Below are 103,477 nucleotides of genomic sequence, written 5' to 3'. Positions count from 1 at the left end.
TATAAATTACTATAATTAACTTTCTTACATAATTTGTAGCAGATTTACATTTAATTTTTATATCCTCTATCCTAACTTTAAATCCTCTTATTTTTATAAAATGCAATTTTTCTACATTAAAAAAAAACACAAAAGTAATACTCATAAGAAATGACAATTTATATGGAAGTATAAGTATAGAAATAAATTTTCTAAAATATATAATAGTTTATTTCTTTATATAAAAATAATTAAGTTCTCTTTTAAATTAGTTAAATTAGTTTTCTTTTTTCAACTTTTATTTATATAAAACTGTTAAAACAAAAATGTTGTCTAAAATAAATAAAACTTATATTTAATATAAAGTTTAAAGTAAATATCTCTTTTAAATTATTTACATTTTCTTTTTTGACTTTTTTTATATATAAAGTTTACATGTAATTGTTAAAAAGTTACATAAAAATCCTTTTTTTTTTCTTTTTTTAATTTCAGGTCTAAGTGCTCTATTTTTAGGATTAGTTTTCACATGGTGAGATTTGAGGATGCTTTTTAACCGCATTGTTGGTGAAGGAATAACCTTTAGTTTGTTGAACTCATGATGAATTGATTCACTCCTTGTTCACCATAGAATCCAAAACCAGCACCCCATTTTTGCAAAAATGGTATTGCAGGATCTTCCATCATGTGTAGCTTAGGTGGCACTGAAGCATGAGGCCATTCAGTGCAATAAAATTGCATTAAATCACATACAATTTATAACATCCTCCCCCCAACTTTATCCTCTACTTATGTATGGAGATATCACCCCCTTAACTTTAGTTACTATTATAAATTATAATATTTGCTTTGTGGGGGGAGGGTGTTATAAAATGTGGGTGGTGTAACAAGGGGACGCGTGGTTTAAATCTAAAGGTTTTTGCAATAGTTTAGTTTTGTCTATACACATAATTTATGTGTATAGACAAAACTAAATTATTATGTGTATAGACACAAATTATGTGTCTATACACATAATTTATGTGTATAGACAAAATTGACACCAAAAATAGTATAAGCTTCTGCATTACAAAAGCTTTTTTTTGAAAAACATAAATTTTTGAATTAAAATTTCAAAAGATTTTACACATTTTAACCACACTTTAAAACAATGTTTTAATTGTTTTAAAGCGTAGTTTTAATCTTATTATAATCTTATGCATTACATACGCACCAAGAGGACATTACCTCCCATTGGTGCATATGTAATATATGGATGGCCCCTTATCTATAATTATTTAGTTGTTAAGTATAGTTGTTAAATCATAAATCCCGTAATTTTAGATACAAATAAAACAATTATCCACCACTTTATACATATCTTTTACTCTGCTGCAGTAAGTTTCTTTAAGAATAGTGATATGACTGTATTATAGTCTTCTTTGGATAAGTAATTGCTACAACCATTGGTTAGAAAAAGAGAATCTAATTAACAGATAATGTTTTCTGTTTGGTAGTTTATCCTCGGGAGTAACTGGACAGCAAAAAGTATTCTTCTCTTGATCATTATTTATACAATTAATTCTGATTCCAGATATAGATACCTAAAAGTAATAGCGTGACTTTTTAAAACAATATAATCTAGAATATATAATTTGTTTAATTTTGTTTACATTCTCAGTAAAACGGTTCCACCGTAAAAGGTATATACTTTTTCTTTATAGGTTACTAAACATGAAAAAATATCAATGTGGTTACCAGTCGGTATATAGAGAAAAAGAAGTTGTTGTTTTTCTTTTGCTTGCATTATTAATAGTGCAATAACATTTGTGGCAAATTTTGTTTGGATGGATGTTTTCTATTTCTTCAAATTGAATAAGAAACACTTGCTCTAGCATAGTTTTTAGATTAACAGTCAAATTATAGTGTCTTTTTCCTATCCATTTTGCACAAGTTCTGCACAAGTAATTTAAATTTTTGTAATGCAGTTCCATCTAATGATAAAACACTATTTAATCAACGTAGAGAAATGTAATTTGTAAATAATATAAACTGATATAAGAATATCTTTAAAATTTATAAGAAGATTATCCTAAACTATATTATATATCACTATTTTGTATTATATCTCACTATGTTGTATTTATTTTTTCATATTTTGAATTAAATCTTATGCTCACACATACAATATATGTGTTATATATATATATTCTTTTTAGATTTTGATCATATGCTTTATTTGTACATTTATATACATTTGGTTGTGTCAATTAATTTAAAATCAATAGACACAATTGATTTTTGGTTTCTTGACACATAAATTTGTAAAAGCTGTACAAAATTTTCCGTAATCAGGAGATACAGCAATTAATTTTGGATATGCATTGGCTATTTACAACAAAAAGTAATAATCTTTTGTTATTAGTGAGTAACTTCTTTAAATATTTTTTTTCTAAAGTAGTTTTTATGCTGTGTATTAGCATTGTATTTTTTATTGTATTGTACAATGTACTGCAACATGTAAATTAACAGGTTATTTTGTTTGACTTGTTTGTATTTTCTGAAATTACTTAACGATACGAAATTATATTTAACTTATTTAATTATTAAATATTTTGAAAAGTAATAATATATGCCTAGACTAATTATATCTTTAGTAGTTTTTGAGTTCATGAAATCTCTAAAAATGACGGATTTTTATATCATTTTTATATATTTATAAATATATATTTACATTTATGTATTATATAAGTACATATTTTTATTAAATATGGGCTAGGTGATGCTCCTTTGCTGCAGAGAAGGTAAGTTACATAAAGGAAGAGAAACTTGAATAAACCAAAAAATATATCTTAAAAAATATATATATATATATTTCTTGCTCACCATTTATGTATACTTCTGCCTATTTACATTGTTTGCATACTTTCAACCTTATATTTTTACTTTCAACCTTATATTTTTACTTTCAACCTTATATTTTTACTTTCAAACTTATATTTTTACTTTCAAACTTATATTTTTACTTTCAACCTTATATTTTTTGTTCTTTTATTATTAGGTAATTTAAAGGAATAAAAAATCAAAAAATTTACATCAGAGGACGAGCTCGTTTCAGTGAAGAAAGAAAATAAATTAGAAGGATTGACAGGATAACAAAATAAATAAAGATGTGTAAAATTCTAAGAACAAGATAGTGTACAGGGGTGTACCTTCATGGTTTTCATGCACTTTTTTCTCAAAGAGCAACTAAAATTTTGAAAAAAATGCCTTTTGGTAGCCCCTCAGGACAACCAGACAGTTTCTTATTTACAGTAAGTGTTTATTAACTAGTTAATAAACATTTACTGTTTAATACTCAACTAATTACCAGACTACATATTATCATAACGGACGACTCAAGTAAGACATAAAATGCATTTCAGAATTCAGCAGTGTGACTGAGAAACACCCCTGTTATATAAAATATTATATAAAAACATATTTTTTAAATTTTTTTGAAAACAATATTTGTTAATTAGAAAAGTTAAAAATAATATTTTTCTGGGGATCCATAGACTTTTTGTACGTACACAATCTAAAATATCCATTAAAGTCAATTACTGAAAATTTTTGGCACACAATATTTTATTTGGTTAAAAATCAAGCATCTACTGTAACACATTTCTTTAGCATGCTTTAATTGTCAAAATATTTGTTTTGAGTAGATAATACCATAAAAGAATAAGAAGGTAAGCTAATAAAAATGTTATTTTTAAAAACATTTTATCTTTTTAAAAAATGTTAAAACAGGATTTAAACCATAGGTTTACAGAACCAACTCGATGCTCTATCCGATTGAGCCACACATTTTTATGTAGGCAACAACAACATAATAAAAATTTTTGAGTAATAACATAGATTACTTTTAAGTAAGTAAAAATAATAGTTAATTAATAACAAAATGACTTTAAAACATTGAAATAATGAAAATGAACTTAGAAAAAATGCAAAGACACAGTTTAATGGACATTTAAAATTATTATCCAATCTAAATAAGTTACTCACAAATAGAAAAAAGTTAATTTTAATTACTGTTCGAAATTGTCAAGTCCAAAAAAAACTTCAATTAAGGAGTTAAATACCAAATAAACTTTGCAACAAATGTTCTAAAGTTATGCGACAATGAGCCAAAAATCATTCAACTGAATTAATTTTTGATTCATTGACATAAACTTAAATATACCATTTTAAATACACCACACTTAAAAGCACAATCTATTTTATTAGTACAGATTAAAAATAAAATAAAACAACCTAATATAATAATGAACTTAGGAAGAATGAAAAGACAAAGTAAACATATATATATATATATATATATATATATATATATATATATATATATATATATATATATATATATATATATATATATATATATATATATATTATATATATATATATATATATATATATATATATATATATATATATATATATATATATATATATATTATATTATTATATATTTTTTTTTTTCTTTTTCTATATTCAGTAATTAGTTTCATGTTTTACATAATTTTCAAAAAATGTTTTCATAAATTTTTGAAAAAATAAAGTTATATATTCTTAATATTAATGAAGAAGAGCGGCACCAGCCACTTCTATGATGAGGATATTCGGTGTATCCGATTGACCTTTTATTTTATTTTGAGAAAGTTCTTGAAACTAAACCTAAACTTAAAAGTAAACTAAACTTTATATATATATATATATATATATATATATATATATATATATATATATATATATATATATATATATATATATATATATATATATATAAAGTTTAGTTTCAAGAACTTTCTCAAAATAAAATAAAAAGTCAATCGGATACACCTAATATCCTCAGCATAGAAGTGGCTGGTGCCGCTCTTCTTCATTAATATTAGGAATATATAACTTTATTTTTTCAAAAATTTATATATATATATATATATATATATATATATATATATGTATATATATATATGTATATATATATATATATATATATATATATATATATATATATATATATATATATATATATATATATATATATATATATATATAATTCAGCGTGGAAAATAACGGGCGGTCAACGGTCACTGACTCCCCGAAATGACTGAAATTGCTATTTTGACCTCTCAAAACGAATTCTTCCCGGTCAAGGTTAACCGGTTGAAAAAAAAAGAGTTGTAATGTTTGAAAAATTATCAGGATGCGTTTGAAAATGCATATACCAAAATTTCATAAAATGAAAATCTTTGAAAAAAGCTTCTAAAATAATTTTATCGTTTGTACGCTACTTTAAATCGCTTCGTTAGTGAGTATTATAAATGACGTAAACTATTAATTTATTTTGCTTCACTTATCAAGACTAATTTCATTTTATTGGTGGTGAAATCCATAACTGCTTTTTTCATAAATGATTGAAGTTCTTATTTTATTATTGTTTTAATAATAATATAGTACTAACTAAAAACATTTTTTTATTCCTACATTTTATTTATATTTTCTTTATATCATTTTATTTATTTTTCTTGTTTTTTACCTTTTGCTGCCAATTGCAATGAAAAAATACCTTTATTTTTTATTTTTAGTTTAATTTATCCGTAGTCAACAAAACTTACAAATTATCGACTAAGAGCCGCACACCAAGCCCTACTGTGATGAAAATAAATTTTTTAGATTTCAATTAGTTAAGACTCCGGAAAAAAAAAAAGTTCGTATTTGAAATTGTCGAGGTTCTTATATTCTCTATTTTAAAGACTCTTTGTTCGGTTGACGCTGAGTGACTGAAAAGTTAACTTTAATATTTAGATAAATTTAAAATAACCAAATGCGCATTTGCTTTTTTTTTCTACTATTAAAATCTTAAAAATATATATATTGTAGTATAAAGTTTCGTATTAAGTAACATAAATAATTTTGATAGTATTTCATAAAACGATTGTCATGATTTTATTAAATATTAGTTCAGCATCTGCCGGCGAGAGGCATTAACATTATTATCAACTAAATAGCATTAACAGTTTATAAAATGATTTTAAATAAAAATGAATGAAAGATATAAAATGATACAAATGAGATATAAAATGTGCAATCATTTTTCTTTTTCAATGTCAGTAACGACTGAAGTTCTTATTTAACAATTATTTAAAATTAATTTATGTAACTATTATGGAACATCTGAAGAAGTTTTCAATAAAATTAGTCAATCCCTTGAATCAGAAGGTATCGAAAATTTTGAAACTAAATTAGTTGGTTTTGGTGCTGATGGCGCAGCTGTAAATAGAGGAAGTAGAACAAGTGTAAATGTATTACTTCAGAAAGAAATTCCATGGGTAACTTTTGGTTGGTGTGTTGCACATCGCCTTGAGTTAGCGTTAAACGATAAACTTGTGCAAATAAAAGCGTTTAATGATGTCAATAACATCATTTCGAAAATGTATAACATTTATAAAAAATCCCCAAAAAAGTTACGACAGTTAGGAAAGCTTGTTGCTATCCTTGAAGAGGGTAATTCATTTGACATTGCAGGTATTCGCCCCAAAAAAGCATCAGGTATATTTGATTTTTTTTTTTTTTTTCAATTTTATCTATAAAAAATACTTTATAAAATAATATACTTTATTAGATGCTGGTTTTTTATACAACAAAAGTTCTTTAAACAGAACAGTATTTTGAGCAATAAAAACTTTTTATAAAATAAAATACCTGTGCAATAAAAAACAGGAACACGATGGATTGCACATAAAATTCAAGCACTTGAGATGATCTTAGACAAATATGGAGTATTTATGAAACATCTCGAAAACATGACTGCAGATTTCAGTTTTACTCAAGCAGAAAGAGCAAAGTTTAAAGGGTATCATCAGCAGTGGAATCATGGACGAATACCGCTTTATATAGCATTATTCATAGAAGTTTTATCGCCAGCAAAGTTGTTACCTTATCTTTTTAAAGCAACGAAATTGATTCCGTAGCATCATCTGGATTTATTGAACAAACTAAAAAACAGTTAAGTCGCTTGAAGAAAAAAGAATTTAATGATTTACCAACAGTCAAAAGTTTCCTTGCAAAAGTAAAAAACAACACTGGAAAGTATTCATTCCACGATGTTGAGCTTCATGACTTTACAAACGCACTAACTTTAGTTAAGAATTCGAAATCAACAATTTCTAGTTCTATGTAAAAAAAGATTGGATTCCAGTTTTACTTCTTGTTGAATTGTTGTTCGTATTGCCTGTTTCGAATGGAAAGGTTGAGCGTCTTTTTTCTTTTATGAATAGAATTAAAACTGACACAAGAAATCGCTTAACTGAAAAACGGCTCAATAATTTAATTCGGGTGTGCACTGATGAAACAAATAGTGAAGAATTTGATGTGAATCCTGCCATTGAATTATGGGCCGAAGATACGTTGCGAAGGCCTACACAAGAAAGACGAAAAATTTATTCAAGAAAAGAAAAAAAAAACAACCACAAAAACATTAATTGATTTAGAATCGTTATTAGACGAGTCTTTAGATTTAATATCGCCTTTCGATGAAACTTTGGGTAATGAATCGGATAAACGTATCTTTAAAAAAACATTTTTAAGTTTCATAAAACTTTGTTTTTTGTTACTTGGGCATTTATTATAGTTGTAATATATAAAACGATACTTGATTAAGTATTCAGTTTAAATTTTTTTGATATAACATAAAAATGTGTATTTTTAATTATTTTAAAAAGTAGAATACAAATAAAAAAGGAATACGAGTTCGTTCATTTTAAAGTATCAAGTTATTTTTTTATTTAAAAAGTTTCGTCATGCAGAATAATTGCTACGATAAAAATTTAAACCAAAAAAAAAATTACAATTTTGACCGCCCAAAAAAAAACAACTGACCGTCAATTTTATGTATTAGCCGGTCAGTTTGACCGCTCGCCTTTGATTTCTTATTTTCCACGCTGATTATATATATATATATACATATATATATTGATATATATTATATATATATATATATATATATATATATATATATATATATATATATATATATATATATATATATATATATATATATATATATATATATATATATATATATATATACACACATATATTTATACATGTATATATAAAAACACTGAATTCCTACAGTCAGAAATTTCAAAAATTATAGTCAAATAAATAAACAAATGATCTTTTTACAGCAAAAAAAACTTGCACAAAAATACACATTTAAGGTTATTACAAATTTTATTTTCTCTATTTTATTCAAGTTATGGTACAATTAAGATGTTTATTGATTGAATTAAATTAAAAGCACGAAAAAACGATTCGTTTACAAAAATAAAAGAGAAAACAACTGTTGCCATCTAAAATTTATTTCGTAACTAAGAACCGCGGCCATTTTAAAAGCATTTAAAAACGTTTGATAATAACTGAAATACTTTGAATCTAATCTTTACAGCTTGTTCAGCAAATGATACAATATTCTCGAAACTTTTTAGGGGTACATAAGTAGAAGTATCTTTATATTTCAATTTTAATTTGAAAAGAAATCCGTTCCAATAGAAGTTAGCAAAAATTTATTATTTCAAAATCTAAACTTAAAAACATATCTGCTCTACGTTCAAATGTAGGTAAATAAAAAAACTTATAAAAATGTTCGATGAGCTTTTCTCGATTTTCTGCACAGCCCAGGTATAAACAAAATTTTTATAATAAATATATTTTTATCTTATATTTTTTTTGTTATTTTGACTATTTTATTGTTAAACGATTTACTGAAATGTGTAAAAAAAAAAAAAGAAAGAAAGAACCAAAAAAAAGAATAATAATAAAATAAAGTGTAAAACTGCAATAATAATAAAAACAATGTGTAATAATAATAGGTGTGTAATAATAAATGTGTAATAATAATAATAATAATAATAATAATAATAATAAAATAATAATAATAATAATAATAAAATAAGGTGAAAGGTATAGCACGAGATTAAAATATAGTCGTGTAAAAAAGCACGATTATATTTGAGATTTCTCAAAAACAGCTGCTTAAAATTTACAACGTTAAGTAATTAATATATATAATAAAGTAATATTAATGATAATATAATAAAGTAATATTAATGATAATATAATAAAGTAATATTAATGATAATATAATAAAGTAATATTAATGATAATATAATAAAGTAATATTAATGATAATATAATAAAGTAATATTAATGATAATATAATAAAGTAATATTAATGATAATATAATAAAGTAATATTAATGATAATATAATAAAGTAATATTAATGATAATATAATAAAGTAATATTAATGTATTTAAGTAATATTAATATATTTGCCGTATATTAAAATTTACAATGAAATAAATCGTGTTAATAAATAAGAGAGCTGGAGCAAGCAGAAGACATAAACTGTCTTATCATCGAGCCCCATTTACATTGAAAAAAAATCGTCAGCTTATATATAAAAAAAGAAAAGTAGCAAAGTACATAATAAGCATTTTACATGTTAGTTACAATATAAATTAAAGCTATGAGAAAGTGTTAAGATCACTCAAGCAGTAATTTGATCAAAGGAGTGAGATAAAGCATTAAAAATAATGATAAAATAATATAATAATATTGAAAGTTATGCAATATATTTATATTAAGTAGTATTAATTACAATAACCCAGCTAGCACACAACTTTGGTCAAACGTTGAAACAACGTCGATAACGTTGGACCAACTTTGCTACCTGGGAAGAGATATAAAATAACTATAAGCAAATGATCGGTAATAAAAAAAAGTTAACAGGTAGAGAATCTTTTTAAAAAACATATTGAAAGTATAAAGCAAATTAAAATTATTGTCATATTATTATTAGTGTCACTCAAACAGAAATCTGATTAAAGGAGCAACACATGATATTATATAAATTTAAAAAAATGGTAGTAGTAACTACCCTAGCAATATTGCGGGAAGAATGTAGGTAAAGATGTTTAATCTTTAACAGATAATGAAAATAACTTACTAAAATTTCAAAAAACATTGAGATTCTATATAAAGCTCGTAAACTAACTAAATAAAAATTGCTTAAGCCAACTTTATAACTCTTTTATACACATTTGAATAAATTATGCTAACACTGCTTGGGGGTACTGTAAAAAGTAAGTTAAAACTTCTTAATCGTCGTCAAGAACATGCGATCCGCATAATTAACTATGATGGCTGCTTTACACATACAAAACCTATTTTTAATGAAATAAGATTAATAAATTTATTTGAACTTAATGTATTTAAAGTTTTATATTTTGTATATTTATGAAGAAATAATTATCTATTAAATCTATTTATATTAAATAAAAATCCCCTAACGCTTTTAATAATACTTAAATTCAAACCTAACATCAAATACAATATAAGCAACAAACTTTTTAAAAGAGCCGTTTTGTCACACAAAATTTAATCAATTCTGTATTACTTATCGTGGTGGGGTCCACGGAATAATATTGTTCTGCGGAATCTTCCAACTTCCTTTTACTTTTTCAAGCTCAATCGAAAAAAATTTTTCACTTGATAATATACTCAGATCCTTCTAATATTTTGAAAATTGTTATTCAAATTGGATTTTATTACTTTTTTTTATTTTAATTTTTACTTTAATTTATAGTATGTTATACTTGTCTTTATTTTGCTTGTTTGTATTTTATATGGTTCTGACAACAAGATCTTGTGATCTTCTTTCAGATCCTAGCTTATGTTTCATTGTTAGAAATTTATATATGTGCGCATCTATTCATTTGTAAGTATATATTTGCTTATATTTATATATGTGAGTGTTTTTCTTATTTTAGTTATCCTGGAATTATTGGAATTTTTTTAATTGAAACACGATATGGCATATATAATTGCGGATTAAAAGTTATCTTACGAATAGAAAACAATACGTGTGTAATATACAATCTGGAGTTTTAAATGTTTTACGTGGAGTCCCCCAAGAATCTATCCTTGGTCCACTCCTATTTTTAATTTATGTAAATGATTTTTGCAATGCATCTTTAAAACTTAATTCAGTCATGTTTGCTGATGATACAAATCTATTTCTTACTAACAATGGTATCAAGAAATTATACTTTGATATGAATATTGAACTAAATAAAGTAAATAATTGGTTTAGAGCTAACAAACTCTCACTTAACTCAGAGAAAACAAACTAAATATTATTCCATAAAAAAGCACTAGAAGAACCTTCCTCTTAAGTTGCCTGACCTTATCTTAAATGATAACTTAATTAAAAAACAAGCCAATATTAGATTCTTAGAAGTTTTTGTTGATGAAAATTTATCCTGGCTTCCTCATATCTATATTCTATTGAAAATGTATAAAGGAGCTTTATGAAAAGATTGCGATGACGTATTGTCATTTTCATCTTCTTTGAGCCCCTGTCTATTAATTTTTTAATTATAAAGATCATTGTAAAAAAGAAATGTTTTTATTTTTTATTGTATATACAAAAACGGTGCTTGTTGACAAGATTCTACTGTCATGTTGACAAGATTCTACTGTCATCTTTGACTTTTCGAAAATATTCCTTATTCCGTTATTCGACAATCAATAATGCAACAATTTGCGACACTATTCCTTTTTTACATTTAAATGTAAAAAAGGAATAGTGTCACAAATTGTCGCATTATTGATTATCGAATAACAGAATAAGGAATAATGTCGAAATGGAGTTTAATGAATAGTGTCAAAAATTTTCGACAATAAAATTAGCGACATTAAAAATTTGCGATAATCAAAACTTTGTAACACTTCTCCACCACACCGTCCTATTCTCTCTTATAATCGACTCAGGGGAGGCCGACGGGCACGTATCCCTAACTTTTTTTCTAAAGGACTTTTTTTTTTTAGAAAATTCAGGATATAGAGGACTTTTTTCAGAAATTGACTATTGTGCCCCCCCCCCCCCCACACTTCGAAACCCGTGTCGTCAGCCATGAACTGTTTGTGACATCCGCTATAAGTGACTAGCTAATAATTTTTCAACACGTGGTATAGTGGCTTGTCATCGGCTAGTCATATTTGGCGGCTGCCGCTTATTGTCTACAAAGTAACCAATGAGAAAAACTAGAATGCCTATATAGCTCTAGTGAAATTCCGCTATAGAACTTTGCTGGAAAAGATATTCAACATTTCTCAACTACATTTTGTAACGTGCATCATTTACTTTATAAAATATTTATGAAATTAGCTTGATTCAAATATATGGAATATTTTAAATCGAATTAAAAAAAAAAAAAAGCGCTTGCTTTATAAGCAGGTTCGAAACGACCTCTGGACATATTTTCGCGTCACGGTAAGGAAGGAGGCGTGAACTTCCTGGTTAAATGCACTTCCGCGGTGCTCTGTGACAAGGACTTCTTGGGGCACCAAAAAAAAAAAAAAAAAAAAAAAAAAAAATCACTTTTCTGATTTGATTCAAACTTTTAAAGATTCGCAGAGCCCTATTAAAAAGCTATAAAAAAATAGAAAAGAAAAATAAATTGTTTTTAATTTAATTTTGTAGGCTATTTTATAATTTAGATTACTTTATATTAAAAACTATTTAAAAAAATTTGTAAACAAAACGAGTTTTTAAGTAATTAGTCGACAAGTGATTTGAGATTTGAAACACACAAGATTTAAAAGTATTTATAGAATTGATTTAATATTTATAACTCAAGGCACGTGTACATTTTTATTTTTTTGTGTGAAAAAGTGCGCTCTTAGCAATACAACGGCATCATGCTAATAAAAGACTTGGAAATATCTCCAGAATTTCAAAATAAAAGGCTTCGTAAATGATTCCTTAATTTTATCAATGATTTATTACGAAGACAATCATTGCCTTCGTAATTAAAATTTTTCTTTCATTATTGCCAAAGATGAACCTATAATAGATCCTATAAAAGCATTCAAGATATTCAATAATCTAGATTCAATGTATCTTTTTTTAATTTAGTTTTAGATAAAGCTAAACAACCGCTGGAAGATTGTTTTGAATAATTTTAAAATCAGGATAATTTATTTACACTTTTAGAAGGTTTTAAAATATCGAAAAGAAGAACTAAAAAAACATGAAGCAGATTTAGAAATTGCTCTGACAGATTCTAAGGTGCAAATGGATATATCTAATGATACCATAGGCGTGTCCAGACCTTATTCGCTGGTGTGCACAACAGTGGCATATTCAGGGGAGTAGATTCCTGCACCCCCATCACCCCCCCCCCAAAAAAAAAAATTAGGTCTCGGTTTAGGGATATGACCCCCAAACTTCTTAATAAGCTTTATCATTATTATCTATAATGATTAAATCAGTTTTACTTTTTTTTAACAGGAATAAAAAAATATATTCCTTTTATTAGATAAATAATTAACTAGGCAATATGAAATTGTATTTAGTATTTTAAAATATAATTTAAAAATTTCTAAAAATTTCCGTGTCAAAAAACGCAGGAAGGGTCACTAACAGCACTACTACTAACACTATTAAGCAGCGTATTATTATATAGAGATCGCTATAGAAATTTATAATGTAAGTTAGATCAAATTTCGCAGGTCATGCCTGTGAATGACAGGCAAGACCCGTAGACGCGCCTATGAATAATACTGGGGAGCAGGAGGCAAACATAGAAAGCATAATTATACTTCACAATCAATTTTTTCAGCTGAATGTTTTCGAAACCCATTTAAAATGTTTCAATTTTTATCTGAAAATGACTAAGCTACAGCATTTCCAAACCTTTGATCTCAAATTTTTTGCCCTTCGCTATATTAAACAATTCCAGCGAGCGTTGGTTCTGGAGAAAGGTGGTATATTTGAAAATAAACCAGATTTTGCTCAACATTATTACTTTTCAACCCCACTTAAAACAAACTTGAACTACGTTAAATTTTTAGAAGTTTTAAATCAAATAAAACTAAAAGAAAAACGTGTTAAAGGATAACATTCTACAGTGTTTTAACAAGTTTGAAAAATTATTTTCATAAAGAACCAATACGCTTCCCGCTAAAAATGTTGTTGAAGAACAATGAAAGATCGTTAAAATTTAAATCATTAATTCATAGTGCGATCGAAGAAATTAGATTAATAAAACTTGAAAATACAAAATATAAATGGAAAGAAAACAATCTTTTAAGCTTGGTTGCAAATCTTAAATCCAGGAACGACGAACTTGAAAAAAACACTGCTGAATGCCAAAAACAACTGCGCATAGCTCAAGTAACACTGAGTGATTTAAAAACAAAGATCGAAAAGGTAAAACACAATTTTGACGAATATTTTTCCAGAGATAAAATTTGTAATTTTGAGGGTTTTTTGATACAATTTTGTAGCAAAAACGAGTTCGGTTTGGGGTGCTTATATCAGTCATATACTGTAAAACATAAAGTAGTTACTTCGAATGAGTTAATTTCAAATTTATTCTGAATAAAGATCTTACATCAAGGATATTTACAAATAGTAATGATACTAATCTCAAGTAAACCCCTATCAAATAAAATTATAATAAATAGTGATAAAAATAGTGATAGTGAAGAAATTTTAAACAAATATTATCAAATAAATATTATTAAAATATTTATTTGATAGTAATTTAAAAGTATTAAATTTAGTATTTATTAAATAAACAACTTAAAAAATACATTATTTTTTGTGAATTACAAAAATAACATCAGCTAAAAAATGTATTTTTGATAACAATTTTCATTATAACCGTCTTAAACGGGTATAATCAAAATCAACCTAACAACTAAGCAGATCACTTCTAAATATTCCAAACTATTGATAGCATAACTCTTCATTTTATGTTCTTCAAATCAACTGTATCTATCTATAAAACGCAATATATAAAACTCAATACGCAAATTTTGAATTATATAAATGATTACGTCGATTGAAATCTATTCCTGAACGAACTTTGTAAAATATATAAAACACAGTATATTATTAAACAGCCATTCACAAAAACGTTTAAGCAAATATGTTAATCTTTCTCATATTAAAATTTAACGGAAATAGATTTTAAGTTTATTTTCTGTGTTTATTAATATTTATGTTTGTATTAGTAAAATAGTGGAAAAAAAATAATTCAGATACAACATCCTTAAAAGTAATTAAAAGATAGACGACCCATATGTAGGGTGAAAGTAATTGACCCAAGTAATTGAAAAATAAACGACTTTTTTATATATAGATAGCATAAATGTTTATTCAAGTTTATTATTTATACTTTTTGGAGGTTTATTTTTGAAAACGAGTCTTGGTTTTATTAACAAATCAATGAAAATTGATGACTTATCTAGCCCTCCGCTCTCAACTCAAAACTACTCAATAATATCTCGAGACACTGTAGTTAAGAGACAGATAATTGTTGCAATTTCAAAATATTCCTAAAAAAAAGATTAAAGTATTTATGAATTTAATCAACACAAACAATGATAGGTTCGAATTTTCATGCAATCTTAAAGCGGCTAATCTTTTGTGTGAAGTTTAATTACATTCAAACAAACCTGCTGTTGGTGTGAGAATCTCTTTAACAAAGGATTGTTATAAATATCGGAAGTCTGAAGACAAATCAAAACAATAATATTAAAAATAACATTTTAAACATAAAATATTTTAAAAAACAATATTATGTTGATATTGTGCAGTGAAATTTATTTATTTTAGTACTTCTGTCTTTTTTATAACATTATTTATATATTTATAAAAAAAAATTTCTCATTTGAAATTTACTAATCAAAAGTCTTACTCAGCTCTTATAATACCCAATTTATATATATAAGTAGCTATGTCACAGTGGTTAGAGTTCCGGCTCAGAACCAAGAGGTTGATGCCAATCGACCACATCCCAGCAAGCACAATATCTTATCTTCATCATCAATATCAAATTCATATGTATTTTTATCGCCCTCTGTTATCAGACTAATTTTGATTTGATGCATGTTTTCCATGATCCAATCAATGTGGTGCAAAATTTAAACAGTCTAAATTATATCTTTGTGCATTGTGTCTTTTTATTAAAGAACATCGGGTAACTGCATCTAAATAAAAATATCTTTTAAGTAAGGTACATTTGTACATTTTACAATAGTCATAATAACACATAGTCCGGCCAGTTGGGCCGTTTTCACAAGATTCTTTTGTTTTTTAACAATAAAAATTAAAAATTTGAATTAATGTTGAAAATAGTTTATTTATCGTGCCCAGACTACCAATAAGTGCACAAAAATCTAAAAAATGGCAAACTTTAGAGAAGAACACTCCATTGATTCTCTTATATTAGATCTAGAATCAGACATTTTTTTTGAAAAAAACCCTGTCTGTTTCTTAATGTCAATGCTTTTCTTACAGAAATTGAGAATGGAAGCATTTCAAACAAATTTAACTGCCAGCAGTGTGTGAAAAAACGCAAATCAGAGAAGGGTCTCAAACGCCTCATAACAACACATCACTCTAAGATTGACTCTTCAACACTGCAAACAAATGCAACAACTATTAGGTGTGCATGTACTGCAGACGAGTTAATAACTTTCATTAAAAAAAGGATTAAATTTGTGCAAAACGATCTCTGCTACCCTCCATATATCAGAGATGAGCTTTCAAGGTACAGTTTCTCTGAAGATGATGCAAAGCATTCATTTGATCTAATAAAGGAAGTTATTGAAAATTTTAATGGTGATGTGGAAGTTTTTTATCCACAATTTTACAAAGTTGCTGGTCAGAAAGGTTTTATGAAAAATCTCACAAATAAAACCTCAACTCTTGTAGGATATGACCTTGCAAATCATATTTTGGCTCACTTGACTAAGTCTAAAAATGCCACCTCAGTTTTAGTTATTGATGATGAAATTAAGTTTACAGATAAAGAAAAAAATTTAATTTAATATTTGGGTGGATATGTATTTAGTACTTTTTATCAAAGGATACATAATTCAAAAAGTTGGAAAACCAGATTTTGTCAAGAAACACTCTCAATTCTGTTGGCTGGAAAATTTGTAGAAAATGATTCTAATTATTTTGATTAATATAATCATGATACTAATAAAAAATTTACTAGTTTAAAAAATCAAGGTGGTCTTTGGTCTATATCTTCTGATGCTTTATCACTATTTAAAAAAGCAGAAATAGCATTCAGAAAATCAAAAAAAATTTTAAGTAAAAATATTGACTGCAGCAAGATGACTGCAGAGTTACTTCAAGATGTTGGGGTTTTATCTCACTTCTCAAAAATTTGCAATGATTCTTCTACCAAAGTATCTAAAGAAATGTCTCTCAATCTTCTAGACCATCTTTCAACTCTTTATATTCTTGTTGACTCATTTTCCTATTCAAAGGACTTTGTAAACGTGGATAAAATCAAGTCTAAGAACAAAAGAACAAATTCATTAAAAAATCAAGAAAGGAACTTTGAACTCCACTGAATAGTTTAAATAAAAAATAGACATTAGAAAAGGTTATTTTCATAGCCACAAATGTCATTCAAAACATATTCTTGCATAGGAACTATATTGCAGCATGATGAAGAAATGCAATGATTAATAAAGTGAAAGCAAAATGAAATTAACTTTTTATTTTAAGTATCAAATGTTATATAATTAAAACTAGTTTTATAGTTATTTATTTTTACTATTTTATTAAAATTATTTTATTAAAATAATTTTAAAATAAATAATGTTAAGAATTTTATTTTAGCCTCTTCTTTCTTTGTAACACAACTTCAACTTTATACAAATAATGCTTTTATAAGGTTTGTGGCTATGAAAACAGTCGTTTTTAATTTCCTTCTTTTGATGAGTTCATTTTTTGTTCCAATTTCGGCGTGGTAATTTTTCTTTGGTAAAGGTCTTTGGTTCAGGATTATTATCAAGACTAATAGTTTCTATAACTGGTTTGAAAGTACAATGGTTTCTTATTGTATTGTTATTATAACTAATATCATGTAAAGATGGGTTATCCTTTCTTCTTCCAATGGCTCGTTGTTGGCCAAAATAATTTTCTAATGAATCTTGACATAGCCGTTCAGTTAAAACATATTGGACACCCATATTCAATAGGTATTTAGTTAAATCAATAACTGAGTGAACAGTAATATTGATCCCTTCATATGTTTGCCAAGATAAAAACATATTCCCCTGATCAGCCTTAGTAAAATTTCCAGATCTTTGATCTATAGACCATTTCCAATCTTCAAAATATTTTAAAAAGATTTCAGTCAAACATATTAGCCTTTCATCATTCATCAAATAAAATGGCTTGGAAAATCGATTTTGATTTCTAGTGCAATCTGTAATATTTTTCACATTTACACAATCAAAAAACCCATTTAACATCTGACAATATTCAGCAATTCTAGAGGCTTCAGCAGTACCAAATGCCTTTAAAGCAGTGCTAACAGATGAACTAAGTACTTGAGCTGCTAATCTTACATTCATTTTGGAAAATGGGCTTAACCTAATGTGTTCTAAGGAGAGATTTAGGCAAGTGTGAAGGACACAGTTTAGATCTTCATGAAATAATTCAGATATGTGATTCCACAAAATGTGATTATCAGTTTTCCCCATATCTTTCTTTACCTGATGCAGAATGAAAAAGGCAATTTCGAGCAGTCTTTATCAAATGTGGAGGAACAGCTATAAATATATATAACGATCATCATCAGCAAATTTATTTTTGATGCAATAGATAAATTTAATGTTTGTGTTAATATCTTGTTCTTCTGTCATATGAAAATGCATGTTAAAAAATTTGCGATTGCATGAGGCACCATCACTTGTTGTAGCAATTACTTTAAGATTGCATGAAAGCTCTGAAATACTGACAGCCTTCCAAAATAAGAGGAATAATTGAACAGCTTGGATGTTTGTAGCAGCAAAGTTTGCAAAACTATATTTTAAAGGGTTACAATACCTCTCACAAGAAAAACAAGGATATGTGTTGCAATTTCATCAACTTTGTTAAGAGTTGCATAGTTAATATTTGTGTCACCAAAATCAACAAATCCAAAAAGATCACCAGAATACTTATCCCAAACCAAATTTTCCTGAATTTTCATTTCATCAAATAAAAGAGTGATAACCATTCTTGCTCAGAAAAATCCTTTACCTTTAAACTTATTTCATTGACAATTTCTTGGTTAAATCCTCTTTGTGGTCGGATATAGTTTTTGTAGTCTCTTAAACGCCTTTGACTTGGTAAAATTACAAATCTAGAATCTGTTTTTTCATCAAAACGAATTTCCTCATAAGCTGCCGGAGACTTTGCAACAAGACCTAAACAATAGCGAATAGTCATTGGGTGATAACGAATTCCATGTTTTGAAGTATTCAAGTATTTTTGCTGCTCATCCCAAAATAGCTTCATAAATGGAGTGACTGTCCTATAAGTTTTTGATATGATTGAAACCAAGTCTTTGTGTTGGTCATCACTGACAAGATGAGAGGATTTACTTAATTCTTTTTGCATTTCTTTTATGTTCTTTTTTAGCAATTGTTGTGTTCATAATATATTCTCCTTAAGACCGGCACCGATATATAAGATAGGGCCGTATATATATATACATGTATAATAATATGACACATGTCCCTAATAAACAAACTATATATATAAATGTCAAGAAATCAAGTTAAATCATAAATCTTCATAATCGAGTGGTGTTTTATTCTTTATTCTTCGTCCACAACTTGATAATCAAATTGTTTGATCTTCTTTTGTATTTTCAACTAAATTGTTCTCTTTAATTATTTTATTATTCTCATTCTTCAATTCCAATGACGTTGTACCACTATTGCATTCTTTAAACGAAAGAGTAGTTTGTCCTCTGTGCATTATAGCCACGTTATCCCGAGTCAGGCATGGAGCAGATATAGCGTAAACTTTTCTAAGTTGAATCTGATTTCGACGAAGGTTATGTCCATTGTGATTTAATTTTACTTAATATGATCTAGGGGCAACGCATTTCATTATTTTACCTCTAAGACTCCATTCACGAGTTACTTCGTTTCGAATTGCAACAGTTTGGCCTTGTCTATAGACATATGCTTCAAAAACACCAATATTTTTATCATAGTATTTAATAGATTGAACTCTCTCTTTAACTATATCTCTTGCAAATTTTGACGGTTCTTTATTTCGAGATTGAAACCTGGGTAAGTTATTTCTCAGTTGACGCCCATGTAATAGTTCCGCTGGAGATAAACCACATTTTATTGGAGTATTACGTAAAATTAAGATACCTTTATAAATGTCCTCATTTGACATAAAGCATTTCTTTATCAACAGTTTTACTGATTTTACAGTTGCCTCTGCTAAACCATTCGATTGAGCATAGTGTGGACTACTTGTTATGTGCTTAAATTGCCATTGTTGAGAGAATTGACGAAACACTTTCGAACTATATTCTGTACCATTATCTGACACCAACTCCTCAGGGATACCATTTCTAGAAAAAGATTCTTTACATGCTTGTATAACATTTGCTGATCCAGTACTTGAAAGCAGAAACACCTCAGTCCACAAGCTATAATAATCGACAATAATTAAATAGTTTTTATTAGCCCACTGAAACAAATTAGTTCCAAGTTTTTGCCATGGTCGCGTTGGGACATCAGGAATTAGAAGAGGTTCTTTCGGCTTTGATGGGAGATACTTCATGCATGCCTCACATTTTCGAATCAACTGTTCAATTGGGTTATTTAAACCTGGCTAAAAAACACTCTGACGAGCACAATGTTTGCATTTCTCCATTCCCAAGTGACCTTCATGCAATTTTGAAAGAATTTCTTTTCGCATATTAACTGGGATTATTATTCTATTTTGATATAATAAGAGCCCATCAATTTTAACTATTTCATCTTTAATATCCCAATAAGGTTGGAGATTCGCTGGACAGTATTTTTTGGAATTTGGCCATCCAGAAATGATACTTTCTTGCAATTGGTTTAAAAGTTCATCTTCTGCAGTTTTTTGCTTAATTTCTTCTAAACAACTCTCTGTCGCAGGCATACTTTTTATTATTGAATTTACATACACATTAAGATCATTTTCTGCAATATCATCTTCTTTTGTAGGATTAGATACAGGTGCACAAGACATTGCATCTGCATCAGTAATAGATTTGCCCGCAACATGTTCTGCAGTAAATGAAAATCTTAATAACTTCATTCTTAAACGTTGAATTCTTGGAGACATATCAATAAGTGAGCGATAATTTAATATTGGAATTAATGGTTTGTAATCTGTTTCTTATATAAATTTTTGCAAACCATACAAATAATTTGACATGCGTGTGCACCCCCATGTTAACATTTCCATTTTGATTGGATAATAATTTTTTTCAGTTGTCGTAAGAAATCTAGATGCACAATTAATTGGTTTGTATATACCATTATGATTCTGGTAAACTATTACGCTAAGTCCATTTAATAAACTTCCATCTGTTCTTACTTTTACAGGTTTTTAAACATAGTAGTGTGCAAAAATGGATGGGTTGGTTAAACTATTTTTTACCTCATTGAATGCTCTAGTATGATTTTCAGTCCAAAACTATGCTGATCTTGAACTCAAAAGATCTCGCAAGGGTTCAGCTACTTTAGCAAGCGATGGATTGAATTTTGCTAATTGCTGGGCCATGCCTAGAAAACTACGTAAAGATGTGATATTTGTTGGTTTTGGAAAATTTTTTATTGCCTCATCTTTTTTGGTCAATGGTTTTACTCCTTCTGCTGAAATTTTATGACCTAAAAACTTTACTTCTGTTTGATCAAATAAACATTTCTCTACATTCAGGGTAACTCCATTTTCAGCAAATCTATTTAACAATGCTACAAGGTTTTCGTTATATTCCATTTCTGTATTTCCAAAAACTAAAAAATCATCCATACTTTTAACCACTCCTTTTAGACCATCAAAAGGTGTCGTAAATGTACATTTTAATTGACTTTCAATATCCATTGGTAACTGCCAATATCCTGAGTTAGCATCTAATTTTGCCATATATTTACATCTATTTCCAAGTTAGACCAATAAATCGTCTACACTTGGCAGTTCATAGAATTCACACTTGGTGTCTTTGTTTGTGTTAAATCAATACAGATACAAAGTAGTCCATTTGGTTTTTTCACAATTACTATTGGTTGACACCAGTCTCTAGGTTGATCTACAATTTTGATAACACCCATCTCTTTCATACGCTCTAGCTTCAACGGTTCTAGGTTAAACTTTTGTAAGGCAAGTCTTCCTAATAAAGCAGTTTACACATTATCACAAACATATATAGTAATTAATTTACTGTTCTGACCGTTTATAGAGAATGATTTTTGAAAGTATCCAAGACAATTGAGTTGCTTATAATCAGGACCAATTAGTCGTTTATTAGTAGTGTATAAATGTTCAATTTTAATTCCAAACTTTTTTAAATGTTTAGTTCCTATAACTGTGACTTCAGCGCCTGTGTCAATTTTAAATGTTATTTTTCGATATTTTACTTTTAATTGAATTTCCCAAGGTCTGTTTACACAATCTGCTCCAACTCTTCCTAAAAACAACGCACCTAGATGCTGCATACTTTATGAATTTTTACTATCGTTCTGTTGATCAACATCTCTATCAGGAATATTTGGTTTTGCTTTTAGGCAAACTGAACTATTTGAAAAGTGATTCATAATGCTACAGTCTCTGCACTTTTTACCTCATGCTGGATATGATCCCCGAATAAATGGATGCTTTTTTAAACAGAATTTACACACAAATGAATTAAATTAAAAATCTCTATTACCACTATTCTGTATGGGTGAATTAAATTTATTTTTACTGTACAATTGTTTTCCAATACGATCTACACTTTCACTTTTATTATTTCGCAACTCAGACAAAACCATCTCGCGCTTTTTCAGAAGAACGACAAATTTCTACTGCTTTATCTAGTGTCAAAGTCTTTTCAGAAAGTAATTTCTCACGTACTTTGTCACACCGTATTCAATATACAATTTTATCTCTTAATAAACTGTCAAAACAATCTTCAGTATTACAAAAATTGCAATTTTTACTTAATATTTTAACTTTGGTTAAAAAATCATCAAAGCATTCCCCATCTTCTTGACAACGTTTAAAATATTTATGTCTTTCTAAAGTCTCATTAATAATACCTTTAGCAAACACTTCCATTTTCTCTAATATAATAGCTGGATCTGTTTTTTCATTTTCGGTTAGGTTTAATGATTCGAAAATGTTTCGAGTTTCTGAAGAAAACGTATACCTTAACATAGCAGCTTGATAAGCAAGTGGTTTTTTCTCTAGATCCGACAACAAAATATAATCCTGCCATTTCTCAATCCAGGAGCAAAATGCAGCATACCTATCTACAACTATATCTAACATTGGAGGAGAAACACCAACACGTTTTACACGTTCTGATGCAGTCTTAGAAATTGGAGTTCTAAGTTTAGCTGGAATAAGTAATTTATCACTATTTTTTAAAAAAGATATTTTTTCTTGAGACTGAAGACATTGGCATGCCCTACAAATTTCATCCTTAGTAATAATAACTTCACATCAAAGAGATCAGATATGTTCTGTTTGATTTAAAGGTAAAGAATAACTAATAAATAAATCAAACTTTTTAGGTATAACATGAATAAGATATCCATAAGAACTAACTGATTTATTTGTAATACCAGGGCATACCATATATGATAACAAAATTGAAATAAGGTTAGAAATAGTTGTATTAAACATTGATCTTTTTAAATGCAAGTATATTTCATGATTATCTGGTAGAAGCCGTAAAAATATACAAATATTAAATGAGAGGCTATCATCAATGTAAATTTCGTATTTCGGGACAGTGTGAACATCATCCATCTTACTCAATTTAAAAAAAGTTTCACTAGCATTTATATCCCAGTCAAGTTTTTGAAAGCTAATACGTTTAACCAATTCTATAAAAGACTTATATGGCTTACCATTAACTGCTTCATCTGATATAGAAAGAAAAGCTGATCTCTTTAGGGATATAAAAGAAGCTGATTCTCATGCTTTGGGAATAAGCAAATACGAAGAAGGGCATTGCAATGAAAAGCTTTTAACCGGAAGATTTAATGAAGGTAGTAAACCAGGCTTGAGAGTAGTTTTAATTGGATTGAGAATTAACATGTTAGCCTTGCAATGTTTTTCGCAAATAAACAATTTTTTTATTTTATTTGGGTCTTTAGGCTTTCATCAATTACTCTATCTTTAGTTATAATGTGTATAAGTTTTTTTCTCCATTCTTTGTTGAAATCATCAATGGTATCTTAAAAAGTGAATGATCCGTGCCTAATTTACTTCATTATTGACCAAGATATCAACCTTTTGGGTAATCATACATCAACATCATACATAAATGCGTATACACACATAACAGTTATACATCGCTTAAGTCAAACATTCGTTCAGTCAAACCGTTTTCCTTTGTCACCTGGAGGGTCAAAATATCTGTAATTAACTGTATTTATATATACATATATGTATATATACATATATGTATATGTATATATACATATATGTATATATACATATAAATTTATATATATATATATATATATATATATATATATATATATATATATATATATATATATATATATATATATATATATATATATATATATATATATATATATATATATATGTAAAGAATTACCAAATTAATTATGTTGGCTCAAAAGAGCTTTAATAATACTAGCCTATAACAAAATAACAAAATATATAAAGCATATATATAGTGTAATACAAAACATATATGTATACATAAATCGCATTAACATAACATTCATCCTCCTCTTAAAAGTGTTCAGGGGTATTTATAAGTTAAGTTTTTCTGGTGTTTTATAAATTCGTGAAGATCTACAAGGCATAGTGTTAATTTGTTCTATAGGATTCACTTGTTTTCTAGTACCTTTTCGGAGATTAATAGAGTTTCATTGCTATCGTTAGGGGTTGGGTAATAGTTATCGATTGTTGTTACTTCTAAATTGTTGTTTGATGTCTGTGTTATAGGAGTTGTTCCAATGGGAGCCAGCTGTTTAGTAGACACTGTTGTCTCATCACCATTAGGAAATCTCACATGAGCATAATGAGGATTTGCTTCGATGAGTTGAACCTCATTCACTGAATCTTCATATTTACTTTGCATCGCATTTCTTCTTATAAGTACAGGTCCTGGGTTGACAAGCCATGAAGGAATTGAGGACCCAGATGATGATCTTCGTTGAAAATTGAAAAGACGTTCATGTGGACTACATTTAGTAGAAGTACATAATAGGGATCTTGTAGCATGAAGTGCATCAGGTAGAACTCTTTTCCATGATGATATAGGCAGATTTCGAGATTTAAGAGTGAGTAATATTGATTTCCAAACAATTCCATTGTATCTTTCAACTTGCCCATTTCCAGTCGGGTTGTAAGGGGTTGTTCTGCTAGTTGCAATCCCTTTTGATAAGAACCAGTGCTTTAATTCAGAAGATATTAATGAGGATCCACAATCAGAATGAACATAACTAGGCATACCAAACATAGAAAAAAGATCAGCTCAACAGTTTATTATTGTCTGAGTTGTCATATCTTTTACAGGATAAGGAAAAGGAAAACGTGAGTATTCGTCTACAATTGTTAGCATATATTGTTCAGGGGTAGAAGAAGGTAATGGACCTTTGAAGTTAATAGATATACGTTCGAATGGCTGGGTTGCTTTAATTAGGTGCACATCATTTGGGCGATAGTACTTGGGTTTTATTTCTTTGCATATTCTACAATCTTTACATATTTGTTTTACATCTTCTACTGAATAAGGGAGGTTTCTTGATCGAATAAAATGATGGAGGCGAGTAACACCAGGATGGCAAAGTGCAGTATGCAAATAATATAATGATTCTGATCTTATTGCTGCACATCTAATCCGAGTAAATGTATCTGGACCACTATTACATTGGCCAGGGCGATAGTGGATATCATAAGAATATTCTCCAACGCATTATTTTATCATTCTTTATTTTACTGCTTGATTTATAATCATACATAAATGCCACAGATCGTTGGTCAGTGATGAGAATAAAATGTCGACCCAAAAGAAAATGGCGCCAATAATTTATGGCTTCGACTATCGCTTGAGCTTCTTTCTCCACTGATGAATAGTACTGTTCACTTCCTTGAAGGGTTCGTGAATGGAAGGCAACAGGCCTTCCATCTTGGCTAAGTGTGGCGGATATGGCAAAATCAGAAGCATCAGTCTCTACAGTAAAAGGTATATTCTCATCAATGGTTTGCATGGAAGATTGAACAAGCTCATTTTTTAATGTTTCAAAAGCTGATATTTGCTGCTGATTGAGTGGGAATTGGGTAGCAGAGTTCAAAGGTCTAATTTTATCTGAAAACTTTCTTATCCATTTTGCATAGTATGAGAACATTCCAATAATACGCTGTAAAGACTTTGCATTATCAGGTGGAGGTAATTTAATGAGAGGTGCAAGTCTCTGAGGATCTGGTTTCAAGGACCCATAAGATATACGGTAACCTCAAGGTCTCAGTTAAAAATACACACTTCTCTTCATTAAATGTAATCCCAGCATCAATGGCAGCTAATCTGAACTTAAGTAGATTTTCATCATGTTCTTTCTGACTATTACCACATAATGTAATGTTATCAATGAAAGGAAAGCAGTCAGTTAGTTTATATGTTCTAACAAAGTTATCTATTTTGCGTTGAAAACATGCAGATCCATTGGTAACTCCAAAAAGCATTCTAGTATATTGCCACAACTTATTGTCAGCTTCAAAGGCAGTATATGGTCCATCTTTTTTTGATAAAGGTATTTGGTAGTATGCTGAGCGAAGGTCGAGAGTACTATAAATTTTGTATTTGGAAATTATGCTTACAATCGTTTTAATCTTAGGTAGAGGATATGCGTCCAATTGAGTATACTTATTAATAGTTTCAGAATAATCAACAACCATACGACGTTTAGTCTTTTCATTTACTACTAGGACCTGGGCACGCCAAGGTGAATTACTAGGCTCTATTATTCCTTCTTTGTCCAGGCGATGGATTTTGGATTTAATAAATTCTTTATCTCTTTGAGAATAATTTCTAGATCTAGTGGCAATCGGTCGACAATCTTTCGTGAGATTAGCAAACAAATCAGCAGGTTCAGTTTTCATTGTTGTTAAAGCTGCGAATGTTATGGGTGGTCTTTTCCCACCATACTTAATGGTAATACTTTCATGCAACTCTTGAAAATCTGTGCCAAGAATAATATCTATACATAAGTTATCTAGCACATGCAACTTGACTTTGTTATAGATTATGTTTTGAAGAGTTTTTGAAACATAGCAATATCCATCTGATTTTGCTGATAAAGAAGCTAATGCCATTCCGATTACACTCTGTTCATTAATAACATCTAAATTGAGTAGAGCCACTAATTTATTATTAATGAAACTTTTATTTCTACTCCCACTATCAATTAAAGCTTCTGCTTTATACTTATCATTAATAATGATGTTATGACAGACTCTGAAGGGAGAGTTTGCCGAAGCTGATATGGTGGCACAGAAGTAATCATCATCAATTTTAGGAACGGCAGCAGAAACACTAGATGATCTGCAAAGTTTCTCAAAAAGACCAACTTTTTTACATTTGTGACAGGTAGCTTCACGAGCAGGACATTTAGTACGTGGATGTCTTATATTTCCACAAAACCAGCACAGTTGTTTTGATTTTACTATAGCAGCTAAGTGGTTATCAGTCATGGATTGATTTTGCAAAGACGATTTGATTTCCTGAATAGCGGCAGAGATAAGTATAGTTGGTTGTGAGTATAAGTTTGAATTTTGTTGGGCGACGTCTAAAGATCTAGCTTGGTCAAAGGCTGATAAAAGTTCTAATGTTTTGTTTTCTAGTAAGCGTTGGCGTATAACATTGGAGAGTAAGCCATTTATAAACGCATTGCGAATCATTTCAAATTTATATTGCTCAGCACTTACAGCAGTGAACTTACAGTCCTTAGACAAATTTTTAAGTTCATTTAGGAATTGATCTATTGATTCACTCGGTTTTTGCTTCTGTGTTGATAAAATGTGTCTGGCAAATATTTCATTCTTTGGTTTTATGTAGATAGACTCGAGAATACTTGTTGCTTGTTCAAAATCATCACACTCTGATATGAATTCATAGACATTAGGTTCAATATGGTTTATTAGAAGATTAAGCTTAATGGAGTTATCATCAACTGTACTTACAAAATTGTAAAATGTTCTTAACCAATGGTTGTATGTTTTTTCTGCATCTGTTGAGTTCGGATCTATACCAAGTCTATCAGGTTTCATGAATCGCTCCATTTTTCTTTTATTTCATAATAGTAGTTAGCTCTTTTGATTGTAAAGAATAACCAAATTAATTATGTTGGCTCAAAAGAGCTATAATAATACTAGCCTTTAACAAAATAACAAAATACATAAAGTATATATATATAGTGTAATACAAAACATATATGTATACATAAATCGCATTATCATAACAATATATATATATATATATATATATATATATATATATATATATATATATATATATATATATATATATATATATATATATATATGTGGGAGCAGTGCAAAGAAATATAATATACATACAATAATACCTTGTAAATATTTAAAATCCATTCTCTTTCAGATCTGGTCAAGTTAAACTTTGTTTTTAATTTATTTGTCATTAACATATGAAATCAAAAAACATTTAATCAAAAAAAAAAAAAGCTCAGTAAAAATACAATCAAACCACAAATAAATTAAATTAATGAAATACTCAAATCACAAATTAACAAAAATAATGAAATCATGGCAAAAAAAATGTAATAAACAAAATCTTAATTAAGATCTGAAAAACCAGACATGAATACAACTGAGAGGTTAGAGTTAGAAGACAAACCGATCAAGACTAGTCAATATAAATGTGATTTGACACTCAATGGATATATTGAAATATTAAAAAAAAGAAAGAAGATTAGGGAAAAAGCTGTTTACAAACAGCTTTTTCCCTAACTTTCTTTCTACTTTTTAATATTCTAAATTGTTCTAGAATATTCTAAATTGTTCTAGAATATTCTTAATTACAATTAAGAATATTCTAGAACAATTTAGAATATTCTGGATCAATTGAAAACATTTTGGAACAATTAAGAATATTCTAGAACAATTTAGAATATTCTAGAACAATTTAGAACATTCTGAAACAATTTGGAATATTTTAGAACAATTTAGACTGTGTATATATAGCTGTTTATCTAATTCTATAGTTATTACAGAAGCCACACATGGTGATGTACAAGCCTAGCGATTATAGCATTCAGAAGAACAATGATAAATAATCTGGTATAATTTGAAGACTCTCATAAAAGAAGAAGAATGGTTCCTTTGGAAGAATATTCACTGGAAAAAAAGTACAAAATGCCTCTCCAAAAGCAAATTATTGGAGACCATTTTCTTGGACCAAAAATTAAAGCAAGAAAGGAGCGAATAGGGGAAATTTCCAAAGAATAAACTGAATTTTCCTCATGTATCTGATCAAGTTATATGAGCAAAGGTTGAGAAAATACTGAAATGTTATGTTGAATGTGTCAAGTGGGGAAGCTACAAACCCCTTGATGAAATTTTTGATATTACTAAAGTGGACAGAACATGGTTATCTTCCGAGGACAAGCGATTGTACCATCTCCAAGTGGAAAGCAAAGGAACAGTGGGATACTCTACAGGCCAAGCGGCCAGTAAAGAAATGATCCATCCCTCTAAAAGACAAAGAATTTCTAATAGGTCATCCAACTTATCATCTTGGTCCTGGTTTTAGTAATTCTGACTGAGGCTGACAAAGGTGAATATGAAAACGATGAAGAAGATGAGACTACTCTTGCACCAAGCAGAAAGCATCATAAAAGCAAAATTGCTGTCAACTTGGTGACCTACACAAGAGTATCAACAAACAAAGCTGCTAACATATGCAAGCAATTGGCTTGCGAAGGCATTGTCATCCCGACTCCATGTCAATCAGCTATTTACAAGTCAACAATCAATGAGGCAATCAAGCTGAAAAAAAGAAATGATTGAAAAGTTGCATATGAAAAGTTGGTCCTTACACTTTGATGACAAGCACATCAATGGAATCAATTATCAAGTAGTTGTCCTTAAAAATGAAAGAAGAGAAATCAAATTGGATGCCCTGGGCTTGATAGATGGGAGGGGAAAAACTATTGCTCAAGGAATTTCTAAAGTCCTCAATGAATTTCACCTATGGAATTCAATACAGATGATTGTTGCAGATACCACCAGCGTTAACACTGGAAAAAAGAATGGTGTTGTTTTAATATTGCATCCATACTGCCTATCCCCATAAGTAATCAATACACAGAGTGCGCAACCAAAGTAAAGAAGGAAATGCATTTGTCAAAAAAATAAAGACAAATTGCACCTTTTATTCCTTCTATGCAACAAGCAAGAGCCAGGTCAACGGTCTGAGTCATTGTTGGATTGAAAATTTATTGTAGTATTACATGGCTATGACATTCTAAATACATTTGAATACATACTAGTACTTATGTCAAAATCGATTTTTCAATGGCGGGGTGAACTTTTTTCAAAAGACATGCAAATAATAGTTCATTTCGTGCTTTTTAGGTAAAAGTTAATCAAACTACAATACAAGAGCATGGGTTGAAAAAAATTTCATAACCCTAATATGCACATACAAAGCAAAGTTGATATATTTAAAAATGACTTTATTGTATACTTTAGCTCCTATATAATCAAATCCTACATTAACTAGTCTATTTTTTGCTTTTTTAACTAAAGCTTCAAATTTTCGTTTTGTTCTATTGTGCAAGCCATTTTTATTTTATTTTAATAATGCAGCAAAATATAAAAAAAACAACGGTAAATAGAAAATATCAACCTACTTTGGAGTTATGTTAATGCCTGCAATCCAGTTTATTTATGTTCTTACTTTACCTGGTGTTATTATACCAATCCCTAACAAAAAGAATACAATAAATACTTTACATAAGATTTGATAAAGATTAAACTGTTCTTATAAATATAGATATGTTTTAATCATTTATATATATATATGTTATAATAACTGTAGTTTTATCACATTATAGTTTAAACTTATATTAGCAACTGTTGTGTTATATTTTAATTTTTTACTGCAAATTTCACATTTCGATTCGGACAATGGACAAAATCGTTCATTCAACTTGATGGATTTTCATTCACATAAACAACATTGTCTTTTTACTAAACACACCAAAACGTACTGGTCCACATTATAGTATTCATAATTATAATAAGACTTTGGATTGTAAATTTTACATATATATAAAAATATTTTAAAATGATTTAAATATCTCTAATACACCGTTTTTATATAAAATATACAAGGTTAAGTATTGTACACAATGTAAAAAGACTTTTAAAAAACTTGTGTATAATGCAAATTTTTATAAATTTTTGTAAAATTATACATATTTTCATAGCATAAAATCTTTTAATGTTTTTACTTTTATTACATTACTTAATACTTTTATTAAAAGTTTTTAAAGGACTTTCCCACGCACAAATCTATGAGAAATATTAAATTTTAATACATACCGTATTTAATACATACCGTATACATGCCGTACATACCGTCGGCAAGCTTTAATTTAATTTCGACGTTTATTTTAACGATCTAAATTTCAACGTTAATTCAACGTTTTCTTTTTTCAACATTAGTTCAACGTTTATTTTTAGTTAAAAATAAACTGTTGAATTAACGTTGAATTAACCTTGAAATTTTCAACGTTTTTTTTATTGTTGAACTAATGTTGAAATAATGTTGAAATTTAGATCGTTATTTTTCAACCATATATCAACCATTTCGCAACGTTGAAATAACGTTATGTGCTTGCTGGGATTGGTCGATACCGATACCAATGTCGCTTATATAACCAGAGCCGGAATGATATATTGAACATAATTTATTGTATTTATAAAATTTAATACGACAATTCAACACAAAGTAATATTTTTCTTTAGGAAGAAATAGCGCCACTTAAAAATGATTTTGAAAAGTTGAAAGAAGCTAGAAAAAATGAAGTTGAAGCATTAAAGTAAGAACTTTTATAAAAAGTTTGTATTTTGCTATTTGAAAAGTTTTACATAGTGTTCGTTATGCTATTCTATATTCAGAATACATGCTATTAATTTTTGCCAAAAATTAAATGCTTACAAATTGCTCAATAAAAGTAATTAATTTATGTCGGGAAAAAAAATTTCATCAATAAGAATTTCAAAGAATTTTATGGAATCATTTTTTGCAATTAGTGATTTAAAATGGTAATGGATAATTTTATAGGAAGATTTATATTAAGTATATTTTGTTTATCTACCTTGAGTAAGAGTTTAAATTTCAAACTTTAAATGAGAGTATAACTGATGACGTACTTTCCGATCTTGTGATTTGATTTATGACGAAGGTTTATTACCGATAAAACCAAATAAACGACACTTAGTGTACTCAACAATAGTGTTACACTTTCTATAAGAATAGTGTCAGTTTGTCAGATTTGGATAGTGTCACTTATTTTTCCAGGAATAAATCATAAATGTGCTTTCAAAGCTTTCCGATTAGCAAAGTCATTGATGATATTATCAAAGTTCATTTATCTTGATGTCTCCTTCAATACTCATAAGTGGTTAGTGTTCCGTTCTTGAAGCATTGAGGTACGCAGCATATATTTGATCACTTTCATTTTAAAAAACGATCTCTCCGAGATGAGAACGATTTGTTCCCATGAGCACAAGATAAATACGGAAAGAAATCTCAACATTAGGAAACTCATTCTGCACACTGTTTTTGTGAATAAATGAATACATTAAGTTTTCTATGCTCACGTCTATTCGTTTTTTATTGAGAAACACCTTCACAAATTCTTTAAGCTGCACTAAGTCGTTTTCAAAGGAGGATAAATCCAAGTCATTCTTGGATTTTTGATTGTTTATGGGTGACTTGACACTCCCAAAATCAAATTCTACCATTTTAGAAAAGAAGCCGAAGAGAGATGATATATCACCAAAGGCACAAATTCTCCGGTTAAAGCAGACGCATAGTGATCAATCAATGGAATGAAACTCTTAACACCAAACTTTTTAGAAGATGATATTTGAGCGAAAGATGCGTGTCTACAGTCTAGGGGAGTTAGCCGCGCATTTTGAATTCCCCAAAAAGTATCAATTATTTCTGTCTACCAGCTTTCTCGCTCCCTTTCGCTCATTATCTTCAGAACATTCCGGCTTTGACATCTTCAGTGATCGGTTGCTGGCCATAAGTATTTTACGTTTTTAATTTTTTTTCCGTTAAAAAAGACGTTTGCCGTTTACGAAATTATCAATAAAATAGTGCAAAAAAAAATTTCTATTAATCTATTTCCTTTCCTAATAATAAAATAATTTTTTAAACTAAGTATGTTTTTTTTTTTTTTAATATGAATTTGTTGTTTAATAAATAAGTAGATAAATTTTAAATATTAGTTATATATGACCACAGGCTCAAAACGCAAATCCGGCAGTGGTCTTAAAACATTTGTTGATATTTCTTGATTCAAAATTCATTTAAAGAATAAAGTTGCTTGATGTCATTGCTTAAAAGGATTACATTTGTTTCCTCAGAAAACATTATCGAGTTTGACTTTGTTGAAGCATTATTAAACATCATTGCTAGCGTAATTTTTATCTCTCCAGATTTTTAAATTATAACATATTATTTTTTTCAGTGAGGTAGCTTTTTATCCTATCATAGGTTTTTTATGACTGCTTTTTTTTTCTAAAAGAATGACATAATCAACTTTATCAAATGCTTTTGATATGTCAATAAATAATACAGTTAATGTTAATACAGAAGTGAAATTATTTTTTTAAAAACCTTTACTAACATGATATGCTATTTCATTTATTGCGTGTTTAGTTAAATCCCAGCGGGCATTTGTTTTTAAAAGTTACGTTCTAAATGTATTTTAAATGTTTTTTAAACGTTTTCTAAACATTCTTCCATTCCAAGAACATTTAAAAGACGTTTAAAAAACGTTTAAAAGTAACCATGAGCGAGACTAGGTTTTTTTAAACTGAGACGAGACCGAGACGAGAAGGTAGTACTTCTCGTGAGACCGAGAACGAGACGAGAAATTTAACAGTTTTTGAAAACAAATTTATTAAAATCCAAGTAAAAAAAAAAAATGTAAACATGATTTTGACAAATAGACACAAATGACATTTGTCAAATGTAAACAACTTTTTCAAATATTAATTCAGAATTTTTTTGCAAAAAGTCTCCAACAAGACAATGTTTTCTCTGATTAAGATGATTTGCTCTACATTTTCTGGATGTAAGTTGTGTCTGGATGATCGGACGACATTTCCACCTGAGCTAAAAACTCTCTCTGATTTAGTTGAACTTGCTGGAATAGCTAAAATTTGTCTAGCTAATGAAGAGAGTTCTGGCAATGTATTTGAATGCAATTTCCACCAATCAAGAATCGGAAAGTCTTTTTTGGCATCAGGGAGATATTCATACTGGCACATTTCGCTCAAAATAGGATTCAGTTCAGATGTTAGCTCTTGTGTTTCAAGTCTGACGTTTAACTTGCGCTTCAGTTTTGAATAAGGGGACAAATCTGCTGAAAGGACTCTGGCAACAGGTTGGCACTCAACATTATCCTTAACCTGTGAGGCTAACCATTCTTTTGTTGTTTGAAATTTTTTGAAGAGCCTCAAGTGAAGTCCCTTTAAAGCAGGATTTAAGTAGTTTGCTGCAGCACTCAATAAGTTTCCAGTGTGACAAAGAGGAAATCTTTTCTCAATGCAGCTTTTCAAGTTTTTTGCATACAAGACACCTTAGACATTTTTTCAATCCGTCTCAATAAATTGATCAATTTCGTCATGGATTAAATAAAGAGAATCGGCGACAGTGTTAATTGTTGGAATAGACTCAGCCGACCACGTTTCTGTAGCTTCTTTAAGTGGCGCCAAAATTTCTACTGCTCCCTCGATTGATTTCCACTGTGATGCACTGATGGTGTTTGAAGAAAAATATCTTCATTTGCACATAAGCTGATAATTGCACTCTTTAGATGTAGGACAGAAGCCATGCAATCCACTTCACTATTCCAACTTGTGTCAACAGATTGGCGTAACTGTCTAAAATTGATTCCTTGAGCGTCTGATTCTGATTTAAGCAACTCAGCTGCAACTGTTGACTGGTGAGTTAAAGAAGCCAAATCTTTGCATGTTTGCAACGCATCATCCATTCCAGCAGCCATTCCAAATGAGTCTCGAACTGCACATTGCAAAATATGATTGTTGCACAAGTATTGGTCAAGGCGCTTTGACAATTTAACTGCAAGTTTCATGTTTCTTACCTGGTCGTTCACGCAGTACATTGGCAAATCAGCAGGCAAATTTAGTTGTTCTAAGAAAGAATCCAGCTTTCCTTCAATTAAGATACCTGTGTGTCTGCCTGGGAACTGTTGGACATGGGTTGTCCAGTGATGTAGTCTCCAATTTTCGTCAATAGCATGAGAAGTCCAAGAGATGTAGCTGTCCTGAGCTCTAGAAGTCCAAAGGTCAGAAGTAAATGCAGCACATTTTAGATTTGGCGTAATCTCCGTTATTATGCTCTTCATTCCAGCTTGAACTTCTCTTGACCGAATTGAAAGATTTCTTGAATATGTTGTTCTGTGATGAAGGCTCGGTTTAGGGTTTGCAATGTCAAATAATTTCTTGAAACCTCTTCCTTCGACTGCTGAAAAGGATGCCAGATGAGTGCAAAAGTAATCCAGCATTGCAGAGTCAAACTGTTTTTGAATGGAATTGTCATATTTGGACTTTGTTTCAAGCATTTCGACAATGGTTCGTTGTTTCTTCTTAGGAGGAGGAAGAAGAGAGTCGTCAGTTTTTTCAGAATACTCAACGTTATCTTGGCTGTGTTTTTTTTCGAGGTGACGATGAAGTCCGCTTGTTTTTCCATCTTTTGTTTTCAAAGACTTTTTGCACGCCTTGCATTCAGCACCGTCACTTGTTTTTTGAAAATATCTCCAGATTTTGTTTTTTCTTGGTGACATTTTTGATCGTTGAAATGAGGCAAGAATATTTCTTTTCAATATGAACAATATGTGTCAAGTTGAATTCTACTGGTAAACTAATGAAATTAAGTCGAAAGTGCACCATTTTAAACAAAAAGTTTTTGTATTTAAAATTTAATTAAAAATATTTAAAATCTAATTAAAGTTTTTTTATTAGATTTAAAAAAAAAATCTAATTAAAAGATCTAATTAAAAATCCAATTAAAAATTTAATTTGTTTTTGTTAAAAACAAGTTAAATTTTTAACTAGATTTCTTAAAATCACGGAGTCAAAATATTAATTAATTAAAAAAACAAATTATTAAGCATTTTGTATATTGTAATAACTTTTAATTTGGACAATAATATAATATTTAAGTCTCGTTCTACTTCTCGCGAGAATTTTCTATTTCTCAATTATTAGTTAAATACATATCATAGATTTGTAGCTAGCTACAACATAACAACAAATCTGGCTACATAACGCAGCTTTGTCACTAGCAATATAGTTACGATATATCGATTGCTACATATCGTCGGTATTTAGCTAACTCCAAAATAACTTTAAAACTACAAAAAAATTTTAAGATTGTCGATGGCTACATATCGTAGCTATTTAGCGAGCAAATGTTGTTATGATAATCGATAGCTACATATCGTAGCTTTGTCGCAACGGTATCTAGCTATCTATAAATGAACATAACCTCTCTTAATAACATCTCGCGCAAGTAAATCACTACAATAAAAAATGATTTAATGAAGACAGGCCGACGAGCAATTCAGTTATTGTTTTGAAAAATTTACTGGGATTAGCAAAAACCGTGTTATAAGTGATTCTCACCTTATTTTTTATATTTTTAGGAATGCTAATATTAAAATTGAAAAGCAAGACGAAGAACTGTTACAAATGCATTCTAAGGTTTTACTTTATTTTGCATTAAAATTTTTTTCAATTATTAGTTACATATAGTTTGATAACCAATTTATTTTTTAGTATTCAGCATTACGTATTAAAAAAAATAAGTTAAGCAAACTGCTAAAACAACAAATGCAAACAAAAGAAAATGTATGAAAATAAGGTTGTTTAGTTTATAACTAATTGTTTAACGCAGTTTATAATTATTTATGTAACAACTTCAATTTTTTTTAATTAAATTCTTTAAAATAGTCGTTTTTAGGACAACGACAACAACAAAACTATGAAGATGAAGTTAAAAGAAGAATGTTTGCTATTAGTGACTGAAATAGAAGCTAAAAACTCTGAGATCGCAGAAGAGAAAAAATGCACTGAATCAATAGTACTATTTTTTCTTGGAATCTTTTTTTTTTTATTAGAACTCTTTTTTTATCTTTCTCTATAGAAGGTAAGGTAGCCTAATTTCGGTCAACAATAAGATTTTTTTTTAATTTTTATTTTTAATTTTTAATTTTTTTTAATTTTTTTTTTAATTTTGATGGGCGACATATTTCTTCATGGGTTTTTTTTAATAGATAAAGATTTTTGTTTTCTATAATAATGTGTAAAAAAAGAGAAGTTTTATGTGATATTTATTTCTAAAAATTAATTTAAAAAAAAGTTAAAATTGATTAGATCTACATTTTTTTCAACTAATATCAGCCACCGTTATAATCAATGACAAAAAAATAAAAAAGAAACAGAAAATCAATTGATATAAGATGAAAGAAAAATGTGTTATGGATTTTCTACATTGAAGTACTTTTTGCTGCTTGATTGGTATGTTTACATCGTCTGTTACGTTATGTAGCCTTATTTATCTCGTTTTTCACTCATTGCTTGACATCCACTAGCTTGAAATACTTGACACTGGTATTGTTAGTGATGATGAAATTGATGATAAGCCTGTGCAGTAGATGATATAGTCGATGCTAATCGTGATGCATGTGAATGTGTTTACCTGCAACTCAGTGTCATCAGAATACGCTTTCTCGACTTCTGAGCATGTGGTCAATCAACGACGTGCATCGTTGGCACCCGAAATAGTAGACACGCTAGAATTTAAAACGTAATTGGGCCTTAAAGTAAAATAAAATTTAGATATGAGTGAAAAAAAACATTTCTAAATAAATGACATCATTTATTTAGAATTAAAGGTTTTTATTGACTGTTTATGAGAACAACTTTCAACAGGTACCCGCTCGTTTGTTTGGCAATTTTACAATTTTTGACAGCCCTAGCGTTAGGTAGATGCCTGATGCATTGACACAGTTGTTTACGATATAGTTAATATTTTCTGTCACCACTAAAACCATACTCATCGCAGTTCTAAATATATGAAACTATTAAGTGATCATTTTTAGCTTCATCGTGTTGTTTTTTGTAACTGCTAAAATAGTTGTCAATTATATTTGAGGTGCAAGATTTTTTATCCAATATTATCTGCTTTGCGTAATGCTACATCATGTTTCCATCGCTCTTTAAAATCATACCAATACTGTGATAAAGATTTGCCATTTTCCAAAAAATGCTCTCGTTTTATGTTTTTCAAATAGTGTTGAACAAAAAAAATTATATCGGCTTTTTTCATAATCCTAATCGCTGAAATATTGAATTAAATGAATCAACAACTTTTCAGTTTCAACTGATAAAACTGTTGGCCTTCCACTTCTATGTTGACCTACGTTTTTACTTTTATTTCTACCAATCAATTTAGACTTTGATACATTGAATTTGAATGTACACTTTCTTAACGATATTCCTTGATCTCAATAATGTTTCAAAGCGTTTTTAATTTCTTCTTAACTATAGTTGTCGATTTTTTATTTTTTATATCAGCTTTCAAGAGATAAGATTAATATTAACAGAGAAAAATGGTATTCATTTATTTAAATTGAAAGGAATAATAGGAAGTAACATCGTGTTTTATCAATTACTGACCGAATCGAGGAAGTAAACATTTGTTTACTTCTTGTCACTTTATGCAACAAATAATTTTCACTTAATTCCACACATAATTGATCATTATTTCATGAACTTTTGATCAACTTAAGTAGAATATTAGCTTTGTTAAATTTTTGTCAATTAACTTCCTTATTTTACAACATAATAAAATAAAAACATTACCATTAGATTCAGAATATAAAACTCAATTAGACCGCATTTATAAAGTCTTCAAAACTAGTTTATTATTTTGAATTTAGGTATTTTTAAATTAGTAAATTATGGTTTTTTCAAATTGAGGGCAGAGGTCGTACTCTAAAATGATTTGTTTTTAACTTGTGATATTTCTCAATACTCTTTGTTCAATTTAATATTAAAAGTGATCCAAAATACACAAACTTACCCTATATTTAATAAACATAGACATGGTAAAGGTAAGGTGACCAGACATCCCGGTCTTCCAGGGTTGTATTGTATTTATATATGAATTCTTTTAGGAAAAAAAAACGACCATGAACATATTCTATTAATTATAACATGAAAATAAAAAAAGTGCTTTTGAGTCAAGATGAGTTCTTGAGGTTCCGCTGAGATTTTGACAGAATCTAATATTCGCAAAAAGGTTTCACGAACTATATCAATCTTAGACTCAAAAGAAGCAGAATATATGGTGATTTCAAAAATAATATTGATTTTTATTCAAAACTAAAGATTTATTCACAGCAAACTTACTTTCAACTTTTTAATTATTTTTGGATGGTCTGTGTTTTATATAAATTGGTTTTATTTTATCATAAGTTTTATATCGGTTTTGCATAAAGAAAATGCACACTAGAATTTCAAATAAAGATGCCTGACAAAACATAAACCTTAATAACACAAAAGTGTTATTAAGGTTTATTCGAAGGAACAACTGAAATCAGCTTTCAAAAGCACTATTGCAAATGTTAAATTGAAAAAAAAAAACCCAGTTAAAAGATACTAATAACATAACTTTGCCCTAGAAACCTAGAATGGTTTGTTAAATATCCACTTTTTAGTTAAAAATGAGTTTTCAACCAGCAATCTATACATTACTTTCATGAAAAAATTAAAAATCCAATAACTTCTGTACCAAGATATTTCTCTACACCACTCAAAGGTCGAAGAGTCAAAAAACATACATGAAAAACTACACCTTTTCAAGATGTAATTGAGAACTTGAAAGTTGTAATTAAGAAAAGGAAGATGTAATTGAGAAATACAACATGTAATTTAGAAGTCGCAATATGTAATTAAAAAACACAACATGTAATTAAAAAATTTTAAAATGCAATTGAGAAACCCAACATGTTAATAAGAAGTCGCAATCAGAGTTGTTACGACATAATATGTCTGGCAGATCTGTCGACATTTTCAGACATATTTTCTGCCGACATAAAATATGTCCGACATATTTTCGATTGACATATTTTGACATAATTTATTGTCTGAATTATTTTCTGCTGACATAAAATATGTCAGACATTTTCTATCGACATATTTTGACATAATTTTATGTCTGAATTATTTTCTGCTGACATAAAATATGTCAGACATATTTTCTGTCGACATATTTTGACATATTTTTATGTCTGAATTATTTTCTGCTGACATAAAATATGTCAGACATTTTCTATCGACATATTTTGACATAATTTTATGTCTGAATTATTTTCTGCTGACATAAAGTATGTCAGACATTTTCTGTCGACATATTTTGACATAATTTTATGTCTGAATTATTTTCTGCTGACATAAAATATGTCAGACATATTTTCTATCGACATATTTTGACGTAATTTTATGTCTGAATTATTTTCTGCTGACATAAAATATGTAAAATATATTTTCTATGGACATATTTTGACATAATTTTATATCTGAATTATTTGCTGTTTGATATTCTTGAAGAAAAAATCAATCTAACAAATTTATTGCGCATTTCAACTTAATTTACAGAGTTAAGTAAAAATAGTTTAACAAATTTGTTGCTTTTTTGCAATCAATTATAATTGAAGGGGAACAAAAAAAAAAATTTTTTTCTGGTGCCGAGCAAACAATTAGTTTTTTGGATTGCATTTCACATTTTGATTTCAAATATGCTACTCATTTTTTACCATCACGTCAAGTTGTAAAGATATTTGGGTTCAGATCTTAAATATTTGGGGTAAAGTTCCTAATATTGTCAAAAAAAAAGTTGTTCAAAAGTATGTCAACTTGGGTCTCAAAAAAAGCGTATTTTAGAAGATAGTATAGAGATTTTAGAAAACATAAAAATTTCTCTATAAAATTTTTTGGCAAAAAAATTATTTGAAAAAAACTCTTAAAAAAATGTCAACAAAATGTTTTTCAGCAATAATACTAAAAATACTTCTTTTTATTACAAACGAATAACATCTTTAAAATCTCTATGAAAATACGCTTCTTTTAAGACTCAGGTTGACATACTTTTAAACAACTTTTTTTTCGACAATGTTAGGGACTTTTCCCCAAATTCTAAAGATTTGAACCCAAATATCTTTACAACTTGACGTGATGGTAAAAATAAGTTGCATATTTGAAATCAAAATAAGATTTCCAACATAAAAAACAAATTGTTTTCTTGGCACCAGAAAAAAATTTTGTTTTTGTTGACCTGTGTTATTCTTCATAAAACTTTTATTTTAAATCCTATAAGCAAATATCTTTAGTTTCGTAAAGGTCTTTTTCTGCCCTTTTTAGCGATGTATCATTTGATAGTATTGAGTCAATACTATCAAATGATACATCGCTAAAAATACTTTGTCAATACTATTGACAATGTATTTTTAACGATGTATCATTTGAGAGTATCGACTAGTATTCAAGCATCATTTGATAATATTTGATAGTATTTGATAATATTGATTAGTATGGATTAGTATTGGCGATTTACCTTATTAGAATGTAAAAACCATCTCAAGCTGAGTTTTTATTACTGAAAAAGGTTTTTATTAATATGACTAAACTTAAAATTATTCTCTTGATTAAAATAATATTTAAAAAAAAGCATTTTTAGTTATTTTTAACTAATAGTTGATTCATTCAATAAATTATTCTCCATTTTTGACTTTAAATCGTAAGGAAAACGAAAAAAATAATATTCCAATATATATTTCACTCAAAACATTTTATGCAAGTTTATGGCAGTTAAGTATGCTATTATAATGCAATTGTCAATTATTTTATTGTTAAATAAATCATAACTATTATAACTAAAAGTATATTATTCGTAATTAGTTAAAAATTATTACCGGTTAGTCTTCTTAATATGAATTTAATGAGTTGAATATAACTTTTGTGAAGTATTTTAAATTCTTCAGCTTAAATGAATTTAATTTGGCACGAATTTTTTGAAATTCTGTGAACCGTTTTTTTCATAGAATCTTTTGAATTCAATTTTTCATAATGAGATCTTTTTCAGGGTCAACTAGTAATTAAAAATAACTGAAAAAGTTTTTTTTTATTATTATTTTAATCAAAGAAATAGTTTTAAGTTTTGTCATACTAATAAAAACCACTTTCAGTAATAAAAATTCAGCTTGAGATGGTTTTTACATTCTAATAAGGGAAAGCGCCAATACTAATCAATACTATCAAATACTATCAAATGATGCCTCAAAACTAGTCAATATTAGTCAATACTATCAAATGTCAATATTAGTCAATACTATCAATGTCAATATTAGTCATAATCAATAAATAAGTCAATAAATGCCAATATTAGTCAATACTATCAAATGATACATCGCTAAAAAGGGCAGAAAAAGACCTTCATGAAACAACTGATGTTTGCTTATAGGGTTTAAAGTAAAAGTTTTATGAAGCATAATTGATTGCAAAAAAGCAACAAATTTGTTAAACTATTTTCACTTAACTCTGTAAATTAAGTTGAAATGCGCAATAAATTTGTTAGATTGATTTTTTCTTCAAGAATATCAAACAGCAAATAATTCAGATTTCAGCAAATATCAAACAGCAAATAATTCAGAATTCAGCAAATAATTATGTCAAAATATGTCGATAGAAAATGTGTCTGACATATTTTATGTCAGCAGAAAATAATTCAGACATAAAATTATGTCAAAATATGTCGACAGAAAATATGTCTGACATATTTTATATCAGCAGAAAATAATTCAGACATAAAATTATGTCAAAATATGTCGACAGAAAATATGTCTGACATATTTTATGTCAGCAGAAAATAATTCAGACATAAAATTATGTCAAAATATGTCAATAGAAAATATGCCTGACATATTTTATGTCAGCAGAAAATAATTCAGACATAAAATTATGTCAAAATATGTCAATAGAAATTATGTCTGACATATTTTATGTCAGCAGAAAATAATTCAGACATAAAAATATGTCAAAATATGTCGATAGAAAACATGTGGGACATATTTTATGTCGGCAGAAAATATGTCTCAGACATATTTGACAGATAACAACAGACATATTTGACAGATAACATATTTGACAGATAACAAATGGTCGCAATATGTAATTTGAAAAACAAAAGTTGTAATTAAGAAATCGTAATATGTAAATGAGAATACATTATTTGAAATTGCGAATTCAATGTAAGCTTAAAGGTCATTATAAAAAATCTTCTTAGACATGCATTTTAATAAGTTAATGATATCAAATTTAGCATTTGTATGCACCAGCAATACAGTAATACAGTAATGAAATTGAAAAATCGTTGTGTTATTTGTCAATACACTATGAATAGAAAGTCTGTTATTAAATTGAATCCGTGCAAGCATTTATTTCACCAAATTTGTTAACAACCACTTCTGGAACAACCAGAACCACCTTGTCCAATTTGTAGACATGAAATATATACAACAGAACAAATTGAAAGAAAACATTATGTATTATCTTCATCGAATGGTAGAGGAGAGTAATTGAATGTGCTGAGCAAAATGACGATTGGGTGACTGGCGCAAACTTTAGGTGTCAAATATAAGACAACATACAATTGGGTCCGCAGCGGAAATTTAAATTTTATTGAAAGAGGTGGCTTTAAACCAAAAAAATTAACCGATGATCAAATAGAAGAAACACTAACATGGATTGAAAGTGACTGTCAGTTGACATTGATGGCCATTAAAACAAGGATGTTAAGACAATTTAGTATGAGCGTCAGCACAACCATAATTGCCAATTACCTCGAAAGCAGACTATTTTCATTCACAAAAGTGAACAAGGAGCCTACTACAATGAATAGTAATGAAAACAAACAAAAAATGAGCTGAATATGTTAGGAACATTAACGAATACATCACAAATGGTCACCAGATAGTTCAGTTGGATGAAACAAATTTTATTCTTTTTTGTAGAACAACGCAAGGACGTGTCAAACAAGGGAAAAGAGCAATAATAAAAATATCTTCTTCAAAAGGTGCAAACATACATTTGATTATAAACATACATTTGGTGCAAACATACATTTGATTGCAGCTATATCAACAACAAATGTCGTCATGATGGAAACCCGCAGAGGATCATTTTAAGCAGATTCTTGTAACGAGTGGATGTTGACTTTGTTTAACCAGTTGGTTACATCCGGGAATCGTTTAGAAGATTTAGTCGTCGTAACAGACAATGCTCAATGTCACGCTCGTTTGGAAAGGGTGTTTAAAAATTCACCGGCTCATTGTTACAATTAGGACCCTACAGCCCAATGTTAAACCCAGTGGAAGCTATCTGGTCCAAAATAAAAATAAGCGTTACAAATATTATTCGCATTCCACCTGTATTCGGTGGTGGGATTATGGGACAACGAATGCAGTATTTAGAAAAAATTGTTACTGCGGCAAAAAATACAATAATGGGAGGTGATTGTACACGCGCTGTACAACATACGACCACACATTACGCAACGATTTTAAATATGGAAGACGTCCAAGTTGGTGCTTAACTGAGTATTGCAATGATTTTTAATGACGTTGTTTAAATTTTAAATTTTTATGTAAATAAATTGTTTGTGTTTTATTTATTATTTATCTAAAATCTCAATTAAATTATTCACAAACAAAAATAAAAGAAAGTTTTAATTGACACCCTTTAGGATTTTTCCAGTTACCGCCTAAACCTCAAATGTCTTTTTCATGACTTTTTATATTTTATTGGTATTATATTACTATTTCCAGCTTTAAACTAAAAGTATATTAGGACTACAAAATTCAAAATACAAAAAACTTTGCATTCTTTATACTTTTCTCAATTACAACTTTTATCTTTTCAATTACATCTTACGATTTCTTATTTACAACTTTCATGTTCTAAATTACATCTTACGTTTCTCAATTACAACTTTCATCTTCTAAATTACATCTTACGTTTCTTAATTACATCTTTCATGTTCTAAATTTCCTATCATCAATCACATTATTGTCGTGCCAGATGCAATGAACAATATTTAAATGGTAGTTTAACTTTAACAAGTATCTCTACAAGATTCAAAACAATTTCAAAAAATGTATTTTCTGTTCAAGGCGTCAGATGAAAATCATGTGAAGAAAAACAATAGCATAAAAGTCTTCAATGAGGATTTTAATTTATCATCTTTTTAAATCTAATAGAGATATGATAAATGTGAAGACTATAAAATTTTTTGAACCATCAAAATAATGTATCAACAAACATTGCGCATTCAAAGAAAAATAAAAGGGTTTGAGAAAAAACAAGGAAAGTAATTATCGAAAAAATAGTTGTAGATTTTGATCTTGAAAATGTTTTTAAGCTGCCAAAACCTAATGTTTCAAGCTTTCATTATTTTTGTAAACTTAATTTATTCGGTAATTGTAATATTAAGAAAGGATATACAACAGCCTATGTTACATAAAGCATCTAGCTATGATATTGCTAGTGCGGTTATTCAAAATATTAAAAAATAAAGTAAAAGACATTTCTTATATAAATAATCATTCTGCAGTCAAACAGTTGCGTTCCACAAAATAAAAATTCAATGACGAAGTTAAAACAAACTGTGTACAATAATAGTACAACATTAGAAGTTTTAGAACGTCTTTTAATTAAGGCTTAAAATGTTTAAAAATTGGATATCGTCCCTTAGCTTGCGACACCGCTCAAGTCGAAAATTTAAATAATATTTTTTGTTCATGAACAAAAAATATTGTTTAAATTTTCGACTTGAGCGGTTTTGTAAGCTAAGGGACGATATGTACAAATACCAAGAAACAAAAATTTACTAAATTACTGCCAAAAATCAGAGCATGACAGTTAACTGTTAAACGGTTAATTTTTAGGTTAATCATGTTAAAGGTTAAGGTTAACCTTTAAAAATTATAAGGTTAATTTTAAGGGTTAAGGTTAACCTTTAAAAACTTAAGGTTAATTTTAAGGGTTAAGGTTAACCTTTAAAAAGTTAAGGTTAATTTTAAAGGTTAAGGTTAACCTTTAAAATTTTAAGGTTAATTTTAAAGGTTAAGGTTAACCTTTTAAATTTTAAGGTTAATTTTTACAGTTAACCTTAACCTTTAAAAGTTTAAGATTAATTTTAACAGTTAACCTTAACCCTTAAATTTGTTTATATTGTCACGGATTAATGCCCTTTTCTCAAAATATCTTCTTAGTTCCTAAGAATTTTAGGTTTAAAATTTTTATGCTCTTTATATAAATGTAAAAGGTTATTAATTACACTTAAAAGTTCATAACATGTAAAAGTGTAAAGGATATTGGTTACATAGTAATTAGAGCATAATCTTATGGATAGTGCTCTAACTGCTAGGCATAAGCCCCATCGCCAAGCTTTTGTAAAGCTATTCGTCAAGGCTATCCTTTGTGATGGAGGTTTTTTTTTGTTTTTTTGTTTTTTTGTTTTTATAACATGTTTTATTTTATTGGATATCTTATCTTATTCATTCTCATTCTCTTCAAATCCAGGCCATGTGATATTGTTCATTTCTTTCATGTTCTCTTTCATGAAAACAAGCATTTCAATGTTGTCAATGCTAAGGCAAGTTCTTCGTTCTGTCAATATATTTCCAGCTGTTGAAAACACTCTTTCTGATGTAGAAGATGATGCTGGGATGCACAACATCTTCCTGGCTAGTCTGATTAGATATGGAAATTTATTTTGCTGGTTATTCCAATATTGACGGATATTTGAATCTTTGTGTACACAGCCTTCTTCAACATATAACGTTACTTCATTTTGTGCCTCCTTAAAAGAGTCATCTTTAGAATTTTGTCTTTTTTGCTGTTTCCCATAAAGTTTTTTATTTGCCTGTTCCCAAACATCTTCCTGTTCATCTTCTTCAGACTCCAATAGTGTTGGTGAGGAGATTTCATTACTAGTAGGACTTTCTGAACCATCTCGCTTTTTCATATCAATTATGGCTTGGACAGCAGTTACCTTAATCAATTCATACTTCTCAGGATCTGCAAAATTGATAACAGAGCCCTTATAACTAGGATCAAGAAAATGACACATTACATATTCTGGTGTTTCAATACCAGAATTTGGAAATCGGGCATCTAATCCTTCAACAAGCTTCTCTGAAATCTCACTGACACAAGTAAGAGTACTGTGGTTACCAAAGAATACTAACTTTCTCCTAACATTGACTAGTTGCATAAACACCAAGTTCATAGTTGGTTCTTTGTCAGAACTAAGTGCTCTAGACATTTTTTCAAGAGGTTCAAGACAGTTCAAAACACCCTTCATGATAAGAATTTCATCCAGGCTTGGCAAGAAACCTTCAATGACTGTAGATGTTTCAGCCATTTTAGCAATGCAGCCTTCAAGATCAATAATTGACTGCAACATCTTCAGATCTGAATTCCATCTTGTTGAAACATTCTGTACCAGTTTAGTTCGTGACTGCTTAAAATCAAGAGCTATTTTCCTCAAGATACTGGAATTTTTGGGAGAATGATTGAAGTGGCCAACCAATTTAGATAGTTTCGAAGAAAGTTCTTTCCAGGCAGGAACAGCTTTTAAAGCATCAGTGACAATCAAATGAATCTGATGATCAGCACACCACAAGTTGTCATTTATCGATGGTAATTGGCTAGCTTTGCCGAGGCGCATAGCTTTCAAAACATTAGTACCTCCATCTGTTGTTGCCCATGTGTGGGTTTTCTGTTCCAATTTCAATCCTTTGATCAATGAGTCAAGTTTTTCCAAGATTATTTCACCCGTGTGTTTTTCTCCGAAATAATCAAGTTTGACAAGAAGACGTTTAAGCTCAAACCGGTTATTGATAAAATGAAGAGTTAAAGATTGGAATGAAAGAATATTATACTGAGTAGTCCAGATGTCTGTTGTAAAAGCAGCACCATCAAGATAGGGCCTTTCATCATTCACAATTTTTGAGATGTGGTCCTGAACAAATTGATATAATTTTGGAATTCTTAAACGGGACAAGGAAGTTGATGAGATAGGGTTATATTTTCCCTTTGTTGTCAGTGACAATATTGTCCGAAATCCTTCACTATCAACTATCTTAAATGACAACTGTTCCCTTATGATCCACTTAGTTATTTCTGTAACTATTTGCACATTTTCAGGATGGTCTTTGGGCCATTGACTTACAACACGAGCTGTTCTTGGTGTTTTTGGAGTTTTCTGAGTATTTGTTGATCGATGAGGTAATATTGATGATCCAGGAGTCATTACTAAACGAGCACGTTTACGACAATGAATGAAGTCTTCATCATTATCACTTTCACTATCATTGTGTCTCTTTGCTCCATTGGAATTTAACACTGCTTGAGAATCAGTTCTTTGCTCGAATTCAATTAAACTTTGAGGATGTCTCTTAAGATGATTCCCTATACCTGATGTTGAGCCATTCTTTGAAACAAGGATCGCGCCACACTCATTACACTTAGCATGAGAATCATCAGTTTTTGTAAAAAAGTCCCAAATCATTGATTTTTTTGGCATGATGATTGATGATGATGAAACTGAAAGTAATAAAAGAAATTAATAACTAGAAAGCAATTAAATAATATTTGCAAGTAAAAAAGATTTTCTGTTTGACGGGAGGGGGGAGGAGTGGGGGGGGGGCGGACTAGGGTGTAAATTCCCTATTTGTAGTTTCGTGAAACTGTTGACACAGTTTAAAAATTTTATATTCTGTATAAAAATATTTCAGCGCTATATTTTTAAAAATTCATAAAACTGTTACATGTTAACAAATAGCTATTGCAAATAATCAAGAATATTATAAGTAACCAAAATACTTTTGGATCTCTGAAATATATGGTATATTTTCTAAATGAATTGAATTTGAAGTTTGTTGAAGTTGAATATACCGTAGATTTCCCTAATTCCGAACAGTCCCTAATTCCGAACAGCTTTAGTTCACTTATTTTTACATCTTTTATTTTTGTAGAATTTTTAAATGGAAAACTGAATAATAAATTAGAAGACTAGGGTAATGAGAATATCAAAAAATATTTTCAAAATATATATTGATACCATTAAACTTTTTAATTGCAAGCAAAACACTTTTTAAAACCCTGAAAAACCAACAATATAAAACCGACTTAAAAAAAAAAAGACAATTTAAATTGCGTACCGTTCGATGTAGAATTTGATGGTGAATATTTATCTGAAAAAAAAAGTCAAATATTAGCAATACTTTGTAAGATATCTTAAAAACAGTACATTTTCTGCATAATTAAAACGTTTCCCAAATTCCGAACAGATTATGGAATGCACTTTTTTTGTGCAAAAGTTAGCGTTTTTACGCGCTAGTAATTATTAATTAAATAACAAACGTTAAGACAAACAAGGCGTTTAGAAATTCAATAAAAACTTTTTATTAAAAAGGTTAAAAGCGTTTGTGAGTTTCTAAGTTAATGACGTTAAAGTACTATTGTTAAATGTTGTTGTTAATTACTAATTACTAATGTTGTTGTTAATTACTAATTAACAACAACATTTAACAATAGTACTTAAACGTCATTAACTTAGAAACTCACAAACGCTTTTAACCTTTTTAATAAAAAGTTTTTATTAAATTTCTAAACGTCTTGTTTGTCTTAACGTTTGTTAATGAAAAAATGTCAAAGTTTGAAAAAAATTAAGATCGCGAAAGAAAAATTAAACTCTGTATTGAAGCTATCAATAATAAGCAGATGTCATATTCAGAAGCCGCTTTATGTTATAACATTCCTAAAACGTCTATTTTTTGCAGACTAAAAGGAATAAATGGAGCTGCTGGTGTTGGTAGGCCCAGAGCAATAAGCCAAGTAACGGAGAGGCTTATAGTTGAACTTGTACAGTTTATGAGTGACATTGGCTTCAGCTTAAAAAGAAATGATATTTTAACTATGGTCGAAAACTATTTGAAGGAATCTAAACAAAATTATTTATTCAAGAACGGTAAACCTACTTGAAAGTGGTACGATAGTTTCATGAAAAAATATGCGAAAAATATCTGTGAAAGAAAACTAGATGAAAAAGAACCCAGAAAAGTTATTAAAGAAAAAAAAAAATTGGACTCAGTAATTCTCAAAGAACAAAAATTAAAAAAAGAAGAAAAAAACCTTCTAAAACTTAAAAAACCCCGAAAACGGTCTCAGAAATATAACAAAACAACAAAGATGTCTACTAGTCAAAATATTGAGTGTCTTCCTGCCGCCGGCTGTAATCCCTACCATATCAATCGTCTTTGTATTTCTTGCGGAAGCCTTTGGGACGAAACTACAAGCAGCAAATGGGTTGCATGTGAAAAGTGTTCTAACTGGCCGTGTATTCCTTGTATTATCAATTATCACGAAACAATTGAATTCGTGTGCAAGGAGTGTGAATAACTTTTATTAGTTTTAATTTTTGTAGCTTGGCGCCTTAAAACAATATTTTTTGAATACAACAACTTTTTCATTATAGTTTTTTTAAAAACTATTAAATCTGTACAGCACAGCTAGGGTTGCCACCTCCAAATAAATAAGTATTCATTTGGAGATAGCAACCGTAGTTGTACTGTACAGATTTGATAATTTACAGATAATAGAAAAATATAGATGTATTGCTGCGATACTATTTAATTAAAACTAACTGTGATACTATTTAATGGCGAAGAATAATGGCGTGGTTATAATAATGAAAGGTTACAAAATAATAATTTTCAGTGAGCAAAATTAAGGGGTTACTGAACAATGTTTCAGTCTTTGAATTACTGCCATTTCAAAATACAACTGCCTAAAGGTTAAAATTGCATTGCTAAATGATAAAAAATCACTACAAGCTTCCTATTTGATTAATGGGGGAGCCTTCTTTAAGGCTGCAACCAACCTGATACTAATAACTGAGATTTCTTCTGACTAACGACGGTTAACTACTTGACTTTTTAAATTTCAAAATTAACAATATTTTTACAATAAATATACTTGTTGCTTAATATGGTTCGATTCAGTTTAGATTCCAGTTTATTTATTTAAAAAAATTAATGTAAAATTCAAAAAGCAAGCGGAGTTATTCAACTTTAAGTACGATTTTGTTCGGAATTAGGGAAATCTACGGTATATATATGTAGAACTTTTCAACACAATTAGTAAACAAGCACTGATTGTAAAAGTGAAAAGAGAAAAACTCTCTCTTACAGATAATTAAATTAAATTCATTTAACTTCTCTTTTCTAGATAGATGCCAAATTAAAAAAAAAAAAAGGGGGGGGGGGGTTAAACACCACCTCTGCATGAGACTTTGTCGTCTTTAAACTGCAACACTGTTTCTAGTTTATACACTTTAAAAAAAATTCATATTCGGTTAACCGTACAAAAAGTTATTTTGTATGGTTAACCGAATACTTCGGTTAATTTTCTAAGGTTAATTTTAAAGGTTAAGGTTAACCTTTAAAAATTCAAGGTTAATTTTAAAGGTTAAGGTTAACCTTTAAAAATTCAAGGTTAATTTTAAAGGTTAAGGTTAACCTTTAAAAATTCAAGGTTAATTTTAAGGGTTAAGGTTAACCTTTAAAATTATAAGGTTATTTTTAAGGGTTAAGGTTAACCTTTAAAAACTTAAGGTTAATTTTAAGTGTTAAGGTTAACCTTTAAAATTTTAAGGTTAATTTTAAGGGTTAAGGTTAACCTTTAAAATTTTAAGGTTAATTTTAAAGTTTAAGGTTAACCTATTAACCGTTTAACGGTTAACCTTCATGCTCTACCAAAAATAATGGATCTAGAAACTAAACAAATTTCACTTTGGAAAAAGGGAACATATTAGTCAAAATTATTCTCCTGATAATATTGATAAACAATATTATGAATTGGTCTTAAAAACTGAAAAACCCATTAAAACACTAAACATTGAAAAACCCATTAAAACACTAAACAATGAAAAACCCATTAAAACACTAAACAATGAAAAACCCATTAAAACACTAAACAATGAAAAACCCATTAAAACACTAAACAATGAGAAACCCATTAAAACACTAAACAATGAAAAACCCATTAAAACACTAAACATTGAAAAACCCATTAAAACACTAAACAATGAAAAACCCATTAAAACACTAAACAATGAAAAACCCATTAAAACACTAAACAATGAAAAACCCATTAAAACACTAAACAATGAAAAACCCATTAAAACACTAAACAATGAAAAACCCATTAAAACACTAAACAATGAAAAAGACTTTAAGCGATTATTATGAAGCTAATTAAATAAAATATTATTAAGAAGATTTCTAAAATTTTAATAATTATTTTTCAAACTTGTGATATGCTAAAAGAAATATTTTTTCATTTATTTATTTCATTTGCTAGTTCATTCTGCAAACTTATTATAGCACAAAAAATATTATGTGTGATGTAGTGTAGCTTTGTTCATTATCCTGATATTTTGTTCAAATCCTACAAAATAATCAAAGATTTTGTTTTTAGCTCAGTTTTGTTCAAAGTCCAAATAAGATATGCTAATATGATATTAAAAATTAAAAAGATATTAGTAATATCTTTTTAATTTTTATTAAGCTTTAAATTTCTTTTTATAAATAATATTAAAGTAAAGATAAATTATTGAAATACCTAATTTGAATATAAATAAAATTCAAGAGCATTAATAATCTACTAAACTTTACCCGCGTTTTACCAATATTTTAATTGGTTAGTTGAGCAAACCAAATATAGGGCGATGATCTCATATAATTATCGACATATAATAAAATTAAAATATTTTCATAAGTTTCTTAAGTAAATCATGGGCATTAACTATTTGTTGAAAAATTATATCTTATAAATTGTATTTATAAACAGTATTTTTATTTGAATACTATTTATTTAAGTGGTATTCGAACATCTGAAACAAAATATTTAGGGGAGAGTTGCCTTAATTTGAACACTTTAGGAAAAAATATTTATTAACCAAAGATAGCTTAACTATGAAAACATTTATGAATTAAATAATATAGATATACAACCCTACTATGCTTTTATTAATGATTCGACTCTATTGATCGCACCCTTATTGGATATAAACTTTGATTTTTCAAGGCACCATTTTGTTCCAATAAAGGCAACTGGTCTCCTTGAATGGAACACATATATTCTTTAATTCGTACAGTTCTAATATTTGAATAAATTACAGCTATAAAACTTATGGCTCAAAGGAAAAATTAATTGATTAGCTTTTTAATAAAAGATATTTAAAAGATATAATAACAAATAAAAATTACAACAAATATTTAATCCTTTTTTCGCAATTCATAAGTCTTTTTTTCTTGCAGCTTCTGCACTTGGGATGGTAGTGGTGATATGTGGTGTGCTGTGGTGGCGATGGTGATTTTATTTGATGTGCTCAATTTCATTTGGTCCATGGTGATTGAGTCAAGTGCTACTTTGCTTTCCTGTGATTTTTGCAATAGTTTGGCAGTTATTGGATTTAGTGTGAGCTTTTTTTTTGTAGATTTTTTAATTTGTTTGGAAGCTATTTGATTTAGTGTGTGCTTTTGATTTCTTGGTGTAATTTCTAGAGCACGTCTATATGGGGAGCTTGTAAGATCAGCCGCCTGAGTTGTTCGTGATCTTCTTTTTTTGTTTTTTACTTCAAGTGAAACCACTGGCAAAAGAGACAAAGTTGAAACTGAAACATGACATTTTAATTTTTTTTCACTTGATTTATCTGTAGATAGTTTTGTCATCCCATCTATACTTTCAGATGACTGAAGATTGTTTGAAGGACCAACATCAGTAAATGAAGAGGCTGTAAAATCAGAATCAGTGAATACATTTATGTCCAAAGGCCACAACCCACTAGCCTGAAATCCTTTCATAGCAATTCTCAATGATGGTGCCTGACTATATGCGTCATCAAATAATTCTGCAACTTGCCAAGTTGTTACTGGTTGTGATATATGTGACCGCATCCATTTTCGCATAGCTTCATCATAGTATGTACCAAGTGGTCCAAAGAATGCAACGTCTAATGGTTGCAGTCTGTGTGTAGTATGGGGAGGTAGTGATACCATACGCACTCCAGCATTTCGTGCTAGATATATCGCTGCCAAATTTTTTGAATGTGTAACATGACCATCAAGTATCAACAAAACTTTTGATTGTTTTAAAGGTTTAACAACTTTAATGAAATGATTGAGCCAATCTAAAAAACCTTCATTTGATATCCATCCATTCTCTTGAGTACTAAATACAGTTCCTGGAGGTGCACCATTTGTTATTTCTGGCTTCATTCTTTTGCGTTTATATATTAACATTGGTGGAACATAAAATCCTGCTGCAGATACACAAACTACAGCTGTTACTGAATTTCCTCGTTCACTACTAGTCATAATTCCAACTCGTTTTTTGCCCCTTGCAATAATAATTTTTATCTGACCATCTTGTACTGTTGATAAACTAGTTTCATCCATATTATAAAGTCTGTCTGGAGTTAACTTTTCTTCCATGTATAACTTTGAAAGTAAATTAAAGAAAGATTGCACTCGCTCTTTATTAAAACCTTTTGCACGTGCTATTGATGTTGATTCAGGCCCACGAAGCGACAGTTGTGGGCGCCTTTGCATAAATGCATAATACCACTTTTTTCCTGCCATTCGTGTTTGTTTGTTAAAATTATGTGTGATGTTGTTAGCTTCCGCAATATCAAATGCTAGACGACGAAGATCATCAATCCTTAATCCAAAGTACATCGATTCTAATAATAAACAGTGATCAGCTAATTCTGTTTCAATTTCATTAGGTAAGGTGGTAAGTCGACCATGAAATTTCACATTTGCAACAGCAACTTTGTTTTTTTCATTTATATGCCTTGACAAAGTTGCTTTTGGAATACAAAATTCATAAGCGGCTTCATTTAAACTGATTTCTCCTTGTTTTATTGCTTCAACAGCCTTTTTCAAGTTTACTACTTTCCATTTTCCATATTTTCATGGTGTTTGCATCTAAAATAAAAGCAAATTACTATGAAGATACATAAGGAGAGTTTTATAATCTTATTACAGGCTTATTTTTTCATATATTTATTTGTTATTCATATATGATTAAGTTAATTATATACTCATTATATAATCATTATTTTTCATCATTTTTGTTTAGTTAATCATTAACTATATAAATCAAAATCTATATAAACTATATAAAGTTTGCAACTTTATATATTAACTTCTATATACAGTAAAAAACTTATGCTGGGTATATACTTTATGTTGTCTTACAAGTTTATCCGTTAAATAGAAATGTATAACTTTTGTAAAACTTTTACATTTTATTTTTTACTAAAAGATAAAATGATTTGTTAATTAAAGTATACGATATTTACAATCAACTTTATATCCTTAGACTATGACTAGACTTTAGACTATGAAAAAAATTTTGTGAAAAATCATTTCATACTTTAAAGCAAGACTAAATACCAATTCCAAAAAAGCAACAAATGTCTAACAATAATACTATGTCTATAAAAGAAATTCGCTTTAAAAAATATTATACAGTCGGACTAATGAAATTTTCTGATAATTCGGACGTCAGGTAGCGTGTTATGAGATGACATCGTTTCAATTACGGCAACTTTTGAAGTTCCATTCTGGGCAACATAGGACCATGGTGTTGTAGCAAAATATTTACATACAAGTAACAACTTACGATATAAGCTCTTAATATCACATAGACTTGAAACCCTTAAAATTTAAAATTTTAAAAAAATTATCATCAAACTCAATATCGTTAAGCTTCTGTAATCGTTTAAATGCAACAATAAAATTTTTTTCTTTAAAAAAAAGTAATTTTATTCACATACGTGCAGTTTTTAAGTTTAAATACTAGAAGTTTCAAAAAATAAAGAAAATTATTTTCTTTACAAGAAAAAATATTCATGAAAGTAGAATAAGTTCCAGTTTCTAAATAAAGCTAAGTGTTCCAATTAAGGAGCTGTTCCAATTTCGGCAACTCTCCCCTACTTAATTATTCGAATATTATTTAACGAATATATTTGGGCCTATAAACCTTGATCCTTGCTTTTTCATTTAAATTCCTCATTCTGCCGGATATTACAAATTTTATATCTTGTTACAAATGAAAATTATTTGTGCGTGCGATTGTGAGAATATCAGAATTTTCAAAAAAGTGTTATATTTTAATTGCTTACGTTTGTGACATCTTGTAAAGACTGTGTGAAAACGACGACATTAAGCGCAAGCATTGGTTTTATGACCATAACACAAAATATTTTTGTTTGTTCGGCTAGGTAAGAAACAACACCTGCATATTGAATAGACTTAGTAAAAAATCACTCGAAAAACGTCTGAGATTTTCTAGATGTGCAAGTATACTGTAAATTACTTTCATGAAGTAGTCCCCAATGTAGTCTCCCATCGTGTACATTGTAATGTTATTAATAATGACGTTCAAAATCTAAAATAACTTGATCAATGCGCTTACTTTGCTCCTCTGAGTAAGCTTCCGTGTTCTTTTTAAATTTATCAAGGTGAGCAACAATAATATGTACTTTAAGTGACGTTCTACGTCCTTTTTGCATCATTTTTTATAAAAAATCTTACCCAACTCCAGGTAGTTTAAAGCCTTTTGATTACCCAGGAAGCTATGAACAACTATAACAAAACCTTTACAAGCAACTTTCTTCGTCCGATTTGAAACTTAGGATTATCTGTGGTTTCACGACGACACCAATTTGTAAGAGCAGAAACTTTTAGCTATTATAAGACCTAATTTGATGTAAAAGGGTAGCATAAGGACTTAATGAGGTAGAGCAGCTCCCACTTAACGTTATTCTTGCTCACAGAGAACCCATTATGGCCAGTACTTTCTGTGATTCAGTACGTTTTAGGCTTTCTCAAAGGCAAGAGAAAAAAAGAAATTTTATGAAACCGCCTTGAAGGCACATGAGAAATGATACCATTTTAAATTCACCGATAATCTCTAATCAGTGGTTGCCATGCTTCAAGATATTCAGCAACATCATAAAAATAGTGCAGCCGTTTATGAGACGCATAGAGTGAGCGATCAGAATGGATCGGTTATTGTTACTTTACGTTTGTGAAAGAACACGGCTTTAAGGTTTCGGTATAAAATGTCTATAATTTTTTTTTTTTTTGCTACATAAATTTATTAAAGCCGTAAACCATTATATAAATACAAATAGCGTGGGCAAGAAGAAGACATAGTTGGTCTTATCACCAATTAGATCCATTCACTTGGGTTATATGTGATACCAACAGCCTAGAAAGAATTGGAGAGATCTTTGTAGAAACATAGCCCTTCTGACTGAAAAAGTTGGAAAATATTTGATGACGCGGGATAGCAAACTTCACGGTTTTTTTTCTCTGATCTGTGACTATTAAGTTATATCCAACAAATTCCAGTGTTTAAGCATGGATATCAGAAGTTCAATATTTGACTTGGTAAGACCTAGGTTTTGAATTAGAACGTTGATGTCTGGTTAGGAAGATACGACGTCCTCTCCTTAACCACCTGTAATTTATATCTCTAATATTTTTTTCGCAGTTGAACTTGCTGGTGACAGTCATTCTCTCCTGAAAATAACTGATATCTTTTGGAGAAAGTAGGAATAAGCTGATACTTTGTAGAGCAAGTTGAAACAAGCCGAGATTATACGGTACTGGGCAATAGACAACTTTTGAAAGTAAATTATGTATATCAAATTCATTGAAGTTCCACAAAATAAACCACATCTAAGTAAAAAGCATTTAACTTAACTTATATTCAATAGTTTTCCTTGCTTGATTGGTGTTTCTAAAATTACAAGTTTCACTGCTGACATTGATTTTGTTTTTGAAACTGCAACGTATATGTGAAAACTGGTTCAGGAAAAAAAAATTCCAATGTGATCAAATGGTAATTTTATAATTGGCATAACAAATGTAGTTATAAACGGGAAATGCTGATGTCTCGGTTTAAAAGAAAAACGCAAATCCAATAGTTTCAATATAATACGCGGAAACTTCACTTAATCATCGTATCTTAATCCTCCAATTATCGATGGAACAACTACATTATTTAATAACTTTATTACTCGCAGTCGTACACTATTGTAATGTACTTTAAATTTCTTAGCATCATAACAATGCAGTCTTGCTTTAGAGTTAGTTAAAGAGGTGACATACTACTTGATATCAGATTGTGCAAAAATTTTCGTTGAAACTTTTAGTAACATGTTGATTATCGTAAACTGCAGTATTTATGCTGCAGTATGTCTTTCCAGTTCCATTTTTTTTTTCGATAATTTTCTCGTTAAACATTCTTGAGTCTTTATTCATTGGACATAATAAAGCACATCTTGAAATAACTTCTAAGTTTAGCTTGTTAATGTTATCGCCATAAATTTTTATAATCAAAGATTTAGTAGCTATACAAATTTTTGAGTCTCAAAGTATTTCCATGTAAGCAATTATTTTAAGTTAAATTCCTTAATTTTTGTATCATTTTTCACCACTGGCACACACTGTCTTCAATCGCCTTTGATAATACTGCTTTCAATCAACCTATCTCCAATTGTCTCCAATAATACTTTTCAATTCAAACCACATTAGACTTTAGCTTTTCTATGCGATTAGCTAATTCAGATTCAGATTTGAGTGCCTTATCGTCAGCACTCTTTTTTCAAATCAAGTCATACATTTTCCTTGTTTATCAAACTAATCACAGCTTCATTTAATAAAAGCTTTGTGTTACTACATAAAATTATATAAAAACTTTTTTGTTTTAATTGTTTGACTTAATAAACAGTCAATGAGAAATAGTCATAGACAATAACGCTAAAATAAAAAAAGGTTACAAAATAAACTATATAATATTAAAAATCGTAAAGAAGATAAAGACAGTATAAATATTAATAAAACTCTTAAACCTAGACGTGTATACATAAACGGGTTACATTTTTACATGCAATTATATCGTTTGGTCATCTTTATTATTAATTCAGCTTATGAGTGCACATTTTTAAGAATATACTATAACTTGCATTTTTAGAATCCCTGTATCAAAATATATTAAATTTCAAACAGATTCAGATAATAATATGCATTCGGCTTAAAAGTAAATGTAAAATTTTTTCCAATTTTTTATTTTACTTTTTAAGTTTAGCTTTTTAATTCTTCTTGTAGATTTACGTACTTTATTTCTAGAAAAACATACTGCAAGATGTTGAAATACAAAACATAAAATTGGTAGAACAACTTGTCAAGTTTCGGTCTACGGAAGTAAGTTCTTGCCATTTAAATAATCTTCATTGAAGTAAATACCTTAAAATAATAGTTAGGATAAGATGGCGAAAGAAGCGTCTAAAGTTAAGCCAGGTAGGTTTTCCTGAATGCCAGGTTGGGTTTATTCATAAAACTTTAGTGGAAGGAGTCAGCAGCTCTATCCATTCAAGATCAATTATATGGGGAACACTGTTAGGTTAATTAACGTCAATAGTTAATCCATATATCTTACTTGTATACCTTAATCACAAATATTGAAAAAAATCTGACCTTAGGTAAAATAAAACTTCCCTAAATTCTATTTATAGAGAAGCAGTTTGAAATTAAAAAAAAGTTAAAAACCTATTTAAAACCTTTTTAACCAAAACAAAACACGTGTATTTACCATGAAACACGTGTATTTACCAAGAAACACGTGTACTTACCATGAAACACGTGTACTTACCGTGAAACAAGTGTACTTACCATGAAACACGTGTACTTACCATGACACACGTGTACTTACCAAGTGACATTAACTGAAACCTATTGAATCTTCGAATGTAAATTTTTAATGTTTTTAGATACCTTTATTCAACATAATTTAATTTCAACAATAAACAAGTCAACCAGAATAACTAAAACCTAATCGACATTACTTGATTATAATTGAATAATAATGAAGATAATATTTAGTAAAAATTTTTATATAATAGTCTTGTTATAGTAAAAAATGATAACTACAAACTGTTTTAGTTAAGAGAATCAATACATCTATTAACCATGGTTGCAAAAAATAAACAATCATTAGGATAAATAACATTGTTAAAAAATTAAGTTTTAAAAAAATTTTATGATTTGAAAAGTTTAACTTTTTTGAAAATTTAAAAATTACTTTATTGTAGAAGGCTTTAAAGAATTCGATTTGCAGCTTGGAAAGTGTAAACAAGTCAAACGAACAAAAAATTAAAGATTTAGAAGAACAAATTAAATACGAACGGTATTATTATTTTGAGTTTTTTATTTTGTTAAAATTTTAACATTATTGTTCAAGAAACTTTATTTATTAGGGCAGCTCTAAATAAGTCTACGCAACACTGCCAATTGTTGGTTAAAAAAATAAGTCATGAACTTGAGTTAACACGGTATTTTATAATTATTTTTATTTTTGTTGACATTTATATGGGCAAGACTTTATGTTTGTATTAACGACAGCATACCGAAGAAATGGAAAAAATTATATATATTTCTTTGCTTAGTGTGGGTAAGAAAAGCAATTAGCAAGGGCCAATAATCAATTAAATCTTAAGGAGTTGAAGCTATGAAAGATGTAGTTTTTCTAAAAAATGGGTTGTTTTTATATTTCCACTTGTTTGACTTTAAAATTGAAAAATTACATATTAAGTTTAAATTTTTACAAAACTAGGTTAGGTGCCACTCATAATTGAAAAAAATGCATGTATGAAAGACCAGAGTGATCAGACATCCCAGTTTTCTGAGATTTTCCCAATTTTAAGTTAGCCATCCCGGCGTCACGAAAAAAGTCCTTGCGACAGTCAACTGTTCGGTTTTGAAATCAATTATGTTTAAAAAAAAACAATTCAAGAAGAATTTTTTAATTTTTAATTACCGACTCATTAATTACAGTATTGGCCTTAGTTACTGTGCACTAAATGTCCGTTGAAACCAGGTGTAAAAAAAAAAAAAAAAAAAAAGCCATAACCAACCAGGCCAAAGCAAATTGAATCAAAAAATATAATTGATGTATGTAATTCTCAACAACCCGTTAATACCATACAAAAAATATAAAATGTTTCTTTCTTTCTTAAGCCCAGAATGGCTTATGGCTTCGGTATTTTTTAGCTAAATTTTTTGCTATATTTTGCTTTGGATATATATATTCTTTTGTCTTACCGAATAAGGGACCATAAATCCGAGCCCAGTTAACAAATAAAGCGTTTTTTTCTGTTGGTTTTTTGAAAAAAAATGTCATTTGTATCCGGGTATGAAGTTTTCATAAAAATTATTTTGGAATTCGTTTTTATGGCCTTCGGAGATTACCGACAAACTCATTAAGACAGTATTTTATGATTTCTATTTTGTCTCCGTTGTGTTTTTTTAAAATAAGTTCTTTTTATGATAAATTGGTGATATAAAATTTTCTTTCTAAAAGATGCGATTTGGTAGAACGACGAAAAGAGGTATTACAACTTAAACAGGATAGTCTGGCAAAAGATTTTACTTTTCAAGAAATCAAATATACAATGATAAAAACTGGCGCAGTATATGAACAAATAGAGAACGAAGAAGAAAATTCGTAATCTTTAATGTAATAAGTATATTTTGCTTATTAAATGATTAGTATATATTTATAAAATTAATAATAATAAATAGTTTAATATATTTAAAACTAATACAATGATCATAAACTTTGTTATACTTTTTAATTTCTTGAAAAGAATTTTACACATAATGTATTGATTATTTATTTAAAGTTCTAACTTATTTTAGTTTTTTTTTAAAATTATATTTGTGTTTTGTTTATAAACTTAATAATTTAAATTTTAATTATTGCGTTATTTGATTTGTATAATATTCTTAATATGTAAACTTGAAATAATGTTTAAATAATATCAATCTCCTCCAACATTAAGTAGCATCAACTTGCACATACACATATTTATGTATTATAGCTTGCTTGTACCTAGGGACATATGTGCGTTTCTCTGATAAAGAGTTTGTTCGATAACGAGATAGAATTTCGATTAGTGCAAAAATTTTTTGTCTTGTGATTATTTTTGGATTACCATTTTACGCGCAGATTTATTTGTCAATTTTGCGCGCAGACTTATTTGTCAATTTTACGCGCAGACTTACTTGTCAATTTTGCTCAGAACTATTAGTCAATTTTGTTATTTATTATTTAGTGTTACTCGATATTGCAATCAAGTAACACTAAATTAGTTTGTTGAAAACAATCTAAGATTAAATAAATTTTTAATTAAATTTATGTGTCCATCTTTGTTTTCAATTTATTATGGAGTTAAACTAAATTTTCAGGTAGTGACCTGGTAAAAGGTAAAAAAAAGCTTGTTGTACCTAGGGCCACTAATTTTTAAACCTATCTACATGACGAACATTATAACTTAAGTCATTATACTTATATTAATACAAAGTAATTAGTATAGAGATGTGATCTTATCAGTTTCACCATTTTTAGACATATCTGGGAATTTGGGCATTGAAAAAAATCCGGGCTTAGGTAAAAAAAACTTCCCCTAATTCTATTTTTAGAGAAGCAGTTTGATATTAAAAAATAATTAAAAACCTATTTTAAAACCTTTTAAACAAAAACAAAACGTGTATTTACCATAAAACACGTGTACTTACCATGAAACACGTGTACTTACCAAGTGACATTAACTTAAACCTATTGAATCTTCAAATGTAAATATTCAATGTTTTTAGATTTTTATTCAACATAATTTAACTTCAACAATAAACAAGTCAACCAGAATAACTAAAACCTCATCGACATTACTTGATTATAATTGAAGATAAATTTTACTAAGATTTACTAAAAATTTTCATAATTGTTTATTAGAATCTGGAGTAATCTCTCGCTGTTTCATATTTTTAATCTTTTCTTTAAATTTGGCTTTGTACCTGAAAAATTAAAAGTTCCTAAAATCAGTTATTTTTAAAATTGGTGACAAATTTTCCGTCTCACCATGTTTCACAAAATTATTAGAGCGTATTATGTATAATATATAATATACATAATAATTACTTAACCGAGAACAATATACTGTTTAACAAGCAAAGTTGGGTTTGAAAAATTATTTAAATTATGTAAACCAAGATATCCTTTTGAAAAAACTAGAACTCTCTGGAGTATTAAACAATCTGTAGTTTAAAGATTACCTTACGAACAGGAAGCAAGTATATTGCAATATAAAGCAAATGGAACAGAAAAGCACATTATAACTTGTGGTGTTCCCCAGGGATCAATCCTCGGACCACTGTTATATAAATGATTAATATTTAGCATCCGAAAATTTAAATGTTTCATTACTAGCTGATGACTCTTTTTTATTCAAGCAACAACAAGATCTTTTTATAATATTTAATGAAGAATTATTAAATATTGATGAGTAGTTAATAATGATAGATTTTCTTTAAATGTAGAAAAAACTAAATTTATATTGTTTCACAAGCAAAGAATGCTAGATAAAGTAATTCCGGATGCATTACTTTTTATTTATTAAACAATTATAAAAGTCACGTAACTCGACCCATAATGAAAATCATCTTTTCATAATGAAGATCATGATGAGGATCATGATGATGATCATGATCCTCATCATGATGAGGATGAACTTTTTTATCTGAAACTATTTTAATAATATTGCAATTTTTTTTCTCTTTTTATTTTATTTTGAAGGTTGTTATTAATTCTTATAACAATTCAATTTCTTTAACATTCCCTTCTTTTTGTGCAACTTGAAAATTGTTTTAGTGTGGTTACTCAGCATTGTTATGCTCAGGCATTTGGGTACTCGGCATAGAGAGTCTACGCTTTGCGTTGAGTTTTGCAACTTTCACGGCTTGCTTTGTTGCTTTTTCTTCAAAAGAAAGTTTCTTTTGGCTTTATATATCACAAATAGTGGTGCAAAATACCCATCAGCATTGCAGCAATGGTTTACGGTATAATGAATTTTTTCATTGTTGCCAGTAAGTTTAAATGCTACGTGCATTATTTTGTCCGTTTTCGACACACTACGGTTGCTTTGCCTTGATCATCCGAAAAACCTGTTTCATCACAATTCCAAATATGCGACCCAGAAGTTATACCAGTCTGTTGATATTGCTTGGCGACACATTCAAAATAACGATTAATTATTTCTAGCGTACAAGAAGCGGTTCTTTTAGATGCTAAGTTATCCGCTTTTCTTGTTAAAATATCTTTTGACCATCTTTTCATAAAGACATAAAACCAGTCTTTACCAGGATTGCCATTTTTAAATAAGTGCACTTGATCTTCGCGTTTAAGGTAGCCACATACAAATTCTAGGTTTTCATTTCGGGTTAAACCATAACCCTAGTCACTAAGTAATTAGAACGCATGCATCAATCTTATTGTTTCATTTGAGAGTACCGTTGTTGTACCTGAGCCAAGAAAGCCTTTGTTGTTGTTACTTTTGCGATCTTTGAGCGTTGACACTGGGACGCCATTTTTGAATGCAGCTTTTCAAAGTGATGTTTTATTTTCTATCATATCAGTTAATGCGGCTAGTATATCGTCTTTCTTATGTGCTTTTGTTTTTTTAGTTGACATATTAAAGTGAGTAAATTGAGTGAGTGATGATTATATTGAGAAATAATATAATAATTCGTTTTTAATGAATAAGAGTCTATTATATTAACAAATAACATTGTATTTCATTCGTAATTAAACCGGAATTAACACTAAGTTAATTAGATAAAGATTGGCGCTTAGTCACTTGCGAAAAACTAAACTGTAAGTTAATCGATAATCGAACGTTAAGTTAATCGAGTGTGCGGTTTTATCAGAAAAATAAGTTTTTTTTACTTTTTTGATTTAACTTTTTGTTTTAGCTGCATAAAAATTATACTATCAGAATTAAAATTAAATTTCCAACAAGATAGTGCTGAAATTATTTTTATATCAGTTTCGATTCAAGCGCTATTTTGTTCGCAACGATAAAAAATATATAAAAAATTTTAACTCCCCATTAAAGTTGTATAAAAAAAGAGAAAAAAATGGAGTTAAATCGGGATATAATTTTATCAAATCGAATAGAGGAGATAATTCTGTATTTGAATCAATTTTTTTTTTTTTTTCATAGCCATATCCGTTTAGTTTTTATTTGATAATTTCGATCAGTGTGCGGAATGATATGGTGTGGTGCGGAATGATATGGTGTGCGGTTTGACCCGGTTTTACTCTATTTAATTCAGTATTCAAAAAAATATTTTTGAGGGTATGTTAAATGAGGTATATGGCAATTTATTGGATAATTAAATGCAGTAAATTAACATATATATTCATATCGAAAAATTATTAAAAAAAATAAATTAAATTCCTCATAAAATACTCAATTATTTATAAATCAATATTTAGCAAAACATTTTTTTAAACTATTTTTAACTACTTTATTATTTTAAGGGAAAAGAAATAAATTAAAAGTAAAAGATGTTTTCGCAATGTCATTATAATAATAATATGACGTCAACATCGCAACATTATATGCGAATGAAGAGATGCTTGCAAAAAATCAGGTTATAAAACTACGTATCAATCAAAGAAAGAGCTAGAACTCGTTGCAACTCGTCTTCTTCGTCTCTTATTTGTTGGTCAATCACAATGTCTTCCTTGGCCGACAACTCAAGAACTTTTCTTAGTTGCTCCTCATCATTATCGCGCAAATAGTCGAGGGTAGAAACATCGCGTAAATAGTCGAGGGTGGCATCATTACTAAAGTTTATACTTCTACAGCATACGGAATTAAAAAAAATTATGAAATTTAAAAAAAAAAAATGTTTAAACATGGTACCTCTGAAGTTCATGATAGTCTTGATTCAATTCTTCAGATCGGACACATTTATCAAATGGATCTGTTGATATAAGACTTTGCTGAATAGCTAACTGTAACAACTCTTCTTCTTCTTCTCCTCGATCATAAGTATCTAAAATAAAATAAAAAATCCAAATCATTAAATATTTTGTGAATGCACACAAACATCAACTCGTTTTTATCATACTCGTGGACGGAATATGCAAAGAACAGATTCTTAACTGAAACTAAAATTCTTAAACTGAATCCATACCTATCGGTCAAAATTTAAATATATCGATTTGTGTATGGGTTGGAGAGGTTTTTTTATTATTATAATATTTTATTTCATTGAATACTTGTATATCTTTTAAAATATTCTAATTTGTAAATAAAATTCTTTTATTATCTTAAGAAAAACCAAATACATATTTATATAGAAAATTGAAATGCATAAGATAAATAAAAAATTACATATAAAAAAAAGTTAAAAATATAAAAAAAATGTCTTTACGGTGACAAAACTGAGTAAATACATTTTTTTAATATCTTTTATTAATATTAAACAAAAACCATGAAAAGATGTGTCAACTCCCATATCTCTGTAGTTCCTATAAACCTCAAAGATTGACTTGTCAATTACACATTTCGTCACATAATCCGTACTGACGGAATCATTTGGTTTACTTTCATCTAGCGTAATAACTCCTTCAGGACAATTCTCTTTACCATTTAAATTGTTGAAAGTAACACGTGCATTTAATACACGAAACAGGGGGATTTCTAAAAACACAACAAAATTTTCTTTTTAAAAGCATTATAAAATAATAGTCCAAAGATATTTAAAAATTATATTAGTATATTATAAATCTACTATTGTTTTTTAATATATTGACTACACAGGTCAACAAAAAAAAATTTTTTTCTGGTGCCGAGCAAACAATTTGTTTTTTGTATAGCATTTCTCATTTTGATTTCAAATATGCAACTCTTTTTTTACCATCACGTCAAGTTGTAAAGATATTTAGGTTCTAATCTTAAGTATTTAGGGTAAAGTCCCTAATATTGTCGAAAAAAAAGTTATTCAAAAGTATGTCAACCTGGGTCTCAAAAGAAGCATATTTTCATAGAGATTACAGAAAACATAAATATTTTTTCTTAAAATTTATTGATAAAAAAAAATATGTGAAAAAATAATAAAGACTCTTAAAAAAATTTCAACAGAATGATATTCACCAATAATACAAAAAATACTTATTTTTATTACAAATGAATAACATTTTTAAAATCTCTATGAAAATACGCTTCTTTTGAGACTCAGGTTGACATACTTTCGAATAACTTTTTTTTCGACAATATTAGGGACTTTACCCTAAATACTTAAGATTTGAACCTAAATATCTTTACAACTTGACGTGATGGTAAAAAAAGAGTTGCATATTTGAAATCAAAATGAGAAATGCTATACAAAAAACAAATTGTTTGCTCGGCACCAGAAAAAATTTTTTTTTTGTTGACCTGTGTTATTATTCCTTTTTTATTGCTTATATTATTATTATGTATTATAAAATATATAATTTATTAATATATTTTATAATATGTTTATTATATAATCTTATAGTATTCATAATAATATATTTATTACTTTATTATTATTATTATTATATTATAAACTAAATTTATTAAGTTAAATTTAAAAATGTTCGAAATTAGTCCAAAAGAAGAAACAATTGCAAAAGATGTATACATGAATAATATTACTAATAACAAAACAAATATAAATAAGCAAAATAAAAAATAAAAGCTTTTGTTACGTTTATATATATATATATATATATATATATATATATATATATATATATATATATATATATATATATATATATATATATGTTCAATACAATGATTGCATTGAACTAATCAGGGGTATCTACAAAACCAAACTGCTTAAATTTATGATACTAAAGAAGAAAAAAAAAAGATTTCTACCTTAGGATAGGATATGTGATATACCCTTGGTTAGGTATAACTTTCTACTTTTTAAGGTAGAAAACTATACCTTTAAGGTTGAAAATTGTATGACAAACCATTTTTTAAAATATAACTTTCTACCTTAAAAGTTAGAAAATTATAAGTTACTAAGGGTATATCACATATCCTGTCTAAAGGTAAAAATTTCTACTTTTTCTTTTAGTGTGTAGTTGTGTAAAAAAAGTAAATAATATAAAAAGAAGTTTAACTACCACTTAGCCACTAGTCCCTTTTTTAAGACAAATATACCTATATTTACCTATTTTTAAAGGGAAACCTGCTGGCAGCTGAAGAGCAATGAAATCTCGTAGTTTAGCAAAATGTGAACTACTGTGCGCCTAAAAAAAACAAAAAAACAACAAAACAATTAGCTTCTAATAAAAAAACAAAAAAACAATTAACTTCTAATAAAAAAAACAAAAAACAATTAACTTCTAATAAAAAATTCATGAATATAATAACTACTAATAAAATTTAAGAAAAAAAAATTTACTCTTCTACTATTTTATATTTGTTTTTAAATTAATAATTAAATACTAATTAATAATTAAACTACTACTAATTAAATAAAATGGAGATTACAACTGTGTACCATTTAAGAAAAAAAAATGTACTGATTTACTAATTAAATAAAATAATTTAACAATAAACTACTAATTTTTTATAGAAAACAATAAACTAAATTTTTTATAGAAAAAAAAAACTGAAAAAAAAACTTTGTTCTTTTTATTGGGAAGGAAAGATAACATTGTATATTTTGAAGATCATAACACCATAATACCATTTCAAAACAATTTGATGGGTAGGTCAAGACAATTTGATAGATGGATCAAGACAATTTTTTGGGTGGTTCAAGACAATATGATGAGTGAATCAAAATAATTTGGTAGATGGGTCAAGAAAATTAGATGGATGAGTCAATTCAACGCTTGACACTATACTTGATATTCTGTCAGAATCTTTTCAGCATCATTTATTTTTTAAGCATATTATAACACAACCTAATATTTGTTCAATAGTGATAAAAACTATTTTAGGGTGGAAAAAATAATTTTTAGGTTTTCTGATGCCATGTACAAATAGAAGTACATTAAGGTAATAAAATTTTTTTTATTCAGAAATCATTTTCTATGATTCTATACGTAACAATCTATAAAGAAAAAACTACAAGGAATTTTATAATAAAAAGTTTTATAGTAATAAACACAAAAAATATAATAAATTTAAAAAATAAACCATGAAAGTTGAAAATTGATTACAAATACTAAAACTAATATTTAATAAGAATTAAAAATTAAAATGTAACAAGAATTAATAATCTTAAACAGCTCGATAAAAATATGCCAAGCTTTCTTCAATGCATAAGCGCTTTTTAAGATAAAACCTGCTTTTCTGTAGCAACTTCCACAATATCTGTACCATTTTATTTAATAACTACTATATATTTCTTAGACCGAGATGTTGAAACCAATTTGCAATCAGCAAATTGAAATGTAAGTAGTTCAATTTGCTGATTGCAATTGGACAATTTTTTCTTTGATTTTTTCATAAGTATATGTCATTTGTTTTATGTTTAACTTCTTTGAATTTTATTGTAGAAATCTACTTAACTGAACAAGATCTATATTTGAAGTTCTTGCAAATCCTAATTTTACTGTTAGTTAAACTTGTAAAAACTTCTTTCCATCAAGAGCAACTCTTGATTCACTGGTCACAGCATGCATTTTACAAGGACTTATGTTAATAGAGGTCAAAGAAGAATTACAATTTTATTTTTAAAATTTGTTGGTAGTAAATTTATCTTTATCTCCATTATCTTTATATGAGATCAATTTAAACATAAAGGACATATCGAGTTTCATGGTTAACTGCCACGGTTAATTACCATGGTTATATATTTTTTATTTATTCATTGAGTGAATCAATGAGTGAAATAATAAGTTATGAGGATTGCGGAATAACGCTTTAAGTAAATATATTTGTATTGTAGGCAAACTGCCATTTTTTCAATCCCAGAACAACAAATTTATTTTTCTACATTATTAAAATTCTTGATAACTATGGTAACGTTTGTTTGAGACTTTTGAACCAATTGCTTTTATTTTTATTTTATTTTTTCACTATGAAAAAAATAAAATAACTTTTAACTAATTATTATTTGAAAATTTGAAAGTAGACATCGGCTAGCAAACATTTTAGACTTTATATAAGATAAAGGCACACAACCTTTAAAGTGACAAACAAGTTTATATGCAAAAAATGTACCTGAGATACAAGAACTCTACAGTTCTTTAAAAGAAAAATGCCAAAAAAAATGCATATATTAATTTTAATACTATTTTAGTAATATTTTTTAGAAAACTTTTAATGCATATAAATAAGATTTGAAAATTGAACACACTTGCATTTTTTGTGTTATGGAGTTTGTTATATATAATCCCATAAAATTAATTAGAATCATATCTTATAAAGATCTCATGATGATGATCGCATGATAATTGTTTCACGATATACTTCTTTTTGTATGAGACATCAAAAAAATTATAAAATTTTTTGGATTGATTTAACTTGGAATAACCATTTTCTTTAAAAAAAAAGGTTAGAGAAACCCACAAAAAAATTTATTTTAAAAAAAATATTTGGAACTCAGTGATTTCCTTTATAATAAAGAACACAAATAATGTATGTACAACTTAAAAAATAAATCTTACCATGAGGTTAATTACAGGAAGAATTTGATCTTGCAATGACAAAGGAAAAGTATCTGAAAGTGCAAGTGTAGCCGAGAATTTCTGACTAACTAAAGTCATTTTTCGTAGTCTGCCAACATCTTTATTTGGGTGAAGTTTTGGATTAAAATAATCCACTATTGACATACAATATGGATTCTTTGAATCAATGTCTTTAACATCAGGTGAATTTGGGCACTATAAACAGTATATCATAATCATCTCAAGTTATTAAAAATAAAACAAGTTCTTACAAAAAATATCCATTAGAAGTAAAACAGAATAAAATTTTGATTAAGCAAAGATTTTAAATGTTACTTATAATATTCTAAACACAACTTTTCTATAGTATATACATTTTTTACAGCACACTTGTGGTAGACACGGTTATAGTATATTTATATATAGTAATATATTTTTTAATATTTTTTTAGTAATTTATTTTTTAATTCCTTTCTTTTCTCTACATTTGTATAAATGGATTAAATTATTTTATTTATTATTTCATAAATTCGTAATTGCAGCTCTAATAAGCTTCAAGTATGCAAAAAAAAGTGAGTATATTAATTTAAAAAAAAAAAAAAAGTAATACTTAAATTATTTTTCTACTGTTTACTAAAAAAACTTTTTATTAAATAGATAATAAGTATAGAAAGGTTGATAGAGATAAATAACTGAATAATAATTTTTTTACCTTTTTTACCTCTTACACCCACGTATTATAGCGCTTTGTGAGCTTTATATTATGAATTTGTTACATTAACGGCATTTATATACTTTTATCTCACACAGGTGATTATCAGTTTTCAGTTTGTTATCTAGAGTTTAGACCATATATAGTAGCACATTTACTAGCCTATTTTTTCTTTTTATACTGCTCGTACTTATATTATTTATCATTTTACTTTATATTTTGTTATCTACTTATTTCATTGTTTTTGTATGGTGCAATAATTTTAGCCATGGTTACCTTTAATGAACCAGCGGATCGATATTGACTTGTTTACTCATAAACCATTGTTTTATCATTTGTTTAGTATGACTAGAGCGTGAGTTATTGTTCACCTAATCCCTGAGTCCTAAAATTTTCTTCCTCCTACAAAATAGTCTTTACATTCATTTATGATTCTCACCCAATGACATCATCTACAATCTACTTCTATTTTCACATCTCCCAGATCTACGTGACTGGACAGCTCCGTTGGTCACTTTTTGCGACCATTGTGTCGCATAAACAAACAATTTTCACCTCTCTTTCTTTTTGAATTTATATGCAAGATTTTTTTAATACTATTTCAGAAAATATATAAAATAACCACTTTAAGTGCTTTTTTAAACACCCTAATACATTTGTTTGTACAAAACCTGTTTATTTTTACAACCATTCGATTTATAAATGTTAAAGCAATATTAAATGTTAAAGCAAGTTTTTTAGATAAGTAAAAAATTGTAAGACAAAAGAAAATTGTAAGATTTTGAATTAAGTTAATGGTAGAAAACCCAAGGAGACCATTTTATTTTTTAAACAGACCTATTCTAGAGTTTTCCAAATTTGAAAGAAGTTCAACCATGTTGGCAACTGACATTTATTGTCATATGTTGTCAGTTGCCAACATATGACAATAAATGTCAGTTGCCAACATGGTTGAACTCCTTTCAAATTTTTGAAAATCTTTTAATTCTTGAAACCAACTATAAAAAAACATACTTTCTGACTTTTGGTTTTTTAGGTTGCAAAAATATTAACAAAAACAAATAGTAACAAAAACCTAAGCATACAACAGGACTCCTGATGCTATGGAAAAGGACATTGAGTTCTTGGCCAAAAGTTTACTAGCAAAATGCCTACAACTGAGGATATTGACTTAATTTACTAAAAGAGAATTAAAATTTTTATAGACAGATAAAAATTTATTTGAAAACCATAATCTATCTGATTCTGAAACAATATCTTTTCAGTCAAATTCATCTAATGATCTAATGATTCATTTTTCAATGTATCCAGTAAAAAAGAATTTCCCAATGAAGAAGCGATAAAGTGAAAGTTGCAGCAAGCCTCCATCTTGGTGTGAGAGGTCATACAGCAATTATTTTATTATTTGAAAAATATTGTTTTATCTAGTCAGGAACCCACAGAAAAAGATTTAATACCATCAAAAGTAAAGGGGAAGAAATAAGAAATAGTTATAAAAATGTTTTATTCAGTAAGAAACTTGTCCTTTACTTTGATAGTAAATTGTGTAAGGAATAGAAACTTGTCCTTTACTTTGATAGAAAATGTCTGTGTTAGGAATAGGATCTTAAAAATAATACTATAATACTTTTATTAAAATGAAAAGGATTGTAGTAAGTGTGATGGCTTACAGTGGATGATTTAGTATTGATATTCCGTTAGGAGCGTTTCATTTTAACACAAAGATCAGAAAAAACAAATAAAAAAGGTACTGGAAGATTTCGAAATTAATAATAATACTTCCCTGTTTGTACCAAGGCAACTGCTTCAAACACTGGTGCACATAATAAAGGAACTCAACCTATTAGTAGTAAGTGACCAGGGCCCTGGCCCCGGTTAAAATGAGACTTTTTTCAAACCCGGCTAAACTATAAGATTTAGCAGGGGTTGATAGCCAATGCTAGAAAAAAATTTATAATACGTTATATATTATAATTTTATGCTTACATTTACTATTTATTAAATACTGGCATATATTTATATATTTTCAAACTCTAATTTACTTCCAACAAGATTGCAAGCAACCACTATTAAGTTATGAGTTACTCTGAGCAACCACTATTAAGTTATGAGTAAATAGAGAATAAGTATAAAATACGAGGAAATGGTTAACTGAAGACTTGAAAAGTTGTAGGTTGTATATAGAAAAAAAACATAAAGATGGCTAATAGTTATAAGGTTTTTTTGATGTGCAAGGAAAAAAACTGGATTAACAAAAGTTATTATAGCATGAAGGGACAGATACAGTAAAAGAACGCAGCTTGTTGAATAAGAAACAAGCAAGAATGAATTTTGTTCTATCGTTATAGAGATGATAGCTTGTTTGAGCATTGACGATGATTGTATTTGTAGAAAAAAGAAATGCAACCTTACAACAATGGAAGAGTGGCTCAAGCTTGGCAAATTGATTTAATTTATTATTATCATTTTTTTTTAATGTTAATTCACCTCCCCAAGGCTGAAAATGCCACTACAGACGAGGAGGCTACTTAACTGTGGTTATAACCCTCTCTCAAAAATATAATTCCGAAACACGAACCTTGACAACCAAGGCCGCTGCACAGAGAAACAAGTTGAACACAGTACTACCAGGGACGAGGTTGAGATTGAACTTGGTACCTCTCGCTTGTGATGTAAGCGGTCTACATGACCACTACACCACAATCGCATTACATTTACAATGTACTTTTAGTTTTTGTCTGAGAGTAAAAGGGTTGTTATTCATCAATATAGGAATACCAACATTATTGCAATATTTTTTTGCAGTAAATAAACGAGTTTTGTTGTCAAATAAAAATTGCAGATTTTAAGTCCAGAATTTAAATCCACACATTTAAGCCACAGCAAGCCTAGGATGTTACAGAAGAGAGATCAGATTAAAAATCAGCTGCTTGTTCTAAGCAATCAAAAAGTGAAGATTTTTTTTCAAGACAAGAGTATAAAGTTGAGTCGTCAACAAATAGAGCCACTTTCGATGTTAAATTTTCATGAAGATTGATATTGTAGATAAGAAACAGAGAAAAATCAGCTGCTTGTTCTAAGCAATCAAAAAGTGAAGATTTTTTGTCAAGACAAGAGTATAAAGTTGAGTCGTCAACAAATAGAGCCACTTTAGATGTTAAATTTTCATGAAGATTGATATTGTAGATAAGAGTACCACAAGATATCTTGTGGTACCCTTAAAGTTCCTTGAAATAAAGAAGAGTGTAGGCCTTCAAGAATAACTTTATTAATGCAGTTGGTAAGAAATAATTTAATAACCTCAAAACCTTTATATAAAGAAGTAGACAGTGTTTATTAGATTTTTGAAAAATCGAAACCACTTATTTAGCACTTTTTAAAAATTAAATGTTATTAAATATTATATAATTAATAAGATTAATTGTTAGACTTACTTTAGTTAATGGAGTTGTTGAAGACTAACCAAAAGTCTCTAGAACCTAACATCTAATATAAGATACAAGATTTAGTAAACTGAGAATAACAAAACTTAACATCAGACGGGACCTTTTTACATTGGCTTATTGGAAAAATAAAAGGACATTTGTTCTTCAGAGAGATGTTCTTGTAAAAAAGATGAAATAAATGATTAATAAAGCAACTGCTCAGTTGGTGAAAAATATGGAGTAGAATGAGGTTTGACTTAAAATTGAAGAGTAGGAATAAAAGCTTCCAAACTTTTAGTCCAGAAAGAACTTCTGAGATGCGCTTTATGCATACATACTATGGACATAAACATATATGTTTGCTATTTATTTAGATGCTGGCATATTTAGATGCTTTCGTATTTATATAAACTTTAGTATTTACATGGTGTAGTATTTGCTGAAAGAGAAGATGACAATGATGATGATGATGATGGTAATGATGATTATGATGATCATTTTGATCATAATGATGTATTTATATGCATATATATATACAAAATATAACATGAATTTTGAATTTAAAAAATATACTTTAGGATGTATGAATTTTTATGCAACCCCGGTCACGAACCCAGCCCCAGCTATATTTTATCAAACACGGCCCCGGTAAAATATCAACCCTGGTCATTCACTACCTATTAGTAGGTATGTTGTTGGGAAGCACATTATGTGGCTTTTATGACGTCACCATATATATGAGAGACACCATTTGTTTTGCGCAAGCACAAACAGAAACAACTAAGATACTAAAAAAACAACTGTTTGCAAATTTTAAAAAATATTGACCTTAAAATTTTTAAATATGCAATGAAGATATTGACAGTTAAACAGATTTAACTGGAACATTTAAAAAAATGATTCTCAAATCAAATCAAATTGCACAGAAATGCATCAAATTGCACAGAAAGCTAAAGAATACTTAGGAAACGCTATCCACTGTCATAATTTAAGTATTGAAAAGTGATAAAAAGTTGCTTAAATATAATTTTAAAAAGTTGCTTAAAACAAGGCCTGCAATGATTGTAATGTTTAATAATTCAGAAAAATGCAAAAAATAGCTTTAGATTAGTTAAATAACTTAAATAAACCTTTGTGCTCAACTCTAACACTAAAGAGAGAATAACATTTTAGCATTATAAGTTAAATTTTAATAAAATATCATTTATAAAATCATATGCAATAATTTCTAAAATTGTTAATATAATTGCATGTAAATATCTAAAAATTCTGAAGTCAAGGTAAATATCACCTCTTCAGTCTCTGTTTTATGAATAAAACTTAACATAGATAGCATTCGTGACTCAGCCTGTTGTCGTTCATCTATAATATCAAATCAACCAAATTTAAAACCTTAAATGAATTATGAAAATATTATCAATAAAAAAAATAAAATAGAAAAATCTTATAAACCAAAAAAATTCACAAAAATAATTACTTTTAATCAGATATAATTTTGTAAAACATGTTTACAAAAAGTTTTTTTTTTGTGAAGTTTTTTGATTACTAAATTTTTAGATACCTTGTATCCTGTTTATATCACTTTGCGTAAGATGTTCTAAACGAGTTCTAGTTACTAATTCTACACCTGACACAGCAAAAACTTTGGCCTGATAACCATTGATTGTGTCTATCTTGTCACTACCAAACCCTAGAAACCCTTTCTGCCTTAAAAAATTTAAACAAAAGTACAAAATTTGATCCTTTTTATATAACAATATATATAACTAAATGAAGTATAAAATAAATGAAGTGTAAATGAACTATAATAAAAAGAAAAGAATTTTGTATCATATAGATATCGCTAGAGAATAAATAATCGGTAAAATATCAAAGGTTCCTCTTTAAATAAAGTAATAAGTTCAAAAAAGGTCAAAGAAAAGACCTTCAAAGGAGCTGTACATCTGAGCCATTAAATACATTATACACAGTAAATAATCAAAATAAAAAACACATTCAATGTATGAAGTTATATTATTAGTATAAATAAAATAGGAAAAAAATAGAAAACAGTTATAAAGAAAAACAAATGAAAAAACCTAACCTAGTAAAACTGATATTTTCATGATCAAGAACAGTAGTCACATTTGCTGAATTTAATCTTGTGTTAATTACAGATGCAGGAGGACGTAATGAAGATAATTTAACAGATTCATCTCTAAACAAAAAATTATATAAGTACAAATAAAGAAACATTGTTTTAGAATGTACGCATTTATCAATCAATAAAAATAATCGAAAGAAACCATATATAAAAACTGTTAAGAAAACATTAAAAAGATAAACTGACACCAGACAAAAACCATTTTGAGCTAGAGGCCTCTTTTTAAAATTTTTAGAAAAGAGGCCTCTAGCTATTTGACATCATCCTTGTTAAAAAGTATTAGAAAGTATTTTATTTTTTGTGCATAATCAGCTTAAGAGAATCTCTTTAATTGCAATTAAAACTGATTGTGATTGTTTTAGGCTTCATCCAATTAAACATACCAAGCAATCCTAGCAGTGCTTCTGAAGCATGCTTATTGCCTTTTATCTGTTTGCTTGAGGGTCATTCTATATCAAATCACCTAATGGTTTCCAGAATACCACCTCAAATTTGCTTTAAATTTTGACTAACCACAGTATTTATGAAAAAAATACAAAATTGATCAAACCATTCAAAAGTTATGATTGATTTAATATTGACAAAAATCAGAAAAATTCAAGTACATGGAACTTACAGTAGATTTTTTTGATTTTTGACAGAGCATAACTTTGTAAATAAAAAAGTTGATCACCTGAAATTATATTAATAGTTATTAACCAAAATAATCCAATTTTGTAGGCGTTTTTGATTGGCTTAGAGGAATTGATGAGTTATTGTACCCTAAAGTTGCTACAAAACACATTAATAGGAAAATTTTTTAAAATTTTAATGTACTGCAGTTCAATACCTATAGACAGGCAGTACCAATTTTTTACTACTTTTGTGTACTTAGAACAACCACTTGTGGAAAAAAATTAAAATTATATGTTAAAAGTTAGTTTAACACTTGCAGCAGTCTATTAAAATATCACTTTTTTTGAAAAAATATAATAAATTACATACACTTGCAGGCATAGAAAATAACATAAACAGTTGAAATAAGTTTTGAAACTTTTTACTGGCGAGGTTCTATATATAGACAATCACCAAAAAAATTTAAAGACCTATACTCTATCTTATGACATAATTTTAGCATTTTGAGTGCTTTGTTAAATGGAACCCAACAAATCGTTATCATCATTATCAACGATTGTGCATTATTAGTCTATTTTAAATTTAATTTGTTTCTATGCATTAATTTTACATTAACATCTTGGTTTTCATTATAAATCTTAAGCACAAGCCCTATTTCATCATCATAAAAGCATAAAGGATCTTTTTTTGCCAAGTTATTATTATTCAGCAAATGGGTAAAAATAATAGGCAGTATTGCTAGAGCAGATTGCAAAAAAAAAATTCTCTCCACCTGGTACAAAACTGTGATAGTTTCTTGTGCCTGAGACTATGCTCATTTCTTCATATCCTTTTTTTAGGTTAAAATAAGTTTCACGATTATTGATATCATCACTTGAAATATAAAATATACCTTTAATGATTTTTTCAGCCCATGTAAACAGTTAATTTGGTGTGAGAATCTTGCAATCTGGTTTGCATTTGCTGCTTGCAGACTCGCTTTTGCTGCTTCTTTTTTTATAGCTCCTTCTATTCTATCACATGGAATCTTGCCATGGGATGTAGCAAAGAGGTGATGCTCAGCATTTATATTGTGATCTTCAAGATGGTACATTAAGTTTAATAAACATTTGAAATTTTTGTACTGTGACACAGCACCATCACTGAAGTATTTTATTTTATTGATTGTGGGTAATTTGATTTTGATCATTGGGAGTAACTTTGTGAGAAAAAAATAAGCTGTTGTTTTGTCATGGCGAAGATGGTCAGAAATTGTACAATAGCATTCACATTTGAGTTGATTTTTTTATCTTTGTAATAAACAGCAAATGGATGTAAGGTAGTTTGATCGGCTTGCCAGTAAAAACCCTGTACAGCATCTTGCACAAGAAAACTATAGTTCTCTGCAAAATCCATAAGAATAAGACAAGTGTGCTGATCTAATGTTCTTTTTGCCTCTGATAAGTAGGAGGACTGTGCTTCTTTGATAAAGTGGTGGTGACAAAGGTCATAAAAAGTTTTACTTATGGCTTCAATAAACTCAATAATTCTTGTTTGGATTGTGACAAGTGACAAGTGTTTGTTTGTGATCTGATCGTCAAAATCAAAATCATTATTTTCAAACACATTTTCCAAGTAAGTTTTCAAATTTACTTTACCACGGTGGTATGAACATAGATGAAACATGCAGCTTCAACTTTCTATATTACAAACACATACTATCAACAAATCTTTGTGATATATTAAATGGCCCTTATTTAAAGCAGCGCACATCAACTTAGCATTTTGATGATAATGCATAATACATGTAAACTGAGTGACTTCCACTACTGTTAACTGTGATACACCACTTCGGCCTTAGTTCACAGAACTTGCTGAATCCAACATTGTGTTTAGAGTATAACTTCTTAAACTGAAGATAAAGTTCCTTTAATCGAGCTAATATTAAACATTTTTATTTATAAACTTTTACATTATTTATACGCACAGAAACAAAGTCTTTTTTTCTTGGAGATTGTCTTGTGAACTCTTCAGTTTCATAAATTTCAATGACTTTTTGTCTAACAATATCTTCCAAAGACTGTCCTATTTTAGCCTCAGGTTTAGCAAGTATTTCTTTTTCATTTCAATTGAAAATTGACCAACTATCAGGAGTTAGTGTTAGTAGTTGAACTTTTTCTTCCTTCAAACTTATTTTCACTTTATTTTTTATTGCATCTAACAGTTAGTCTAAATCATTACAGTTTATATTTTGTTTTTTTTCCAATACTATATCTTTATGGTCTATATCCAATGCTGACGCTACTAAGTTTGTCATACTTGTTGCAACTTTTTAGCTTTTTGCTTTCCATATCCTAATTTGTTGCGCCTACTTACATTTTGAGTAGAGATATTTCCAATAAAGACACACTCTTATTAAGAACTGTCTTACCAAGGTCTGAACAACTAAAACCTTCTTCAGCAGTTTCATCTTGACTAACTTCTGTAATTTGTTCAAGTTTGAATTCATTCATACAGTTAGTACAAACGTTTTGACCAGATTAAAATTAACACAATTCTTTGATAATTTATTTCTTGTGGACTTTAAATGGATCACAACAGTATTTCTGAAGTGCTTCATATCTAGAAATATAGGCTTTTTCATGGTGAAAATAGATTTACACTACATATAACTATTTCTGCATACACAAAACTTTTTAGTTTTTGGTTCTTACAATATTAAAAACTAAAATAATAAAATCCAGAAATTACTGTGCAGATTTAGATTTTAATACAAACTCATGAAACAATTGAAGTATTTTACACTCAAATTATAACCATGTTTAATTTAAACTATATCATTATAATTATATTATATGCATAAAATTAAACAAATACATATTATAAAATCATATCAAATAAATTAATTTAAGATACTGATTATGTTACTTTAGGGAAAACTGATTATAATATATAATCTACTTATATTATAATCAGTTTTCCCTAAAATAACATAATGTTATTATAATATATAATAACACATAATTTTAATTTATTCTACAAGTGGTTACTCTAAGTACACAAAAGTAACAAAAAATAGGCACAGCTTGTCGGTTGGTATTGAACTGTAGCACATTAAAACTTCCAAAAAATTTTCTAATACTGTGTTATTTAGCAACTTTGAGGTACAAGAACTCAAAAATTGTTTAAAATTAGTCAAAAACACCTGCAAAAATAGATAATTTAGGTGAAAAACTATTACTGAAAAAAATTTCAGGTGATCATCTATTTTATTTAATAAGTTGTGATCTGTTAAAAATCAAAAAAATCTACTGTATGCTCCAGATAATCAAATTTTTCTGATTTTGATCAATATTAATTTAACTATAGCTTTTGAATCGTTTGGCCAATCAAGCTGAAATGTTAAGGATTGTGTTTTTTTCATAAAAGCTGTGGGTGGTCAAAATTTGAAGCGAATTTGAGGTGGTATCCTGGGGTACTTGAAAAACTAGGTGATTTCATATGGAATAACCCTTGATGTTCAATACTTCTTTTCAAACTTCTCTTCATTTTCCCAATACAAAAGTCATTAAATTATAAGTGTATATACACCAGGATTGCTTTTGGAAATAATTATATTTATCATTGTGTAGAATTGTTTTTAAAGCATGCAGGGTTCAAAAGGTAACTTTTATACTTTGTTTTTTGAGTTCTTTTTTTAATTTTAATCTAGTGCTTCAGAAGCAACAGGGATTTTGTTATAGTGCAATCATTTTTTGTTTTATTTGCAACCATACCAACAGGCTTGTGTTTGTTTTCAAGATAATAACATATTTTCTCTGCCAGCATTTTTGTTTAGTTTTTATTAAATTTGGTCCTAAATTCAAAAGTTCAACTGTGAAAGAGTCTGCAGAAGATTTGGATTAAATTTTGGTTAGAAAATTTTAAAATTTAATTTTTTGGCTTATACAATTTTTATCGTTTATTGATAAAGATTTTCATATTTTACTTTTAAATACTTTAATTTTTTTTTAAACTTTTTGATTACTCTTTAGTTAAAATAACCATGAAAGAAAAATAAAAGATATGAGATTTATTATTATTGTTATTATTACTAATTTTATTATGCACAAATTATTTAATTATTATGCACAAATGAATCACAAGATAAAAAGTTAAAATTGCATCAAAAGCTGCAGACTTTTTTTTAAAAAGAAAATCATTAAAATATTAAAATGGTTTTCGTTTGACATCAGTTCATTTTTTTTAAATGATCTTATCAGTATGTCATATTTGATTTTTTTTTATTGTTTTTATTATAGCTTTATTTTCTGTTTGATGGTGGTCTGAACCGATCAAACCAAAATATTACAAAAATAGTTCTGTGCTTCATCTTTACCTTTAAAATCTTTAATGAAATAAAAAATTTTCATTTTACAACAATAAAAGCAAATTTCGATTGGCAATCTGACATCATACTGGTTTAGGGAGTTGTGATGGTTTCAGAACATGCATAAACTGATATAGGAAGAACATGCAAGGGAGTTACTGCTACATTTACTGAGTACCAGTTGTTCCAGTTTTTTTTGCAAAAAAAATATATGGATTTAAGTGGGCAAAAAAAGTCAGCAAATAGATATCTATATGCGCTATAATATAAATGTATGTATATATACATATATATATATATATATATATATATATATATATATATATATATATATATATATATATATATATATATATATATATACATATATACATATATATATACATATATATATATACATATATACAGTATTGGACAAAACATTTGCAACCAACATCGAACAATGCTAAAAAGTGTTCCTAATTTTAAATGTCTTAAAAACGAAACGAACTGTACTACCACAGCAAACAGTTCAGGAGTCTGGAGTCATAGCATGCCATAACATGAGCAATCAGCTGACAGGTGACAGAACACAGGCAGAATTTCGTTGACAAGTGCCATTTTGCAGCGGACAAAACAAGTGCAACTTTTTTGGTTTGTTTCATTTTCTTAAGTCTGGTCTGTGTTAACGTCACGGAAGTTTTTTAATAATTAAAGGAAGTATCCAGAAGTTTCCAGAAGCATGCAGAAGCTTCCAGAAGTTTCCAGAAGAAGCATGCAGAAGCTTCCAGAAGTTTCCAGAAGAAGCATCTGGAAGCATCCAGTAGCATCAAGAAATACCCAGAAACATTCAGAAGCATCCAGAAGCTTCCAGAAACATCAAAAAGAAGCATCTAGAATCTTCCAGAACAGGTTCACACAGGTTCATTTTACTATATAAGAGACATGTAAATCGACATATAATTCAGTCAGTATATGGAAGTCAATCAGTCAGTATTATCAAGACAGTTTATCGAAGTGAGTTTTATCAAAGTGTTTTATCGAAGAACATCAATACAAGAAGTGAAATACAACAAGTGTTTCATTACATCAATACAGTCCACATCCAACCAAGACATTGTGTTCCACAGAGCATTATTGTATCATCACAAGGTAAATGTAACACCGTAAACCTTGAGAAGCGTGATTATTTATTTTTATCATTTTTATGACTTCAAGTGCAAATATGGCTTCCGACAGTCTTGGATTGGAACTAAGAAAGAAAATTATTGACGATTACGTAAGTGGAATGTCACAAAAAAGTATTTGTGATAAATATCGCGTGAAAAAGTGGACCGTATCAAGACTATGTTCCAAATATCGTTCTACAGGGTAGTTGGCAGCAGATAACAAAGGTGGAAGACCGCGTTCCACCACTTCTAGAGAGGATTCTATGATCGTCAGATCTGTCAAGAAGGATCCCTGGATATCATCAGTCGAGATACAAAAGCAATTAGAGCTGCCTGTATAGGACCGAACAATCAGACGAAGTGCTGTAGAAGCCGGATTGTTTGATGCCCTTGATGCCCTGCAAAGAAACCGCTGATTTCACTAAAAAACCAGAAGAAAAGACTCCTGTTTGCTACATCTCATATTGACTGGAATGTGCAGAAATGGCGAACTGTCCTGTTCAGTGATGAATCGAAGTTCAACATCATTGGGAGCGATGGCATTTGCCATGTACGTCGACCCGCCGGAAAACGCCTTCGATTTACGTTACTGCCATAAACCATGAAGCATGGTGGAGGTAATGTAATGGTCTGGGGGTGTTTTTCTGCAAACGGTCTAGTTCCAATACATCGAAACGATGGAATAATGGACCGTTTCATGTATAAAAATATCCTGAAAGATGTTATGTTACCTCATGCTGAATGGAATATGCCAATAAAATGGGTTTTTCAGCAAGACAACAATCCGAAACACAAAAGTAGTCAAGCAGTGGTTTCAAGACAACCACCTATCGGTGATGGATTGGCGGCCTCAATCTCTGGATCTCAACGTTATCGAGAACCTGTGGGAGATCGTCAACCACAGAATTAATTGTGAAGGTGTTCGTAATAAGGATCAACTGTTTAAACAAATCCAAAAGGCCTGGGCAGCGATTCCACAAAGTTTCATTGATCACCTGATCGAATCTATGCCTTGAAGATGCAAGGCTGTGATCAACAACAAAGGATTCGCCACGAAATATTGATAGTGAAATACAGCTTGATCAACATTTTGTCGAGTTGCACTTGTTTTGTATGGAAGGAAATCAACTTTTTTTAATACTTTTGATTAATTTATTAATTTTCGTGTACAAATGATGAACTTTGTGATAAATAAAACTTGAAGAACTTTGTCTCTAAACAGTTACATAGTTATTTCTCTAAATTGAAAAAATGCAGCACTTTTATATAAAGAAACTAAATTAGCATTATTTGGTTGCACTCGTTTTGTACAATACTGAATATATATATATATATATATATATATATATATATATATATATATATATATATATATATATATATATATATATATATAGCATACTTAGATAAGTCTGACATACTGAAATAGACAGTTGCCCGAGGCTTCAGTACATACTAAATAGGGAGAACAGGCAAGGAGTGCAGCTACATTGACTAAGTGTTTGGGGTGAGACAGCAATCTTTTTTTTCATTTTTCATTTTTTTTTTCATTTTTCCTTATTTTTTTGAAAAAGCTGCCCATTGACTATAGACTATTTCCCCATTGTTTTCAAACTAAGAAGATTCAGCGACTTTACTTACAAACCTCAAAATGATAGAGAATAACAAAAATTAATACTTATTTAGTAAACTATGGATAATATTCACAGTAATCGATCACTAAAAAACTCTTAACATTTGATTACTAAAAACACCCCAATCACCAAAAATACCACAGCTAAAAAAAGTATTAGTTCAAATAATAATTTTTTTTACAAAGATAATGATTTTAGCATGGAACAAACCTAATTCAAGCTTAAATATTTTTTTAATCAATTTATTTATGTTGAGAGGTATTGTTATAGGTTCAATTTTATGCATCAAAACACCGGGTTTATGTAACCAATAATTTATTTCTTTTAATTTAATTCATTTAATTCAATTCTTTTAATTCAATTCTTTATATCGAATTCTTTAAATTCATTTCTTTTTAATTCAATTCTTTTTAATTCAATTCTTTTTAATTCTATTAATTTAATTATTTTAATTCAATTATTTTAATTTAATTGTTAATACAAATTACCAACATAAATTCTTTTACCAACAAGCATTTATTCAACATGTTTAATTTTAGGTGACAATTTAGAGTGTACTTCAGTACTTGGTGACAACTTAGAGCATCCACATTCATTTATTTTATTTTCTTAAATCTGTTTAAAATTTGCAATTGTTTCTTTTATATATTATGTATTTGTATAAAGGCTGCAAGTAAAAACAAACAAAAAAAAATAATAATAATAATAACAAATTAAAAAGAATATGAAGCAGTCATAGTTGATCAATTTGACGAAAATAAAAATATAAGATATAAATGAAGTGACCATATTTGATCTCTCATCTTGAAATATATTACTTTATAAGAAGTTGGGAAAAAGATAGACTAATATGAAGTTTTGATCTTAAAAAACCCTTTGCGAAAACAAACTATATATAAAGCAACCATTGATAAAAAAATCATTGATCTTTCACTTTTCTTATTCATTTCTTTTAGTCCTGACAGAACAGAATTAGAGTTTTAAGTAATGAGCTTGGTTTTGAAAATAAAAATGGTTTAAAATCTTAATTGTTTTCTAAATAAGCATATTAAGTCCAAGCAAAGTCTAGTAAATATGTATAAAATAAAGTTACTTTACCTTTAATAAGTTTAAAGTAAAAGTTAAAAGTATACCTTAAGTTAATGATTATGTTAATGATTCTTTATAAGTAAAATTTAAAAATATACCTTATGTTAATTGACTCTTTCCAATATGACTTAGTATCATGATCAATATCATAAAAATGACTGCAACGAGCTAATAAAAATAAAAAAGTACAAAATGTTAATAAGACCAGTTACTTATACACAATTATAAATATTATTCAAATTATTCAGCATTTTAAAAACTGAGTAATTGAAATTGAATAAGAGCTAAGTTAGCAAAAAAATGCTTTTATACAAATAGGGGGGAAGGGGAAATTTTTGGGTTTAGAATTTTAAGCACTTTGACTGATCAACTAGCTTGCTATTGCTTTTTAGGAGTGAGCCTGGATATTTTTTTATGCAACATATTGAAATATAAATTTCAATATTTTATTTTATAATATTTAACTAAAAAAATAAACACTTGCTAAATTTGCACATTAAATTATACCTTTAAAGATTACATATTAAACTGTATTGATAGAAATGCAATCCTCTGACTGTATTTCTATCAATCAATGTCACAGAACTACTGGATCTGGGAACATCTATAACCAGAAAGCTTCTCTATATCTATAACTTCTCTTCAGGATTTTGCTTATCTTTTGCTTATCTTTCTCTTTCTTGGAAACGCTTTTATACTGTGTTTATCACTTATATTCATTGGTCCATTTTATACATAAACACTCCACGAACGAAATCTAGCCATGGAGGATAGAAATCCCATGGTCAAAATTGTTCTGACCTAGATTCCTGCTCTTCACTTTTAATACCTCCTATAGATCTCCTATATAGATTCAATATAGATCCTATATAGATTCTCTTTCACTTCCTAAAGATCAAATAGCCCCTCAGTGATTTAAGCGTTTAAATCATTGAGGGGCTATCCAATCCATAAATTTTTATTTATGATCAATAAGTAGTGTTAACCAATCAGGTACCCATAGTAATAGGTATCCATGATAGTTGATAGTAGTGCATGTTAATGTTAGTATAAAGTATAAATATTTAAATAGTTGAATAAAATAAAAATAAATAGTATAATATGTAAATAGTTGCTGCATTTATGTATAAAGTATAAACACAAATGATTAATTCCTTAAAATTTTTTTTAAAATGTTATTTATCTCCATAAAGCTAAGAGGACCACTAAAGCTGAGAAGTCTACTTTATTGTTGTTACAACACTCTCTCAACTCTTTAATTCTGAAAAACAAACCTTGACAAACAAGGTTGTTCCATGGAAAAACAGGTTGAGCGCAACACTACCAGGGATGCGGTGAGGATTGAACTAAGAATTCTCACTTTTGAAACAAGCACTACACCACTACCACATAATTGAAACAACTACCACTACACCACTACCATATAATTGACATATGTATATAATTTTTTTTTTGTGCACATTTATGCAGATAAAAGATAATCTCTTAAATACTATCAAACACAAAAATTTAAACAGCTGTTTTATTTCTTCTTGGCTCCCACATGTGTCATGTTTGCTTACAATTGCTTTCCAACCTCTCCTCTTTAGTTTAAATTGATTAGTAGATAAAACTAGTTAGTAGATTGTAATTATATTTCACAATTAATTTTGTGAAACATAAATGCTTCTAGTCTAGATCCAAGGCTAGATTTAGACAAAATATGGTAATTAAGGAGATGCTCTAGTATAAATGGGGCTCTGAAGATTTTCTCTAGAATTCAAAAAGGATAAGGATAACAACTAATGGATTTACAAAAAGTGTTTTTTTTTGGAGTATGGCTATAGTTGGATATTTCAATCCAAAAAATGTAACTTTAAAACATTTTTGGGGGTTTTGTACTGCTGACCCGCTGTACAGTGCCAACTTAAATCCTCTATGGTAGATACATGTTGCACACTATAACTTTAAAATGCTACTTTTATATATATATACAACCCTCGGAATTAGGAAAATTGAGGTCGGCAAATAATTTGCCGACCTCAATCTTTTAGAGGTCGGCATCAGGTTGGCAAAAATTATTTGATACAAAGGTCTAACCGTAAAACATAGAAACGAGGTCGGCAATTTTTTGCCGACCTCAAACACTTTCAGGTTGGCAGTTAGGTCGGCATTGCCGAATGCCGACCCTAATTCCGAGGTTTGTATATATATATATATATATATATATATATATATATATATATATATATATATATATATATATATATATATATATATAAATATATATATATAAAATATATATATATATATATATATATATATATATATATAGTCCTATAAATTGTTGCATTTGGGAGAACGGAAGGAAAAAAATGATTCTTATGCCAACAAATACGTCACTTTTAATTACCTTTGACTTTCGTCCAACATTTTTGTGTTGTCAGAAAGTTAAAATCATTAATTTAATTACAAATTTTTTTTTTTAAAAAGAACTGCAAAAACGCAAATTTAATTGACCAGAATGTTATTAAAAACATTCTGAATGTTTTAAAACATTTTGAATGATTTTAATAATATAAACAATGTTTGTATTTTTTTTAATAAAATGCTTTTATTTTTATTTTTTTTTAGTGTAAATCATGCACGGAGTGTTGCTACATCAACTATCTTATAGCCTGACTTGCAACGGAGTGTTGTTACATCGACTGACAAATAGCCTGACTCGCAAGGGAGTGCTGCTAATCGACTGAGGGTTTAGTTGGGGCAGGCAGTCTATCAAGTAATAAAAAATAAAATTTCGGTCTTGGATTTTAATTTTTACTTTTTGTTATGGGTTAAATATATATATATATATATATATATATATATATATATATATATATATATATATATATATATATATATATATATATATATATATATATATATATATATATATAAATAAATTAGTATATATTTATATATATAAATAATATATATATATATATATATATATATATATATATATATATATATATATATATATATATATATATATATATATATATATATATATATATATATAAATTAGTAAAAACACTTATCTAATTACTTTCTTTAACAAGTTGTTTTGCCATCAGTAGGTTTATCTTCCTGATGAACCTACTGATGGCGAAACAACTTGTTGAAGAAAAAAATTAGATAAGTGTTTTTACTAACTAATCATTGCTCTGTTTTTTAAGAACATTGAGCTATATATATATATATATATATATATATATATATATATATATATATATATATATATATATATATATATATATATATATATATATATGTATATGTATATGTATATGTATATGTATATGTATATGTATATGTATATGTATATGTATATGTATATGTATATGTATATGTATATATATATATATAAATTAGTAAGTAATATATATATATATATATATATATAAATTAGTAAGTATATAAATTAGAAAAAAATTAGATAAGTTTTTTTACTAACTAATCATTGCTCTGTTTTTTAAGAACATTGAGCTATATATATACTCTTGGTCGGTCATCTTTAATTTTTATCATAAAATGTAAATGTAATGTTTTTTTTTATTATTAACTCACAATACTGAAAAAAATCCGAAAAATTAAAAAAAAATTTCAACTTTTACAAATGATGAAACCAAAACCCTTAGTCGATGTAACAGCACTCCTCACATGTTCTACCTATTTGTCAGTTGATGCAGTAGCACTCCTCACATGTTCTACCTATATGTCAGTCTATGTAGCAACACTCCTTGCATGTTCTACCAATTTGTCAGTCAATGTATGCAAACAGTAAAAAAATAAAAAGATTCAGAATGTTTTAATTTTCATTAAAAAAATTAAAATTATTCTAGCCTAATAAGTTTGTATTTTTGTTTTTTTAAAAAAAATGATAATTTAATTAGTTTTCTAAACTAAATTTAATGGTTTTTACATAGTGTTCTCGATTTTGTCATTTTTAAAGACAAAGAGCTGATAAAAGCTATTATTGAGCAGTAAATTTGATGCATTTTTTTATGAGCAGTAAATTTGGAGCCTTTACTATAGGAATATGAATGTACAAAGTACATACATACATACATAGTAAAGGCTCTAAATTTACTGCTATCATAGAAAAATGCATCATATTCAAAAAAAAATGCATCATAATAAAATAAAAATATATAGAGATATGTACATTGTACATGTCTCTATATATTTTTACATATAATAAATTAAGAAAAAACATTAACACACACATATATAAAAAAAAAAAAAGATGGGTTTTTTGATTGGGATTTTGAGATATGAATTATGAGGTATTAAAGTCTCAATGTAATTTTATATGTAATAAAATAAGAAAAAACATTAATGCAAAGATTTACCTCCTCCTTTAAAAATAAAACTTTTATTTCCGCGCTGCCAACTCATATGATCAAAGCCAGCTAATGTTGTATCAACACGAACTGATGCGCCTAAATGAACAAATATATAACTACATAATAAATATATAACCAGAGTTGTTAACAAGGCCAAAAGTAGCAAGGCCAAGGCCAAAAGTTACAAGGCCAAGGCCAAAAGTTACAAGGGCAAGGCCAAGAGTTTTAAGGTCAAGGCCAAGATTAGGAGTTTCAAGGCCAAGGCCTACGCAAACATTTTCAAGACCAAACACTTCAATTTTTGCCTTACGTTAAGGCCAATTATTAACAAAACTGTAAGTAGCAAGTGCTGTGACAATAAAACTACATTTTGTAATAATAGACCAAGGTTATGCGCAGAATTCAACAAAATCAATAAGAAAATGTCTTTTTTTTCAGGCCAAGGCCAAAACAATCAAGGCCATGGCCAGAATTTCAAAGGCCAAGGCCTCAATTTTTGGCCTTAAGGCCAGGCCAAGAGCCAAGGACTAACAACTCTGTATATAACTACATGTACATTTTTTTTATATCTTACGAGTTATTTACTGTTTTAAAAATAAAAATAAAAGATTGAATACAAATGTAAAGACATTTTATAAATTTAAAAAGACATTTAGTTAAAAGTTTATAGTAAAAAATCTGCACCTCCCCTCTAAAATAAACAAACAAGAAAAAACAATACTTAGGGTTTGTTTAGTGTGAACTTGTGCAATTTGGACAGGTTTCTATAATATAATTTTTTAATTTAAATATGAGAGTATGGAAGAGCTGAAACAACCTTTTACGACCAAATGCCCGTCAGATGTAACCTGTTTTACATATCCTGAATATTTTTATTGTGATACTACTCAGTGATTATGCATTTAAAAAATCTGGAAAACATTTGCCAAAAAATTATGGAATTTAGTTCCCTTAAAAAAAAAAAAATTCCCTTTAAAAAGAAAAAAATTTCTAAAAAGATAATCCCTTACTAAGAAGATTTTCATGCAAGGTTTACTTCTCTCTTGTTCACAATTAAATTAAAGGTTTTATTACCAGAGTTTTACATCTCTCATATAAGTTGCCTTCACCACAGCTGAAGAGCCTCACGTGTCCTAATTTAAATTTCTCATTAAGTTGCCTTCATCACAGCTGAAGAGCTTCACCTGTCCTAATTTAGGATCAGATTAATGTCTTGACCAAGACATTAAATAATTTTAAAAAATTCTAAACTTTGACCAGACAAATGGGAAGAAAAGACAAATTTAGTGTACAAGAAACAGCTTTGTCAGTTACATTTAGATTCTTTGAAGTAATTAAGGTATGGAGATTGTGAACAGTTGCTTTTTTTTTGATAAAGTCACAAATATTAGAACCAAGTATTTGACCGCATTTTGAGCAAAATAAATTCACTTTTTTTAATACAATCAGTTACTTCATAGGTAGAAGCAATATTTTCTGAGTTAACATCTTATTTTGTTAGACAAGATTAACCACAAATCACTTCAATTTTTGATACACTTTAATGTGTAGAAGTGGGGAAGGCACTATTTTTTAATTTAAACAAATTTTTCTAAAAAACATAGATACTAAAAACATAGATATTAATAACATAGATATTAAAAACATAGATAATAAAAAAATAGATTTTATTCCTCTGCTTTATCTCTATTTATTGTAATTTAGTCAATCAAAATAAAAAAGTCAAATAAAATGTCATTTTTTAAATCATAAAGAAAGTCATTTTTTTTAAAATCCAGGTTTTATCAGATTTACTTCTGGTTCAAAATCTTTTTCATGATATTTTGTTGAGATATTTTGTTGAGAAATTTTGTTGAGATATTTTGTTGAGATATTTTGTGGAGATATTTTGAGATATTTTGTGGAGATATTTTGAGATATTTTGTGGAGAAAAGGTAATAATAATGAAGGGCTAGTAGCGACTATTTTTAAAACTCAGAATCTTTTAGTTACAAAACATTCTGAGGGTACAAACATTATAAATAAGTATATAAGAGCCACCCTAACTTATAGTCAATGAAATAACAATAAGTTAAGTAAACTTTATGATCAACTAACCAAAACCCAATATTGTGTGACTCATTCAAGCAAGTTCTAATCTTTTACACACACACACACACACACACACACACACACACACACACACACACACACACGCAAATATTTCTTTTTTTCTTTCATGAACAATTAAAAAGAAAAAGAAAAAATACAAATACAACATTCTTTTTGAGTTACTAGCCATTATGTTAACACTTACTGTTAGGACTCCAAGTGCTAAAATAATTTCTCTAAACAGTTTTTAAAGAACACAAAATATTTGGATAAAAAAGAGTATAAAATTTTGTAAATAAGGGTGTCCAAATCAAGTCTGAAAAACAAACTTTAAAGTTACTGAAATGTTTTTGAATATTATTTTAAAATATTTTTTGGGATTACATAAATTGGGTATATATAAATAAATGTTTTAATTGTTACAAAATAATATATTGTAATTATTATACAGCAAATAAAATTTGATTCCATCTTGTTTAAAAAATACAAGTGTATTTTTTAAACATCATAGTCAGGACTTCAATCCATTCACTTCATCCAATATATTTTAATCATAATTTTTGTTAGTCCACCAAAGTGAAATATAACGAATGTTGTCAAAACGTAAAAAAATTCAAAATTTTTTTTATATATATTTTAAGAAATATTTTTATAGTGCAGTCAATTGGTGCAAAACTTTATGATATTAGGGTAAAAGCATGAAACTTGGTGAGTTTGTTGATAAGGTTGAAACATTCATTTTAAGACTCAGACCCACTTTCATAACCTCCACACAAGGTCTCCAAGGAAACTAGCATCTGTCCATAGCAACAAAACTTTATTATTTTAAAATCTAATAACTTATACACTAGTCAAAAGCTCAATAAAAATGAAGCAAAAAACACAAAAACACTAATTTTATATGAAATATAAAATTAGTTTATTTATTTTTTTCTTTATAAAAAGAACTTTGATAGGATGATCAAACCCATAAATTCATACAAAATTAAATAACTCCTTAATTTTTTATGTAATTTAAATGAGTTTTATATGAAATTTTATATAAATCATATAATTTAGAATATAAAATAGAAAAATATAGCAAGTAAAATGGTTCCAAGGCATTTAATTGCAAATTTATTTAGATCTTCATTAATAGACTGGAACTTGTGGAATGAAGCCTTGGTTTTTGCCAGTACCGAACCATATCTATAATTTTTCTAACAGTAGCTTATGAAAAAGTTTTAAACCTAAAATTAAAAAAATATATTCATGAAAATATGTTCATGTTCATGTGACATTTAAAAATAATTTCTATTAAAAATCACATGAATATATTTTTCTTATTTTAGGTTTAGGAATTTCATGAAGTAACACAACAAATCAAAAGATTTGTTGTCCTACTATATGAAAGTCTTATTTTATTATCTTGAAAGTTTTTTTGTTTTTTTTTAATTTTACTACTGACCTGACAAATTTTTACAGTAGTGTAAATGAAACCTATTTTGATAAAAAGGTTGTTATGATGACTAGATGCCATAACCACTATGCAAAATGCTTTTTTGCATAGTACTTATGGCATCCAGACTGGACACAATTATTGTTTAAGAACCCATTATTGCCTAATCCATGAGAGTGGGGTTCGATTATGGAAGGATATATTTACAAAATTGCTTAAACAACGATTACAGAAGCTTCCAAAATATGAAATAAACTTATACAATGTGGCTACAAAATAGAGAAAGGGGTCATCCATAAATCATGTCATGCTTTAGGGGGAAGAAGGTAATGTTTTTGTGATGACTCATACAGAACTTGTTACCAATTAGCAACAATGTTTTGACAAGGGGGTGAGGTGGGGTTGGAGAGGGTCTAAAATAATCAAAAGTTGCATGACATATTTTGTAGACAACCCCAAAAGCTGTAAAGGTCTTTGTAAATGTGTAAAAGCATTACTTCCATGTAACATGCTTTGCAAATGTGGCGGTGATTGTGAGTGATGAATTCATAATTTATTAAAAGTTTTAAATATGACAGGTTTGTAAAATTTTAAGGGGTAACTTTTGATATATAACATAGTGTTTTTAACTAATTATTGAATATTAAAATTGAATATTTTAGTATTATTCTGAAAACTTTTTTCGAAACTTTTATTATTATTATCATTTTTATAAGGTTAAACTAATTTTGTCATAAGCACATGTAAGAATAACTTAAAGATACGATTTTGTACAAAAGTATAACGCTTCAACCCCTAATTTTTAAGTTTAAAAAAACCCTGATAATTGTTAATAATTTATTTTTAACATAGAGTGTTTTTACATTTTTTGTTGATTTACTTTTGTTGATGCATGAGTGTCACTAAAAAAAAAATTGTTGCTACAGACATGATCCAATTACCACAGAGACAGGTAGAGCCATTTTGAAAGTGGGTCTGAGTTTTAAAATGAGTATTTCTATATTGTCAATGTGTAGGCCAAGTATTATACTTTTAACCAAAATAGCACAAAACATATAAATTTGTTACCAATTGACTGCACTATTATATAAATTTACAAATTTAAAACTAACCACTCTTCCATATTTTGTAGCTATCACTAGGACACATTCTTGATATCAATGGAACTAAAAGGTTAACATATAATAACAATAAACAAAAATCATAACACGCACACATATATATATATGTAATTTATGCATATATATATATATATATATATATATATATATATATATATATATATATATATAAACATATATATATATATATTTTAATTCCTTTTCGATTTATTTTAATATTTAATTTTTATTTTAACCGCTTATTTTAATAGTATACATATATATTTATAGAAATATAAAATAGATAAAGTAATCGAGAATTAAACTAACCCCAGCTTAAAAATTCCCACTTCATTTCAACATAAAAATCATCTGCCTAAAAGTAAATTTATAATTTATTTTAACATAAAAATTTACTAAACTCTCACAAAAATTATATTAAACATGAAGAAAATCCAAAAACAACTTACAAAGTTTAATAATCAAAAAATTTTACATTAAAAAAAGTCTTATTAATTTATTTAAAGCAATCATTGTTTTTATCAGTCAACAAATTATACAAAAAACAAAACAAACAACAATGGATTAGATATAGTTCATGAAAAATAAACATTTTGTTAAAAAGCATATTAGCCAACTCAAAAGTTAAAAAACATAACTGTCAGAGTTTTGTTTATTATATGATGTAAAGACTTGCACAACAAAACATCATAACAAAAACCTTGATATATTTATGTACACTAATCAAGCCTTGGTGGGAAGCTAGAGTTTAAGCTCTTGCTTCCTGCCTTTGTCATTATACTTACAAACATCAGGCATGGATATTGCAATCACATTTGGTATGGTAAAAAATACTAACAAAAATCTTTTTAAATTACAAAGTTTTCAGAAGGTTTATGAGGCATTTTTACGATAATAATTATATTATCATCAATATGTATCAATACAACTAAAAACTTCAAATTCAATCTTTATAATAATTTCTATTATTATTATTACTAGTAAGTTAAATTATTTTTTTAAACAATAAAATTACTTAAATTACTAATAATATAAATTATAAAATCATAAAAATACTAATTAAAAATACATTTTGCTACTAATTGTTAACATACCTCTTCTAATAACTCAAGAATCTCAGTAATACCACCAGACTTTAGAGTAAATTGTTGATACTCACGATGCTGTATAATAAGAGATAGTAGGTCAGGATCACCAGTTCCAACAGCTTCTTGAGTTGCTGTATAGAGAAAAAAAGTTTGCAAAACAGAGAAACGTGTAATAATATTAATCAGATGATAATGATAATATTTAACAATTGCTTTAATTTGTATTTGGTTCCACTTAAAATAAGAAATGAGAAAAAAATTTAACAAAATGATTTATATAAAAAATCTATTAACAAAATTTAAAATAAAAACAATTTTCTGCACAATACAAAAATGTATAGATATAAAACTGTAAATGCAGTATGTATAAAATACTAACACTTACCATTCCAACCCTGCTTATCAGTTGCTGATGCATCACATTTGTGATTAAGTAAAATCTTTACTGCATCAGTATGACCTAATGCTATAGCAAGCAAGAGAGGTGTTCTTCCATGCGGGTCAACAGCTTCATGATTATACTTTAAATATATATATATATATATATATATATATATATATATATATATATATATATATATATATATATATATATACATATATATATATATATATATATATATATATATATATATATATATATATATATATACATATATATATATATATATATATATATATATATATATATATTATTTATACATATATATACATATATACATATATATATATATATATACATATATACATATATATATATATATATATACATATATACATATATATATATATATATATATATATATATATATATATATAATATATATATATATATATATATATATATATATATATATATATATATATATATTATTTATACATATATATACATATATACATATATATATATAAATATATACATATATATATATACATATATATATATTATATATATATATACATATTTATATATATACATATTTATATATATACATATATTTACATATATATATATATATATATATATATATATATATATATATATATATATATATATATATATATATATATATATATATATATATATATATATATATATATATATATATATGTATACATATATATATTGTTTTTTTTTTTAAATTGGTTTACTTTTATAGCAACTTTTTTTTTCTTCCTTTTTTATTTTTTAACTAAAAATTCAATTACTTGTAAATGTATATCAAGGCTGCATCTAGCTAATTGCTTGTTTTTTTATATGAAAAAAGTACTTTATATTAGATGGCAAAAACAAAAAAAGTTTTCAAAGCTAATATACTCAATGAAAGTATCTAAAAAAACACACAATATCGAATTTTAGTTATATCATAAAACAAAAATCTAAGCTAGAAAATTCTAAATTAGACTAACATCAAAAAACAGAATGGCATAATTTGATTTCTTCCCAAATACCTAGTTTAAGCAAAAGTACCTAGTTTAAGCAAACTCATCTCCAGTACTTTTTCATGCGTTTCCTTCAAGACGGATTTATGACAGTATTTAAAAAAAAAAATGTGCCAAACAGTATTTTTATTTTGAAACTAAATTTTGATCAGACATTCTGTCAGGATCTTATAAAAATTTATTCAACCTCTGAGTTATGTATACAAAATATAAAAAGAAGTGGTGATAGAATACCACCTTGAAACACACCATTTATAACTCCGAAACTAATTAACCTTGTTTCCTGTTATCAAATAGACATTAGTTAGTAACTATACCAAAATGCAAACAAATAATTTTTTTTCATATACCTTTATCTAGTAATTTGCAGAATAATAACCAGCTGAGTTGGGCTGAAATATGTTCGATCAAATACAAATACGTCAGTTTTAGATTTCCAAATACAAATTCAAATACAAATATATCCAATGGGCATTTTCCAAATACAAACATTTATAACTTAGGTTAAGAAAAATTATAAAGATTTTTCAAGACTTGGCCTGGGCATATACATTCGTAAGAATTTATTCAACTGTTGGAAAACTAGGTCTGAATCCACAGACTATTCTTTTATGTACGCTCGTTTATAAATAGACTGGAACTCTTTTTGTGATTTTCTTCATGATAACCCTTGGGTAGAAATCTTTCGTCTTCCTGCTGACATGCGCTTCTCATGTAACTTCTTGGATTCAGGCTGACATGGAATCTTTTATTTCCTTTCAACAATTCTAAGTCAACCCTCACTTTTCCCAATGGTTTTTATCTCATTGTGCTGTTGCAATTTCTAGCAATAGTAAACAGACGTCTGTTTACTTTTGCTAAAAACCATTTAAAAAGAGTTTGTCTAACGTCAAAGTCTGCTATTGTAAGGTCACAAAATCTCATTTTTATCTCAAAAATTAGGCTCCTGGACTTCTGGAGAATCTTTAACAGTGTCTATAATAAGGGCAAAACTGTTATTCCAACTCTCTTGCATGATTCAGATTTTGTTATCTCACCTAAAGACAAAGCTGAATTGTTTGCTAAGAATTTCTCATCAATATCATCTCTTGATTCCGCTAATCACATCCTACCTGATAAACCCGACAAACAGGTTGATTTATTGCTTAACATTCATATCACTCCAGCTTCTATACCTAAAGTGATTTCCCGTTTCAACTCTTCTACATCACCTCCGGAGCTGTCCTCTTTACTTTCAAAATAATTTAACAAGTGCTTATTAGAGTTTTGTTTACCACCCTGCTTGAAAACGGTATCTGCTATCCCTATTTTCAAAAAACTATCATACCATAAGTCTTCTTACTACTATTATCATAAGCAAGGTTATTGAGTCTTTAATTAACAAACATTTTATCTCTCATCTTGAATCTAATAACTTACTTTCTGACCGTCAATATGGATTTCAATCTTCTCGTTCTACTGTTGATTTGTTAACGGTAATAACTGATAAGTTTTATCATGAATTAGATAAATGTGCAGACATAAAGGCTATTGCTCTTGACATTTCTAAACCCTTTGATAAAGTTTAGCATGCTGGTCTTCTCCATAAGGTTTTTATCTTATGGTATATCAGGTAACACCTTTAAGATTATTGAATCCTTCCTTACCAATCGTAGTATAAAAGTTGTCCAGCTAACTGTTATCACAATAATCTAGGTTTTCCTATATTTATGAATGGTAATGTACTCGATGAGTCATATGCCTTTTGTCTTCTAGGATTAACTCTTCCAAACTTTCTTGGAAACCATATATAAAATCCATTGGAAAATTAGTATCTGATTGCATCTCTTTATCATGCTTGCCACTTTCTTACTTCAGATTCTATTCTTTATTTCTATAAATCTCTAATCCATCTTTGTAAAGAATACTGTTGCTGTATCTGGAGCAGATCTTCAAATGATACCCTTTCTCTTTTAGACAAAGTGCAAAATGCATTGTAAACATAGTTGGACCTGCTTTTGCAGCTAACCTTCAACCACTGTCACATGGTTATAACATTGCTACTCTTTCTCCTTTCAATTAATACTATAACAGACGCTGCTCTAAAGAGCTAGCGCCTTTTCTGCCATTTACTAAAATTCATTGTCATGTTACTTGTCATTCAATTAAGTCTCACCCCTTTATTGTAACTGTTCTTAAGTGCTTCAAAAATTCTCACTCATTTAGTTTTTTTCCCCGAACACCAGTTCTTTGGAATTTGCTCCCTTCTTCTTGTTTCCCTGATTCATATAATTTGCACCCTTTTAAGTTGTCTGTTAATTGTTATCTTTATTGTTTTATAAACTTCATCTTTACTCTTCCAGTAACTTCCAACTCTAATAGTGGTTGCTTGCGATCTTGTTGGAAATAAAGATGTTCAAAAAAAAAAAGATAATAATGATAAAATGGTCTATTATATAGACCATTTGCAAATACATTTTAATCAAATATAAATACAAATATTTATGAAATTTTTTTATCAAATACAATACGAATACAAGTATGCTAAATTAGCCTATTTTTACCAAATACAAACACAAGTACAATATGTATTTGACCCCAACCCTGTTAACTAGTAATTAACACTATCAAATGCTTTATTAAAATCTAACGTTTATTAATTTTTAGAAATTTTTTCTACCCACCCCAAGGTTATTAAGAGCCCCCATTTACATCTTAAAACTAAAAAAAAAAATCAGCAAAAATATATATCATTTACTGTGAAGAATTAAAACTATCAGTCTTTAAATCAGGCTTTAAAAATTATCAACCTCAAAAAATCTTGTACCTTTTGCAAATTTCAATTTGTCAAAAACTTGGTTTTGTTTATTTTTACCATTGTATAAAACTTATATAAGCATATTGAAATCAAACTTATTGAAATTATAATGAAGCAGTAGTTAAAAAATGTGCATTTGACTGCAAGCCACACTAGAATTAAATTGTGTTCTAATAAAAAATTCCTAACCACTTATTAGATCTGGAATAAAATTTCCCTTTCCTTCTTTTGTCTCCCCTTTCCCCCTTTTTTATCTAATTCCCTCCTCCCTTGTATTAAGCACTCAAGAGTAGTTGTGAACAGCTTTTTTCAAACAATTTTTTTTTTTTTGAGTGTTTTGTTTTAAGTTGGTGATCATATGGATTTTCTGCAATATAACACTTTTAAATACTTTTGTCATAATAGCTATATCTCTATATTAGCTATATCTCTATAGTAGCTCATATCTCTTAAACCAGCCATTTTTGATTTCACTTGTGGAATAACTGTGGCTTCATAAAACTTAGAAGGTAAATAAGTGTACTTTGTTTCTTTGCTCATTATTTTATACTTGTTATTTGTTATTTTACATTTGTAAGCCCCATGCCTTGCAAAATAGGCTTAAAGGTTTATGAGGGGGATGGGATAACAGGTTGGTAGTCGCCCTCCTCCTAAACTCAATTTATACACTATTAGTATATATTATAAAGGGATAATAATTAATTAATTTTTATATTGTTTCTATATGTAATCATTTTAATGAAGATTAAACTAATTATATGAATAAAAAAATTTATTACTAGAGTGTGTTATACTACTACTCCTACATACACTCTGAATCTAAAATACATCTTTTATACTTAACAATTGTCTGGAAACAAATTTTAATAACTTTTGAGTATAAAAATTACCAAATTCATTTCTAAATTCATAAATTTGTTTAGTGCATTTGTTTAGCGCAAAGATTGTTCAGTAACTTCTCCTACTATTTTGGTACGCCCTATATCTAAAGACCAAAGTAATTTTCTAGCCCACTCTTACACCTATCTTTTGATACCAAGTTATTGGGATTTAGATAAGAATTGACAAAGATATAACAATTTACGTATAAAGAAAATTTTTTTTGACCAACAAATTCATATACCAAAAATTTTTTACTAAAAACATCATAACTTTTTGTTGAATTGTTCGATTTTTATAATTTTTTTCACCTTTAAAATACTGTACTGAAGGGCTTTATAAATATATATTACATTCTAGTACTTGGTCAATTTAAAAAAATCATTCCACATATCTAGTCTATCTATGTTTATACATGTACCAATTCATAGATTTTTAAACCCCTTTGATGTTATATCAAATTTAAAATGCATTTAATGTTATATCTTTAAGCTAACATAAAGATTTAATGATAAAATTTAAAATTAGATTACTCATTAATTTCAGCTAAATTTAAATTACAATTTTTATATTTATAGTTTTGTTTTCATTAAGGAATACCTTGATGTTGCTTTAAATTCCAGACCTCACATTTTTATGTATTTTTCAAGTTGTTACTTGAAAAACACATAAAAAAGTGAGGTCTGGAAACTTTAATTTTCTAAACGTGGGTACTTTTAGAAAATTAAAGACATTTTAAATTTAAAATTTGTATACTTACTAGTTTTGACTTTAGTAAATTATCTAGTTCAACATTGTTGTTATTCCATACACACAAATGCAATGGGAATTTTTCTTTTATTTCTTTTTCATTTGTAAAAGGAAGAAGCAACTCAGCCATATTTCATGATTTTATTTGTTTTTATATGTACATATGTTAATTTACTCGAAGAAAAAAATGAATGTAATATTTAAAAATACTTATAAAATATCTTTAAATATTATAAACATCTATTGTTCAAGTGTTAAATTAAAAAACAACACCTAAATAACACAGTAAACACTTGAATGGTACAAAAATTCTTGCAAATATTATCTTTAATTAAATATTTAAGGCGATAATTATTACGGTCTTCTGAAAATATTTAGCTCACAATTCTGTCTTTAAAACAAATACCGGCCGATACTCAAAATTTTTGCTTTGTTTTTGTTTTTGTTTTGCGAAATTTTCTGCACATCATGTCGGGATAACAAAAAAAACCACACACTGATACTTTTTAGTAGTAACCTTCGTAGAAGTTTTCTCTGCGATGTGTTTCATAAATGATCAGTCTTTCTGCATTTCTTTATTCATTCTTGCTTTCTAACACACTGGCTTCTAACTTTCACTTTGATATCTTCTATTTCTCCATAATCTCTTTCTTCGGCTCATATAATCGTTATGGTGTTCCACAAAAGGAGAATACTGGCGTGTTTACGAGCTTGGGTACGAGGTAACTCCGCAAGGCACAAGCTTTAAGTAAATAAATCACAATATTTTTCTAAGACAGCCAAGTGATGCGTTGATGTAGAAAAAAACAAACAACTATTTTCAATTATACCAGAAAAATAGAACAAACTCTAGGCTATGAATTTGTTAGCCAAATAACAATCTTATATATGTATCCAGTGACAGAGAACCTCCGCAGGATGTCGCAGAGTAAATTGAAACTCCAAATAATGTTAAAAATAGCCTTTTGTTTATTTTCAACGATTGATCATTTTTTTGCACTAATTCCTAATGTTATTGCTGTTCAAAACTTAAATTGAAAGTTCAAGATACTTTATAATTATAAAAAAATATTTTTGACACTGTATTTTAATTTTAGACCAAAACTTTCATGGTTTGACAGTCTAAACAAAACTGGATCCTGGTTCCTAGATCCTCCCGGTTCGTTCATCATAAAAATCACGAGAAATTTGAATTTGATATAAATCTGGGCCTGTATTAGCTATAAATGAAAATCTCTCCGTGATATTGCCG

General features: G+C 28.1%; 2 protein-coding genes and 1 long non-coding RNA gene across 4 annotated transcripts; 1 reads left to right on the top strand and 2 right to left on the bottom strand.

Annotated features, from left to right (window-relative positions):
• The first annotated feature begins 13,661 nt into the window (after positions 1 to 13,661).
• LOC136085864 (myosin-11-like) lies at positions 13,662 to 62,241 on the top strand. Of its 2 annotated transcripts, XM_065807597.1 has the most exons (9): positions 13,665 to 14,278; positions 32,123 to 32,196; positions 37,063 to 37,120; positions 37,196 to 37,267; positions 37,380 to 37,499; positions 59,755 to 59,829; positions 60,717 to 60,811; positions 60,882 to 60,956; positions 61,985 to 62,239. In XM_065807597.1, exons 1-9 carry the CDS (start codon positions 14,036 to 14,038, stop codon positions 62,130 to 62,132), a joined length of 960 nt encoding a protein of 319 aa, XP_065663669.1. In that variant the 5' UTR covers positions 13,665 to 14,035; the 3' UTR covers positions 62,133 to 62,239. The 2 variants fall into 2 exon arrangements, with proteins under 2 accessions (XP_065663670.1, XP_065663669.1); XM_065807598.1 differs by lacking the exon at positions 60,882 to 60,956 and having other exon boundaries at positions 13,662 to 14,278; positions 61,985 to 62,241.
• LOC136085865 (uncharacterized) lies at positions 15,073 to 31,394 on the bottom strand. The gene is made up of 3 exons (XR_010641231.1): positions 31,253 to 31,394; positions 31,003 to 31,075; positions 15,073 to 16,065 (listed from the first exon to the last, which is right to left on the bottom strand). It is a non-coding gene; the product is annotated as an uncharacterized LOC136085865 (long non-coding RNA).
• Positions 62,242 to 65,877: 3,636 nt separating the features above from the next.
• On the bottom strand, positions 65,878 to 102,892 carry LOC100214929 (ankyrin repeat domain-containing protein 13A). Its single transcript, XM_065807596.1, has 15 exons — positions 102,236 to 102,892; positions 96,742 to 96,877; positions 96,363 to 96,487; positions 95,578 to 95,623; positions 95,260 to 95,313; positions 90,625 to 90,714; positions 86,344 to 86,413; positions 77,352 to 77,465; positions 76,830 to 76,975; positions 76,560 to 76,630; positions 71,132 to 71,347; positions 68,680 to 68,758; positions 66,963 to 67,172; positions 66,390 to 66,522; positions 65,878 to 66,310 (listed from the first exon to the last, which is right to left on the bottom strand). Exons 1-15 carry the CDS (start codon positions 102,353 to 102,355, stop codon positions 66,124 to 66,126), a joined length of 1,797 nt encoding a protein of 598 aa, XP_065663668.1. The 5' UTR covers positions 102,356 to 102,892; the 3' UTR covers positions 65,878 to 66,123.
• Positions 102,893 to 103,477: the final 585 nt, after the last annotated feature.

The sequence above is a fragment of the Hydra vulgaris genome, chromosome 10, assembly GCF_038396675.1.
Source record: "Hydra vulgaris chromosome 10, alternate assembly HydraT2T_AEP".
Taxonomy (NCBI): domain Eukaryota; kingdom Metazoa; phylum Cnidaria; class Hydrozoa; order Anthoathecata; family Hydridae; genus Hydra; species Hydra vulgaris.
The sequence above is the reverse complement of the archived record's forward strand: the minus strand, read 5'-3'. Positions and strand labels throughout refer to the sequence as shown.

Coding starts and splice junctions, on each gene's coding strand:
- LOC136085864 (XM_065807597.1), top strand. CDS start 14,036: ATGTTGTTGAAGAACAATGAAAGATCGTTAAAATTTAAATCATTAATT. Junction 14,279..32,122: donor TAAAAACAAAGATCGAAAAG/GTAAAACACAAT, acceptor ATTTTTCTTTAG/GAAGAAATAGCGCCACTTAA. Junction 37,121..37,195: donor TGTTACAAATGCATTCTAAG/GTTTTACTTTAT, acceptor TTTATTTTTTAG/TATTCAGCATTACGTATTAA.
- LOC100214929 (XM_065807596.1), bottom strand. CDS start 102,355: ATGGCTGAGTTGCTTCTTCCTTTTACAAATGAAAAAGAAATAAAAGAA. Junction 90,715..95,259: donor CTACAAAATATGGAAGAGTG/GTTAGTTTTAAA, acceptor TTGTTCATTTAG/GCGCATCAGTTCGTGTTGAT. Junction 76,631..76,829: donor TGATATAAACAGGATACAAG/GTATCTAAAAAT, acceptor TTGATATTATAG/ATGAACGACAACAGGCTGAG.